This window comes from Bos taurus, chromosome 19 (assembly GCF_002263795.3).
Source record: "Bos taurus isolate L1 Dominette 01449 registration number 42190680 breed Hereford chromosome 19, ARS-UCD2.0, whole genome shotgun sequence".
Classification (NCBI taxonomy): domain Eukaryota; kingdom Metazoa; phylum Chordata; class Mammalia; order Artiodactyla; family Bovidae; genus Bos; species Bos taurus.
Window position 1 is genome coordinate 33,802,031 of NC_037346.1, and position 140,116 is coordinate 33,942,146.

Below are 140,116 nucleotides of genomic sequence, written 5' to 3' on the forward strand. Positions count from 1 at the left end.
AAAGGAAGCCGGAGGCCACGCTGCAGGACACCCAAGGCTGGGAAGCAGTTTCTCACTAGAGCCTTGAAAACAACCAAAACTGAGTCTACGAGCATTCGCATTTATTTCTCTAGGACTGTCATCAGTTCCTCACAGAAGCCAAGTGGCCGCAGAAGGTGCAGGATCCCTGACCTACACACCCATGAGGGTAAATGCAAAAGGGTGGGGGCTTGGCGGCGAGGCCTCTGGCTTCGCAGGGCGCGGAAAGGCCTGGATACAAGAGATGCTCCTTTGCCCTCATCGCATCAGTGGGGTCCACACTGCACAGGGATGCCCCCGTCCCTCCTGCCGCCCCTTCCCGGAAGCCCGCCTCCCCGCGGGTCTAGCCCTGGGAGCCGCCGGTTCGCGCGCTTCTTCCCGCCTCCAACGGCAGCTGGGCACTCATTTTCCCGGCGGAGGTAGCGCGTCCGCCGCGCCGCGCACTGCGGCATTCAAGATGCGCTGACGTCGCGGAGGGCCGGCAGTCGGCGCGGAGCGGCCGGCGCGCGCGTGCGGGCCCTTCGCTGGTTAGGCTGGCGAGGGCACAAGGCCGGGCCCGCGAAGGGCGGCGGCCGGGCGGAGCCGCACCCTCGGAGAGGCCAACGCGCAGACGGGCGGGGATGGGGGGCGCCGGGGCCCGCACCTCTCCCCGGCGCTCGCGCGGCCCCGGGAGTGCTCAGTGACGACGACGGCGCCGCCCCTGCTCGGCAGCGCCGAGTCCGCTTCCTCAGGGAGCCCGCTTCGTCAGGGAGTCAGCGGCCGGCGGCGGCCGGCATGAGAAGCGGCCGGGGCCGGGCCAGGCCTCGCTGACCCCGGCCCTGCGCGGCGCTTCCCGGTTTCTGCCCGGCCTCTCGGCATGAGCGCCCGCCCAGGCCCGGGGCCGCGGCTGCCCCAGCTCGGCGGCCGGCGGGCGCGCTCGGGGCCGGCGGGCCCGCGGTGCTGATCGCCGCCCGCCCGCGCGACCCCGGGGCGCGGCCATGGAGGTGGTGGGCGACTTCGAGTACAGCAAGCGGGACCTCGTGGGACACGGGGCCTTCGCCGTGGTCTTCCGGGGGCGGCACCGCCAGGTGAGCCCCGCCTCAGGCGGGGCTGCGGCGGCTGTGAGGCTGCGGCCGGGGTGGCGCGGGGCCGGTCCGGTCGCGCTCGGACCCTCCCCGGTGGCGGAGAATTGCAGACCTAGCGGAAAATGGACAGGTGGCCCGCGAGCCCCGGGCTTCCCCAACTCAGTGTCGCGTTTCCCCGCGCGGAGCCCCGACCGCCCACCCACCTTCGTTCCTGGGCTGGGCGGACGGCCGGCCGTGGGGTGAGGCGGGGAGACCCAAATCGACCCGAGAGCGGGCTCAGCTTTTTTTTTTTTTTTTTTTCTTTTTAAGCTTATGCTGTTTTGAAAACAGGCTCCCAGCAGGTTTTAGAATCTAAAGAATTCGGAAAGGCACCTCAGGAGTGGAAATAATCCTAAGAGAGTTTGAGCCAAGGGGCAGGTCTGAAGAGGGCTGGCTGGCCTGGTTGCTCAGCCTGTAAAGTAGTAAATACAATATTACCGAGTTTTCCTTTATCGTGAGAATAACTTAAAACTCAAGAAAGAAAAAAAAAAAAAAAACCACCACGAATCGTTTAATCCTGCCTAGCTGTCAAATCCTATTTTCGGTTAACTGTTAACCATCTCCCAGCTTATCCTCCATAACTTTTAAGTCGTTGTAGATAAAGTGTGTCCTTTTTTTTCCCCATTTATTGCTAGTTACTACGGAGGCTTCATATTTATTTTTACTGGCTGTCTTGTGGGACGTTAGCTTGCTACACCTTTGTAAAATCATTTTCTTGTTAGAAATTTGGGTTCTGTTTTCATCTTTATGCTTATAGATTCTTTTTTCTTTGTTTCTCTTCAGTTGTTTCTGTGGAATAATTTTCAGGAGTAATTGTTTTTCCTTTCCAGAAAACTGATTGGGAGGTAGCCATTAAAAGTATTAATAAAAAGAACCTGTCAAAATCACAAATACTGCTTGGGAAGGAAATTAAAATCTTAAAGGTATGTTTCTTTATGGGGTATTTCATACTAGATACACTAGAATAAAACTTAAATGAACACAAGATGACATCCTTTCCAGTTTGGGTAGTTGACCCCAAGTTTGAGAATGTTCACCTGTTGCTCTCATTTTTGCATGCTCAGTTTTTTGAAACATTGAGTACTTGCAAGCTGTTTTTAAGAATAGATGCTTGCGGCTCTTGGTCAGTGCTTAGAGGGATTAGATGAAAACTGATTTTAGCTTCTCATCATTCCTTTCCCTTAGTTATTGCGTTGTCCTTTGAGAAGAGGCAGGCATCTCTTGGAGGTTTCCCTCGTGGCTCAGATGGTAAAGAGTCTGCCTCCTGTGCAGGAGACCCAGTTTCAATCCCTGGGTGGGGAAGATCCCCTGGAGGAGGTCATGGCAATCCACTCCTGTATTCTTGCCTGGAGAATCCCATGGACAGAGAAGCCTGGCTGGCTACAGTCCATGGGGTTGCATGGAGTCGGATATGACTGAGTGACTACCACTACACACAGGCCTCTCTTACGCATTATTTCTCTCTTTTTCTGTTGATTCCTTTCTTGTTAAATATTTTTTGGAGAACTGGGGGCAGTTGTAATCTATTTTCCTTATAAATTGAGCAAAGTTATTTTCCTTGGAAGTTGTCTTTTTAGATCACTCATAAGCAGAATTATCCAAGTGGGATGCTTTGAGGGGGGAAAGGAGTCCATGGTCAAATAAATGTGGAAAGTCATGTTTACTTAATACTTCTTGGAGAGTCACAAAGCCCTTGATTCATTATAAAGAAATTCGAAAAAAATATGCAGTGAAGAAATAGGTTTAGGTGTGTTTAATCCCAAAGTAATATAAACATGGAACCTTCATCTAACGTTCATCAGAACTGCTGTTCTGTGGACAGCTCTTGGGTAAGAATTATAGCTTGTTGAATTATATTTTGTTTTCTTTTAGGCAAATCATGCTTTCTAAAAGCAGTTTGGAATTTTAGGCCTTTCTTGTTAGAAATTATGTATTAAATCTAAAAGACTAGCAGTAAAATATGTGGTCATACTGACGTTTTATTTTGTAAATGAGAATAAATTAGGACAGTGAAAAAATGTTTGCCCCAAGTAGTTTGATCAGGCACATTTCTTGTTATTCTTAATTAGACTGAATTGTTTTAACTAGTAACAAAAGTGTAGTATACTAGAAATAGTATAAATGGATATAAATGTGTGTATATACTTAATTTTATTTGCATATTGAAAAATTACAATTCTTAAATACAAATATTTTGAATTCTCAATTTTCTTAACAGGAACTTCAGCATGAAAACATTGTAGCACTCTATGATGTTCAGGTACCTTATTTTGGATTTTCAAAGAAATATATGTATGTTTGTTAATAAAGAACTTAATAGAAATTTTTTCCATTTCATACAAATTTAAATGTCATCATAGAAACAGAAAAATTGCTTTTTTCTTGTTGAAAAGATATATAGCTGGAGTTGTGTGTTTATTAAGAATTTGTATAAAATAGTATAGGGCAAAAGGATAAAATAATGTGCTGCATAAGTAAACTTACTGATAAATGATAATATGCTACAGTAGTGTTGTTTTAGGTCAAGTAGAGAAATATTGACGCGAGATCTGGCATTTCTGTGATGAATGTAGAAAGGACTATTTTGGGCTATTGAAAAATCAACTAGAGCTTTTTTTCTTATTGCAGAAGCAATGTTTGCTAATAGTGGTGATATTAGGCGATAACATGGCATGATAACAAGGAAACTGCAGATTCATCACCTGGATTTGTTTATGTTGATTGGGTACAGTAGAGTCGTATTATTTTTGGAGGTGGGAAGGCTGGATTCTGAAGTTACATTCTAAGGCAACATTTCTGTATAGTCAAAATCACCCTTGGAAATCCTTTTCAAAAGCCCAGGTTTAGAGAAAATTCCTGCTTATTGGGTGGAGCACCAGAGCAAGTAGTTGGCTTGTATTTAGGGGCCATATTGTGTTTTAAAATCCTTGGATCCTAGAATCACCCTTCTAGTGGTATTCACCTGATGGGAACTCCAGGAGTCTGATCCTGAGGGGCGGTGCATTCAGCTTTTCCCTCCACTCCTTCCACAGCCGACCAGGTGCTTGATGCACATTACTCTGTTCTTTTGTTTTCTTAGTGTGGACAGTGGAATTCCAGGAAGTAAATGAGTGTGTTATGTGATTCTGCTATTTTATTTCTAGCTAAAACCATTTCCCTATACACTTACATTATTCAAATTCATTCATTTTGTGAGGTTCCATGCGGTGAGGTGCTGTGTGCCAGGCATTTGTAAAACAGGCCTTGCTCTCAGTGTGATTAATTTTAGTGGGCTCTTCTGTATGTCCTTTAAAAAATAGTTATTTTTTATGTAGTCATATCATACAGCAAAGTATTTATTTAACTCTACCCAAGTTGTAAGATGTTTAGATTTTTCCCATTACAAAAAAATGCTCCAAGGATAATACATAACTTCTGAAGATACCTGATTATGTCTTGTGAGTTCAGTTTCTAGAATTGGAATTATTGGGACAAGCAGAACGATCAGGTTTAAAGTTTTTGATGTCAGTGTGTGATCTCCAAAAATACAACAGATTCCATATACAGAACATGTATACTCTGTGGGTATATTTTATTACCTATTTAAATAGATACAATTCATTCCTTCATTTGAGAAATTCAAAGCAGCCTAGAAAAGGGAAAAACAGTTAAAGTCAAAACTAATCTGATGTCACAATCCCTATTGAAATGCTGGTTCTCCTCAGAGCTGTTTGTGTAGTTGTCAGAGTTTCTGTAGATAGAGGGCACCACGAGGTACAAGTCAGTGCCTCGTGTAAAAATTGGTAAGTAATATTAACTCTTCTTTGCCTGTCTCTTGAGAGGTACAGAAAACGCTATCAAGTTCAGAGTTGATTTTGCTTTCAGGGTGGAGAGTGTAGTTAGATTTTTGTCTGTCGAAATGAATATTTTAAAGTACTGGCTTTGGCTGCAGAATGAGATATCATTAGGGAGAACATGTTCCAGAAACCAGAACTGTGGAACAATTGGAAATATCAAGGTGACTGCTGAGAAATGTTTACTGTTTTGTGCATTGTGTACTCCTGGAATTAATTTATAAAAATAGACTTCAGAACTCTTGGTCAGATGAATATAATCTTGACGCTTGGCTGTTGAGTAGACAGAGTTTAGATTTGCTCGCTGGATTCTGATTGGGGTACAGGGTGTGGGGTGCAGAGGTGGGTGCAGTCATTTTATCCACTGGAGACGAGCACCATTCACACTGGCCGCCACTTGTGGAGGTCTATCTCAGACTTATGTGCACTTTGATGAACTGAGAACTTTTGACATTGTAGTCCTCAGGTTTCACTTTAGATGACACTTAAACACATTTTCCCTAATTACAGAAGTAATATATGCTAACAGTTTGAATGGGGCTTCCCTAGTGGCTCAGCTGGTAAAGAATCTGCCTGCAATTCAGGATACCTGAGTTCTAGCCCTGGGTTGGGAAGATCCGGTATTCTAGCATGGAGAATTCCATGGACTGTGTAGTCTATGGGGTTGCAAACAGTTGGACATGACTGAGCGACTTTTACTCACTCACTCACTCACTCACAGTTTAAATATTCCAGCATTATCAAAATGAATAAATTAGAAAAGATATGGCACTTCCCAGGGATAACCACTGTTTGTTATATTTGTTTTAGAGTTTTCTAAACACATATATGAATCTATAGTCATGTAATACAGTGGGAGGAGGCTGGGCTGGGCATAGGCAGGTCAGCTTCCCACGCAGATGCAGCCTCTGTGAGGACCCGACAGGAAAGACAAGAGTGAGGACCTGGAAGAAGGGATGTGGCAGGAGTGCTGGGAGTGGAGGGAGTGCTGGGTGATGTAGGGGACGGTGGAGGGCTCACACGGGATGGATCGCTAGTCCAAGGATGGTGCAAAGCCGTTCGGAGGGTGATATCATGACTGCTTTTGAAAGATACATATCTTTGAGTATTTTGGGCATGAGGTAAGTATTGTCAGCTGGGAATACTTCCCTGCATGAATGTCAATGGTCTGGAAACATCTACCTCTTGTTAATTTTTAGTGTAGTGAAAAAGAGATTCGTTCAATACATGATGCTGGCAAACTGAGACATCTGTCCTCATCATTTTTCCAGAATAATTTTCAGTGACTCAAAAGCTTAAATATATAAAATAAGCAGTAATGATCTTAGAATAATATTTATATGACTATATGTAATCTAAGAGCTAGAAGGGTATTTTATTTATTTTTATTTTTGGCTGTGCTGGGTCTTCATTGCAGTACGCGGGCTTCTCATTGCGGTGGCTTCTCTTGTTGCTGAGCACAGGCTCAGTAGTTGTGGTGCAAGGGTTCAGTTGCTCAGCAGCACATGGGATCCTTCCAGACCAGAGATCAAACCTGTGTCCCCCGCATTGGCAGGAGGACTGCCAACCACTGGACTACCAGGAAAGTCCCTAGAAAGGTATTTTAAGTCAAGATAAACTCAGAAGCGATAAAAGTAGGGACATAAAAGTTTTGAAAGACTTATTTTATGTCAGATGATACAGCCATAAATGGGTGAAATTTTCATAAACAAGTAGAGAAAGGTAAATTAAGGTGAAAGATGTCACTTCTCACCTTTCCTATTGGCAAAAGTAGTAAGTGCAGTAATTCTTACTGGTGTGATTGAGGAGGAGATGTGTCACTGGTACAAATGTCAGGCTTTGGATATGATTTTTGGAGTGTGTGACGACACTTTGCCTCCACCCTGAGGAAGAGTCTGGGCATTACAGTCCAAGTACTCCCAGTAATGCAGGTCAGGGTGTGTTCCTTATCTGCATGGGTCCTGCAGGGGCTCCTGTTTCTGTGCGTGAAAGACAAACCCCGCTATCCCCGGTCTCCCCTTCTCTGCATGTTGCTGCTTCTGTTTTGTCTACTTGGGCCTCCTGTGGTTCTTGGCCACTTCCCCCTTTTCCTCATGCCGAGGGCCTCCTTCCTGCAGGGAGATTATATGTGCAGGTGGATCGCCATGTCTGTTGTCTGCACAGGTACACCTCAACCTTCCTTATGTCTTCACTCAAACGGTGTGTTTTCAGGAAGCTTTCTTTAGCCACCCTAAATGGAATTGCAGTCCCCTCCCAACCCTGTTTCTCCTCCTTCCCCAAAGCACCTATCATCATCTCCAGGCTCTGTGTACTTAATGCTTTTGTTTGTTGACTTGCTCCTGACCCTCCCTTCTTAGAATTTAAGATTAGGGAGAAAAGGATATTCTACTCTGCTGTCTTACTGCTGTACCCTCGGGGCCTGGACCAGTGTCCTGTTTATAGTAGGGAGTTAAAAAGTCTGTCATTGAGGAGTATCTGCCAAGGATGTTAGAGCTGCACATCCTTGACTAAACAACCCAGAATCCTGGACATCTATCCGAGGGCCATAAAAGCCTGAGAACTAGGATGTGTGTCCAAGAAACAATACAGCTTTGCTTATAATGGCCCAGACTGGAAACAAGTGATGTTCCTTGGTAGGAAACAGCTTAAATGGTGATATAGTCACACAATGACATATGACAGTTAGGAAAAAGACTTGTGCATATGCATTTGACTTGGATGGATTTCTTTGGTATATTATTGAGTAAGGAAAGCAAGGTTCAGATATTTATATGTGATATCCCGTTTTTTCAAAGTAAAGTGTGTTTGTGTGTGTGTTTAGCTTCTGATTATATGAGTAGGAGAAGGGTATGGGGTTACATACCAGACGTAAATATTGGCCAGCTGTTGAGGTGAAGATAATCAAGCAAAAAGGTGGAAATGTATTATATTACAGTTAAGAATCCCAGCAAGTACATGCTTCCTTCAGGTGTGTGTGGGCTGGTAGGACAAAGCATCCCAGACCATGTGTTTCAGAATCGAGACTGCACATTTAGTGTTGCTCTTCCTTTAGTTCTTTGCATGAATAGACTTGAACTTCTTGATGACTACATTAGCCATTTAGTGTCATTGAAGCTGAGATGCTTATGTCAGTGTTTAGGGGATTTTAAATTTCACTTACTAATGGATTTTGTGATTTCATTTTACTTCTTTAAAATGAATACGTATACTATTTTATTAACAATCATTATTTTAAAATTTTTGCTTGCTTTTTTCTCTAATCTAGACCATGTATAATATGTTTACTTTTCAGGAATTACCCAACTCTGTCTTTCTGGTGATGGAGGTAGGTAGTATCCAGGTTTCTTTTTAATTTTTTTCTTTTGATTAATGCATACCTTAAAATTGACAGGTTATTTGAAATTTGAATTAATAAAGTTTCAGTGATTTAGATTCTATTTTATAAGGAATATAAAATTTTAAAATGTTGATTCTATGATTCTTATAATTTGTTTGGGACTGGATTTATAATATTACAAATGTATTTTTAATTAAAATTAACTGATAGGATTTCCATGGTGATCCAGTGGTTAAGACTCCAAGCTTCCAATGCAGGGGATGTGGGTTCGATCCCTGGTCAGGGAACTGAGATACTATATGCCATGTAGCCAAATTAAAAAAAAGAAAGCTGATAATGAATTGAAATAATCTTGAATCAGTGTCTTATTTTAATTACTTTTTGTTTTGTATATCAGTATTGCAATGGTGGAGACCTGGCAGATTATTTGCAAGGTAATTTTTTGACTTTGTCAGTGGTCAGTATAGTACTATAGTGTGTTTAATCTTCATTTACTTCTGAAATATGCTACCCTTGTTTTCTGTACGTGTATAGAAACATCCAATAAATATTTGTATATGTTTAATTGTGGTTGCTTTGCTGCCTGACTGTTGTGTGTTGTGGTTTTACTCCTTTGCTTGTATATAAGTACTTGTTTATGTGTGCCTTTCTCTGACAGTTTGAGAGGTGAGGTTTCTCACCATCAGAGAAAAACCAACAAAATTTCTCTTCAAAGGATTCTAGTTAGGGGCTGGCAGTGAACCTTTAGTCTCTTTCATCTCCTTAAAAAAAAAAATAGTGGGAGAATATGTCCTAGGATGTGTTTATTAACGTGAATGTTGCTTGTAAATTTTAAAAGATGTCGTAAGGGATTCAGGGTAACCTTGACATTATTTTGTGGCATAGAGGTAAGGTTTTAGTACTAGATGTTGCTTGAAATTCCATATATAAAGTGTGTTCGTGTTCAGATCAAATTGTGTCCCTCCAAAGTACTTTTTAAAGGACATTAGATGAAGTCAGCACCTACTTGTTCACCCTTGAAAGTATATGGGAAATAGGCAAAACAAACAAATAAAAAAGTAGTAAAAGGTTCATCTCTCAGCCTAAAACTGCTGCTGCTAAGTCGCTTCAGTCGTGTCTGACTCTGTGCGACCCCATGGACTGCAACCCACCAGGCTCCTCCGCCCATGGGATTTTCCAGGCAAGAGTACTGGAGTGGGTTGCCATTGCCTTCTCTGGTATTTTTCCTGAGATTCTCTCAGATTATGTCAGTTTGGTAAAAAGGTTTTTCAAAAAGTCATTTGCTAGTAGATAAAATTCAGAGATGGGCATTTTTTTCTCTATTGGAGGAGAGGAGTTAGAGCTAGAAGACACCTTGCTTCTACCTTCTGTTAACCTCTGAATCTTGAGATCCTTGACTTCTTATCGATCCAGGTAAAAGCCCCTTTCCCCGGGGTCAAGCTGAAGGGCACTTAGCTATTTCACTTCCTTGTCGGAATATCAGTGTTCTTTTCTAACAGAAAGCCTGTGGGCTGACACAGGTGCTGATGCTGCTGTAGCAGGTTTGTTAGCTTCCTCAACAATCTATATGTGATGTTGAACTCTGCTTTGGATGTTCTGGAGCAGTAGTGTTAGATCAGGAGAGCAGGGAATGAAGAGCTTACCTGAATGTTGGGGTCAAGACAGGCAGGCTGGTTTGCAGTAGTTCCTTTGTTATGTCACTTAATTGCTGGTCATACTTAATGGTCATACTTAACCTCTCCCTGTCTGCCACTTGAAGAGATGTGTCGAATAACTTAGGTACTCAAGGCATTGTCTAGAGCTGTACTGTCCACTACAGTAGCCACTGACCACATGGGGCTGTTGAGCTATTGAAAGGTATGCTGTGATATGCAACACACATTGCATTTTGAAAGAAAGAGTGATTATATCAAGATTTTTAATGTTGATTATAGGCTGAAATGATATTTTGGAAGTACTAGGTTAAATAGATATTATTTCACCAGTTTCTTTTCATGTTTGAAAATGTGGCTACTAGGAGATGTTAAGGTATGTATAAGGCTCACATTATGTTTCTGTTGGGGAGCATTGATCAAGAAGATCTGTCAGAGGTCTGGAGGGCATAATGCCATTAAATCACAAGACACCCATTTAGTCCTTGTATTTGGTTTGATAAAGTGCCTTTCACATCTTCAAAAGATAAAAAACAAATTCTTTTGATTGCAAGTTAAAATAAGGGAAGTTGGAAAGTAATTGGTAAGTTGTACTTTAACATTATTTTTAGCAGATACCTTCAGTTTGGCAGCCACGGCTGAGCCTGCCCTGTCAGGGCCAACTGCTCAGGAGTTCATCCGTCTGAGAGTTTTCATGTTGGCTGTGCCTTTAAAATGTTAAGCTTTTACCAAGAGAATTTCAGTTTGTGGGATTGTGTTGAGAGTAGGCATTCCGTGTTCATAGAAATACGTGAATTTCTACTGTAGTTTGTGCCCAGAAACAGCCTAAATGAGATCATTAATTTTTCTGCACAGAAACAGTGTTAGAATTTGGTCTCTGAATCAGATAAACTTGCATGTATCATGGGGCAAAGATACAAGTTCTAAGCAGCTGCAGTCATTGACAGTAGCAAAAGTTTTCTAAGCCCTAAAATGAAAATGTAAATGAATGAGATGGAAAAAGCCGTACCATCCATTTTTATTGCTTCAGTGTAATTTAAAATGTTACAGCAGTAAAGCTCCAGTTGTTGCTTTGCTGCTGCTGCTGCTAAGTCGTTTCATTTGTGTCTGACTCTGTGAGGCCCCATAGACAGCAGTCCACCAGGCTCCCCCGTCCCTGGGATCCTCCAGGCAAGAACACTGGAATGGGTTGCCATTTCCTTCTCTAAGGCATGAAGGTGAAAAGTGAAAGTGAAGTCACTCAGTCGTGTCCAACTCTGTGGGACCCCATGGACTGCAGCCCACCAGGCTCCTCCATCCATGGGATTTTCCAGGCAAGAGTACTGGAGTGGGGTGCCATCGCCTTCTCCGCCAGTTGTTGCTTTGACCCTCCCACTAATGTGCTGTCATCGTTGCGTTCATCTGCAAGGGAAGTGTCAGTAGAGCTGGGAGAACCGGGAGAACGTACTCCAGAGTTTAACAGTGTTCATTCATCTCTAGGGAGGGGAGCAAGGAAGCTTTCACTTTTTGTATGTTTTAATGCATTTGGATTTTTCTTTTTAATAGTGAGCATCAGGGAAAGAACCCCAAGGAATTTTTAAAAGTAGATGAAAATAGCCCTCACAGAAAAAAGTATTTGGTAATTTTTAAACCATGGGGATTTAGTTCATTTGAAGATAATCAGTTCAGTCGCTCAGTCGTGTCTGACTTTTTGTGACCCCATGGACTGCAGCACACCAGGCCTCCCTGTCCATCACCAACTCCCGGAGTTTACTCAAACTCATGTCCATTGAGTTGGTGATGCCATCCAACCATCTCATCCTCTGTTGTCCCCTTCTCCTCCCGCCTTCAATCTTTCCCAGCATCAGGGTCTTTTCAAATGAGTCAGTTCTTCGCATCAGATGGCCAAAGTATTGGAGTTTCAGCTTCAGCATCAGTCCTTCCAAGGAATATTCAGGACTGATTTCCTTTAGGATGAACTAGTTGGATCTCCTTGCAGTCCAAGGGACTTTCAAGAGTCTTTTCCAACACCATAGTTCAAAAGCATCAATTCTTTGGTGCTCAGCTTTCTTTATAGTCCAACTCTCAAATCCATACATGACTACTGGAAAAACCATAGCTTTGACTAGATGGACCTTTGTTGGCAAAGTAATGTCTCTGCTTTTGAATATGCTGTCTAGGTTGGTTATAACTTTTCTTCCAAGGAGCAAGCATCTTTTAATTCCATGGCTGCAGTCACCATCTTCGGTGATTTTGGAGCCCCCCAAAATTAAGTCTGTCACTGTTTCCACTGTTGAAGATATTAAGGACAAAATGTCACTCATTAAAATGATTTTAAAAGTAATATTTCACTTGTTCAGTGTATTAGTGTTATTTCTGTCTTTCCTAGTTTTAAGTGCATAAGAGAAGGTTATAAAGAACATGTTCTAGAGTTGTATGGGCAGAAGTATGTTCACAGAGACTCTAAAATGGGGTCGACCTAGGGATTGAACCCGGGTCTCCTGCATTGCAGGCAGATTCTTTACCATCTGAGCCAAAGAAGTCAAAATGGGGGCCCGGATATTAAATACCTAATGTAGATTGAAGGAATTGGACTTTTGACTTTTAGATCCACTGTTATAAAATACACATTTGTGTACTGACTACCTTGTTTCCCTGGTGGCTCAGATGGTAAAGAATCTGCCTGCAGTGCAGGAGACCCAGGTTTGATCCCTGGGTCGGGAAGATCCTCTGGAGAAGAAAATGGCAACCCACTCCAGTATTCTTGCCTGGAGAATTCCTTGGACAGAGGAGCCTGGTGGGCCACGATCCAGGGGGTCACAAAAGTTGGTCCGACTGACACTTTGCACTTTCACTTTACCTTTGAGTACTTATTACATGCCAGGTGTTTTCCTTAAGTCTTTATGATTAAACGTGCTGTCTTGTTTGAATGTTGCAACAGCCCCACATGGTTAGTCTGTTTTCAGTTTTCTGTAGAGGAGTTGGCACAGAGGGGTCAACTTCCATGGCTGTGCAGTGAGTATTAGTAAGTGAAAGAACTGGGATTTGAACAAAGGCAGCCTGACTCCACATCCAGCCATGCTCTGGTGTGCATGTGTGGGCGTGGCTGTTTGCTGGATAGCGATGACTCTCCAGTCGTGTCCCCACCACCTCTTGGTAGCAGTGAAGACGCAGCTTCTTACAGGTGTCTTTGGTTAGGAGAGGTGCCTCTGGGAGGTGAAAAGGAGACAGGTGTGGGCCTCGGCCCCCTGACAGGTCCAGTTGGGGGTAATGCCTTAGTCTCGCCAGCCAAGCATATCACGTGTTTTTAATTTGTACTCAGGTAGTGTTTGGGATTAAATATGGACATTTATCCCAAGTACTTGATGTGAAGGGGACTTACTTTTGGCTTGTGGAGGAAACTCGCATTTGCTAAGCATCTGTTGTCATGCTCATTCTTCCCAGTAAAAGTGGGAAAAGAAAACCATAAAGGATCGCTGATGAGAATAGAAGATATAAACATAAATCAGTTCTCTTTACAATAAGTTGATTAAAATTTTTGAGATATTTGATACCTCTTCATAGACTTAAATTGTTAGAGTAAAAACAATGAGAAAAAGTGAATTCCCATTCCTTACTCCCACAGATGAGACTTGGTTTTGTAGGCTTAAGTGTTTATGGAATGCCTTTTCTCCCAGCTAAGGGCACGCTCAGCGAGGACACCATCAGAGTGTTTCTGCATCAGATCGCAGCTGCCATGCGAATCCTGCACAGCAAGGGCATCATCCACAGGGACCTCAAGCCCCAGAACATCCTGCTGTCCTACGCCAGTCGCAAGAAGTCCAGTGTCAGTGGTATTCGCATCAAAATAGGTATGTGGCTATGTTGTTTCACTCAAAGAACACTTTTGAGACTCAATATTCTTAGGTAATTTTAGTTCAGTGAGAATGATGAATTTTGTTGAGACACTTTTGAGATTTTTGTTCTATTCACTGAAGTCCATTTGGATGTGGGAATGCTTTACATTGTTGGCAGCAGGTGCTAAATTTCAGAAAGGGCTGATGGGCCTGCACCAGGGCTCCGAGTAGGAATCTCAGGAGGAGATGCTTCTCTTCATCAGATGGAAGCTAACACACTGCGTTGCTGGCAGCAAATTAATACCCTGATTCTTCACAGCTCATGGGATTTTAACCTAAGGGATCTGAGAGACCATTTAGTTCAGGCTTCTTATTTGGAAGGTTTTTTTTTTTTTAGCTCACTCAAGGCAGACATGGCTCAGATGGTAAAGAATCTACCTGCAGTGTGGGAGACCTGGGTTCGGTCCCTGGGTGGGGAAGATCCCCTGGTGAAGGAAATGGCTACCCACTCCAGTATTCTTGCTTGGAGAATCCCATGGATAAAGGAGCCTGGCGGGCTGTACAGTCTATGGGGTCACTAAGAGTTGGACACGACTGAGAGGCTAACACTTTAGCACTCTCAGGATTATTTGAAGCACTTGGTAATGCTAGATTTTTTTTTAAAGCTGTTCTCATGGTTGTTGGAAAAACAATTTTTTACCAGTATTTTAAGAAATGTCTGTTATTATATAGGTTACATCTGGTATCTGGAGGAGGATGAAAACAGCTCAAACTCTGTACCTGGTGTTGATATTTTAATGAGAGCTTTATTAATGAATCATTTACTATTATTGGCATTTTCTCTTGCAAAGCGAGGAACTCCCTTCTGGGTTACAAAACTGGCAGAGCAGCGACCTGTGCCATTGGTGGCTACTACCATTATTTAACTTGTTGAAAGTGAGGTGGCCACTTCTTTCTTTGGTGGACAGTCTAAGTCAATAAGCTTTAGTTTCTCATAGTTCTTTTGTGCCTGCTTGTATCTTAAAGAATCATGATCTGTGTTAAGTGTGGGCAAAGGTATCATTTGACTTTCTCCCTTTTATTTTGTGAAACAGCTGATTTTGGTTTTGCTCGTTACTTGCATAGTAACATGATGGCTGCCACACTATGCGGGTCCCCAATGTACATGGTGAGTGTTTGCATCCTTTGTGTTTACAGCAGGAAGCATTGGGATTTAAGTATAAAGCTTGTTTCCAACTAAGATGTGATTTTTATCATAGTCTGAGTTTTTAGTATTTACAAATGTTAATTATATTACTGAAATGCTGTAATACACACGTCTTTCGCTTTAGCCTAGTGGACTATAAAAGTCATCTTTGCCCATTGGCATTTATTTTTTAACATGATTAGTTATGGTAGAAATCTTCTATTAGATTAAATTAGAAATAAAAATTGATGAAGTATGGTCATGCTATACATGATGTGTAATTTTAGGAATACTTAAAAAAATCTTTTGGGGCATATCTTCACCTATAGGTTGTAGTCATCCTTTGCATGTTGTCTCTTTTGACAGGATCCCTATACTATAGAAATGTTTCCCATTCGTGTCACATGTAACAGCTGAAAAATCTTACTTTTCTTCTTTATCCTCTCCTGTGGTTACTGTCAGGTCTAATAGGGTAAGGCTGTGACACTTCTGAACTAATGTGAGGTGGTAAGCCTGGAAACACCTTGATTCTGGAGCTTCAGAATCCTGTGAAGTAAATGAACCTAATTCAGTTTGAATTTAAAATAGGTTTATGTTCAGTTAGGGTTTCTTCTAATGTAAAATCAACTTTGAGATCAAGGGAACTAGTACTCAAAGTTCAAAAAAATTTTGTGTTAGGTTTACTTTTTCTTGATCATAACCTTACTGCTTATATAGTAAATCTTATAATTTAATATAATTAAATGCTACTTTGCACTTCTCGAGTGTGAAATCAGTTCAGTCTTGAACTTACAGCCTTGAGGATAGAGTACTTGGGCTGATTATTAAAGGAAGTTGACCCAGTAAGAAGTTTACTAGGAACAATAAATAAAAATGTTATGCCTAGAAAATAAAATGTCATTGTCATTCAGTGTATTTAGCACTTCCAGTCAATGCTTGCCTTGATTGATGGTAGTTTTAGAAAGCAACATCTAATGAGAGGGGAGAAAACAGCTGTAACAAAGTATCAGAGACTTTTTGTTTGCTTTTAAGACTGTTTTTATTATGTTTTGCCTAATAGATTTTCCACTATTTTAGAGTTTTAAGTGGCGGAAATAGGACTAATGTAGCAAACATTTGTGTGCCTACCATCCGCATTCGACAGTTAACATTTTACCGTGTTCACCTTGGTCTTCTTTTAGAGGAAATGATATATTTCGAAAGTGGTTCATGTACCTTCTGTAACCCACCCTTCTCACTCTCCTACTCTCCCATCCCAGAAGTAACCCTGGTCCTGGGATTGGGGTGTACTCTTTGTTACTATTTTAATGCTCTTTGTGTATTTTGTGTGTCCATACTATTATATAGAAATATTTTCTTTCTGCAACCTGCTGCTTTTCCTCCATTGTTGTTTTTGGGACTTGCCAGTAAACCTCAGTGTAAGAATGTGGGTCTATATTGGTTGCAGTATCATTTGATTAGGGCAGTATCACAGTGTGTTGTTTTTATTGTTGTAGTTTTGTTAGGAGTGTGATCTTCTCCAGTTAACACATGCAGGTCAATTATGTAACTGACATTATGCACGTCTCTTGAATTGCTTTCTCCCCAGGCTCCTGAGGTTATCATGTCTCAACATTATGATGCCAAGGCCGACTTGTGGAGCATCGGGACAGTGATATATCAGTGCCTCGTTGGAAAGCCACCTTTTCAGGTACCGTGACTCTTTTCAGGTATACTTAGTTCGGGGCTCTTTTCATTTTGCAGTTGCCTTTGACTTATAAAATGGGGAATGCGGTTGGCCCTTGAACAGTGTAGGGGTTAATACTAGGTAATACTAGGTTCTCCAGCTCAGGCTTACGACCCCGTGGGAAATAGGTGTGAATGGTGATATTAGCGCTTCCTGCTTAGCCTGGATTTGGGGTCTGGGAATCCGTGTGAGGGCGGGGGCAGGTCTGGGAAAATGGGTAACAGCTCTCCTCCTGCCTCTCCTGGAGGAGAGGTCATTGTTTAGGTTTTACACAATTTATCTTAGGTGGGTCTGCCTCTCCATTAACATTCTGTCAGAAAGAGCTCTTCTAGCATATGATCACAATGATTCTTCTTGAGTTCATATTGGCCAGTTACAGAGACAGTTTTTTTAAATTTGAAAACTAAAACAGAGAGAAATAATTTGCCCAAGATGGCATTAAAAGTCAGTGACACAGCAGGTTGAACACTTGATTTCCTAGCCTGGTTCAAAGGCAGAGGCAACTTCAGTAATTCAGCAGCTCTTACAGGGAGGCTGCTGTGTTGTGTTCTGGAGAGGCTGGAAAGGAGCACTTTCTTAGTTCTCTGGCTTGACTCCCTTGAAGGTACGTTGCACCTGACTTCACACAGCACACCTGTTGGATGGGCCATGTAACCTCCAGAGTAGTCACTCTTCTGAGCCTCAGGCCTCTCTGAGAATCTGACCTCAGAAAAATACATTATGCCCAGATGTGCAGAATCTGTACAGTGTCAGAGGTGTTAGAAGTTCCTTGTGCCCATCGATGGCTCCCTCAGGAGTCCATGGCTTTCAAATTCAGTCTCTATTCTATTGCAAGAATATGAGCATCCATCATGTAATTTGGAGTTTTTGCACTTGGTTTTTTAGGAAATTAAACCATTTTCTTCTTCTTTTTTTTAACAGGCTAATAGTCCTCAAGACCTAAGGATGTTTTATGAAAAAAACAGGAACTTAATGCCTAGGTATGTGTCTTGATTACACTGGGTTTTACTTTGTCGATACTGTGTTATTTATCTGAATTCTGTGTGTTTTATGTATGTTTTTCCATTATTGCATCTTTTTTCCAGTTAGCAGTAAAGAGAGCATTCATTTTAACAGGAAATTAGAAAGCTACTAGAGCATCATGCATGCCCATGTGCTGTGCCATTTTCTTCCTTTTTAAAATGTTAAATTTATTCAGAATAAAAACCTATACAAGTTATATGTGTTTTTTTGAGAGAAGGGAGGGAAATGCAAACAGAATAGATGGGTGTAAAGCAGAAAGTGGCTGGGCTTCCCCTGCTCTTACGGAGAACAAGAGTTTGCTGTGTACCTTTTGAAATTTTTTTTCTTTAGAAATATTTTTGGTGTGAGTTCTCTTTACATGTTTGACTGCTTATTTATGTATATATATTTATTCTGTTGTTCAGTTGCTAAGTTGTATCTGACTGTTTGTGACTCCATGGACTGCAGTATACCAGGCTTCCCTGTCCTCCCCTATCACCCGGAGTTTGCTCAAATTCATGTCCATTGACTTGGTGATACTATCTAACCATTTCATCCTCTGCCACCTTCTTCTGCTTTTGCCTTCAGTCTTTCCCAGCATCAGGGTCTTTTCCAATAAGTTGGGTCTTCACATCAGGTGGCCAAAGTATTTGAGCTTTAGCTTAACATCAGTCCTTCCAATGAATATTCAAGGTTGATTTCCTTTAAGATTGACTGGTTTGATCTTGCTGCTGTCCAAGGGAGTCTCAGGAGTCTTCTCCAGCACCACAATTCAAAAGCATCAATTCTTCAGTGCTCAGACTTTTTTATGGTACAACTCTCACATTCGTACCATGACTACTGGAAAAACCATAGCTTTGATCATACAGAATTTTGTTGGCAAAATGATACCTTTACTCTTTAATAGGCTGTCCGGGTTTGTCATAGCTTTTTTCCCAAGGAGCAAGTGTCTTTTAATTTCATGGCTGCAGTGAAATTTAATGCACTGTCCATGGTGATTTTGGAGCCCAAGAAAATAAAGTCTGCTACTGTTTTCCACTTTTTCCCCTTCTATTTGCCATGAAGTGAAGCCATGAACTTAATTTTTTGAATGTTGAGTTTCAAGTCAGCTTTTTCACTCTCCTCTTTCACCTTCATCAAGAGGCTGTTTAGTTCCTCTTCGCTTTCTGCCATTAGAGTGATGTCATCTGCATATTGATAGCTTTACCGACAATCTTAATTCCAGCTTGTGATTCATCCAGCCCAGCATTTCGTGTGATGTTCTCTGTGTATTAGTTAAATAAGGAAGGTGATGATATACAACCTTGTCGTATTCCTTTCCCAATTTTGAACCAGTCTTTTGTTCCATGTCTGGTTCTTACTGGTGCTTCTGCACACATATAGTTCAGTACAAGTTACTTTGCAAATTGTTCTGTGGCTATTTTTAACTTATGTATAGCATTTGTTTGCAGACATTATTATTTATTTAAGCTCTACCCTTTTCCAGGCAGAATTGGAGGTTGCTCTTTGTTTAACAGAGAACTCTGTAGCAACTCTCGGTGCCAGGTTGAAGTTGTGTTAAAACTCAAGGTGGCTGTGCTTCTGAGAGGCTTTGTCCTGCAGATGTTCTGACAAAGGCAGTAAGAATCTCAAGACAAGAGTCTTCCCAGACTGATGCTGCTTCTCAGAGGCAGCTGCTTAGTGGGTTGTTTCTCTTTTAAGGAATGAGGCTTTATCATGGTTGTCTTGGTATAAAATGTGGTATTTGTGAAACTGCATATACATTTTCATTTACCATAATGAAAGCAAAAGTTGTGTAGTTAATATATATAAACTCACCACTTTAGTGTTTTTTTTTTCCCCTCCCCTGCAGCATTCCCAGAGAAACATCACCTTATTTGGCTAATCTTCTTTTGGGTTTGCTTCAGAGAAACCAAAAAGATAGAATGGACTTTGGTAAGTAATATTTTCAAATTTTGTATCTGGTTTCTAATTTTGTGTATTTTGAAAAGTTTTTTTTTTCTTAATTTATGTTTTATTGAAGTATTGTTGATATACAGTGTTTTTTAGTATCTGATGTACAGCCAAGTGATTCTATTACACACACATATATATTCTTTTTCATTATGGTTTATCACAGGTTGTTGAATATATTTCCCTGTTATACAGTAGGACCTTATTGTTTATCCATTCTATATATAGTAGTTCACATCTGCTAATCCCCAACTCCCAGTCCCTCCTTACCCTCCTTTCTCCTCTTGGCAACCACATGAAAAACTATTTTTTTAAGATACTGTAGAGGTTTCAGAGGAAAATGAAATTCATTTTTACTTTTCTTTCTATCTCTGTGTTTTTCCTTTTTACATATTTTGTAAATGTATGGAAAGAATAACAAATATTTAATATAATCAATAATTTGCAAACTATTATCCTGTATGTCATTTCATTATTGGCCCATTTTTCTCATGGTTACTGGGCAATGTCCATTTAATTTCTTTCTTTTAAAGATAGAAATATTTACCAATTTCATGATCTAAAGTTTAATTTCAGTTTTTATAGAAGTTTCAGAAAAGATATATCCAGATTATTTCATCTTACTCCCTATACAGAAATTGTTAGAACTACTTTCTACTGAGGCCATGAACTGAGTGCTTCAGAGAGTGAGGTCATTTAGACTAAATCTGAGTTAATCTCACTCCTGATCTTGTATTAATCCGGCAAATTTCCATGCTGTGCTATTCTCCTTGTCCACTCTGTGCTATTTAGTAGCACGTAATTTGGAGACCTAATGATAAATGAGATGGTCTTTGTGGGCTTTTAAAGAAATAATGAAATAAATTATACATACAGGAAAAGAGAGTAAAATAATAAACTTTCATGTACTCACCTACCTATTTATCTTTATCTAATTAGCAGGCTTACTGTGTAGGTTTTATCCTTGGTGAATAGCTGAAGGAACTAAATCAAATTAATAGCTTTTTTAAAAACGTGAAACCAGCTGTAGGAATACTTCTTCTGGGATAGAAGGATGGAATTTACAAATGAGCTGCCTAAGACTTCTTGTCAGGACAGTTGACAGCCGTAGTTCACATATGTGCTTAACGAGGGCCTGGCTGCGGTTCTCTGTGTTGTCGTCTACTTGAAGACAGCCACGCAAGAGGACAGATCCACTTTAGTCATCTTGGTGGTACTGTGTTAGTAATGGGCATTTGGAGAATTCACAGCCATTATTTTTAAATTTTCATTGATTGAGAACTATTTACAATTTGATGATTTTTATAGATGATTTACAAAAATAACATGCTGTTACATTGAAAGGAAATTGTGTTTGTATAAAGAAGGTAATAATAATTATGAGCTTCCTTGGTGGCTCAGTGGTAAAGAATCTGCCTGCTAATATGGGAGACCTGCGTTCCATACCTGGGTTGGGAAGATCCCCTGGAGAAGGAAATGGCAATCCACCCCAGTGTTCTTGCCTGAGAAATCTCATGGACAGAGGAGCCTGGCGGGGTCTATGGGGTTGCAAAAGAGAGTTGGACATGACTTAGCAACTAAACAACAGTAATAATTATATATGATTTCAAGGGTACTATGTTGACTACATTGACAAGATCAACCTGTCTGCCAAAATCAACGTCAGTTTAAAGGTTGCATTCTCATTTTCATTGCAGAAGCATTTTTCAGCCATCCTTTCCTTGAGCAAGTTCCAGCAAAAAAATGTGAGTACCCACTTTTTACATTTTTACTAAACAAGTAAATGCAACCATAAGGAAAAATTAGTATTTGATATCACGAAATTAATCTTTTATGTGCTTCTCAAGATTTCATTGGGCTTTTCTTAAATACCTATAGTTGTGTTTATTTAGTTACAGTTCTGTTTTTCCTTCTACATCCAAGTTGAAATAGTTCAGTAATTGCTGTGTTGTTAGTGTCATCCATGGGAGTATGTGGATGTGAATTTCTGGTCAACATGAAGCTGTGGCAGTTGTGGGTTTTTTAGTGGACGACTCACATAATTACACTCAGTAGCCTCTCTTCCCCTGGTGTTTCTCCCCAGCCTGCCCAGTCCCGGTGCCCATGTATGCCGGCTCTGCCTCTGGAGGCTCCTATGGCAGCTCTCCGTCCTGTCGTTTCGTGTCTCCACCAGTAAGTCCTGGGGTTCTTAGAAGTGACTGTAGGGTCTGTGCTAGTGCATCTGCTCACAGACAGAGCTGCAGATATGTTATGGGTGTTCTCTTTATGTATGGAGTTCCCTAGCGCGGCTGAGGCCTGAGCAGGGAGCCTTGTTGCTGAAGATCCCAGTTTGGAATCTGCCCCTACCTAGATGTGCACACTTCAGCAGAACACAGTACCTCTCAGGGCTGCCTTCCTCTGAACCAGGAACACAGTGCTCTCACCTTTTCATGCTCAGTAAGGTTGGGAAGGGTTTCACTGTGACAGGTAGATAGGTAGCTTTGTATTTATTTTATGAACGTCATAAACATCAGTCTGGAGAGTTAGTGCACACAGAACTCCAGTGGTAGAGGAGTGCCCTTTGGGCCTGAGACCCTGTCATCATGGCAACAGGCCCTGTGAGCTGCTCCCCTGCAGCTCCCTCCCTCCAGACTCAGTGCTTCTTCCTGGTCCTGAGAACGCCTTCCTCCTGCTTTGCTCTTCCAGGTCTTTCCCTCTTCTGTGCTTTCCTGGACTTTCCCCCACATCTCTCTTGCTGCCTGAGAGAGTTGTGACCTTGAAACTTTTCACAAGTCAAAGTCCAGAGGCCATTGTGTCAGCCTCTATGGGCATTTTTCAGATTGGCTTGCAGACACGCATTTCTTGACTTCTGCTGGCAGTGGGGCTGGGGAGCTGCACAGGAAGCTGGCTGGGGGTTAGCAGCCTGCTGCTCAAGAGTCTGGGCTTGAATATGTCCACATTCGTGACTCACCATGTTGCCTGCGACAGGTGACTCAGTCTCTTTGAGTCTGAGTAAAGTGAGCATAAGTTACATGCTTCATGGCATTTTTAAGGATAAAGAGGAAAAGCACTGACCGCACTGCTCGGCACACGGTAATACTCAGGCAGTGGCAGGTGCTGTTATTCCTGTTTTCTAGGGAGACCCTATGGCCCCTGGTGAAGGCAGAGGCTGGAGCAGCCTATGGCACATGACTGAGCCCTAACACTGGCAAAGCCCTTCTGCACAGCCTGCCAACTCAGACCAAATAGAAAGGCAGAGGGCTAAGAAGACTTACGTTATATTCCCGTGGATTTAAAGACTAAGAGGGAAAAAAAGTGTCGTATATTTCCTGTTTCAGTCTGGAATAAAGAAAAACACTGAATATGGAATGAGTGGGAAGAGTTTGAGGAAGTGCACTGTCAGGGAGAGACTGCAGACTGTGTCTGGCCCTGCCCCTTGCCCCTGTAACCTGCTGGGAAGGTCAGCTCCTCATCTGTAACATAGGCCTGGTTACCCTCTGGTTGCAGGGTGGGTGGCAGTATGTGGTGGGTACATGATGACTGTAGCTGCCGTGATGGAGCATGTACGTGATGCAAGGTGACAAGGGGTGTGGAGAGCACAGTGTGTGCTGGAGAGGGGAGGGCAGGGGAGGACCTGGGTATGCAGAGGCCTCTGGGGTGGCTGGACAACCATGGGAGGAGACAGAGAAGGGGTCACCAGGGGAATGCAACTGGGAAAGTGCTTTGACAGGACAACACATGTTGGGTTTTTTGTTGGATGAGACGTGTTGAAAGGGAGAGCAAAAGAGGAGTGCTTGGGCTGCTGGAAGAGCATACCATTGCTCATAGGAGCAGGGAGAGGATGTGGTGGGCAGGGGAGGCGTAGTTATTATAGATGCTCAGAACTTTGTATGTGCTTGCCAAGTCGCTTCAATCTTGTCTGGCTTTTTGCAGCCCTATGGACTGTAGCCTGCCAGGCTCTTCTGTCCATGGGATTCTCCAGGCAAGGATGCTGGAGTGGGTTACCATGCCTTCCTCCAGGGATCTTCCTGACCCAGGGGTTGAGTCTCTTATGTCTCCTACATTGAACCCATGGATTGAGTTTCTTATGTCTCCTGCATTAGCAGGTGGGTTCTTTACCACTAGCACTACCTGGGAATCCCCAGAACTTTGGTGGAAAAACCTTTTTTAGAAGGCCTTTATGAAGAGCTCACGCTTGAAGTGAAAATAACATATCTGGAAATAAAAGGAGAGCAGGAATGTTTCTGTATAATTTCCAATTAGAGATTAGAAAGTGGAGTGATCTGATAGGCCTTGCGTCAACATAATCTGCAACAGTGAGGTGACATCCTGCTTGCGCTCCTTCCCTCCTGGGGCTGGGCTAGACTCCTGTACTGAGGGGGATGCAGGCAGGCATGCCTGTGTGACAGTCTGTTCTTTACATTCTCCCAAAATACCCAGCTGCTACTTTACTCCAGAGAAGTCTTTGAAAGGTAAAAAACAAAAACTGTGTAACAAAAAAATTCAAATAATTCTGTTAGATCTGATACTGGCTATAGGCTAAATGCTATGTAGATAATACCTCCTGAATATCTACTCTTTTAATTATACGTATTTAATGCCCACTTTGTGTGATGTTTTGGTTGATACCAGTGACAGGGCAGGTCCCTTTGTTGAGCAGCTCTGGGTTTGGTTGTGTGGAGGAGAGGCCGGTGGAGCAGCCTGTGGGAGGTAGATGGCTCCTCTTGTTGCCTGTGGGACTGGGGATGAGACCATGAAATCAGACTGAGAGCTTGCAGAGACCCTCGGCAGAGACATTGAGCTGAGTTTTGAATTTGTAAGAGTGGTAATGTAAGCAGAGGAATCCCCGTGGAACCATGACCTGTTGCAGCAGTCTGTAGCCCACTGTGGCCACGTACGTTTGTTAGAATTAAGTGAATTGCAGATTCAACTCGGTAGTCTCCCTGGTCACATGTCACATGTTCATAGCCAGCTATAACTGATGGCCACTGCCCTGTACAGAGCTGAACCCTCTGGCATTGCAGGAAGCACTATGGGACAGGCTCCTCTCATGGCCCAGCCTGAGGGTACAGAGAACAAGGTGATGTGCTGGGGGCGGTGGAGCGAGTGGAGCCAGAGTGGGGCAGTCTGCATCCTGGCAGAATCTGGGCTACAAGCAGAGCAGGCTGTGTGCGCTGAGCCATTTGAGTGGCTTTCAGTGGAGGGTGACCTGATCCACTGTGTGTTTTAGCAAATAAATTCCTCTGTAAGCAGGTAGGTAATTGGATGGAAGATCAGAAGAGAGGCCTCTCTCCTAGAACAAAGAGAACAGCCTGTGACCATTGCACTGTTTTTGGTTTGTTTTGGGGTTTGCTTTGTTTGTTTGTTTTTGAGAATGAGGGCCTGAACTAAGTCAGCAGTAGGAAAGGGGAGGACAAGGGGCCAGAAAGAGCAAGATGAGGAGTCTGCAGTGCTTAGAGATTGCTTGAATTTGGGACCTAAGGAAGAGGAAGGTCTTGGTGAGCCCTGAGTGATGTGAGTTGATGGAGCCACTTAGCGGGGGAGCACAAGGATGATGCACTGTGATGTGCAGGCCCAGGGGCAGGTCTGAGCCCGGGAGTCAGCTCTCTGCAGGGGTAGTTGGTGTAGGAAGGTGACAGTGGGCCCCAGGTGGGTATAAACTGTGAGGGTTGGAGGCCAGGGTGGCACTGGGGAAACTCATACTCCACCGGTCTCCTTAGAGGGGCACAAGAGACTGAGAAGTAGAAGGGGAAGCAGAGAGCAGGGTCCCTGAATGGAGGGCTGGGAGCCCAGTGTCTGGGAAGCAGAGTCCAGTACCTGAAGAAGTAGTGGAATCACTGGGAAGCTTAGTAAAGGCAGTTTCATTGGAGGGTTGAAGGCAGAAAGAGGCTTATGGTTAGTTAAGCGATACTTTTGGGGAAGGGAATGGCAACCCACTCCAGTACTTTTGCCTGGAAAATCCCATGGACAGAGGAGCCTGGTAGGCTACAGTCCATGGGGTTGCGAAGAGTCGGACACGACTGAGCGACTTCACTTTCACTTTTCACTTTCATGCATTGGAGAAAGAAATGGCAACCCACTCCAGTGTTCTTGCCTGGAGAATCCTGGGGACGGAGGAGCCTGGTGGGCTGCCATCTTTGGGGTCACACAGAGTCAGACACGACTGAAGTGACTTAGTGGTAGCAGCAGCAAGTGATACTTTGAAGGTGAGGAGTTTGAGTCAGTGAAAACTGAAATTTCAAGAAACATTGTTAAGTGAAGAAGGGAGATAAGATGGTAATTGAGAGAGTTATATTGATTTGAGATGTGAAGAAATTAAACATGTTTGTGTGCAGAGGGGAAAGCAGAGGGGAGTTGAATAGGGTCCTTGAAGAGGGAAGAGATTTAGTGGAAGATGACCTTTGAACCCGAGAAGCATCTCTTCCACCAAGGTGGCTGTGGATGAAGGTAACTTTATAAATAGCAAAGGGAGACATTGAGAGAGTTCCTGCCTGGGGAGCAAGGGCACAGGGAAGAATTGGTGGAGTTAGGTGCTTAGAACCTGGCCCAGCTCACCTGTTCTCTCTTCTGAGTTTTGTTTGTTTATGTATGAAATGGATTTCAGAATAGGGCTGGAGTTAGATAATACATGGAGAGCTCTTAACAGGGCCCAGTGCCAAGCTCAATGCCAAGCCCGTGGTGAGTGCTCTGTAATGTTACTCCCTCCAGCTTCCACTCTGTTTATAACCTTGAAGCATAAGTGCTCTTCAAAAAGTGATAAGGAGAATTTATATCATGTGTATGTCACACACACACACAGAGAAGTGATAAGGAGATTTGAGACTGGTTTCACTGTGCAGTGACAGTCAAAGGAATAGTAGCGGTTTAAAACTGGGCTTTACAGAGCATTTTGTCGTATTTTTCTTAAATAGAAACAAAGGTTAAACAGGGTAATGGGGACCTAACACAGTAAGTTATGAAGTTCATTGTTTTAGGAGACTGTTGTAGGATGAAGATATTCAATTAAGGTTGTGACTACTGTCCTTGAACTAGACAAGTGCCAGGAGGTATATAGCTACTTATGCCCAAGGATCTATTCAATATATTCATATGCTTTTCTTTTTTTTTAACTTTATTTTTTTTAGAAAATTTTTTAAATTTTACTTTATTTTTAAACTTTACAATATTGTATTGGTTTTGCCAAATATTGAAATGAATCTGCCACAGGTATCCCCATCCTGAACCCTCCTCCCTCCTCCCTCCCCATAGCATGCCTCTGGGTTGTCCCAGTGCACAAGCCCCAAGCATCCAGTATCGTACATCGAACCTGGACTGGCGAGTCGTTTCATTCATGATACTATACATGTTTCAATGTCATCTTCCCAAATCTTCCCACCCTCTCCCTCTCCCACAGAGTCCATAAGACTGTTCTGTACATCATATTCATATGCTTTTCTTCCTTTACGGTCCTATCTTCCGCAAATCCCTTATGATTTTATCTTCCACAAATCAACTCCTTCCTCTGACAAAAAAGAAAACAAAAGGAACACACCCACACCTGTAAGGCTTTCTAAATCTTTCTTTCTGGAAGTGTCAGTAATTCCCTGTGCTTATACACAGTTATCCTTACTGATTTAGTTACTTTTCTGTATAACATAGTCTCTTGCTTTCCCTTTCATGATTTTTCTTCATTGGAGATTGAAAACTGTGTGCAGAGTGTCATTCAAGTCCCTGGACATTTTGTTTTAGTCATTAGGTAAGCAGGTGTTGAGTATCTGCTTTGCTAGGCCATGAGCTGAAGCGGGGATGGGACATGGTACAGATTCAGAGCAGACCTTTCAGGGGAGGCAGACCTGTGCACATGATAAGAGGTGTGATGTGTTTTAAGTATCACTTTTGGGAAACATTTTAGATGGTGTTATGCAAACACACCTTAAACTGTGCATCTCTAAGGGAAAGGTTTTCCAAAGAGATTTTTAAAATCTTCAGTGGAATTGAACTCTGTGCCACTTTCATGAAAAAAATATTCCGTAGTCTAATGGCTGTTCTGACTTGCATTTTATTGAGGCCACTTTTAATTTTATGTTGTTAATTTTAGTCCCTTCCAGATATGCAGCATATTCAGGAAGAAAACTTATCCTCCCCACCATTGGGTCCTCCCAACTATCTCCAGGTGTCCAAAGATTCTGCCAGTACTAGTAGCAAGAACTCTTCTTGTGACACGGATGACTTTGTTTTGGTTCCACACAACATCTCGTCAGACCACTCATGTGAGAATCTTTTCTGCTTGTACACATTGTATTTCTGAATTTACTAGACTAGCATTTTTTAACCTTTATGTCACGCTCTTGTGTGTACGACACCTTTCCAGATGGACATTTTATTTAGTTGATGGAATTCCCAGAACTATATACTTACGTTCCTGTGACGGTAACCTTGGATTTTGAAGGTAGATGAAAACTTTGCAGGAAATGACCTCAAATTCTGTTTGTATCCAAACAGAAAGGAGTGGCAAAGCCAGCAGAATGAGAGAAATTAAATTTAAGGAAAGGATACAAAGGAAGACCTCTTTTGGAAAAAATCTGAGAGTCAAAGGGTCTTATAAACAGTCTGGCTGTGCTTCAGGAGATGCTGGCCAGAGTTCAGGAATGAGCTTCATAAACACACAGGAAGGATGTTTTATAAAGGAAGCAGAATCCAGGCTGCCTGAATCCAAGCCAGGATTCTGTGGAGTAGTGCAGGGCACTGGGAGACCTACGAGAAGAAAAGTTAGATAAAAAAGAAGGAACCAGGGTTTGGTTGCAGAGGAGTAGGATCAGAAGAGCTGGAAACTTGAAGACTTTAATGATTGACTAGTATCAGGTTGACTGTGTGCATATGTAGGAAGCTGGAGAAGTCTGTGTCAAGAGGTCTCAGGATGTTTGTCAAATTCATATTTAATAGCTGCTTACATTAGCCCTTTGCTAGCTGTCATGAAGGCTGCGACCTCAGACCAGACACACTTTAGGGCTGCTTGGCTGGGGTAGGGGAATCATGCACAGCATGTAATAGCAGGTGGCAGGTTCTGACCAGAGCACCGAGAGCTGGGAGTAGTTGCCTTTAAAAATCATCATGTGGGGTAGTTTTATCCTACTGAAAAAGTAATGAAAAGTTTTCAATTGTGAAATATTTCAAACCAAATAATACAGCAGATACTCAAATTGTCTACCATGCTAATTTTATTTATGTCACCATTTTGCCATGGATGTTTTAGATGTCTTTTTAAAGGTATACAGTGCTGTAGGTACAGCCAGAGCACCTGGCCTCATTCTAATCTTGCCAGAGATATATTTTTCTTCTTAATTTATATTATAATTCTAATATGCCTGTATCTAAGAAAAATAGTATTTTTGTGATATTACAGTTTTAAGGAAATGTTACATAGAATATTTGTTTCTATGGTTTGCTTTTTTATTCCTATTTTTGATGTGTATCTACATATATAGCTAGGTGTGTATCTAGTTCATTTTAACTTATGAACTTTATATTAGTAGTACAACTGAACCGTAGTTTATCCATCTCCCTACTGATTGTGACTTGGATCATTTCCATCTTTTTACTGTTCAGAATGTGTGGTAACAGATGTCCTTGTGCCAAACTTTTCTCCAGGTGGCTGTAGGTATGTACAGCTTCAGCTCTGTAAAATGTTGGTACAAGCAAGTTGTAGCCTATAGCCACTAGCAGCAGTGTCCTATCATGCTGCCCCAGTAGTACCATGGTGCCTTCTAGAGATTTTCATTATTTTTTCCATATTTAACTTTACCTGGAACTAATTTGTGTAGATGATAAGGGTTCTATCAGTTACCCCAGGATTATTTATTGAATGTTCTGTCCTTTCCTCACTGATAGGCAATCCCAGACTTGCCCTATCAGGCTTATATAAAGGATTTGTTTCATTGTGTGTGTGTGATATGGGGTCAGAGGTGAAGGTGAGGGGGCACCCAAGAATTCTGTGGAATCACCCAGGCTATTCTCAACCCCTTTCCCCCCATGTAGTTTAATTTTGACTTGAAAATGCTACAAAAAAGCCATTTGGGGATTTTGATTCGAATTGTGTTGATTCTCTAAGATGTGTTCAGTGACAGGATCTTTACAGTGTAGAGTGTAGGAGGGTTCCTTTCTCCCACACCCTCTCCAGCATTTATGATGTGTGCTGCTGCTGCTGCTAAGTCGCTTCAGTCGTGTCGGACTCTGTGCCACCCCATAGACGGCAGCCCACCAGGCTCCCCATCCCTGGGATTCTCCAGGCAAGAACACTGGAGTAGGTTGCCATTTCCTTCTCCAGTGCATGAAAGTGAAAAGTGAAAGTAAAGTCGCTCAGTCATATCCGACTCCTAGCAACCCCATGGACTGCAGCCTACCAGGCCTCTCCATCCATGGGATTTTCCAGGCAAGAGTACTGGAGTGAATTGCCATTGCCTTCTCTGTTATGATGTGTAGTCTTTGTGATAGGAGCATTTCAGACTGGCGTGAGGTGATTACCTCGTTGTGGTTTTGATTTGCGTTTCTCTGATAATTAGCCACGTTAAGCACCTTTTCATGTACCTGTTGGCCACCCGTATGTCTTCTTGGAAACCTCTGTCTTTTACCTGTGCAACCATTGATGTTAAAAATGATTATTGATGATATACCTGGATTAGTGCCTACCACATTCATTACTGTTTTCTATTGTTGTCCTTGATCTGCCTTCCTGTTTATCTTCTACTCTTTTTCTACCTTTTGTGGTTTTAATTGACCATTTATTAAGGTTCTATTTTCTTTCCTTTCTTGGCATATCAGTTATACTTCTTTTTTATTTTTTTGAGTGGTTGGTTTGTCTTAGATTTGCAGTATACATGTGTAACTAATCCATTTTGAAATATACCATACCATTCATGAATATTGTAGGTATCTTATAATAACAAAATAACCCTAATTCCTTCCTCCCTGTATCTTTGTTGTCATTAATTTCACTTATATATAAGCATACACAAGCATATACATATATACACACATACACACACACACGCACACACACACACATACACACACATAGGGCATGGAGGGAAGCACACATAACTAAGTACGTCGTTGCTGTTGAACAAACTGTTACCTATTAGATCAGTTAAGAATAATCAAAATAAAAGTTTTCGTTTTACTTTCACTTATTTCACTTCTTTGGTGCTCTTCCTTACTTTGTGTAGGTTCAGTTTTCTGATCTATATTATTTTTCTTCTAAAGAACTTCTTGCAAGGCATGTCTATCAGCAACAAGTCCCCTCAATTTTTGCTTGTCTTGAGAGTCTTTATTTCTCCTTCATTTTGGAGAATAATTTTGCAGGGTATGAAATCCTAAGTTGGTAGTTTATTTCTCTCAACACCTTAAGTATTTGATTCCACTCTCTTTTGGTTTGTGAGGTTTTGGAGAAGTCTGTTCTATCTTTATTTCTCTGTAGGTGTTTCTCTCCTCTGGCTTCTTTCAGAATTTTTTCTTTATTTTTGATTTTCTAGAATTTGCAAATGACACGCCAGTGTGTAATTGTTTGGGGCATTTACCCTAAGTGTTCTCTGAGCTTCCTGGATCTGGGGCTTGATGACTGACATTAATCTGCAGAAATTCTCATTGTTTCAGATAGTTCCTTCTGGTCTTCTCTCTCTCCTCCTTCTGGAATCACCATTCTGTACATGGTACACCTTTTGTAGTTGTCCCACAGACTTTGGATATTCTGTTCTTTTTTTTTTTCTTCCAAGTCTTTATTTTTTGGTTTTCAAGGATTTTGTTGAAATAATCCTCTGGCTCAGAGATCCTTTCTTCAAACATGCCCAGTCTACTAATAAGCCTCCCAGAGACGTTCTTCATTCCTGTTACAGTGTTTTTTATCTCTAGGATTTCTTCTTGGTTCTTTCTTAGGATTTCCATCTCTGCTTATATTCCCCATGTGTTCTTATGTGCTGTCTGCTTTTTCCATTAGAGCCCTTAGTATATTAATCATTCGGAGAAGGAAATGTCAGCCCCTTCCAGTATTCTTGCCAGGGAAATGCCATGGACATAGGAATCTGGTGGGCCACAGTGCCTATCATCATCGTTTTAAATTCCGGGTCTGGGAAACCCAGCATCCCCACTGTGTCTGGTTCTGATGCTCTGCCACTTCAGAGTGTATTTTTTGCCTTTGATATGCCTTGTACTTGTGTCTAGATAGCTGCATCTGATATATCGAGGGCTGAGGTTGGGTAGGTAAGCACTGTCCACAGGCCATTAGAGCTTTGGTCGTTAATGATGTGGTGAGGAGGAGGCAGCCCTGTGGTTAAGGCTCTGCCTTTCATGGAGTGCAGAATTGGACATGACTGAGTGACTTTCACACACTTTCATGGAACCTGAGCCTTTGGTCTGTGAACTTCAGAGCTATTTCACATTTCTTCTCTTGTCTGAGGTGGGACAAGGTGGCTGAAGGGGCCTGGAGTTGGGGGTTCCCCATCTCTAGGTCATTGAGGCTCTGAGTTCAGCCCCAGTTGGTGAACTCGGGTTAGTAGGTGTCCCTTGAGGACTGGCCTTGTTCCACAGAAGCCCCCTCCCCCGCTCCAGGAAGCAAAGTATCTTTCTCCACATTTACTGTGGTAAGTCGGCCTGGGCTCTCAGAGGTCAGTCTGACGGCCCTGTGCTCCTCCTATGACTGCGTCTCCCTGAAGTTTTCAGCTTTCAGAGCTGTCTGCCCCAAGGGTCCAGCAAGTTGTCAGTTCTCACTCAGGTGTTCCTGCCCTGGCTCTGGTTTCCACAGTCTTTTCGGTTGATGAGTCCCTTCTCAGGGAAGCCAGTCCTCTCTGTGTTTGCCTGTTTCTGCAGTCTTGGGGACATCTCTTCGCCCAGGGTCCTCCTGTCTCCTCTAGAGCCAAAAAGAGTTTTCACTTGTCAGGATGGAAGGGTGACTTCCAAGCTCCTTACATGTGAAATCAGGAGCTGGAAGTCTCTGAAGGAAACATTTAAAACGTCTGTACAACTTAAACAGTACTAATGTAACACATACCTGAGCATACTTCTGATTTTCTTAACCTTCTTTGTCTGATTTTGCATCTTTTTGTTGTATTGCTCTACTTTTAGGAAAGTTTCCTTAATGTTCTCTTATCGATGAAAAGTTAATAAGGACTGTTCTACTTGTTACAGGTCAAAGCACAATTATATGGGGGCTGTACATCAAATGATATGTTGCTAGCTACACAATCCAGGCCTGCATGTAAAAAGCCAGTGGTGGGTTGTTGTGATGACCCCTTACAAGATTAAGAGGGAAGGTTATTTCCTAAGGAGGTCTGGTTAATGCAGGTGCAAAATACCCACTAAAAGGAAGGGAGGAGACCCAAATGAGCAGAGAGAACTTTTGTTTAAATTTCTCTTGCCTTGCCATAAAATATGAATTTTATTTCATTAATCTTCTATTGGGTTTTTCACTTATTATGCTCTCATCTTTTCAGTTTTTAGAACTTCTTTTTATCTCCCTCTCAGTATTGTTATTCTTATTTCAAGATGTACTGTTTTATCTCTGAACACACTTCAGATCAGATCAGATCAGTTGCTCAGTCGTGTCCGACTCTTTGCAACCCCATGAATCGCAGCACACCAGGCCTCCCTGTCCATCACCAACTCCCGGAGTTCACTGAGACTCACGTCCATCGAGTCAGTGATGCCATCCAGCCATCTCATCCTCTGTCGTCCCCTTCTCCTCTTGCCCCCAATCCCTCCCAGCAACAGAGTCTTTTCCAATGAGTCAACTCTTCGCGTGAGGTGGCCAAAGTACTGGAGTTTCAGCTTTAGCATCATTCCTTCCACAGAAATCCCAGGGCTGATCTCCTGCAGAATGAACTGATTGGATCTCCTTGCAGTCCAAGGGACTCTCAAGAGTCTTCTCCAACACCACAGTTCAAAAGCATCAAGTCTTCGGTGCTCAGCCTTCTTCACAGTCCAACTCTCACATCCATATATGACCACAGGAAAAACCATAGCCTTGACTAGATGGACCTTTGTTGGCAAAGTAATGTCTCTGCTTTTGAATATGCTATCTAGGTTGGTCATAACTTTCCTTCCAAGGAGTAAGCGTCTTTTAATTTCATGGCTGCAGTCACCATCTGTAGTGATTTTGGAGCCCAGAAAAATAAAGTCTGACACTGTTTCCACTGTTTCCCCATCTGAAGTGACAGGACCAGATGCCATGATCTTCGTTTTCTGAATGTTGAGCTTTAAGCCAACTTTTTCACTCTCCTCTTTTACCTTCATCAAGAGGCTTTTGAGTTCCTCTTCACTTTCTGCCATAAGGGTGGTGTCATCTGCATATCTGAGGTTATTGATATTTCTCCAGCAATCTTGATTCCAGCTTGTGTTTCTTCCAGTCCAGCGTTTCTCATGATGTACTCTGCATATAAGTTAAATAAACACGGTGACCATATACGAACTGTCGAATGAACTCCTTTTACTATTTGAAACCAGTCTGTTGTTCCATGTCCAGTTCTAACTGTTGCTTCCTGACCTGCATACACATTTCTCAAGAGGCAGATTAGGTGTTCTGGTATTCTCATCTCTTTCAGAATTTTCCACAGTTTATTGTGATCCACACAGTCAAAGGCTTTGGCATAGTCAATAAAGCAGAAATAGATGCTTTTCTGGAACTCACTTGCTTTTTCCATGATCCAGCAGATGTTGGCAATTTGATCTCTGGTTCCTCTGCCTTTTCTAAAACCAGCTTGAACATCAGGAAGTTCACGGTTCACATATTGCTGAAGCCTGGCTTGGAGAATTTTGAGCATTACTTTACTATCGTGTGAGATGAGTGCAATTGTGCAGTAGTTTGAGCATTCTTTGGCATTGCCTTTCTTTGGGATTGGAATGAAAACTGACCTTTTCCAGTCCTGTGGCCACTGCTGAGTTTTCCAAAATTGCTGGCATATTGAGTGCAGCACTTTCACAGCATCATCTTTCAGGATTTGGAATAGCTGAACTGGAATTCCATCACCTCCACTAGCTTTGTTCGTAGTGATGCTTTCTAAGGCCCACTTGACTTCACATTCCAGGATGTCTGGCTCTAGGTCAGTGATCACACCATCATGATTATCTGGGTCGTGAAGATCTTTTTTGTACAGTTCTTCTGTGTATTCTTGCCATCTCTTCTTAATATCTTCTGCTTCTGTTAGGTCCATACCATTTCTGTCCTTTATCGAGCCCATCTTTGCATGAAATGTTCCTTTGGTCTCTCTGATTTTCTTGAAGAGATCCCTAGTCTTTCCCATTCTGTTGTTTTCCTCTATTTCTTTGCATTGATCGCTGAAGAAGGCTTACTTATCTCTTCTTGCTATTCTTTGGAACTCTGCATTCAGATGTTTATATCTTTCCTTTTCTCCTTTGCTTTTAGCTTCTCTTCTTTTCACAGCTATTTGTAAGGCCTCCCCAGACAGCCATTTTGCATTTTTGCATTTCTTTTCCATGGGGATGGTCTTGATCCCTGTCTCCTGTACAATGTCACGAACCTCATTCCATAGTTCATCAGGCACTCTTATCTATCAGATCTAGGCCCTTAAATCTATCTCTCACTTCCACTGTATAATCATAAGGGATTTGATTTAGGTCATACCTGAATGGTCTAGTGGTTTTCCCTACTTTCTTCAATTTAAGTCTGAATTTGGCAATAAGGAGTTCATGATCTGAGCCACAGTCAGCTCCTGGTCTTGTTTTTGCTGACTGTATAGAGCTTCTCCGTCTTTGGCTGCAAAGAATATAATCAATCTGATTTCAGTGTTGACCATCTGGTGATGTCCATGTATAGAGTCTTCTCTTGTACTTTTGGAAGAGGGTGTTTGTTTTGACCAGTGCATTTTCTTGGCAAAACTCTATTAGTCTTTGCCCTGCTTCATTCCATATTCCAAGGCCAAATTTGCCTGTTATTCCAGGTGTTTCTTGACTTCCTACTTTTGCATTCCAGTCCCCTACAATGAAAATGACATCTTTTTTGGGTGTTAGTTCTAAAAGGTCTTGTAGGTCTTCATAGAACTGTTCAACTTCAGCTTCTTCAGCATTACTGGTTGGGGCATAGACTTGGATTACTGTGATATTGAATGGTGTGCCTTGGAAACAAACAGAGATCATTGTGTCATTTTTGAGATTGCATCCAAGTACTGCATTTCGGACTCTCTTGTTGACCATGATGGCTACTCCATTTCTTCTGAGGGATTCCTGCTCGCAGTAGTAGATATAATGGTCATCTGAGTTAAATTCACCCATTCCAGTCCATTTCAGTTCACTGATTCCTAGAATGTCGACATTCACTCTGGCCATCTCTTGTTTGACCACTTCCAATTTGCCTTGATTCATGGACCTGACATTCCAGGTTCCTATGCAATATTGCTCTTTACAGCATGGGACCTTGCTTCTATCACCAGTCACATCCACAGCTGGGTATTCTTTTTGCTTTGGCTCCATCCCTTCATTCTTTCTGGAGTTATTTCTCCACTGATCTCCAGTAGCATATTGGGCACCTACTGACCTGGGGAGTTTCTCTTTCAGTATCCTATCATTTTGCCTTTTCGTACTGTTCATGGGGTTCTCAAGGCAAGAATACTGAAGTGGTTTGCCATTCCCTTTACTTAATTATATACATTTTAAAGCTTTTCCCTGTAAAATGTTTAGTTCTTTCCCTCCAGTTTGTTTTAGAGTCTAGTTTTCATTTAGATTCTTTCTTTGAATGTTTGGTGCTGGTCATGTGCTCATAATTTAGAATTAGCAATTAAGATGTTATTTGAAAGCTTCGTGTGTGGCAGATCTTATGGATAGTGAGTCTACACTGGGTCATCAGCCTGAGTCATTGTCACAGACAGCTTCCTTTTTGAGGGGCTGCTCAAATCCCTCAACAAAGACTCAGCCATTAGGGATGTTCAATTAAATTTCCAAGTTTAAAGTCACTTGAAAGGATTCCCCTCTGGTGGTTATGTTACCAAGCTGATACATGATTAGTTAGTTTTATTTTTGATTTCTAGGGATTGTTATTTTCTTCTTAGTTTTGTTTCACAGTGATATATGATTCCAAACTCAAAGCTACAAAATGAAGAGGTGAACTCCAGCTTCTAACCCTGTCCCCTCTGCCCTGTTTTCTCCATTACCCTTGGGCAACTGTTGTCTTTAAAACTAACTTCTTTGTGCCCCTCCCTTTATCCCCTTACTCTGACTTATTTTCCTGTTATACATCTTATCACTCCCTGCTACTGTTAACCTTTTTTCACTACTAGTGTAAGCTTCATGAGAGCAGGGACAAAAATAAATGTATTGATATTCCTCAGTTCCATGTAGGGCCGTTCAAAGGGAGGTTTGTGATTATTTTTTTCCTTTTTGAGTATTTTGAGGTTACCATAGTTTATTTTATATTTAAAAATTTATATTATTAGTCAACACTGCTATTTCACATCAGCACATATGAATTATACCTTTGCAGCCATGTAAAGGTCACACAGGGCAGTGTGATCTGACGGGTGTAGAGGTGGTAAGGGATGAGAGACACTGTGTTCTGAGCTGCACTCTGTTCCCATAGATGGGTGATGTCTGAGCATGAAGACTGCCTGTGGCATCTGTGTCCAAGAGGTCCAGCTTCATGACATCTTGTTCAGCCACCCATGCAAGACCCAGGAGAGTGTCACGCAGGAGTGGGAATGCTCCAGCGTTAGAGTGAACTGGACTCGGGGTGCAGGCAGCTGTACTAGAAGGTGACATACATGTTCTTAAGTCACCACACTCTGCAAAGTAGTAAAGCCCACAGTGTTTATGGCAAATTGGGGTTAGGAGAACAACACCCAAAACCTTTGTCGGTGACATGTGAAATGGAACATGGTAAAAACAGTAGTACGGATTTTGCACGAATTAAATGGTAAAGAAATACATACTTGTGGCAAAAAGCATGACAGTTTACCTTGAAAAAAGGTGATGTTGGCAGCCTGTGAGTTCAGCTGGGTGCAGTGTTCCCTACTAGCTTATTGTTGCAAAATCAAAACATAAGCAAATGGTAAATTTGTATTGTGATCAAATTGTTTCCTAATAGTCAAGTTGGAACAATAAACACTTTAAGCCAGTGGTTTAGCAAAACTGATTGTGTTTTTCTCTTTTTTTCTTCAGATGATATGCCAATGGGAACTGCTGGAAGACGTGCTTCTAATGAGTTCTTGGTGTTTGGAGGGTATGTTTGCATGTTTCACTAAACACTTTTTCATGTTTTTTTGTGTGTGAGTAAAGTTACAGAACTCTATATTCTTGATTCTAAAATTTATTTTGTTTCACAATGGTTTCTTTAAACATTTTTTAAAATTGTAGTAAAAAAAAATATGAGAATTTGCTGTCTCAACCATTTTTCAGTTTGAGTTCAAAAACAGCATTAAGTATATTCACAATGTTTTACAATAGGTCTCCATATATGGTCTCCACTCGGACATATGGTTATACATTATGTTGTGTTTTTAGGTGGTTTTTGTATGTGGCATAAGAGAACGGTCTAGTTTCAATTTTGGCTGGTGGATATCTAGTTTTCCCAGCACTATTTGCTGAAGAGACTGTCCTTTCTCCATTGAATGATGTTGGCACCCTTGTCAAAGATCACTTATTTATAAACTCAAGAGTTTGTTTCTGAGTTCTCTGTTCTACTCAACTGGTCTGTGGGTCCGTCTTTATGCCAGTGCCACACTGTTTTGACTACTGTAGCTTTGTAGTACGTTTTGAAATCAAGAAGTATGCAATCTCTCAGAATTCCCTGGTGGTTTAGTGGTTAGGACTTGGCACTTTCAGTGCCATGGACTTGGGTTCAATCCCTGATTTGGGAACTAAGATCCCTCAAGCCCATGCTGCTGCTGCTGCTAAGTCGCTTCAGTCATGTCCAACTCTGTGCGACCCCATAGACAGCAGCCCACCAGGCTCCCCCATCCCTGGATTTCTCCAGGCAAGAACACTGGAGTGGGTTGCCATTTCTTTCTCCAGTGCATGAAAGTGAAAAGTGAAAGTGAAGTCGCTCAGTCGTGTCTGACTCTTAGCAACCCCATGGACTGCAGCCTACCAGGCTCCTCTGTCCATGGGATTTTCCAGGCAAGAGTACCAGAGTGGGTTGCCATTGCTTTCTCTGTCAAGCCCATGTGGCACAGCAAAAATTATAAATAAATAAAAAGCAGACTGAGACCTCCAATTTTATTATTTTCCATGATTATTCTGACTATTCAGGGTCCATGCAGAGTCCATATGAATTTTAAGATAGATTTTTTTTCTATTTATATAAAAATAGCCATTGGGATTTTGATAGGGACAGCACTAATCTGTATAAAACACTTTGGGTATTGCTGTTAACATCTTAATATTAAGTTTTCCCATCCATGAATATGAGGTGTCTTCTTTAATTACATTTAACAGTGTTTTGCAGTTTTCATCATGCAAGTCTTTGATCTCCTTGGTTAGACTTATTTCTCAAATTCTATTCTTTTTGATACTAGTATCAGTGAGATTGTTTTCTTAATTTCCTTTCTGGATTATTCGTTGTTAATATATGGAAAATACAACGGATTTTTCTGTGTGTTGATTTTATATCCTGCAATTTTGCTGAGTTTACTAGTTCTGATGTCTTTTTTTTTCCTTTCATGTAAAATCTTTCGTTTTCTACATTTATGATCATGCTGTCTGTGAAGAGATAATTTTATTTCTTCCTTTCCAGTTTGAATGTCTTTTATTTTCTTACCTAATTGCTCTGGCTAGGAATTCTACAATGAATAGAATTGTTGAAAGAGGCCGTTCTTAACTCATCCCTGATCATAGAGGAAAAGCTTTCTGTCAGTCACCATTGAATATGTTGTTAATTGTGGGCTTTTCATATATACCTTTATTATTGTTGAGGTAATTTCCTTCTATCCCTATTTTATTTAGTAGTTTTTGTCATGAAAGGGTGTTGGATGTTGACAAATGCTTCATCAGTTGTGATTATTGTGTGGGTTTTGTCCTTTGCTCTGTTAATTATGGTGTACTATAAATCCTGTTTGGTCATTGTGTTTGATCCTTTTGATGTGATCTTGAATTTGGTTTGCTAGTATTTTATTGACGATTTTCACTTCAAATTTCATCAGGGATATTCTGTAGTTTTCTTTTCCTATAGTGTCTGTGTCTGGCTTTTGTACTAGGGTAAACTGAACTCATGGGATGAGTTTGGAAGTGTTCCCCCCTCTTCAATTTTTGGAAGAGTCTGAGTGTTGTGTGGTAAGTCTTTAACTGATAGAATCCACCAGTGAAACCACAGGGTCCCAGATTTTTCTCTTTTGGGAGGTTTTCAGTTAGTGGTCGGAGAAGGCAATGGCGCCCCACTCCAGTACTCTTGCCTGGAAAATCCCATGGATGGAGGAGCCCGGTAGGCTGCAGTCCATGGGGTCGCTCAGAGTCGGACAGGACTGAGCTACTTCGCTTTCACTTTTCACCTTCATGCACTGGAGAAGGAAATGGCAACCCACTCCAGTGTTCTTGCCTGGAGAATCCCAGGGATGGAGGAGCCTGGTGGGCTGCCATCTGTGGGGTCACACAGAGTCGGACACGACTGAAGCGACTTAGCAGCAGCAGCAGCAGTTAGTGGTTTAGTCTCGTTACTAGTAATAGGTCTATTCAGGTTTTCTTTCTTCATGATCCAGTTTTGGTAGCTTGTGTATTTATAGCATTTATCTGTATATTCAAGGTGGCATTAGTTATGACCTTTCTTTCATTTATGATTTTGAGTCTTTTCTCTTTTATCTTTAGTTAATATCACCAAGGGTTTATCAATTTCATTGATTTTTATTTAAATAACTAAATATATCATCTCTTTATCTCTCTAATATTGTAACTAGGCAAAAGTGGGAGATTTTTTTGCTTTTTCAGAATTAAGGAAAGGCAAAAGAATGAAATCATTCATTCTTTCTTAAGGCCTAGTGTCACCCCTGATGTTTCAAGGTGTGTTGTAGATTGAATTGAAAGTTATGTAAGGACATGCCATTTCTGAATTTGTGAAAAGCAAGGAAAGAAACCAGCTGTGCTGCACAGTGTGGATCTCACATGAGTTGTGTGCTGGGAGTCACACAGTATGTTTTTAGTCTTCATCAAAGTTCCAGTTCCTGAGAACGCTTACTACACTCATAACTTTTGTAAACATTCCAGGCATCTCTGCTCTTGAATTTCCTGTTTTTTTACCCAGCATAATTTCCTAGAAGTATTTTTCCTCTAGATCACATAAGGAATAAGTCACAGAATGTAAGCAGATGCAGCTGTATCGCGCCGGCCGTGGGCCCTTCCTGTTGCTGTAGAGGGGTGTGTATCCCCTTCTTGTTGCAAGTCTTCCTCCTCAGTGTGTGTGTGCAAACCAGGAGACTTCTTGAAATGACAGGTGTGATGTATTCGGCTATATATATATGTATATATTTAAGATCATTTCTTAATCACATTCAGATGTGATCACTTGGCTTCTTCTAGAATTTTCTCTCAATATCACCAGTGGGTCAAGTGAAAGGAGAGTGGTCTCACTGGATTTATTTCCTTTTCCATGACTCATGTCTGCAGGCAGTGCCAGCCCTCCGTGTCCCCACACAGCACAGCTGCCCCCATTCCCGTCCCCACGCAGGTGAGGAACTACCAGCGCATAGAGCAGAACCTCACCTCCACTGCTGGCTCCAGCACAAATCTACATGGCTCTCCACGGTAGGTGGGCACTCGCCCCTTTCCCAGTTCCTCCACCTGTCTTTTAAAGTCCTTGTTGTTATTGAAGGTTCATCACTTTCCATAGCTGACTACTCTCTTACGTGGATGTGTGCTAGAGGTGTACGAAGTTGAATAATGATAAATGTTTTTGTAGTGGATGTTTAAGCTTGGCCGGGTAATTCATATGGTGTGATACAGTGCTAGTGGTAAAGAACCCACCTGCCAATGCAGGGGGAAAAGGAAATGGCAACCCACTCCAGTACTCTTGCCTAGAGAATTCCGTGGACAGAGGAGCCTGGTGGGCTGCTGTCCATGGGGTCGCACGGTGTCAGACAGAAGTGAAGCGACTTAGCATGCATACATGCGTTGGAGAAGGAAATGGCAACCCACTCCAGTATTCTTGCCTGGAGAATCCCAAGGACAGAGGAGCCTGGTGGGCTGCTGTCTATGGGGTTGCACAGAGTCAGACACTGAAGTGACTTAGCAGCAGCAGCAGCAGCCGCCAATGCAGGAGACTTAAAAGATGTGGGTTTGATCCCTGGGTCAGGAAGATCCCCTGGAGAAGGGCATGGCAACCCACTCTAGTATTCTTGCCTGGAAAATCACATGGACAGAGGAGTCTGGCAGTCTACAGTCCTTGGGGTAGCAAAAGCGACTGAAGTGACTTGGCATGCATGCACACGTGCATGATACATTCATATTTGAATTAAGGAACTCTGGAAGGATACATTAGAAATGAACATAGAAGTAACCTTTTGAGTAGGACTGAGGAAGTGTTGGAAATTAAGTAGAGGGATCCAAGGTGGGAGGGAGACCTCACTCTGTAGTTTCACACACTTGATGTCTGTTCCATGCAACTTGCTCCATACTTTAAAAAATCTACTGCATGGCATACTGTTTGGAAGCTTTAGGAAAAAAGACGGAAATACAGTCCTGGAAGCTGCCAGCGAGGGAGTAATTGTCTTTCTCCCCAGATCTGCAGTGGTACGAAGGTCTAACACCAGCCCTCTGGGCTTCCTCCGTCCGGGATCTTGCTCCCCAGCGCCGGCAGATGCGGTTCCAGCCATAGGACGAAGACTCTCCACTGGCTCTTCCAGGCCTTACTCACCTTCCCCTCTAGGTAAGGAGAATACGTGGCAGTTGATTCCCTCCTTTTTCATGATGACACCTGTGACAGGACCCTCCCTTAGGAGCCCAGCTCTTGGTGGCCTTGAGTCCCAGCTGATAGGGAGCCATGTCTCTCCCTCCAACCCTCCACTGCTCTGACTGCTTCTTGAGGGTTTGTAAATCCATTCAGAGCACTGTTGGAAATATGATAGTATCCATGGGTCTTATGGATAAAAAGCATCTCTAAACACAAAATCAGATACCCTAGGTTAAAGCATATATAATTCCTGCCCTTCTTTGGTGCTAGGATTTAAGAGGGTTACAAGGCAGTGGTGTACATAACTGTGCCAGGCTGTGTCCACCAGAGGCCCTCCTGCTACAGGGGGCAGGGGCGGTAGCTCCTCCCCCCTCTCCCGGTCACTTTGTACAGCAGCAGGGGGAGCTCGGAAACCACCCCCAGGACACCCTGGGAGGCCACAGAACAGCAAATCCCAACCTAACAGAAAGACCCCAGACCACATTTTCAGGAAAACTGAGAGACAGAGAAAATGCTCCAACTTGAGAATACACATCGGAGAGGCCAGAGCAACTGAGATTGCAGAGTCTGAGAGAGACAGCCACCCAGCAGAAATGTTGGGGGAGCAGGACAGGGAGGGCCAGCATACACAGACACTTCCAAGAGGAGGGCTGCACCCCCCATCACAGCTGCTGGAGGAAACTGAGAGGGCAGGGGGAGACACCTCAGCAGGAGGGAGAGCGAGAGACTGCGGCAGCGCCCAGGTGCCCCGGTCGCAGAACAGGACCCCAGTGACACTTTGTCAAAAGGTTACATCAGCACTTGGCCTGTTGCAATGGTTTTAAAAGTATTTTTAGCTGAAAAATATTCTTCAAACAAAACTGTGGCTCTTCCTCATCCCCTCTGTAACCCTTAGGCTCTCCCAGTTCCAGGGGCGAGGCCCAGCCACACTTAAGTCAGTGCCTCTTCTTTTTGGTGGACACGTGTCTCTCGTCTGCCGAAGCTCCCTGAAGCCTTCCCCGGCTCTCCCTCTGGTTAGTTTGGCTTCCCAGAGGTAGATGCAGAGAGCATTCCAGAGAGTGCCTGGGAAGACCCTGCTGGAGATCAGGGAGGAAGCAGGGGCGGCAGGTGCCCTTCAGAGCACCTATGGGCCTGACCCCCAAGGGTGAGGGAGCGGGGAGGAGTGGGCAGGAGTTCTGAGGTAGTGAGTCCTAAGGAGACATCCCCCAAGCTGAAGGAGCATCCCCAGGCACCATGCCATCCAGATCTGTGACCCATCCAGTCACAGTTGGGGCGGCATGGGAGCGACCTTGGCAGGAACATGGTGGGCAGAGGGCCAGCTACTGGGCCCCGGCAGCTCCATAGGCTGGACGCTCGGGACCAGCTTTTCACATTCTCTGTCATGAAGGCATGTCGAGGGTGTGCCTGGCTCTCTCCCCGGACTCTGCTCTCCAGGTAGGCCCAGTGGGGCTCTATTCTCCGTGAGCCCAGCACCCAGCATGTGGGCCACGTAGCATGCACGAGCTGAACTACATCTTTGCTAATTAAATTCTGTGAGCTGTAATATACAGCCTGTGCACCTGTTGCCTGTTCCATCCTTTACTAGTTCTGAGCCATTTCTCCATCCTTTCCCCTTTCTTTCTCTCAGTGGGCACCATTCCTGAGCAGTTCCGTCAGTGCTGCTGCGGGCATCTTCAGGGCCATGAATCCAGGAGTAGGAACTCATCAGGTAGGCAATGTCCACACAGTGTACATAGTTTAAGTCCCATCGTGAGTGAATTCAAGTTAGATTTTTCCAGTCTTAGCAAACCAATAGATTTATATGAGATATTTTCTGTGCTCTCCTGTCTTGGTCTAATGTCCTCTAGTGCATCATTGCTGATTGGTTGACTCCTGGGCATATGATTCTTTCATGAAACCAAGTCTTAGGAATTAATGACTTGGCTAAATTCTGGTTGTCAAACAGACAATGGAAATCAATCTAGAAAATGAAATTTCATTACTTTGATTAATACTGGTTTTAATAAGAGCTACCAGTTAGCATCATATAAAAAAGAAATGTGGGTGTTTATTTGCTTTATTATATAAAATATATATGTCTGAAAAGATATGTGTAAATCACACACTGATAAGTCAAATCTTACACGTGCATTTGAGGCACTGGGCAGTTAAAGGAATGCTCCATTACTTAGAAAAGAACTCTTTTCTTGGTTTAGTGTTACAGATTTTATGTTCCCTTAAAAATAGAGCTCCAATAATTTTCTCCAGATCATAACATTTTGTCACTGTTTATTGGTGCATGTGTATATGTATACACACACGTATGGTAGAATGCGGGTCTAAAAACTAAAATACTAGATTTAGGATGAGATTAACCTAAGAGTGGTCAGCAGCAGTATCTCATATTTACTGGTGTCTGTTTTGGGGAAGATAATGGTTATCAGCCACCAAGAAGGTTTGTATGTCTTTAACGTTGGTGGTGGTGGTTTGGCTTGCAAGAAGCTCCAAGGAATTTGTAACTGGAGCTCCCAGCTTATGGACGTTAGGTCAGTAGCAGCAGGGTTGGGAGGGGAGTTCCCAGGTCATAGCCAACAATTCTTTGAGACCTTGTCTCCCAGTGTTCCCCTGAGAGGCAGGAAGTCTGTCTATGAGTATTCTGTTTGTAGAGAAGATGGATATTTTAGGTTTCAAATGAATTTCATGAAACTGACAAATATCCATATATGCTTGTTATTTTTAGACAAAAAAACTAGGAAAAGTATATTATCTTTCCAATTTTCTTGCTAACATTCTTTACTTGAATAAGGAGTTTTTTTCTAGGTTAGCTTGAGTTTCTTTTAGTTGCTACATGAGAAGAGAGAATAATTTCATTGATAATACACATGTGTGTTGTCACATAAAGAGTAGAAACCATCTTGTTCAGTGTAGATTTGTGTTATCTTCATTAGCTTTAGCCATTTACTCTTTAATTTTCTTCGTTGGTAATTAGACATTGCATTAATTGAGTTATGTGCTTGCTGTTGATAAAAACAGCTGATAGCCCACAGTCATTAACTTCTGTCTCAATGCCTTTGTCAACTGTTTTGTAAAGGAGCCAAAAAATTGTGTCTTGCCAGGTAAACAATTTTTAAAATATCTCATGGAAAACAAGACATTCGTTAGAATTCTCATTTGAGAGGTGTCTTCTTGACTCCCCTTTTCTGCTCTGTGCTTGTTCTGTTTGGGTTAACGTTGCCTCTGTGTCCTTGGCAGGTTCTCCCGTACCGCAGGCCCAGTCACCACAGCCTGTCCTGTTGGGCGCTAGACTGCAGAGTGCCCCCACCCTCACCGACATCTACCAGAACAAGCAGAAACTCAGAAAACAGCACTCTGACCCCGTGTGCCCATCCCAGGCCGGGGCTGGTTATAGCTGCTCCCCCCAGCCCAGCCGGCCTGGCAGCCTTGGGACCTCCCCGACCAAGCACACCGGGTCCTCCCCGCGGAGCTCAGACTGGTTCTTCAGAACTCCATTACCAACCATCATTGGCTCTCCTACTAAGGTGTGTTTATTTAGCCCTCATGTGCATGTTATGACTTTGCTAAACGAACATTTCTCAACTGGGGCACTGTGTTCTGGATGGTCAGTTGGATCCAGTAGCAGACCACAAGAGAAATTGAAATAGGGAAGTTGATTACTCCCAGGTCCCGGGAGAAGCACCCAGGGGCTACACGGGGAAGTTGAGTCAGAGCACAGACAAAGACAGGGCCTTGGGCATACGCCTCTGTTAGGTCTGTGGGTAGAGTGCTGTGGGGTTCTGGCCTAAGGCTGGATGGGTCATTCCAAACCAAAGAGCAGGGTCTGGTAAGTTCTATGAGGGTCTTGTCTTAAGGGGTGCATAGTGGGAGGGCCCCAGGAGACGGGAAGGTCACCAGGCCTGTCAGCGAAGCCTGATCCGGAACTTACTCACTCTTGACTCTGTGCTGCTGTCTAGGGCGTGCGCTTGTACAGGGAGCTAATGTCAACGTAAGGTCCCTGCAGTCGGTTTAGCAGTAGCTTAACTGAGCTTTCAGGAGTAGAAAGCTAGGTCATGAGCTAGTCTAACAGATACTTGTGGAAAGCATTCAGGGGTGAACAACCACAGTTAATCAGCACCTGCTCTGTGCCAGGCAGAGTGTAAGGCCTTTACTTGCTGCATGTTTTACATTCATTATCCTGTTTACCCTGAAGAAAGGAAGCAGGCTTAGTGTAAATGAACTGGTCAGGGTCACAGAGACTGGATGTAGAGGAGCCAGATTTGAATCCAGGCCCTCCACAGTCCAGAGTCTCTGCTCCAGCCTCTGCACCACGAGCCTGGCGACTCTGAATGGAATTACTCCATATGTTGGAGTAATTTGCTTATATGTTTTTCTTTAGACCACAGCTCCTTTCAAAATTCCCAAAACGCAAGCATCTTCCAACCTGCTCGCCTTAGCCACTCGTCATGGGCCTTCTGAGGGGCAGCTGAAAGATGGGAACAACCCAAGGAAATGCACTCACTGTGTCCTGGTACAAGGAGGGGAGAGGCAGAAGTCCGAGCATCAGGTCAAGGCAGCGTTTGGCAGGTAAACAAGGACATTTCCTTCCAGCCTCAAACTTGAAGACTGTAGCAGTGCCTCTATTTCTACGATAAAACAACCAGACCAAACTAGCAGCTGCTCTATGCCAGTGGTTAGTGATACTGTGTACAGTTAGTGACTCTGTGTAAACGTAGCATCTCAGAAAACTAAGATGCTTCCTGCACCTGTGTGAATCATAGCTCATCCTAAGTTTCCTGAGGGGTCTGTTTATACCTTCTATTTTTCTGGTTATGAAGTTAATCTCTGCCTTGAATTGTTTGGTCTCTATTTTTGTCTCCTTGTTCTTTGACTTCCCATTAACCCTTTTATGGCTTGGCTTAAGTCACCCTTGTTATTGATATGTCTAGATTTTTTAAAAGTATACATTTACATTATTATTTTTCTTTTTAGGTCCGTCAGTACTGGGAAATTATCAGATCAACAAGTAAAAACACCTTTTGGTGGACATCAGGGCAGCACGGACAGTTTAAATACAGAACGACCAATGGATACAGGTAAGAAAAATCTGGTTTCCTTTAGGCACATAATTTGTTAGTTTCCTCTTGCTGCTGTGACAGATTACCACAAGTATATTAGTTTACGGTTCTCAAGGTCTCACTGGGCTGAAGTTAAGGTGTGGGCAGGGCTGTGTTCACTCTGGAAGCTCTGGGGAGACTGTATTCCTTGCCTTTCTAGCTTCTAGGGATCACCTGCTCCCCTTGGCTCAGCTGCTCCCCTTCCATCTAGAAAGCCAACCATGGCCAGTCTAGACTCAGACCTTCTGCCTGCTTGTTATCCATTTGAAGGCCCCTTATGATTGCATTGGACCCACTGGATAATCTCTTTAAGGCCAGCTGATTAGCAACCCTAGTTCCATCTGCAACTTTAATTCCTCTTTGCCATGTAATGTAAGTATTTACAGGTTCCAAGGGTCAGAACGTGAGCGTCTCTGGCTTGGCTGTGGGGGTAACATTCTGCCTGTCTACTCCTATTGACTGTTCATCAACCTGCTGACCCACATCTCTTCATCCAGCCTCTGTCATCTCATCTGGTTTCTTAGGAGCCTGCCAAGACAGCAACTTGTGCAGTGTCTGGATGATAAGCAACCCATGAGTTAGGAGGAGTTCTGACCAAGATTGTTTTTTATCAGTAGGATAACACTGGCCAAAGTTACCTTAAACACATACGTGTTCTTCAGCATTTCTTATGTAGCTGGCCTATCCTATAGAGAGCCATGGGTCACTGAGATCCCTGGCTCTTTCAGTTGTTCCAGAGATCTTTATGTCCATGGGCCCACACCAAGATTACTTTGGACTGCTTGTCAAAAAAATGAAATCAAAGGGCTGGTTCCATGTCCTAAACCAGACTTGTTCAATTGAGCTTTCTGGAAGTGGATTTTAGGAATCTGTGTCTCTAGCAAACTCCGCATGTGATTACTACGGCACACTGAAATTTGAGAATCACTGTTGTAACCTTTGTTCTTGTTTTCTCTATAATACTTTTATTGACTCTCCCGTGAATCTCCAAAGCAGGGGATGTCTAGACCAGTAAATATCTTGAGTGTGGTTTGTGGTTTCTGTACAACAGGACTTCACTTTTCACTCCACTCTCATCTGGCATGGTTTCTAAAGAGAAATCTGGTGTAAGTCTTACCCTTGTTCCTGATGTAATAGATGAGATGTTCTCTCCCCACCCCACCCCACCCCCCGCCCCCCCCCACACACAGTTTGACTTTTTTCAGGAATTTTTCTTTGATTCTCTGCTGTTTGAATATGAAGTGCTTAGGAATAGATTTTTTTTTTTTTTTTTTTAATTCTAACCACTTGGTGTTCTTGAGGTTTCCTGGACCTGTGGTTTGATTCTGCATTTGTTTGGGAAATTACTTGGTCTTTACTATTGATACTTCAAGTGTTTCTTTCGTTCTTTTCTTTCTCCTTCCGATATTCCCATTGCATGTATATTACACCTTTGTGGTTGTCCCACAGTTCTTGGACATTCTGGGGGTTTTGTTTTTGGTTCTTCTTTCTCTTTGCTTTCCAGTTTTGGAAGTTCCTACTGACGTACTTTCAGGCTAGCTGATTCTCTTCTCCACCACGTCCTGTCTGTTGATGAGCTTGCCTTTTAATTTTTTGTTGAAAGCCAGACATGATATACTAGATATAAAGAATCAAGTCAAATAGTGTGAGGTCTTTTTTATTTTTTGCCACAAGTGAGGCTGTGTGTAGGGTTTGCTGTAGCTGTAGGTAGCAGGGTAAACTTTTCTCTGGTGTCTTTGCTTTTGTTCCCTTTTCTTGGAGTCTCCCTAGATACTCCTATGTCATGCCTAACTCTGCATTTTCTTCTAAGAAACTATAAGCCAAAAGGCAGCTTAGCTCTTAAGTTTCTCCACATCCTCACCAACATTTGTTATTTGCTGTTTTTTGAGGATGACCATCCTGACAGGTATGAGGTGGTATCTCACTGTGATTTTTACTTGCATTTCCCTGATGATTAGTGATGTTGAGCATCTTTTCATGTACCTATTGACCATATTTTTTTGAAAAGTAACTTCTCAGGTCCTCTGCCCATTTTTTAATCAGGTTTTTTTCCTCACATTTTTATTTCCAATTCTTAGTTTCCACATTTTCAAATTATTCTCAGCTGTGACTGCAGTTCACATATTTTAGAAGTGCACAGAAAACTGACTTCTAGGCTTTGGTGAAAGGAAGATTCACAGCTGTGAAGAGATTACTGTAAAATATTTTTCATGGAGCTCTAAATTGAATTCTGTTTTTAAGAGTAATAAATGTTTATTGTAAAAAGCCAAAAATCTAATGTAACAGTGAAGTCTCCCTGTAACCCTGCCCTCTGGAATATAGCACGCGTGGTGAACTTCTTCTTTCAGCCCCTGCAGGAGCCTGTGGTGTTGCCCTGGCCCCCGCTATAGGAGCAGCAGCAAGTTCTAGGGCTGTGATGTTCACAGTGGGGTCTCCCCCACACAGGGCCGCAGCCACCACATGTACCCACACCGGCCTTCGGATAAGAACCACCTCAGGTGAGGATTGACTTAGTTCTGCCTTGGGCTCTTGTTTGGGGTGCAAGTTCTGAAAAATGCCTTCATGGTGTGATATAATTTCAGTGACGTGGATATAACAATCTTCTTTACCTTAAAGGGTTATAAAAAGTAAATGAGGGGACTTCCCTGATGGCCCAGTGGTTCAGAGTCCACCTTCCACTCTAGAAAGCACCAGTTCCATCCCTGGTCAGGGACCTAAGGTCCCTCCACGCAGAGCGGCTGAAGAAAAGAGAGAAAGAAAATAACAGTTTATACCTATTAACTAAGCCAACATTTAAATAGTATAACCCAGTGCTGTGGAGGCTTAGTGGGAAGTGTGTGCTCACTTTTGGCTGCTTTAGAAAACAGCATGATGATTCTTAGAGCTGTAGAAGTGTGTATAGTAATATTTGACCTGTGGTAACTGCATTCTGTTTATGAGACCACTCACAGCAAAACAGTCTTATAAAGTATTTATCACACATAAATAACTCACAAGAAGGTGAGATCTCATCACAATGTTGTTCATGGTATTAGAAATCAGAACTGGTGTAAGTGCCTCCAGACCAGCGCTCGGATAGAGTTTTAGTGATGTACCACCTATGGCTGAGTTTTCTCACCTGAGGACTGCGGTGCAGCAGGGGAGAAAGGTGTATACTGCTGCTGCTAAGTCGCTTCAGTCGTGTCTGACTCTGTGCAACTCCATAGACAGCAGCCCACCATGCTCCCCAATCCCTGGGATTCTCCAGGCAAGAACACTGGAGTGGGTTGCCATTTCCTTCTCCAATGCATGAAAGCGAAAAGTGAAGTCGCTCAGTCGTATCCGACTCTTAGTGACCCCATGGACTGCAACCTACCAGGCTCCTCCATCCATGGGATTTTCCAGGCAAGAGTATTGGAGTGGGGTGCCATTGCCTTCTCTGAGGCGTATGCTAGAGTTTGTCTAAAACAATTTAAAAGCAGCTGTGATGAGTCTGTGAAGGATGCCTACAGCTGAGGAATGAAGGTGAGCGTTGGAAGACAGAGCCTGTTCTTGGGCTGGGGTGGGAGCGGGGTTTCTCTTACTGGTTGCCATACTGCCTGGTGATCACTGGGTGCTAATCACTGAGCGCTGTCCATGTCCTCTCTCCACAGGGGGCTCTAGCGGCTCCGGGGGCTCTCTGTGCTCCATCGGTGGCCGCGTGTGTGGGGGCTCCCCCCCTGGGCTGTGCTCGGGGTCTCCTCCTCCTGGAGCAGAGGCAGCTCCCAGCCTGAGACATGTGCCTTGTGGTGCTTCACCCCCCAGCCTGGAGGGGCTTGTCACCTTTGAAGCCCCCGAACTGCCAGAGGAAACGCTGATGGAGGTGGGAAGAGACCCTACAATGTGTCCTTTAAGGCTACAGTGAGGAGAGAATTGATAATGAGAGGGGAGAATCAGAGAGCAAGTCCCAGTGGTTCTCCCCATGACTTTTTCTATCTGAAACCTTGGTGGTGTGTTTTTAGAATTATGTTGACAGTGACACTTATTCACAACAAGCTTTGGTTCACAGGAAGTGACACATACAAACTTTGTATTCTTAGTGCTTTTATCTGAAGTTTATTTACTACTTATGGTGGTAGTGATTTAGTCTCTAAGTTGTGTCTGACTCTTGAGAACCCATGGACTATAGCCTGCTAGGCGCCTCTGTCCATGGGATTCTCCAGGCCAGAATACTGGAGTGGGTTGCCATTCCCTTCTCCAGGAGATCTTCCCAACCCAGGGATCGAACCTGGGTCTCCTGCCTTGCAGGCAGATTCTTTACTGACTAAGCTATGCGGGAAGCCCTTTTACTACTTATAGGACTTTTAAAACATAATCTTTTCCCTAAAACCATAACTTTTTATTCTCAAAGCTTACCTTACCTTACAAGATAAAAATGATATGCTTAAACTTAGGTCTTGAAAAAGTAGATTATAATGCCAACTGAGTCAGTAACGCTGAGAAATACAGCTTCCCAGCAGATTGGACAGTCAGGTCCCTCCATGGAGCTTGTTCTCCAGGGAAAAACAGGTCATAATGTGCAGCATGCTGAGCACACATCCAGAACGAGGTTAATGTTACGATTCCAAAGCCTGTGCCAGCTAACTCCTCAGCATCGACTCTAGGCCATCTTCCCGTGGACTGCATCTGACCTCAGTCAGTGCAGATCACCCTGCACTTCAAATGAAAATGACCTGTTCTCCAGACCATCGAAGGCACTAAGTGTCCATGCTGGACCCCTAGGATTTCTGTTGTGTGTGGAGGAGCATTAAGTATCTCACATAAAATTTATAAAATATTGCATGCAAAATCTTAGTAGTGATTCTGTGGTAAGTTTAAGCTGTAATTTTGAAAATATGTATAATGTAAATTATGTTCTAGTAAGTGTTGGAACATACAGTCCAATTTGCTGTTGCAGAGCAGGGAGACTCTCAAAAGTTGGTTCGTTTATTCTCCTGTCTCAAGGAAACTGGTTTTCATCCCTTTTAACCATGGAAGGAGAGTGAGAAACTTAGTCTTATTTTAGATTTCAAAATACATTGCTAGCTAAAAACAAATCTCAAAACAGCATTAATTTTAGAATACCAATTTTTAATGCATGGCTATTATGTCTGTCTGTACTTCATTCTAACTGAAAAGATCATGAAATTTAAAAGCTTTATTATTAGGAATCACTACTAACTGAGGAACCACCAGAAATTTAAATAAAGTATCTCTGAATTTTAAGCCAGTAGAATTCATGAAACTATTGAGAAGTGTAGTCTCATGTCCAGAATATGCTGAAGTTCTTATATCTCAGTATCTATTTGGTCATGTTTGGTCAGTGTCTCGTGTACATTGATTTAGTTCTGTGTTTCATTTTTTCCTGGTGAAAGCACAGTAGCCTCGTATCTTTGAGGCTGAATGTTGTGGTTGCTCTCATACATGCCACAAAACACATGACACATCTTTGATTTCATTTGTGTTTATCTTCTGACTAGTTTTCTGGAATTTAGAAATTTCAGCCTCCTCTGATCATTCTGATATTGATATGTATAGAAAAATATCAGCAGTGGCCACGGTTGGTATACAGAAATGAGTATGCACCTCTCCTTAACCTGCAAGTTTCTAAGACAAGTTGGCTTTGCCTTAGCAAGAACATGCAGACACCTTACGCCACCTGAACTCAATGCTGCTGTTCACGGAGTGTGTGCTGGACCTGACGGCTGTGCGCGGGGGGAGCCCGGAGCTCTGCGCATCCGCCGTCTCCGTGTACCAGATCCAGGAGAGTGCGGTGGTGGACCAGATCAGCCAGCTGAGCAAGGACTGGGGGTAGGTGGCCCCTACTGTCCGTCTCCTTCCTTCCTTCCTGCCCTCCATACACTGGTGTCCAAGCTGGAGGCCTCGCCACCCACTGCAGGTCATGTCTGGTTCACAGAAGTGTTGAGGAGTCTCTGAGTTATTTCAGTGCTCAATTTCACTGTGTGAGCCAAGACCGGAGGTTCTGCAGCCTTGATTTTAAAGATACTTGATTATAAAGAGATGGTACTCTTATCTGAGTGTGCCCCTAGTGTTAAAAGTACACTTTTTTCCACGCCGACCTTTCTCCTTTCAGGAGTCCTTTGTGCACTAAGAGTGTCAAGGCGGGTTGAGATGGGGCCTGGTCTGTTGGTTTGCAGGCTAACACTGTGCTTGCTGTCTCTGGGCCAGGCGGGTAGAGCAGCTGGTGTTGTACATGAAAGCTGCACAACTCCTGGCAGCCTCTCTGCATCTCGCCAAAGAGCAGATCAAGTCCGGGAAGCTGAGCCCGTCCTCAGGTGTGAAGCAAGGTAGGCTGGGGCATGATGAGCTCTTGGAGGCCCAGCAGTCCTCTCCCCTTGCACTGAGAAAGGGGTTTTTGATGAGGGGTCACTGTGTTATTAAGTCTTCTTCAATGGGAAAAGATGCTGGCTTCTCTGTTTTTAACATAGAACAATCAGGTGCTTTGTTGTCAATCCTCTCCTAACTGAGAGAGAGGACATAGGAAAGAATGATTTCCAGGCGCTTTTCTCAGTGATCATTTTATGTTGCTTTCCTTAAGTTAGCAGGAAAGTTATATGTCACCATGACTCTGTTTCTGAAAGAAAACTGAATTCTTATTTCAACTTTTTTCCAGTTGTCAAAAATCTGAATGAACGATATAAATTCTGCATTAGCATGTGCAAGAAACTGACAGAAAAGCTGAATCGCTTCTTCTCTGACAAACAGAGATTTATTGATGAAATCAACAGCGTAACTGCAGAGAAACTCATCTATAACTGTGCTGTAGAAATGGTAACCCTTTTTAAGGTGTAATATTGTACAGTAATAGTTGTGGTGTTTAAGAGCATCTTTTGAATTGCACACCTGCTTGACATCATCCTTTTAAGCAGAGTTTATGCACCACCACTCCCAAGTCCCAGGTGTTATGGTACCTCTTCCTGAAGGAGTATTTGGACTGAATTAACATGCAGCAAACATAAGCTGTGTTGGTTACCACTTTTGGTATTAATAAGTTTACCATACCGCTTAAAAATTGCTAACATTAGGCATGATCTAATCTTTTGATAGTTTGAATCTAAAAGCTTTTGCTGGATCTGTTTCTTCGTTTCCCATTGTTTAAGAAATTTGGCTTAAAATGTTAGAAAAAAATTCTGCTCTTTTACCCTATCTGCAAAAATTCATGTGCTCTGGTTATATTCGTAGAAATAATTTGTTTTCTGTATCTCGAAAGGAAAATTGCCTGAGGTAAGCATGAAATTAGAGGCTGTTAAAGAAGTAATTCAGTGGGGAAGAACTTAATTATTGACCAACCTTATGATTTTTACCATACTAACACAATTGACCTTCCTTCTTGGCCCCAGATTTACCTGAACTCTGAATTGTACTGTTATATTACCCCTTGGCATTTTTTTGAAAGTCATCATAATAAAAAGTCATATGAAAATAATTTTGGAATATAAGCTATTGATGAGAATAATATATATTATATCGCTATAAACTGTTGACATGAATAACATTATGCACTGTATCATTTTGTACCAAATAAAGACTTCGTAGGATAGGTTTTCTCTTAAAATTTGTGCCAGGACTGATGTCCTGTCGTGAGGAGTGACAGTGCTGTTGTCTCTGCTGATGACATGGCCGCGTGCCTCCAACAAATCTCTCCTGGGTCCTGGCTGCTGAGTAGCTTGGGGGCACTCACCTTACATGTAGTTCTTTCTTTCTCCCTCCGTTTCAGGACTTTGATTTTCCATATCCATTTTATTTATCTTATTGTAAGTGGCTTTGCTTTTTGAAAGAGACAGCATACTGACAGATAAATTAGCACACTGGATCCCTCACAGACTCAGAGATGAATGATTAAAGAGAAAATTAGGATGCTGCTGGGAAAACAGAATGCTCATAAACCTGTGAATGACACTAAGGAGGCCCTGCCCCCCTCCCACTACCCAGCTCACTCCTGCTTCTCGTGGCTCGGCCTCAGTGTCACTTCCTGGAGGCTCTCCTTACCTTCCCCTCCCTGATAGTCTGGTTAGGTGCCCCTTGAGTGTAGTCCACTGGGATCCAGGGCTTCCTCCTGTGATATCGTGTGGCCCTTGGAGGACACCGCACACCTTACCTGGACTGTGAGCTCGCCTTCATCATATGCCCAATGCCCTGTAAATTCAAGAGGTGCCCATTAAATGTCTCTGAGTGAATAAATCCCACACACCAGGAAGTCCTTTAACTGAAAGAAGCAGCTGATAAATGGCTTTTAATATCATTTAATTATTTCATTGTAACAAAATCTGCTTTAATGAAATGCCAGGTTACTAGTATGGAAGTGTATATTTAAAGTAAACTTTTTATTGAAGTCAGATATGAGCCAGTTTAGAAGTGTTAAACCTTAGTTTTGAGTCTCTGAGTTCAAGAAGGTTATGTTTGAATGCAGAGTTAGTAATTCTTTTGTCAAGAAGCTTTTCCTTTATATCACTCACCCAGTAAGTTATATCATTTTGTCAAAATGTACTAATTTTAGAGAGATTCCATTTAAAGCTGCATTGTGCACACGGATTCATATTTTCTTGGAAAAGTCGAGAACCTTCTTGTCTTTTTTTTGCTGGTTCCAGGTTCAAGCCGCAGCCTTGGATGAAATGTTTCAGCAGACTGAAGATATTGTTTATCGCTATCATAAGGCAGCCCTTCTTCTGGAGGGCTTAACTAAGATTCTTCAGGACCCAGCAGACATCGAAAACATCCACAGATGTGAGTTGACTTGGAAAGCAGTGTGTTTGCTGATTGCATCTCCTCGTCTTTTCCTGGCGCAGCAGGAAGACCCTGGGGTGTGCAGTGCCCTGCCCGAGGGGGTTGCATCTTGGTTTCCCAACCTTGGGCTAGTCACATCCCCCTTCCGTGGCCTCAGGTTCTTCTTCTGTGAGATGAGGGACAAGGCCTGCCTTGCAGAGCTGTTGTGAGGAGTAGATACTAGGCTTGTGAAGAGCAGATGAGGTGGTGGTGGGCCTCTTGGAGGAGGTGTGGTCATCCACATTCTGAATAGCAACCAGGGACTGGCAGTTCTATACTTATTTGCAGTTGTGAGCAAACTAGCTGTTAAAATCTATGTGTTCTTCGTTTGACTTGCTAATCTAGCTTGTACACCGTGCAGCACTAAGCTAGACAATTAGCAGGCAGAAAGAAGAAAAAGCACTGGAACTGTTAACTTTGGGGCAAAGATAGGACAAAAGTGAGGGTGGATGTGGAGAGGTTTTTCTTAGTGGTGATTCTTTCCTCAGTTTTGAAATATTAATGGTATTTATCATGGATTTTATTTCTAGATAAATCTAGTATTGAAAGAAGATTGTCAGCACTCTGCTATAGCACCTCAGCCTTGTGAGCAGCAGCAGGCCTGCCCCCGGGACCAGCGGTGGGTGTCAGGTGATGCCATTGGGAGCACAGCTTGGGTCCTGTCGCCCCACCCTTACATGGTGACTACCAAAGAGCACGCAGTGGTTTCACAAAGGAAAACCAATCCCAGAACTACATATTGTAGGAGGTCTGCCTAACCAGAGAAGTCACCCCATCCCTTTCTCTTTATAGAAGCAGATGCAAAAGTGTTCCACTGGGCTTTCGGTTTGATTTTGGTAAATAAACATACCTTAGAACTAGAGTCACCAATATGGTTACTGTTAAGGAGAGTTAGCATGAAGTGATGAGTGGCTCTTTGTAGTAGCCACCAGAGCACAGTGTGGGACTCTTCGTATTCACTGAGGCGTGGAAGTAAAAAGCCCCATCTCCTCCGGGCAGTTCAGTTCTCGGGGTGAGTTTGTCTGAGTCTGAGCATGCACCCATAAACAGCTCAGGAAGAAATAGCTTAAGAAGGAGTGAAAGATGACTCTTGGAAGATATTGTGAAATCTTCAATTTGAGCTAACATGGACATATATTAATAATCTTCCAAAATCTTTCATATTGCACTAATTTATTAAAATAACTGTATTGGATTTTGCAATTTAAAACTAACTGAGGCACAATGGACTTGTTTAGAGCATTTTACTTGATTATATATGCGTACCCTTTCCAGAATTCACATGTAATCTCTCGTGGACTTTTCAGTGGTAAAGACTTACGTTTTATGAACCTCTGCATTTTCTTATTCATCTACGCCTACAGGTTTTCTCTCACTGATGTTTTTAAGTTGCTTGGTTGTCTGCTTTAGTTTTCATTTTTTTACTGTGCATGCATAATGTGCATTCATGCCTGTGACCGCTAGGTTTATTCGGGCAGCATTAGAACAAATCGCAGGCCAGAGATACACTCAAGAATTGCAGTAGGGCCAAAACAGAGTTGGTGACCTCTAGGCTTTTTAGTGATGTGGAGTTTTACATGAAGTCAGAGAAAAATTAGGTTTGTTTTCTCTTAGGATAAGGGGCGGCTCTCTCCAGCCTGTGTGCATTTTCCTGTGGGCCCTTAACGTCCCTCCAGAAACGGTGCCCTTGCGGTCGATGATTTGGTTTCTTTGACTTACATGCTTGGATACTTGAACAAATCATTCTCCAGTTTTAATCCTCTTAGATGATGTCATCTAAACTTGGACAAATTGCACAGAAGCTCTTTGGCATTAATCTAATTTAAGTGTACTGATAAAAACAAAACAAGGTTTTCCTTTACTTTGACAAAGTAATGTAATTTTTACCTTATTTATCTGTATAAAATTCCAGCAGTTAATTTGAACATTTATTTATATGATGTTTGTATTTTTAGGTCTTTAATACAGTGTTTCTACCTCTCATTTGTAACTGCATGCATTACTCATGAAACTAGGTAAAACTCACTGAATTGTGTAGTAGCCTTTTTATTATTGCCTGTACAGATGTATACTAAGATAAATAAAACTGACCAGGTGTTTCTAGGACAAGGCTGGGTCCCTGTGACGTGGCTTGTCAGACCAACTCCCTCAGTGAGTTTGGAGGCTGGGTGGTTAACGCACATTGCCTCAGGACTTCAGGTTGTGGTGACAGTTCTGCAGGCGATAGGAGCAGGGCTGTGCTGGGGTCTCCCCCACCCCCAGCAGGGTGACAAGCACCATTACTGGTGATGCTCTAGTTTGTACTAAAGGGCAGTTTCTAGTATGTTCTCTCAGTTACCACCTAGGTTATCTCAGTTGATCCTCCAAAGCGGGTGGGTGCATTCTGGCCCCTCCTCCCCTTTCCCATTGGTTTTAAACACAGGATGGAATGAGTTCACAGTGAGGAAATGCTTGGTCTGCCGTCAGTACCTAGGGAGTGGTCTCCAAGTGCATTCTTCTTGTGCGAGAAAAGTCAGGTGGTAGGTGGTGTATGTGTGAAACCCTGCAGTCTGAACAGCAGAAAACAAACTGTAAATGCAGGAATAATGATTCTGATTATATTTCCATTATCAAGGCCAATTGTTTTAAGAGATTTTGCCTTGATTATAGCAATAATAAACAAATGCTTTATGTTTCCATGTGTATCTTTTGATTTTTCTATCATCTGTTTCATGACATGGAAATGGACCAGTCCATACATTCATGGATTGACATCTGGAAAGTTATGGACCGTACAAATGCAGGTAGAGGAGTAATCCGCGAATGTGCTAGCTGGCTGTTCCTGTTGTAAGGATTTCCCTGAGCTGGGCCTGCACTGGGCCTGAGGGATGATGCCCACACCCCCTTCTCCTGAAGAGGAAGAGCCAGAATGCCCTTCTGTCGTTCCACCCTCCTGGGGTCGAGAAGAGGAGGCTGGAGAAAAGGTTACTGTTTGGGCTGGGTGGGCTCAGTCCCCACAGGTAACAGGAGGGGAGTCGAGCTGGACACCATGGATGTGAAGTTGTTACTTGGCTCTAGAAAGCCCATGAGGTGATGGGGGGACTTATGCATGGGCCTTGGAGGAAGTCTTGTTGCTTCCACCATAGCCTCCACAAGCAGTCACCTGTTCTCACTGGGACTGAGTGAACTTGTATTGTTCCAGGAGGATACCTGCTGCTGGGGAGCTTGGCATCTTCCCTCCCTGACAGGCACCACCTGGAAGTATCGTGTCTGCTCTGCACCCAAGGAGACTCTGGCTGTGCCCTGGGCCCCGAGTCTGCAGCCGTGGAGGCTCCTGAGTGCTGCCCGAGTCTCCTTGTTTGTCCCAGCCCTGGCAAGTGGGCAAGGGGTCAGGATGGCCAGGTCCTCACACAAACAAAGAAGACATATCACAGTGGCCCACCTGGAAAAGCACCCACCATGGGAAATGACTGGTAGCCCCTAAAGTTTCAGCCTTTGTGGACAAGGCAGGGCCAAACAGGTGAAGGGTCATGGTAGGCCAGTACCCAGACTGTTCTGGAGGAAGGGGCCAAGGCTTCAGGTCCCCTTCCCCAGGGCCTTGCTTGGCCAGTTAGTAATGTGCCATGTAAATCTTTGTTGTGGCCGTTCAGTGTGTCCTTGTTGAAGAGCCTTTGGAGTGGATCTGAGTGAGGTCACCAAGCCCTGGGCTTCCTCTCATCCTCCCACTCCCAGGCTGTCACGTCTTGGCTGTTCTCTGCCTCCTTGGGTGCAGCTCTCTTGGTCTCGGACTCCCTCGTGCAGCGGTGGCCCCTTGACACATTCCTTCCTCGCCTCTGCCTCCCAACAATCTCCAGTCTGGAGGCTTCTGTGAGTGGCAGGGTGAAAAATCCCTGGTACGGACTGGCTGAGGGTCCTAGGCTCTGGGCTCAGATGGGGGGCGGATCTGAGCCAGGGATGGGGGCTCTGAGGGAGACTGAGGCTGGGGACCCTTCTTCAGTCACAGGCTGTCTCTTCATCATGTCTGGTGTTCAGAGACGTGAGTCTTCCGTGGACTCCGGACACTGAAGATGTGGAATAAAATCTCATTTCTCAGACCAGCTGACCTTGAGCACATGTCAACATTTAAGAGGTCGCTCACAGAGGAACCAGCTTGTGACCAGAGCGTGTTAGTCCAGAGAGGATATGAAAACTGGGGGATTCTCGGGAACAGATGCTTGTTACGTAAGGGGCTTGTTTACTTCCACATGGGTCCCAGCTTCCTTCCACATGGTCACAAACACATCATCTGCTCTGCAGTGTCCTGTCCAGGAGGCTGGACAGGATGCCCCGTGTTGCCCACTTGCTCCATTCAGGACTGAATGGCCAGCACCTTCGGCAACTACTCAGCCCTGCTGCTGAGCTGCAAAGCAACCAGATGACACACCTGAAATTTGAGTATCACATAACTTCCACATGTCACAAAATCTTTTTTTTTTTTTTTAATATCCACTTTAAATGTAAGAACCAGTCTTAATCTGCAGGCTATTTTGTGTGTACCTGGTGCTCAGGTGAACCACAGAAGAGCCAGGTGTTGAGGTGCATATGGTGGGAGAGACAGGCCCCTGGGGACGTGTGCTCCCCACCATCCATGTGTCAGTTAATCTGGGTGTGGACAGTCCACATCCGGGCCAGCAGCACAGCCCTGGTGATGATTCTGACCTTAAACATTTCATTGGATGGTTAGTAAATACTCAGGATGCAAAGTTTGCACCATTTCTAGTTTTGGAGCATCTGGAGACACTTATCTTTTCGGTCCTTTGACAAGTGAGGCCCCTTTCACTCGTGCTGTGTGGCCTTGGGCAGATCCTTCGCCTTCTTGCAGCTTTGCTTTTCCATCCAGTGAAGAAGGTCACAGGGGCACCTACTCATATGGTCCTGGTGGGGAAAACGCCCTGCGAACAGGGAAGGGCACTGAAGGGCCTGAGGAAAACCTAGGAGCAGGGGCTTACAGGGCTACGCAGGTACCTATTCAGCCCTGCTCCCCAGAAGCCCAGCTCACTTCTGAGAGGAGCAGGGAGGCAAGTCCTGGGCCCCCTTCCTCCAGAGAAACCACCCCAAAGACCCCTGGGCCCCTCCAGGGGCTGGTGAGCCCAGTCTTTCTCTTGAGAGTAGTGGGGCATGGCGTTCCAAAGGAGAGACAAAAGGGTCTCCAGGGGAAAGGCTGCTCCAGGTCTCCCCCTGACTTCTGCCTCCAGGGGCCTTCATGCTCCTGTGTTGAGGATGGCCCTGAAGGGGCTTCAGTGGGTGAGAATGGCCAGGCCTCCAGCCAACAGGGTGCAGAAGGAACAACCCTTAGTTGCTGTATGCTTGGATTTAGGGGTAACTTCCTGGAGTGGAGGGAGGAGGGGTCTTTGTGAGGCAGGGTCTAGGGGAGCCATCTCCTCTTCTGTGAGGTGTGTCCTAGGCCAGAGACTGATGGATAAATTTCAAGAAACTGCAATGTTTGACTTCAAAGTTGGTCTCTTCGTACTTACGCACCTGCCATGCTGGGACTGCAGCAATGCGAGGCTTGACTGCTCTCACAGGGTGTACCTTTCAGACAAGACTGATAACCACATGGTGAGTGCAATGAATGCCATGAAAGAGAGAGGGACAGTGTCATTGCTGTGAGCGGGCTCATGATGGGGGTGATGGGACCAAAGTCAGGAAAAGATGAGTAGCCATTGCCCAGGTTAAGGAAGGAGGGGAGGGTGTTCTGAGAGCGGGACCAGCCTGTGCAAAGGCCCTGTGGCAGGGAAACCTGCCTTAATGGAGGCAGCGACAGGACAGCAGTCCTCTGTCCCAGCACCATGTGCTTTTTGTAGCACAGTAACCAGTTTCTGAAATTACCCTGTTTATGCTTTTACTTGCTGTTCTGCTCACCTCACTAAAGTGTCATCTCTCTCAAGCCAGGAATTTGTCTTGTTAATAATGCACCTAGTTCCTAGGACATTTCTTGGCAAAGAGCAGGTGCTCAAAACATATTTGTGGAAAATGATGGTGGCATTTATGGTTTTGGTGGTGATGGTGGTGGTGGTGAGGATGATGCTGGTGGGTGTGTGGTGAGATGGTGGTGGTGATGTTGCTGTTGGTGGTTACGATAGTGACAGTGGCGACGTCCACATTCCAGGCAGATAGACACGGTGTGTGATCCTGTGTCGTCACGCATCCAGGAGCTTCTACATGAGCATGTATAGATCTCGCAGGGCCTGGGAGGGGACTGAAGGTGCTTGCTGACTCTCACGATGGTCAGTGCCCACATCAGGATCTGCCTCAGGCAGGCTCCCTGGAGCCCACTCCCTGACACGCCTCCACAAGATGCAGATACAGCAACGACTCTGCTTCTGCACAGGGACTCTTTTATGCACCTCCTTGCACACATAAGTGCATCCATCCTGTGATGGACACAGGCTCTCGTCACCGGCCCTGCCTGACCAGAGGTCAGTGCATCAGGTCAAAGTGTGCGGCTAGGAAGGCTGGGGAGGCCCCCCTCAGAGCCGTGGGAAGGTTTGACACAGGCGGGTGGCCTGATTGCACTGGCAGGTTGGAGAAAAGATGGGAAGCGCCATAAGTGGACGCAGGGACACCCCCCTGAAATGTCTTCAGAGGAGAAAGTGCCTGGTTTCTAGAGACAGGGAGGAGCTAAAACCCCTGTGACTTGGAGATGAACAGGATGGGGGTGTATCCGGGAGGGCTCTCTGTTGCTAGGAATTGTGTATGAGTGTGTTTTTGCTGTGTAACAAAACCACTCCAAGAACAGTAGCTTCTCACAGTGAACACACCTGATTCTCACAGTTCTGCGGTCCAGCTGAATGGCTCTGGTTGGCTTTGCATGGCTGGTGCTCAGTGGCCTGGGGGCCCTCACCTGTGCTTGTGGGTTTGCTTGACATTCTGCTGTCCACTGCTGGCCCAACCCCATTCAGGAGCGCCCAGTGTCAGAGGACAAGCCCCAGACACTCACTCCTCAGCCCTACAGACGGATCTGTCACTGTCCCGTTGGCCGAGTCCAGGGTCAATGTGGGAAGTAGAGTCCACCTCAGGGGGAGCACAGCCCTGTGCGCCCGGGGGGTGGTGGGGGGCAGAGTCCTTGCAGCTGCCATGCATGGAAAGGACTCCAGCTGGTTTAAGCAGAATGGAATTGGTAAAACAAATATTTGTTAAGAAGAATCTTGGGGAGGCCTGGGAGCAGGATCAGGGCTTAGGACATGCAGGATGGATGTCATTGCACCGCTGTACCCTTCGTCCACTGCTGCTCTGGGGGCTTGATCCTGTGGTGACTCCACCTCGTGTGCAGAGAAGACCCAGGGCCACTTTGTGCCTCCTGGGTCACATGAAAGACCCTGTTGGCAAGGCAGGCAGAGTTCGGGCCCAGTCATCGCCTTTGCGTGGATTGGAGAGGTCAAGGGTAAGGATCTACACAGAAATGTGGGTGGTGTCCTGAGAGGTCAGGGCCTAGAAGAGTGGAGACCTGGAAATCCGATGTGAGGAGGTCTGGGGGTGGCCCATGCTGATGACCTAGGGAGCAGGCACACAGCATTGCATTTCACATCAGTGGCCACCAGGGGGAGCGCCAGGCAAACCAGGTTGCCGATGACTCATCCAGAGGTGGACCAGCCTCATTTCCAGACCCCCGGGTGCTGGCCTTGGCGCCAGAAACCACAACCAGCGGCCCAAGTGCCTGGCGTGCAGCAGCCCCACCGCTGACCTCCAGGCTGGCTCTCAAGAGGCCCACAGCAGCAAGCATCCAGGGTGGAGTGGTCACCAGGTCAGCACCCCACCTCCTGTGGGCTCCCCTTTTCTGTCTCATGCACCCCTGGACACTTCCCAGCCAAATCCTGCACGGGAGCTCGGCTCCTCACCGCAAGGGCCCCTCCTCTCTCAGCGTCTGCGAACTGACCCCTCCTGTTTCCCCGTGGATGATGATGATTCTCTTTATAAGTACTTTGTGTCCGTTGCAGAAATCCTTACAAAGAACAAACTTTCCGTCATCTCAGAGATTATATTAACATTTTGGTTCATCCACTCAGATGACCTTCCTGTGTAAACGACATCTTTTATAAAAATGCAGTTACAGAAATTATACTGTTTAAAAACTTGTGTTTGAAGGTATTATGCACAGCTGCCCCTTTTAAGGATCTCAAGCCTTTTCTCGAATGGCTACACCTTCATTTATCTCACTGTTCCCAACCTGAAGGGCCTGAGGGCTGTTCTGATCTGTGCTGTTCATCAGCAATGCTGCAGTGAGGCTGTTGGCACCTGGCGGTTCACTCCTTCAAATTTACTCGATGAATTCCTCTGCTGAAGCCACACCCGAACCCATTGCTTCTTGCCCCCACTGTTCCAGCCCATGGTTTCCGGGGTATTCCACCCTGTTATCCCTTCTGTGGCTTTCAGGGTGCCCCTCATCAGCTGCACCCCACAGGAAACACTCCCATGACCAGCAGACACTTAGCGTGGACGCCCCATGTTTCTTCTTTGCTGCTGCTGCTGCTAAGTTACTTTAGTCGTGTCCGACTCTGTGTGACCCCATAGACGGCAGCCCACCAGGCTCCCCCGTCCCTGGGAGAAAATCCTCTGTGTGATGTGATAGCAATGGATACAGGTCACGATCCATGTGTCCAAACCCACAGGAGGTCAATTCTGGGCTCTGAGCGGTGATGATGTGTCCACGGAGCTTCATCAATTGTAACAAATGTACCCACCGATGGGGATGTTGCTGGTGCCTGTGTGGGGGCAGGGGATGCACAGGAAGTCCCTTACCTTCCCCCCACATTTGCTGTGCCCAAAACTGCTCTAAAAGTAGCCTTAATTGTAAACAATGAAGGGTTTGGGGCATTCAGAAATATATAAAAATACTCAACACTGTTCCTTCCACCCAGCTTTAGAAATTATGTACACAGAAAGCCCTCGGTGCATTACCACCCCCTCCTGGTCTGTTCCTCTCTGTGCCCCTAAAGGTCACCGCTGTCCAAATCCGGCTTGTCATCATTCACCCGTGTCTCAGCAAGTCCAGCCTCGCTCACTTGAAGCCAGAGCTGGTTCACACTTGGACCTGCTTCCTCTGACCCGCTCCACCTGGAGCCTCCACCCTCCCCGAGGGCGTGGCAGGGGCTGGCTCTGCCCTTTGTCCACCCCAGCACCGGCAACTGGGAAGGGGGATCAGTAGATGGTGCTCATGTGTTTGCTGCATTCCTGGGTCCATGTGGATGGGCTTTTAAAAAAAAATTTTTGCTGTGTTAAAACATGCATGACATGAAGTTTACCATCTTCACCGTTTTCAAGTGCACAGTTCAGAGGCAGTAAGCACATGCACACTGTGCACACAGCCACCACCACCACCATCTCCAGAACTTTCTCTTCTTCCCAAACTGAATCTCTGTCCCCATTACACCCTCACTCCACACCCCTCCCCCACCCTCCTTTCCGTCTCTGGAATCACGTAGTCTGTCGTCCTATGACTGGCGTCATTCAGCACAATGCTTTCCAGGGTCATCCACATTGGAGCAGGTGTCAGGATTGCCTTCCTGTTTAAGGCTGAGTTAGTGTAGTAGTGGTGCAGTGCTTTTGACCAGGCCATGCTCTCTGTAGCGGCTCTGTGGTCCCAAGGGCAGCTGTCGACCCCTCCCCAGCACCCCCAGCATAGACTTAGGGAAGTCTGCGTGTGTGCCAGTCCAGGAATTACCAACTCTCCAGCCCCCGCAGGGGGTCCCAGAGTCTGAAATGCCCCCTCCCCTTGGGCTCCAGCTGTCCTTCCTTTGTGCACTGGCTTTTCACCCATGGAGACTTCACCCAGAGTGAGGGAGGGAACTGACTCCCTCATCTCCTCCAGCATCTCGCTGCCATAGAAACAAAACTAGAAAGTATAGCACTTGTAAGAGGAAGTCGGGAGCCTAACGGGGGCACTGTGGCCTTTCCCTCCCAAACACCCCTGAAGGATGGCATCCCCACCCCTCCAAGCTCACTGAGGGGGAGCCCCAAGAGAGATGGGGGTGCCTGCAAAAGGGACATCTCCTCACGCAGGGGACTTGTTGAACTATCCTCACCTGAGCTGATGGAACTGGAGAGGGCTGGTCAGAGGGCCCGTTTGGGTCATGAGGATGTGAGTTTCCTCCAGCTGACTGCACTCTGAGGAAGCATGGCCTCAGACCATCTTGCTGATACCCCGGGAGCCTCAGCCAGCTGAGGGGACCCACAGATGATGCTGTGGAGGGTGGGGCAGGGGCAGAGGGGACTGGAAACCCCTTTCCTGGTAACTGGGTGGAGGCAGGAGCTGCGGGGCCCCTGGACATTCACAAAGGCTGCCAGGAGCACTAAGTAATGGTAAGTAGCAAAGACTCTGCCCTGGTTCACTGTCCTGCCAGCAACACTCCGTCCCTCTCACCGCCACCCCCACAGTGGACAGAGCATCAGGGAATGTTGGAGGGGAGTGAGCTAGATCTGTCCTCTTCCTGGGGACGTGGGCCAGAGCTGAGCTGGCACAGGCCGTGCACTGAGATCAAAGTGCTTAGTTAGCCTGGACGGAGCTTTGGGCACCGGAAATTGACCAGAAAGTGATGGGAGCCTCTTGGAATGTTTGAAGGGGTGGAAAATAAAGATCTGAGGAGGCCCAGCTGGAGCTGAACTGAAAACAAATTGAAAAGCCATTTTATATTCATACTTCACTTGGTCCAAATTTTTGTGTAGAACTAAAAGCACGAGACTGTCCAAGGGGTGAGGAAAGAGCAAAAGACACATGCTGGGGAGTGTGGAAAGTGATTCACCTGAATGTCAGGACAAGGGGGCGATTCCTTGAGTGCCTCCTGGGGCAACAGAGGCACAGGGCAGCTTAGGGACAGATACTTGGGGTTTTGCTCTCCTCACTTGTAGGATAGTGTGCATCTGATTACAGAGCTGGGAGGAAGGGGACCTTCGAGGCCATGCAGGGGAGAAGCGCTAACAGATCAACAGGGAAAGTAGGGAACCGGGACCATCAGAGAGGAGAGAACAACACGAAGAATGGGCGCTAAGGAAATGGGAAGAATATGATGGCAAGTTCCAGGGAGACTGTCAGGTGGGCATCTAAGACTAACCTACCGTCCATCATTTACAAGAAATGCATAAAACAGCAGGATAAGTTGCTGGAGGTAATGAGGTATACAGACAGGTGCAAGCAAAAATAAGGCAGGAAGAGCTGTATTCACATCAGATAAGGTGGCCTTTATGGCTGAAACGTGAAAAGGAAAGGCAAAAATCATAAGGAGGGTCAGTCATAAAGTTGTATGAGCAAAGCAAAATGTGTTTAAATGAACACAGCAGAAGTATTGAAATTGTAAGGACAGTTGGATAAAAATACAGTTAACCATGAGAGATTTTTATACACATTGCCTAGAGTTAGACCAAGTAAATAAAAAGGAATAGTGTCCAGAAATAATCAGTGCATTTGATAGGTAAAGATTCTTACAGCTATGAACAGAAAACATACCTCTCATTCATATGTCCCTGGCATGGCTACAAAGATTATGTGACCACAAACAAAGCCTGAACCAATACAGGAAAGCAGAGAAGAAGGCCATATTTTTTATCATAATCTGAGAAAGTTTATCATAATCTGAGAAAGTTGTCAGTAACTAATAAAGGTGGGACAAATATAATGTTAACTGCTTTGATAATAGGAAAGTGTGTTAGTCTCTCAGTCGTGTCCAACTCTTTGTGACCTGTGGCCTGCCAGGCTCCTCTGTGCATGGGCTTCTCCAGGAAAGAATGCTGGAGTGGGTCCCTCATAAATAGGAAACACGCTTCTAAAAAACAGGCCATCAAGGAGGAAATTAAAAACTATTAGAAAGCAGTGAAAATAGGAATGTTACATTCTCCAGGACATAGCAAAACCACATTCAGTGGAAAATAAAATGACTTAAAAGCCATCTGTATTAAAACAGAAAAACAAAAGACCAAGGACCTGCTTTTTCAGTTTAAGTACAAAAGAAAACTGTGTGCTTAGTTGCGTCTGACTCTTGGAACCCCTTGGACTGTAGCCCACCAGGCTCCTCTGTGGAGTGTGTTGCCATTCCCTTCTCCAGGGGATCTTCCTGACCCAGGGATTGTACCTGGATCTCCTGCATTGGCAGGCGAATCCTTTACCATCTGAGCCACCTGGGAAGCCCACAAAAGGAAAGTAGGAAGATGGAATTGATGAAGAACAGAAATGAATCAGAAACCTACCTGCACACTTCTCTTAGAAGATAAGTGGGGCCTGGCCTTTGTGAACACTGATGAGCAGAAGAACCGTGGCTCACCCTGACTTCCTTTCCTTGTGAATGAAAAATGAGTTACAGAAACACACAAGGCTAAGATTCAGAAAGGAAACATGATAACAGAGTCAGGTGAGGAAAGCATTTTGAGGAAATGGGTGAGGCCGAAGGGTGTGAACCTCCAAAGGAGGTTGAGGAATCAATGCTGGGTGAGGCCTGGCTCCATCACTCACACGCTGTGTGACTTTAGGCCAATTACTTAGCCTCTCAGACCTTCTGTTTCCTCATCTATAAAGTGGACATAATAATTGTTCCTATCCCTTGGGCAGTTATGAGGATTAAATGGGCTCATATAGGGAATGTGTGCACTAAGATAGCCTCTCAAAGGGCTCAGAGTAAATGATAAAATACTGCAAATCTAGATGAACCATGCAGGGTTGGAGAGAGCCCGCCTCGTTCAAACTAAATCAGATTTCTTGGCTGTGCAGACACTCATCTTAACCAGAGATGCCATAAATCCAGTCCCCGGACAAAAGACAGATCAAGGAAAATAGTACTAGTGACCCAGCGGCTGTCACAGCAGGAGCTCCTAAACACGAAACAGGAAAACACAAAACAGAAGTGGCCTGGGAGGGAGCTTGGGGCACATTTGTGAGGGCCCCCCCAGCACGGGGTTGGGAATAGCCGAGAAATGGTGAGAGCACAGGGCGCCGGCAGCCCAATTGGACCGTGGCCCAGACGGCCCGCGGGCCTCTGGGGACCGCCATCAGTTAACAGGCAGGAGATCAAAAATGCCAGCATTCCTGGGAGTCTGTTACAAAGAAACAAAAACACCAGTAAGTTCAAGGAGGCTTCTGGAGCATTGGTCAAAGCTAGCGGCTTCCCCCAGCAGGGAGCATTCTGGTCCCATCACATCAGACTTTGTGGATATTAGTGATAAACGGCTATGAGAGGGGACAGAGTGGACCCCATTGTCCCCCGCCTGGGTGGTGGGGAATTGTGCCCACCACTCAGAGGCAACACAACATGGGGGATCAGAACCCATGTTCCGTGAGACCCTGTCTTAAAAATGGGACAGCTGCCAGTGTGTCTTGCACATTTAACTGTATCAGATGTTATCTAAGGATTGGGACAAACACAGGCACGACATGTTGGAATTTGCAGGGCGCTGATGGGAGCGGTGAGCCGGGTTCAGTGAGAAAGGAACCGGTGTCTCTAAAAACCAGTCATCACATTTGTGCAGGTTCACAAGACTATATCTGTGGGATCATCATGCAGAAATAAACAGAAAGATACTTGCCCCTTTTAGAGTAATTATTAAACTTGGTGTGCAATGGGGTGCACTCTATGTGTTCATCAGTAGTCAGGGTGTGGCTTCCCACACTCAGAGGAGCAGGAGTGCCAGGTGGGCCACAGCCTGCCCTCCAGCGGATGTGCAAGGGCTCCAAGCAGGGTTCAGGCCAGGGGCCCAGTTCACCGTGACTTGCACTTTGCTGCTGCAGGCTGGCACTAGCCCTGGGCTGCCCTTGGTTCAGGCTCAGCCCCGGCTTCCTGAGTGCTTCCTCAGAGTCTGAAGGATGTGAAGGTCAGGGCCAGCTGACAGTGGGGGACCTTTGCAGCACCCTTTGGGGAGCTGCCCACCTGCTCCCACTGCCTCCCAGGGTTGCAAACCTGTACCTTCTCCGACCCAAGTCTCAGCCCTCGGGTGGATAGAAGGTCCTTCCTGCATTTTCCTGGACATGCAGCCAGCCTCGCTCACCTTGCTGCTCCCAGGAGAGGCCCTGTAAACAGTCATTGAAATCCCAGTGTCCTCTAGTGGCTCAGTGTCCAGCTGCTGACTGGAGGGACAGGGAACCCTCAAGTCAGAAATGGAGTGCTGTTGGGCAAAGCCGAGTCCAGCCTGCCCCGTGCACCCTGGCACCCTCACTCCCTTCAGGCCCTGGCAATCAGCCCTCTAGGTCTGTGAGCCCCACACTGCACTGCATCTGGAAGTTTATATGGCAGGTGCACAGATGGATCTCAGTGGACTCTGCTGCACTGGAAGCCCAGGGTCTTAACCACTGGACTGTCAGGGAAGTCCCACGCTTCAGCTCTTGATGTGGTCTACTTACCTTTTTTTTTTTTTTTTTCTGTCACTCATGCTTTTGGTCGTATATCTAAGAAACCATTGCCTAACGTAAGGACGTGAAGATTTACTCCTGTGTTTTCCTGTAGTATGAAAAGCAAATATGGCTTAGATGGTAAAGAATCTGCCTGCAACGTGGGAGACCCAGGTTGGCTCCCTGGGTCGGGAAGATCCCCTGGAGAAGGGAATGGCAATCTACTCCAGCATTCTTGCCTGGAGAATTCCATGGACAGAGGAGTCTGGTATGCTACAGCCCATGGGGTCCCAAAGAGTTGGACATGACTGAACAACTAACACTTTCTTGTAGCTTTAGCTCTTACATTTAGGTGGATGATACATTTTGAGTTAATTTTTGCATATGGTGTGGGGCAAGGGTCCAAGTTCATCCTTTTGCATGTAGATATACCATTGTGCAGTGCTATTTGTTGGAAAGACCATTCTCTCCTTGCTGAATTGTCTTGGCAGCCTTGTCAAAAGTCAGTTGGCTATATGTGTAACAGTTTATCTCTGGACTCAGCTCTGTTCCATTGATCTATGTGTGCGTGCTAAGTTGCTTCAGTTCTTTCTGAATCTTTGTGGTCCCATGGACTGTAGCCCACCAGGCTCCTCTGTCCATAGGATTCTCCAGACAAGAATATTGGAGTGGGTTGCCTTTTCCTTCTCCAGGGGATCTTTCTGACCCAGGGACGGAACCCATGTCTCTTATGTCTCCTGCACTGGCAGGTGGATTCTTTACCACTAGTGCCACCTGGGAAGCCCCTCCACTAATCTGAATGTTTGTTTTATGTCAGCACCACAATCTTCTTTTTTTGGCTGCACCATGCAGCATGTTGGATCTAGTTCCCTGATCAGGGATCAAACCTGTGCCCCCTGCAATGGAAGCTCGGAGTCTTAACCACTGGACCCCCCAGGGAAGTCCCAGCAGCATCCCAATCTTGATCACTGCAGCTTTGTCATAGTTTTGAAATTGAGTCTTTACCTTTGTTCTTCTTTTTCAAGATTGTTCTGTCTATTCTGGGTCCCTTGCATTTACATACAAACTTTAAAGTCAGTTTTTTTATTCCTGCAAAAAAAAAAAAAACCTGGGATTTTAACAGGAATTGTTTTGACTCTATAAATCAATTTGGAGAGTATTGTCACCTTAATGTTACATCTTCTGATCCATGACCTGTGTTTCATTTATTTAGATCTTTAATTTTTTTAACAAAGTGTGGCAGTTTTCAGTGTATAACTCTTACACTTCTTTTGTTGAATTTACATTTACTTCTCCTCTTCGATGCTGCTGTACAGGGAACTGATCCTGCTGGTTGGCATCTTCCCAGCTGTTCCTCCCTGGCACCCTTCCTCTTTCCATCTAGTCACTTGGAACCAGATCCCCAGGTTGGTTGGATCCAGCTGTGTACTGAGAACCAGCATGTTCAGAAGGAGGGCAGGAGGGCTCCGCCACGAGGAACTGGCACGGATATGACACTTCCCACTGGGGTTGCTTTGGCTGCATATCGCTTCCAGGGAGACGGCTTGGACTGGGTGAGTCAGCCTGGGCTTTGGTGGATCCAAAGACTGGTTCCAACACCTGTGAGTGATGAGAACTTGGACCAACGTTCTTCGAGCCTCCTCTCCCCCTTTATAAAATGGGGGTGCTGGTGGTGGTGACACCTTCCTGTAGAATTGTCATCAGAGACCTCATGTGTCCAGTCACAGCACAAAGTGGCTGCTGCCTGAGTGGTGGCCGTGATGACCACAGGCAGCTCGAGTTTGTGGTGTGTCCCTGGAATAATGCCTCACATCATGCCTGCCGTCACCTAGCAACTTCACGTTTGCCTCTAAAGACCTTGTACTCATCCCTTAGAACAGTTTCTCAGGTTTTATGCCCTTAGCCTAGCTTCTTGACCACTTGAAACATGTAAACTGAATTCTGTGCCTCGGACCAATGTAAAATCTCTCTCTTATTCACATCATTACCACAAATCTTCCCAGGAGTTCCAAAATATAGTTACATACATACATACATAGTTCACAGAATATAGTTTTGTAAATGCATATATATATATATATATGTCTGTAACATATATCAGGTATTAAACAATAAATAATATGATTTCCTTATAGCAACTTCTTAAAAGAATAAACACAGAGATCAAAGGGAACTCTTCCCAGTCACTGGTGAGTCAGTGGTTCTCCATCTTTACCTGGAGGCCTCAGAATCCCTTGGAGGCCTCAGAATCACCGGGAGGCCTTTTTTAGTTCAGTCACTCAGTCGTGTCCGACTCTTTGCAACCCTGTGAACTGCAACCCATCAGGCTTCCCTGTCCATCACCAATTCCCAGAGCTTGCTCAAACTCATGTCCATTGAGTTGGTGATGCCGTCCAACCATCTCATCCTCTGTCGTTCCCTTCTCCTCCCGCCTTCGGTCTTTCCCAGTATCAGGGTCTTTTCCAGTGAGTCAGTTCTTCACATCAGGTGGCCAAAGGATTGGAGTTTCAGCTTCAGCATCGGTCCGTCCAATGAATATTCAGGACTGATTTCCTTTAGGATTGACTGGTTGGATCTCCTTGCAGTCCCAGTGACTCTCCAAAGTCTTCTCCAACACCACAGTTCAAAAGCATCAATTCTTCAGTGCTCAGCTTTCTTTATGGTCCAATTCTCACATCCATACATGACTACTGGAAAAACCATAGATTTGACTATATGTACAGACCTTTGTCGGCAAAGTAATGTTTCTGCTTTTTAATATGCTGTCTAGGTTGGTCATAGCTTTCCTTCCAAACAGCAAGTGTCTTTTAATTTCATGGCTGCAGTTACCATCTGCAGTCATTTTGGAGCCCAAGAAAATAAAGTTTGTCACTGTTTCCATTGTTTCCTCATCTATTTGTCATGAAGTGATGGGGCAAGGAGATCCAACCAGTCCGTTCTGAAGGAGATCAGCCCTGGGATTTCTGTGGAAGGAATGATGCTAAAGCTGAAACTCCAGTACTTTGGCCACCTCATGCGAAGAGTTGACTCATTGGAAAAGACTCTGATGCTGGGAGGGGTTGGGGGCAGGAGGAGAAGGGGACGACAGAGGATGAGATGGCTGGATGGCATCACTGACTCGATGGACATGAGTCGCAGTGAACTCCGGGAGTTGGTGATGGACAGGGAGACCTGGAGTGCTGCGATTCATGGGGTTGCAAAGAGTCGGACACAACTAAGCAACTGATCTGATCTGATCTGATCTGATTGTACCAGATGCCATGATCTTCATTTTTTAAATGTTGAGTTTTAAGCCAGCTTTTTCACTCTCCTCTTTTACTTCATCAAGAGGCTCTTCAGTTCCTCTTTGCTTTCTGCCATAAGGTTGGTGTCATCTGCCTATCTGAGGTTATTGATATTTCTCCCAGCAATCTTGATTCCACTTTTGCTTCATCCAGTCCAGCATTTCTCATGATGTACTCTGCATATAAGTTGAATAAGCAGGGTGACAATATACAGCCTTGATGTACTCCTTTCCCGATTTGGAACCAGTCTGAGTTATTCCATGTCCAGTTCTAACTGTTGCTTCTTGACCTGCATACAGATTTCTCAGGAGGCAGGTGGTGGTCTGGTATTCCCATCTTTTGAAGAATTTTCCACAGTTTGTGGTGATCCTCACAGTCAAAGGCTTTGGTGTAGGCAATAAAGCCAAGTCAGTCAGTCAGTTCAGTTGCTCAGTCATGTCCGACTCTTTGCGACCCCATGGACTGCAGCACACCAGGCTTCCCTGTCTATTACCAACTCCTGGAGCTTGCTCAGACTCATGTCCATTGAGTCAGTGATGCCATCCAACCGTCCCATCCTCTGTTGTTCTTGTCAATAAAGCAGAGGTAGATGTTTTTCTGGAATTCTCTTGCTTTTTCTACGATCCAACGGATGTTGGAAATTTGGGAGGCTTCATAGCATCACCAATGGCTGGGCCTCAGCCAGAGCTTCTGATCTTGTTGAGCAGGGGGGCTTGAGAATCTGCACCCCTGACAGTTTCGATTCCTTTGTTAATAGCACCTTATTAATAACTGCAATGACACATAACTTTGTTCCTGCCTCTGTGTGCCTGCTTTTGCTGTTCCAAGCCTCCCTGCTGTTCCTTCCCTAAATACCTCCCATTCAGTTCAGACTCTTGTTTCCCCACTCACCCACCACAGGACCTTCATCAGAAGCCCTGCAGCATCTTATGCATCCTGCAGCCATTGCTGCTGCGGCTAAGTCGCTTCAGTCGTGTCCAACTCTGTGCAGCCCCATAGACAGCAGCCCACCAGGCTCCTCTGTCCCTGGGATCCTCCAGGCAAGAATACTGGAGTGGGTTGCCATTTCCTTCTCCAATGCATGAAAATGAAAAGTGAAAGTGAAGTTGCTCAGTCATGTCTGACTCTTAGCGACCCCATGGACTATAGCCTACCAGGCTCCTCCATCCATGGGATTTTCCAGGCAAGAATACTGGAGTGGGGTGCCATTTCTTTCTCCACTTGCAGCCACTACAGGTTTCATATTACTTTGAAACGCTCTCTGTTCACGTCATCACATCACTCACTTATTGAGCATTTACTTTGTGCCAGACAGTGTTCTAGGTGCCACGGACTCAGCAGTGAACAGAGCAAATTCTAGGTGGTGGCCAACAGATGGCAAACAGAATAAGTAGACAAATGGCCTGTCAGAGGCTGATATACCTTCTGGAGAAGAACAGAGGAAGAGGAGGAAGTGCAGTGACGAGGGTTGGTGGGCAGCAATACAGGGAGGGGCATTCCAGGTGGAGGGAGGGGGCAGGACAATCAACCCAGGAGGGAGGCAGGGTCCCCCAGACGTGGCGAGGCTGGCGGGTGAGGGTGGCAGGCAGTGCCAGTGGGAGGCCCAGAGCCCAAGGTGTGTGCAGGGGAGGTGTGGGCAGTGTTCAGATGCATTTTCCACACCTGCCTCCACCCCGCCACCTCACCCCTGAGCAGACACCCAGCAAACACCTGTAATTAGGGAAAGGGGCTTCCTGAGCTCTCCCTGCCCAAGCGTCTCTGGCCCCCAGGTGACCACACTCGGGAGACTCCTGGCCGTTGGTACTGGTTTGTGGCCCTCTTCTCTGCTGTTCAACAGGAGGGCAGACCCACATACAGTGGGGCCTACTACAGACAGTCCGGCCTGTGGCTCCGCAGGCTTGGCAATCTAGCCTCCATGGGGCATCTTCAGGGAGCTGCGTGCACACTCACCACGACTGTACCCTGCCCCCCGCCCCCTGCCCTTATGTAACCAGGGCGGTGGGGAGAACGGCAGCTGGCACCTGCACTTGGGAAATCTGGAAGCTGTCAGGTCAGTCTAAATCAATCCACAGCCCCTGGGCAAACACAGAGGCTCCTTTGGAAGATTGGACAGGCCCCACCCAAGCCTTGCGGACACATTCTTGCATTTCTGAACTGGACAAAATCAGACAGCCTAGCCCTAATCCCCCAAACTGGGAGCAGATTACAACGCCCCACGTTTGAAAGCTGTTTTGTTCTTGTTACGCAAACTTCCTGGGGAGGGACTCCCAGGACCAGGAGAAGGGTCTTTAAATGCATCACCTCTAAGCTGACACCCATTCCTGGAGCTCCATCCCTGGGAGAGCCTGTGTTGAAGGTAACCCTCTTCCCCTTCTCTTCTTCTAGAGACCTCTAGCTGCAGCCTGGCGGGGAGTGGTCCACCCCTGCAGCTGGTCCTCCCACCCCCAGGAGCATCTTCTGAGCATCTAAGCTGTGTGCCGAAGGTCTGAAGCTCACATCTGGCAGCTCCAGGGAGGTGGGGCCCCTGGGGCCCTTGGAGCAGGGGGACCTGGGGACACTGGGTGAGGAGGCTTGATTCAGTCACCCAGAGACAGAAGAGTCCCGTAGAGAGAGCATTTAATGTCTCTCAGCTTCACTTTCCTCATCGGTAATGTGGACTATAGCGGCTCCTCTTCGTGGGCACTCCTTCAGAGTGAGGATATCTATGAGGCTCAAAGGGGATGCTGACCTCTGCGGACATGGTGGCTCAGGCGAAGCCATGGTATATATATACCGTGTATAATAATACATGCACATATACCATATGTATTGTGTATATGTGGTGCAGTGCTAAGTCGCTTTAGTCATGTCGGACCCTTTGTGACCCTATGGACTGTAGCCTACCAGGCTCCTCTGTCCATGGGATTCTCCAGGCAAGAATACTGGAGTGGGTTGCCATGTCCTTCTCCAGGGGATCTTTCCTACTTAGGGATTGAACCTGCATCTCTTATATCTCCTTCATTGGCAGATGGGTTCTTTACCATGAGGGCCACCTGGGAAGCCCCATATAATGTCTTTTTTTTTTTTAAAGTGGAAATAGCCTTACTGTGTTTTTTCTGCTGTCAGAGATCACATGTGTCTGAAAGTGGGTGGGCACCTCTGGGAGGATAACAGGAACTACTGGGGGAGAGGAAGGAAGGACACTTAACTTTTCTCTGTGTCCTTTCTGTATCTTTTACATTTCCTACCATGAGCATGTATTACCTATTCAAAAAGTGAACAAACGTGCAGGATCTTAGGTCCCCAACCAGAGATCAAAACTGCACCCCCTGCAGTCCTGCAGTGGAAGTTCGGCACCCTAACCATTGGACAGCCAGGGAATTCCCCCCAAATTAACAAACATTTTTTGAAAATGCAAATTCGCTGCAGAAAAGTGAAGCCCTTCAGAAAAATGAAAGCAAATCCACCTCTAATCCACCACCCCCTAACTCCCACCCCCCTACCAAAAGATCACCACGCAGGGCCTGTCCCCACGGGCTCTTGCAAGTGCACACATGCCTGGTGTATCTGTTGTCTGTAGCCTGTTTCGTTTCTTACTCCTTGTGCCCGGGACAAGGCTGACAGTTAAAAGACCCAGCCAGCCTGGGTCTGTCTGGGGACAAGCCACCAGTGCTTTTGAGAATGAGGCTCAGTCAGAAAGGTGGGGTGTGTGTCCTGATGCTGAGTTTACTCAGTGTGGGTGTGGAGTCACCACCTGAGTCCTTTGATCTGGAGACTGGCCTTGTCGGGTGTGCCTGGAGAGCACTTGGAGGGTTTGCCTGGGAGTGTCAACAGCTCTGCACAGAGATAGAGGTGGGCGTGGGGCTTGAGAGGTGCCAAGAAGGGCCTGCCCCCAGCACACTGCCAAGACCCCACAGTGAGCAAGTGTAGACAACCTTAGGACTCTGGGTCACTGCTGCTGGGTCCCCATTGTGAGGGTCCGTCATCTGCTGGTGGGCAGGGGTAGCCTGCCAACCAGGACAGTCCAGACTGCGGGGTTAGGGAGCTGAAAAGGCAAAAGGGTGCCACTTCCCAGTGACCCCAGGGAGATCTTCATCCTATAAAATCAGCAGCAAAGGTGGGTGTTGCCCTGGGGACCCCAGGTCTCAGTGCCCGGCGGGAGGGCGCTCTCCTCCATGCCTGCAAGGAGCTCTCCATTCCCAGGTACCATGAGCGCAATCAGCGAGGTGGTGCAGCGGGCCAGAGCCGCCTTCAACTCGGGACGGACGCGCCCGCTCCAGTTCCGCGTCCAGCAGCTGGAGGGGCTGCGGCGCCTGATCCGCGAACGAGAGAAGGACCTCGTGGGCGCGCTGGCTGCGGACCTCCACAAGGTGCGCCAGCCGGACCACCGGAGGCGCGGACTGCGTGCGCCCAGGATGTCCGCTGCGCGCGGGGGCGGGGGCGGACTGCTCCACCCCTTAACAGAGAAGCCACTTAGTCCCCCAAGCACTGCGCGCCTCTGCGCGCCCTCCTCTCCCTGCGCGCGAGGCGCCCCAGGTCCACGCGCCCTGCACAGGGCCAGAGGCTCTTTTCCACCGTCTGTCATCCCCGCTCCTGGCTTCACTCCCTTCTCCACCCAGCCCAGCGCACGTTAACCATCTCCTGCTAACACGACACCCCTCTGGCCTCTCTTTCCTCCATCTCTCAGCCCACGCGGAGCCCTGGGTTCTCCATACCAAGAAACAGCCCAGTCTGGCCACTCTGCTGGGGTCTGCCCTCCCTCCCCATCTTTTCCTCTCTCTGAGCAAAACCAGACCCCTCCAAATTCTCAGCCCCTTCCCCTCACTGCCCCCAAGTCACCTGGACCTGCTTCCACCCTCCCGTCTTGCCTCGGAGGGGAGCAGAGAGGCTGGAGTCTACAAGCCTTCTGCTTCCTGGCCCTTTGCTACTGTTTTTTTTGTTTTTGTTTTTTTTTACTCTCTCAAGATTTCTAACCTTAAGACAAAAACCAAAAGCAAGAAAATCCAAGTGGTTGACTTCACAACTTCCATCTTGCTCTGCACAATCACAGTTCGAGAGAGAGCTGTTTATTACACCTTCTGTACTCCCTCTCTCCTCACCCTGCACACTGGCTTCCTCCCCACCCCACGCCCTGCCATGGGCTGCCCAGTCCCTCCTCTCCTGGCTTGAGGGTCTCCTGGATTTCCTCCTGACTCTCTTTGGTCGCATATTTCTTGTAGCCACTTTCTCAAGGTGGTCTTCTTAGGGCTCTGTCCTGGGTTCAAGTCTTATTTTCATCTATAAGCCTTCCTGGACACCCTTCAGCTCTGTTCCCCTGGACTTACTTGTTGTTTAGTCACTAAGTCATGTTAGACTCTTTGGGACCCCCATGCCCTGTAGTCCACTAGGCTCCCCTTCCATGAGATTTCTCAGGCAAGCGTAGCGGAGTGTGTTGCCATTTCCTTCTCCAGGGGATCTTCCCGACCCAGGGATCGAGCCCGTGTCTCCTGCATTGGCAGGCGGAATCTTTACCATTGCCACCAGGGAAGCACTCCCTGACTCACTAGGGACCCTCAAATCAGGTCTGAGGTCCCCTTGGGCACCTTGAACTCAACATGTCCAACCTGTCTGAGCCCCCAGCACTTGCAGAAAGGGGTCCTTGCAGCTCACCACCCAAAGGTTAATTCTCAGTCCCACCCCCTGTGCCTTCTTGGCGGGTGCTCTGGGCTGGGGATTCTGCAGTAAACGGCTCCCTTGCAGCTGAACAAGTCAAGTTCTAAATGGGCCCACCTGGAGCATAAGGTCCTGTCTTGCTCCCATTTTGCAGATCTGGAGACTGAGGGTAGGAAGCTCACTTGGGGTCACAGAGCTGGGAAGCAGGACCACCACGGGCCTTGGGGCCTCTGCTCAGAGCCCCCACTGCACGGCCCTCACCCTGGGGTGAACCTCACTGAACCCTCTCTCTAGAATGAATGGACCGCCTACTACGAGGAGATTGTGTATGTCCTGGAGGAGATCGACTACATGATCAGGAAACTCCCTGAGTGGGCTGCTGACGAGCCTGTGGAGAAGACCCCCCACACCCAGCAGGATGAGGCCTACATCCACTCGGAGCCCCTGGGCGTGGTCCTAATCATCGGGAGCTGGAACTACCCCTTCAACCTGACCATCCAGCCCATGGTGGGCGCCATCGCTGCAGGTACTGTGGGCCCTGCTCCAGGTCAGGGAGCCATGAGGGGTCCCCATCCTTCACTGCAGAGGAAGGGGTCTGGGGTGCTGAGGACTGGGCAAAGATGGGGCCTGCGGTCAGGGAGAGGTTTGATGGAGCTAGTTCTCTTGGGAGGCTGCAAGGACCAGAGTATTCAGCCAGGCCTCTGAGTGCCCAAGGCCCAGCCAGGTTCGGATGTCCATGCAGCCCTGCCTCCCGCCATGTGTCCTGGGTCCCTTGGAGGACAGAGTGTGGGGTGGTCCAGGTGCAGTCCTGACTCTCTGTGCTCTGCAGGGAATGCGGTGGTCCTGAAGCCGTCAGAGCTGAGTGAGAACACGGCAAGCCTGCTGGCCACCATCCTCCCCCAGTACCTGGACCAGGTGATGGGCTCCCCCGGCACACTGAGAACTAAGGCCCGGCCAGGTCTTTGGGGTGGGGAAATAGTGAATTCTTGCAGCCACAGGCCGAGCCACGGGTGGGGTGAGGACAGCTTGGTGAGGAGAATGGACCCCCGAGCCAGGAGAGGGCGTCTGCTTGGTGTTGGCTGCCTGGGCAGGTGGGGAGGGGGCTGTGGCCATGTCTGAGCCTCGCCTCCGTCCTTGCTTGGCAGGATCTGTACCCTGTGATCAACGGGGGTGTCGCTGAGACCACGGAGGTGCTCAAGGAGAGATTCGACCACATCCTGTTCACCGGGAGCACCGGGGTGGGCAGGGTCGTCATGATGGCTGCGGCCAAGCACCTGACCCCCGTCACACTGGAGCTAGGGGGCAAGAACCCCTGCTATGTGGACAAGGACTGCGACCTGGACATTGCCTGCAGGTGAGAGGCTGCCCCCACCCTAGGCGGACAGCAGGGCACCCCAAGTGACACCAACATGGCCTTGTCCTTGGGCACCTGCGGTCCTGGCAGGAGCTGGGGTGGGGGCACCATGTTCACAGAGAGAGTTCGGGAAAGACTTCCTGCAGGGGTGGGGGCGTCGAGCCAGAGCCCTACCCCCCTTCACACCCTGCATGCCTGGCCTTCTGGGACGTGGGGACCCTGAGCAGGTGACACCTGGCCGTGCAGGGCTCAAGGCTGTTGAAAGAGGGGTACAAAGGCCACCCACCCCAGACCCCCTGCCCCAGACATCCTCCTACCAGTCGGTGATGAGGTCACTGCAGGCCCAGGGATCACGTCCAGGGTCATGAGTGTGCTCTGGCAGGAATCTGGAAGCCAGTGGGGCACCGAGGCATGCCCCCCCATTCCCATGGACAGTTCACAGCTCAGCCTCTTACAGCCTGACCCTGGGCCAACCGGGCCAGAGGCTTATTCCTGGGGAGCCCCCTCCCACCTCCCCACGGCTGGCAGAATGCCCTGTAACCTGGCGTTCTCACAGACGCATCGCCTGGGGAAAGTTCATGAACAGTGGCCAGACCTGCGTGGCCCCCGACTACATCCTGTGTGACCCCTCTATCCAGAGCCAAGTCGTGGAGAAGCTCAAAAAGTCCCTGAAAGTGAGTGCTGGCACCGGGGGTGGGTGACGGGCTGCCAGGCAGTGACATGGGCGTGGACTAACGAAAAGACTGAATTTTTTTTCTGATCATACAAGTAGTCCACACGCACTGTAATTTGGAAAAGATTAAAAAGCACAGAGAAGGAAAAGAGCTCTACCTGGAATCCCACCCCCAGAGGCAGTCACTGCTCATGTGGCGTGTCCCCTCCGTCCTCCGTGCTGTGGACACATGTTTGGGCCCAATGTGATGTCCAGACGCCCTGCATGTATTTCTTTCAAACAACAGCACTTCATGCCCTGGGGAAGGCGGTGGGCAGCAGGGGTGTGGCAGCCCCGCAGTTTTTAGTGGCACTGCTCCACCAGGCAGTGCCCACATACTCCCAGTTTGGAGTTGCTATGGCCTTGCAGCCTGTGGCCACAATGAGCATCCAGTCCTCACCTGGAGCCTGCCACCTCCTCAGGAGTTCTACGGGGAGGACGCCAAGAAGTCCAGGGACTACGGGAGAATCATCAACTCCCGGCACTTCCAGAGGGTGATGGGCCTGCTGGAGGGCCAGAAGGTCACCTACGGAGGCACCGGGGACGCGACCACCCGCTACATCGGTGCGTGTGCCAGCCCTCCGGAAGGGCTGGTGGAAATGGGCACAGACCCTCGAGGGGCAGGTGAAGCCCTTCGGTGCATATAATATAGCTGCTTTCACCCATGGCCCGGGTTGACTCCAGGCCTCTCCATGGGCAGGAGCTGGGCGCCACCTGGGAGGCCCCTCCTCAGACCTTAGCTCCCTACCCCCAAGGCCTAAAGGAGCCCCACCTCCGCTCCATCCAAGTAGCTTCAGCAGAGGGTGCTAGCGGCAGAGACCATGGGAGCCCCAGGTGTGCCAAGCGGGAGGGGCCTCCTGCCTGGGCTTGGGGGTCAGCAGATGGGGGCCCAGTTGGCCCCCAGTTTGCCAGGAGGCTGAGGAGCTCCAGCAGGGCTCATGCGGCCTGAAGTGGGGCCCCCAGGGACCCCCATACTGGTTATGCCATTGTCCTCCCCATGACCCTCCAGGGTGGAGCCCAGATGGAGGGCCTCCTCCTGCCCCTCGCGGAGCCCGGGGACCTCGTCTGTAAAGGGCTGGGAGAGAAGGCCACGTGCCTGGGCGGGTCCGGGCGCCGGCTGACGCTGGCCTCTCCCTGCCTAGCCCCCACCATCCTTACGGACGTGGACCCCGAGTCCCCGGTGATGCAGGAGGAGGTCTTCGGGCCCGTCCTGCCCATCATGTGTGTGCGCAGCCTGGAGGAGGCCATCCAGTTCATCACCCAGCGCGAGAAGCCCCTGGCGCTCTACGTCTTCTCACCGAACGACAAGGTGGGCCAGGCACCCTCCCCAGGGTCCTGGGAACCCAGCTCAGCACCCCTGCAAACGCAGACCCAGGGAACAGATTCTAGCCCCATACTCCCTGCTGTGCGATGTCCCCTAACCTTCCTGAGTCCCTTTCCCCTCATCTCTGAAGTCCGGACAGAACACTGACTGAGATGCTGACCCGCTTGGTGCTATTCTCGGTGTTGTGGGAACTACTGCTCTTCCCATCTTAGCACAAATCCCCATGGGGAGAGTGGGGGACCCAGCCTGGGACTCTGGGGGCAGGGGGAGCGGCCTCAGGCTGGGGCTCGGCCTCCACTAGCTCACATCCTTGCAGCTCCTGGACTTGCACAGGTGGGGAGGGCTGGGGGGTCCTGGGTGGAGACTGAGGCCAGGGGGCTATTGCAGGTGATTAAGAAGATGATCGCGGAGACCTCCAGCGGCGGGGTGACAGCCAACGACGTCGTTGTCCACATCAGCGTGCACTCGCTGCCCTACGGGGGTGTGGGTGAGTCTGGGGGCTGAGCTTGCTGCCTGCTGCCCCACCCCTGGGTGTCCCCCATCCCTGGGCTGAGTCTCAGACTCCCCCAACCCCTCCTTTGCCAGCACACCCAAAAGCCACATTGAACCTCGAGACTCTCACCTGGGCCCTGAGAGAGGCCACAGAGCCTCTCTTAGTGGCCGGTTGGGGTGAGACTCTTCAGGCCCAGGGCTGTAGGCACCGCGGCAGACACCCCAGGTCAGGGATTGGCCCAGGCAGAACCGGGGATTGGCCAGGGTGGGCGAATGGGAGAAGGGGCACAGGAGGAGCATCAGAGTCTCGGGCTACACTGAGCCGGTGCCCCCACAGGGGACAGCGGCATGGGGTCCTACCATGGCAGGAAGAGCTTCGAGACCTTCTCGCACCGCCGCTCCTGCCTGGTGAGGCCTCTGCTGAACGAAGAGACCCTCAAAGCCAGATACCCGCCGAGCCCGGCCAAGGTGAGAAGTGGGAGGTGGGGACGGGGGTGGGGTTGGGGAGCCGCCGGCCAGACAAGGGCCTCACTGCCCTTCGTGTCCCCCACAGATGCCTCGTCACTGAAGCGGTGCCCTGGCCTCACCGTACTGCACCCTTGGAGGGCTCCCCTGGTGCCCCGCTGCTCAAGTGCATCCTTCCCACCCAGCCCCGCCCCCACGCTACACTAAACATAGAGCAATAAAGCTTCGGACCAGCCCCGGACTCCGAGTCTCTGCACCCCGCCCCAACCCTCTCCAGTCCCACCCCGCCCCCGCCCTCTCCAGTCCCATCCCACCTCAACCCCCAGCCCCCACCCCTACAACCCCCACCCTCTCCAGTCCCACCCCACCTCCACCCCCCTTCCCCCACCCCCATCCCCTCATCCCCCCCACCCTCTCCAGTCCCACCCCACCTCCACCCCCCCTTCCCCATCCCCCATCCCCCGCCCCCCCCCGCCCTCTCCAGTCCCACCCCACCTCCACCCCCCTTCCCCTACCCCCCATCCCTCCCCCCGCCCTCTCCAGTCCCACCCCACCTCCACCCCCCTTCCCCTACCCCCCCATCCCCCATCCCCCCCCTACACCCTCTCCAGTCCCACCTCACTGTCAGCTGAGGAGAAGCAAAGTTCTCCTCAGAGCTTCCCTTTAGCCTCAGGGCCCTGGAACTTGGGGATGTCAGCTCCATTTCAGGGAGTCTAGCAGAGTGGGGACGAAGGAGGCGGGGGCAGGGGTCCCTGGGTGAGACCCGTGGTGGATGGTCCACGTGACCCCCTGGGTGACTCCAGCATGCTGCCTCTGGGGTGGGAGGACGGGGAGCTGGGGCAGCACTGGGACCCCACTGTGCAGTAGCTTCTGGGCCGGGGTCTGGCCTGAGGGGCCTGAGGACCCGGTTCAGGGTCCAGTGAGGACCATGGGAAGCAGGGCATCAGTCAGGCCGGCGGGTGAGGGGACCGCGGGGGAGACAAGCCAATCCTGGCCACTGGCTGTTACCTCATCCACTCCAGGAGGGCAGGGGAGAGGACGGGGTCACTGGATGTTCTGTGTGTGCCTGTTACTTATTTTGCAAATATCCAAATAACTGACTGAAAACAAAAGCAAAGTCTTCCCCAGATCACTTCCCTGAGTCACTGCCCCGTCCCCACTCTCCTCCCCTCCACCCCCCACCCGGCTGAACCATCATCGGCTGAACCATCATCGGCTGAACCATTGCCTGCTCTCTGCCCAAAAACACTTCGTCCCCATGGCAGCCCCCTGCCAGGACATCCCTCCTTCCAGCACTCTCCCTCTCACTCTGGTTTCCCAGGACCCCACACTTCAGTGCCCCCACCTCCCCCAGCTTCTCCTCCCAAATTAAAGTCTCCGGCCCCCTGGCCCTGAGCTCCAGACTCCCGCATCCAGTAAGGTTTAAGCCGAATTAACAGACAGCATCCTGCTCAAAAGCGACGTGTCCCTTGACCTCCCAGAACAGAGCCACCCCCAGGCCAGAGGAGGAGGAAGAAGGAAGGCTTGGCTGGATCCACTCCTCCCCACCCAGCCCCCACCACCAGCAGCTCTGTACGCCCTCCACAGAGGAGGAAGCCCAGACTCAGAAGGGGTGCAGCCTGGTCTCGCGGCACCATTCACAGGGTCTGCATCTCCCTGTCTCCTCCCTGACACCATGGAAGTGTCACCTGCAGGGATGTGTCCTCAAAACCCTTGGCTGAGACAGTGTCGAGAGAGCTGGAAACGCGCAGCTTGGAGAGGAGATGGTTCAGGGTCTCCAAACACCTGATCTGCATCGTTCTCTGTGCTCTGGGAAAAGTCACCGTCGCCCTCTTCTCCCTCCTCCTCCTCTTCCCACTCACCACCTCTGTTACAAGACTAACAGTCTAAGCTGTTGTATTGTGATGTCCTAAACCTGACCAACAGGACTAACCTGGACTGACCCTATTTCCTAATTAGATTTAAACTCAAATCTCACTATCGTGATCCCCTCTACTGTTTTTTTTTTCCTGGATTAAGGAATGTGCTGAAAAAATATTTGCACAATTGATTCAGCCTTTCTAAACAATTGCCATCGTCTAAAATGTAAATGACCAAGAACCATTCCAACTCACAGGTCACCGGTGAGAGGGGGTGACATTCTGGGTGGCTCCTCACAACCCCCATCACACTGGACAGAGGGCACGGAGGGCACCTTGACATCCCGGTTCTTAGCTGGGCAGCTGAAACCTTGGCAAAGCACCCTTTGGTTCCACTCTTTGGTGCTCCTAGTATTTAGACTCTCAGACAGAAAACAAGCAAGCAGTCTGCTGTGGTCACAGTCTCTTCTTTTGCTGTTGTTATAAAACAGAGGGGAGATTTCCTCCACTCATTTGTTGCTTCAGCAAAATTTTTTAAAATTATTTTTTACTTTTTTGGCCATGCCTCACTGCCTGTGGGATCTTAATTCTTGGACCGGGGATCAAACCCATGCCCCCTGCATTGGAAGTGCAGAGTCTTAACCACAAGAGAGAGAGAAAAAAAAAAAAAAAAAAAACCAGCAATTTTTTGAGTGGACAGTCCTGGGTACTGGGGACATTGTGGAAAAAACACAGGGTCTGTGCTTCTCAGGAGGTTTGTTTGACTGGGGTGACTTAGGAAGGGGTTGATAGCTGCAGGAACAGGCTGACCTCAGAGTGGCCGTGGTGAATGCCACGGGAGGCTGGCAGGGCTCTGTTCCTGGAACTTCCCCCCGCCCCTGCTAACGGTGGTCTCCTGTTCAGAGCAGGCCTTGGGGGTTCACTGAGGCGGGGGTACAGATGCAGAGGCTCACACACGGGTCACCTCCACTCACATCCCGTCTCGCAGCACCCCTCTCCCAGCGGAAGGAGGAGCATCGCTGTTGTTGTTCAGTCATGTCTAACCCTTTGTGACCCCAAGGACTGTAGCTCGCCAGGCTCCTCTGTCCATGGGGTTTCCCAGGCCAGAATACTGGAGTCAGTTACCATTACCATCTTCAGGGGGTCTTCTCCACCCAGGGATTTAACCAAAGTCTCCTGCATTGGGAGGCAGATTCTTTACCACTGAGCCACGAAGGAAGCCCAGGAGCATCGATATTGGGCAGCAAGTGTTTGCTACTTGTATGGACCAGACAATAAGCACAGGAATAAACAGACACCTGTAAAAGCACCTGGAAGACGGGTGGTGCCTTGCAGATGATGGAGAATTGCCGGGGTCCAGCCCCAGCTGATCCAGGGTATTCGAAGTGGGGACGGCGTCGGCGAGGGTCAGGATACAATAGCTTCAATTAGATATTAATTAAAGATATAAAGAGTAATAGAATAAGGATAGCTCAGTAGGAAAATTCAGTGGAGAAAAGAGGCTGAGTGGCTTGGTTTACGCGGGAGACCAATAAAACTTCAAGACAAGAAGTTTGCACCACTTACATAGGCCACAGGCGTCCTTCCGTTCTCCCGAAGGAGAGGAGACACTGAGGCCTCCCCGGTCGGATCTTAGAAGCCCAGGCATAATTAGTAAGCATGGTGGGTTCCGCGCTCCACATGGAGACTCAGCCAGAGTGAGAGAGAGAGCGACATGGGGAGACCAGTATTTCGAGAAACTGATCCCAATTCTTTATTTTCCAGAGTCTGTTTTTATACACTGAGATGTTATACAAAAGTCACGTGGGGACAGCAGTCCTGACTTTTATTAAAGTCAGGTGCTTCATACAAATGTATACAGAGGTCTTAGGGGTGTTACATCATCTTCTGGCCAGGGGGCCTGCTAACAAATTATGACCCTCTCCTTGTGACAGCGGTCAGTCAACCAGGACACTTATTTCTCCAGGGGTGATTATTCTTAAAACAGATGCCACCCAAATAAAGTTACATTCCTATAGGGTGAGGGTGTAGTGGGTTTCAGTTAAGGAAAGAATTTACTTAGCCTAAGGTCTAACATGATTAATATCAAAGGTTAATACTTATTTCTTCTATATATTCATTAATGTGTGTAAGGGCAGGGGATATGGAGACTTAGCAACAAACATTGCTCAACAAATGAAAAACCCTTCACCAATACAATTTCTAATCAGCCCATTATACTTATACTAATAGTTTTCTAACTTTTCTAAGGAACCTGTTTTTAGAAGGTTTAAAGCATCTCGTGCCTCTCACGGTTGGGAGGCTGTGAGCGATCACATGTGGCCGGACAAGCCTGTCAGGCAGGCTAGAGAACCTTCAGAGGAGTTTGTAGGTTAAAACACTCTTGTCACGCCCAGAAGTTTTTATTAACTGGAGCTCTAAGTTAACTCCTTCTCTGAAAGAGGTGGTGGGGGACAGCCCCCCGTAAAGTCAGAGGTGTAGGTGAGCACAAAGTAGTAAAGTAGGCAGGCTCTGGTTACGGGGGTAGATGCTCGAGGATTTCCAGGGGGAGTCCTGAGGCTCGATCCCGCCTTTGCGTATGCCGAGCCTCCTTCCTCATGACCTTTGCCATGGGCGGAGTACCTCACTCTGGCCCCCAACAGAGAATCTGCCCGCAGGCAGGGAGAACCATTTAGGAGCTGAGGAAAGGTAGGCCACCTTCCCTGGTCAGGGCCCCGAGAGCTCCCCTGCTCCCAGTGCCTCCTTGCCCACCCCCCAGCCACCCATCTCCCTGCACACATCGTTGTCAAGGATCCAGAGCCTTTAATTCTGTGTTCTGGAGAGGAAACTGCGCGTTAATACATTACATGTATGTATGTATTCATATATATATGTATATAGAAAGAACTTACAAAGTTATATTTATATATATACACACAAAATTTTAAAGTATATATATATTTTAAAGTTCTCTAGAAGAGTCTAATATTCTGCCAGGGTTGAGCGCCCCTGGCAGAAGCCAGTACTGAAGTGTATTTTTCCAGCCAGTGACTAGGTGAGGATGGGCATGCCACCCAGTGTGGGCAGTGGGATGTGAAGGGAAGTCGACTGGAGTTAGATTCTAGGACAGCTTCCTCCCTGATGAAAACAGAAGCACTAGAAGGGATGAGGGTCTGAGAAGGTGATGTGTCTGGATGGGTCACCTGGAACAGTGCAGCCATCTTGTGACCATGAGGACAGCTCCCTGAGTTCAGTAGACCCACTAAGAATGGGGCAGTTGGAGGATGAAAGCAACCTGGCTCGTGGAAGATGTTACTGAACTGCTGGCCCTGTTCTGTCTTTGGAATCTTTGTTATCCATGATGATAAAATGTCTTAAAAAAATTTTTTTTTGAAGTGTGTTTTCAGCTATTTATATTTGAAAGCATCTTATTGGATGGGCAGACTCGCCCTGCCCCCCATCCCATCCCCACCCATCCTCTGGCTGATGTCCTTCTCTCCTCCTCTTCCTCTTGGTCTCTCGGTATCCCAGCATCTTCCCAGCAGGACTGCTTGTTCTCTCTGGCAAGTCCTTCCTCCCTGGCTCCCTCCCTAATCCTGAAGCAGCTGCCGGCTGGCCTCCAGGTTCTAAAGTCCCATGCACACCAGCTCTTCCTTCCAGCCACTGCTGCCCACACACCCTGAGCTCCAAGCCAACGGGAGAGGCCAAGGGGGCATCTGGAGGAGGACTGCTTGGTGTCTACTCCAGGACCATATCAAGCATGTCAGAACAGAAAACGGAATCCTCTGCAGGTATTTTCAATAGTTGTTGTTCAGTTGGTAAGTCATGTCTGACTCTTTGCAACCCCATGGACTGCAGCACACCAGGCTCCTCTGTCCTTCACTATCTCCCAGAGTTTGCTCAAACTCACGTTCATTTTAGTCGATGATGCCTTTGAACCACCTCATTCTCTGTCATCCCCTTCTCCTTTTGTCTTAAATCTTAACCAGCATAAGAATATTTTCCAATAAATCAGCTCTTTGAATCAGGTGGCCAAAGTATTAGAGCTTCAGCTTCAGTCCTTCCAATGAATATTCAGGGATGATTTCTTTTAATTTTGACTGGTTTGATCTCACAAGCCTTGAGACACAGCCAAAAAGTAAATAAAAATATATAAATACATACTTACCTAAAGGGAATTAGGTCTCTACAAAAACACAGGAAAGTCTGGAGGAGCAGACACTGGGCAAGGCCTCCAGGAACAGCTCCCAGGACACATGAGAAGGGCTCACCAAGAGAGTTACCCTCTGCCTGGGGAATCAGAGCCACCTCTGAATTCACTGCTGTGGGCACCATGGCCTTGCTCATCAAACCCAGGAGCCAATCTGTGTGTAAGGACAGAACTCAGTGCTCAACCCGAGCCCAGGCTGCAAGGGAGTCTGGGAAAGGTGGGTTTTAGCAACACTAAAAGCTGCCAGCAGGAAGGGTAGTCGATGCTGAGGGCCAGTTGAGCTATTGCAAACCCCCAGACCTGCTTCTTGATCTCCGTGAATACATGCTTTCTAAAATGAACATGCGTTTGAGCCAACTCTGGGAGATAGTCATTGTGTCTGACTCTGCAACCCCATGGACTGTACCCTGCCAGGCTCCTCTGTCCATGGGATTCTCCAGACAAGAATACTGGAGTGGGTTGCCATGCCCTCCTCCAGGGGATCTTCCCAACACAGGGATTGAACCTGTGTCTCTTACATCTCCTGCACTGGCAGGCAGATTCTTTACCAGTAGCGCTACCTAGGAAGCCCTTCTTGATCTATAATGGGTACTAATTTCAGTGTTTACATCTGGCATTAGTTTGAGGATGAAATGGGAGAACTCGGGGGAAGCTCTTGGTTTGGAGCTGCACCAGGGCCTGGTTGGTGCTCGTTGCCACCGCTGAGACCTCCGCCCGTAGCAAACCTCACTCTGAAATGGGCTTGGAGTTCACTCTTTTGTGGAGAGTTCGCTTTAGAAAGTTTAGAACAAAGGGTTTTGATAGGGTGGCCCAACAACGGGCTCCTTCATCACCAGCCACCCCAGACATGTTGCCTTTGGGGCTCTGGTCAGCTGCTCAGCCAAGCCAGCCGTTGTTGACTTTCCAGCCAGGAGTGTTATATAAGCTGTATATTTATTTTGTTTATCAGAAATTCTGAAAATACCAACTGGGTGTGGGCTAAGCTGCTTAATTCCTAAAGGCAACAGAGATGGTTCCTGCAAGTGAGGCGGCCACGTGCAAAGCCAGCACCAGGCTCAGAGCCAGGCCCAGCGGACAGGGTGCTGGGCAGAGCTGCTGCTTCCAGGAAGATCCAGGAGGGGGCACCAGGGGAAGCCACGTGCTTTCGGGTGCAGGTCTGACCGTTCTCATAGCAGGGCCAAGCCCGCGGCCTCGGGGTCCCTGCCTGGCACTCAAGTTCTCTACCAAGAGGACAGCCTCCACCGGCCAGATCCTCACTCCAGGCTGCTTTCAGCTACACTGCAGGCTTTTAGCAAAGAGGATGGGGGCTGGTGGGAAGATGTTCTCAGCTCTCTGGTTTGACCTAAGTTTTTGAGTCAAGAGTGGGAGGGAGAGAGAGACAAACAGGTGGGGAGAAACCACACACCCTTTGTTCCCTAGTGCAACCACGAGGCCCTGGGGGTGTTCTGCTTCCCTAATGACTGCCGTGGCACCCAGGGAACGCTGCCTAGGCCTGGTTCCAGAGCACCAGACTCACAGAACAACTTTCCTTTGAACCAGGGCCAGACACGAGCTCATGAGTCCTTGTGTGACCTTCTGGGAAATCAGTGTTCAGACTGGCAGCTGTTTTGCTGGAGAAAGATGACAGTGCTCTGTTCCCCGAAGCCCATGTGCCTGGTAGGAATTTACAAGGTCGGGGGCTGGTAGAAATTTGAGTGACCCATCCTCTTTCCCGGGAAGACAGAGGCCAGGAGCCCAAGACAGAGGGGCCCAAGCCCAGCCAGACACCCTGGCAGGAGGAGCGTCTCCATCCCGAGGTCTTTTTCAGAGAATAGGCCAGCAGTTGCTAGGCAGACAGATAAACGTTTTCTTCCTCTTTTCCCCCCAAAACTGTGCTCACCGTGACACAGGTGGGAGAGGCAGCTGCAGAGCACAGGTGCGGTGTCTCCTCTACCCACGCCATGGCAGACATCCAGGGTTGACGCCAGCACAGGTCTGCTGAGCACCCTGCAAGATGACATCCACGTAGAGCTGGAGGGCTGGAGAAGAGCTTGCCACCCAGATGGATACAGACCAGCCCCATATTCTGGCCCCACCGCTTCATTTGGGCAGTCTATTTCCCTGAGCTTCGGTTCTCTCATTTGTAAAGGGAGATAAGCAAACACCTGAAAAGGTTGGGACTAGATGAAATATGACGTCGTGGCTAAAGCTGCCGGTCCAGTCAATACCTCTACACACGCTTCTATGCTCAACACACATCCCGCAGGAAATCTGCACGAAGGAAAATGCCGTGAGGCAAGCTCATTTTCTCTTGAATCCTTTTCTCCTCCTTTTCGTTCTCCTCCATCTTCAAACAGATCTGTTATGCAACAAAACTGTTATGCAGACTATCTCACCTACTTAAGGAAAGAAACCCAAGGACTTTTGCAGTGTTCATTAGCCTCTTATAAGTTAGTCTCATCTGGTTCATTCTTTTAGACCATCAGGAATCAAGGACCAGAGTTAAGGAAGAAAAAGAAAACAGACTCTAACACCCATTAAATGCCTATGTTGTTCCAGGCACTTCCATATATGTTATCTCATTTACTTGCATCAGTATTTTCTGTGTGGTTAAAAAAATTTTTTTTTTCACTTTTAATTGTGGTAAAATATACATAACCTAAAATTAAACATCTTAAACATTTTAAAGTGCATATATGGGAATTCCCGGGTGGTCCACTGGTTAGGACTCCGTGCTTCCACTGCACGGGGCACAGGTTCAATCCCTGATTACAGAACTAAGGTCCTGCAAGATGCACAGCATGGCCAAGAAAAACCCCCATTAAAAAAACTGTAAAGTGTATCAGCTCAGTGCTGTTAAGCACGTTCACATTGTCCTGCAACCAGTCCCCAGAAGTCTTTTCATTTTGCAAGACTAAAGCTCTACACTCACCAAACAGCTTCCCCTCTCCCTTCCCTGAGCCCTTGGCAACCAACATTTTGCTGTCTATGAATTTGATGACTCCAGGGACCTCGTGTAAGCACCTCCTAGAGTACTGCATCAGTGTTTGTCTTTTGGTGACTGGCTTATTTCACCTAAAATGAGGCCCTCTGTGTTGGTATTGTTTGATGTGTGGCATCCGTCAGGACTTCCTTACTTTTTCAGGATGAATAATAATAGTCCATTGACTGAATAGATAACAGTCTGTTTTTCTATTTCCTCAATGGACACTTGGGTTGCCTCCACCTTTTGGTTACTTGTTTTTGACTGGTTGTCCTTAGGTTTTTGTTTTTATGAGTTATTTCTTATTTAGCTTTTTTTTTTCACTTTTAATTGTGGTAAAATATACATAACCTAAAATTAAACATCTTAAACATTTTAAACTGGCTTAAACATTTTAAACCACACTGGCTCTTCATTCCTATGGGAGGGCTTTCTCTAGCTGGGGGCTCAGGCTTCTCTTTGCAGTGGTATCTCCTGTTGCAGAGCCCAGGTTCTAGGGCGCACAGGGTTCAGTAGTTGTGGCTCATGAGTTTAGTTGCTCCACAGCACGTGTGATCTTCTCAGGCCAGGGATCCAACCACTACCCCTCGCACTGGTAGGCGGATTCTTATGCCATTGGATCACCAGGGCGTTCCCTGTGCTTAGGTTTTGACCTCCTCACCTAGAAGCATTTATAGACTTAGGTGTCGGTTTGCTTGCAGACCTCCTTCTTTAATTAATTTGATGCTCCCCTTGAGCAAACAGTTGGGTTTAGCAAACAGCCTCATGTGCAGGTGTGACAGAAAGTGTCGGGAGGGGATGTCCTCTTTGCTCCCTGGCTGGCTATGATCTGATGGATCTGGGAGCATCCCTGGCCCTTCACACCAGCACGTCTGCCTCCCTAGCAAGACCCACGTGAAGGACGAGAAGGACAGGGTTTGCTCAGTGGGGGTCACTACAAAGACATGATGCTGGGGTTGGGGAGAGAGCTGCAGGTTCAGGGGTCATGGGGTTGCAAGGGACTGACCTCCATTCATCATCTCAAGTAGAACGTGAGGATGGAAGGCAGGGGCATCGTCTGGTAGCGGGAAGGAACGGCCAGGCCATAAAATGATCAGACCTGGAAAAGACACTGAAAATGCCAAACCAGTGAAAAGAAGTGAATGATACTCTGGCCCTCTCCCTCACAGCGCACAGGGTCTCCCATCTCTGCCCCTCTGCCCACCGCTGCCCGTCTCCTCCCTTCCCACGTGGCTGCCTCTGCTGCCAGGCCCCCAGCCCTGGGTTTAGCTGGACTCCCTTCAGTCTTGCCCGGGCCTGGCCTAGTTCGCACAGAGCTGAGCCTCCAGCTCCGCCTTCTCCCGGTCGGGCTCCACGCCCACACCACCGAAGTCCGGGGAGAGAATCTGATTGGCCCAGCCCGGCCAAGGCGGCCAATAAACCTCAGCGGAGAGGCAGTCACGTGGCACAAGGACAGGCATGGTGGGCGGGGTCCCAGGGCCGGTTGCGTGGTGTACCGTGTGCTGCCCCCACGTGCTGCCAGTGTTCGCTTCCTGAGGGGCCCGGGGCACCCAGGCCTTAGTAATCCCTGCCCGCTGTGCACCACGCTGTTCTGAGTTGAGTCTCCTTCTCAGTCGAGGCCATTATCCCCCACTGGGCCTTCTGCAGCCTGGGCTCAGCTTCCTGCTTGCTCTCCCACGTAGGTCCCTGGCAGGCCCTGGAGATGGTGACGGTCTTGGCTGCCTTGACCTCGGTAAAGCCCGGTGTCTGGGGCCAGCCACTCCAAACCTGCCGACCACAGTGGCTCGAGCTCGAGGTTCGCACTCAGAGGGCTGCCTTCAGCTGGGCGCCCTGTCCCTCAGCCCAGCCCCCTGGATGGTACCCCGACTGTCGAGGCGGAGGAGTTTCCGTGGCCCGCTATGAGAAAGCAGCTGCCTCCTAACCATGCAGCCCCAGGATAAGGCCTCCTGAGCCGGGCTGCCCCCGCCCAGCAGGTGCATCCTAAAGCCTCCAGTTCAGGAGGGGAAATGGCATCCAGGGTGGGGAGGCAGTAGCAGGTTCCTGAGCCCTGACAGCCGTGGCAGTTTCTGGAAGGACCATCTCAGAGACAGCCAGGGTTAGTGGTGAACACCAGCAGTAGGCCCAGCTCAGGAGGCCCCTGCCACAGGGGACAGCCCTGGGAGAGGGGGCGCCGTGGGGACTTGTGTCTGTTAATTTAAGAAGTAACCGTTGAGCTTGGTGCCTCTGAAGCTCTTCATCTTTGTCAAGGGAAATAGTTGGGGGTAGGCTAGGGCCGTAGTGTGCTGCGCAAGGTGGTGGAGGTGTCCAGGCCAGTGTTCTGGACCCCAGCTGCTCTGGAGAAATCACCTGGGCGGATCTCAAAGAACGCCTGGCCAAGGAATCCCCTGGTGCTAAAACCAAGAGCATGGTTCTCCTCCATGGGGCACAGTGACTGAACACCATCCCCGGGCTCAGAGGAGGAGAGTAAAACTGTTTCCTCAGCAGACTGCTGGTTACTCAGGTGCATTTAATTTAAAAAGATTCATAGAGCCTTAGGCTTATGTGTGCTCTTCTGTATAAATGTTATACTTCAGTAAGAAGTTAAAGAAAAAGGGAAAAGAAGTTGCTGCCTGGGCCTTAATTAGGTCCGAACATCTGTGGTGGGACCTGGGTAGTGGTGTTTTGGGGAAAAGCTTCCCAGGTGATTCTAAAATGCAGTCACGGGTTAGAACTGCTAGTTTAACCCTGAATTTGGTGTCTCCATTCAGTACATTCTGGTAAACTTCTCCCCAGGCAGAAATTTAACTCGGAAGTTCCCCTAGGAGGGTCTCCGGTCACTGTTAAGGCTTGGCCAGCCGGCTGTGTCCCCCCCACCCTTGCCAACCTTGGGGTCCATCAGGACCCGAGCCCAGACATTCCAGTGAAGTCTGGCTGGAGCAGGGAAGGGCAGGGGTGTGGAGGGAAGAGATGTCAGGAGGGGCAGAGAGGGAAGAGGCCACCCAAATCTAGGAGGTGGGGTTGGAGGGCAGTCGGGGTGGCCTCAGGCATTCAGGAGATGTCAGTCTTGCTCAGCCATCCGTCCTTTGCCCTGAAGATGTGTGAAGCTGAGGGACCAGGCCAGAGTCTCTCACTCCCCAGAGGAGGGCTGAGGGTTTGGCGGTCACATGGCAGGGAGGAGGGGATCAGAGAGAGGGACTCTGGCCCCTGACTTGGGGGTGCACGGCGCAGGGCAGCCCCAGGGCAAATAAAATGGCTTCAGGCCTGGTGAGGTGTAACCAATTGAGGAGAGGCTTGCAGGGGCTGGCCCTGGCTGTGCCTGGCAGGTCACTGGGTCATCAGTTCCCGGAGGCGGGGGCTCATAGGCCAGGCCCACCCCCAGGGGGACTGTCTTCCTGCTGCTGCAGGATTTGCAGCCAGAGTTGGGGGTCCCCTTGTGATGGCTCTGTGCTGGTGCTGGCTACAGCTGGTCTGTGGTGAGAGGGACTCTTGAGCCCGCCCCTCCCCCCCCCGCCCCCGCCGAGATGGCTAGGCCAATTCGTCCAGGTCACTGGCTTCTGGCTTGCTTCCATATGTGCTTCCTCACTGAGCCTTTCTGGGCACATTCCAGCACCTCGTGGCACAATGAGGCTGCAGGGCACCGAAACTGACTCCAGCGGAGGCATCCTCTCCTTGGTTGGGCACCTTCCCAATCCCAGGGTGTGTTGGGGGCTTGCAATGACTCTCCACCCTTTCCCTTCACCACCCCCACAAGTCCTGGGACCTGAGAGCTTTGGGTCTTTTTTCTCTGTGAGGGTCCTGGGCAGGTCTGAGCCCCTCCCTGCTCTGCCCTTGCTCAGAGTGGGGCGTGGGTGTTGGGCCGGAGGGGAGAGGATGGAGATGGGACCATGGAGGAGATGGGTCCCCAGGGTGCAGGGTCTCCAGCTCCTCCCATTAGGAGGTGGATGCTGCTTCCTTTCTCGAGCTTGGCCCAGGTGACCTTGGAACTTCCCACTGCCATCCTGGAATGTTCCCTTGTCAGGCCAGCTCTGAGCCATGAGATGCCAGGCTGCCCAGAGAGGCCCCGTGACGGAAGATGGAGCCCCAGGGAAGCACCTGCTGACCGCAGGCACCCATGGCAGACAATCCCACCTGGGTGAGCCTCGGGGCGAATACAGATAGTTATTCAGTTGCTCAGTCGTGTCTGACTCTTTGAGACCCCATGGGCTGTAGCACCCCCCAGCTCCTCTGTCCTCGGGGTTCTCTAGGCAAGAATACTGGAGTGGGTTGCCCCTTCCTTCTCCAGGGGACACAGAGACACAGGTGCAATAAAAACACCAGCCCAATGCTCCCAGCAGCCCACGTGAGTTTAGGGTACACAGGTGACACCATTGTCATCTGTTCAGCGTCTCATCCTTTGGAGGAACCAACCTGCCCCTCGGATGGTCCCCAGCACCCCCTATCCCACCCTCCCCTCCCTGTTGCCATCCCAGGTTGACTCTGCCCCAGTCTTCCAGAGATCTGGCTCTGAAGGTGAAGGTGTTCAGAGCTTAATCATCTCGTGGACTTGCCCTTAAAAACCCAGATTTTCTCATTCTAGTCACTCAGCTTCTTTCCAGATCACCTGCCAACGCTGACCCCCCACCCCCGCTCCACACTCTCTCTCCCCCTCCTGTTAATTAGTTTCTCCTGTTTCCACCAAAGAACCATGATTGACAAACGTTGCCAGCAGGGAGGAAGTGGTGGGGCATGCTCTCAGAGCCAGGGGATTGTGGGGCAAGTTCTCACCTGAGAAGGGAGAGAGTCCCAAAGTCCTGGGGTCTGTGGCCCTGTCCCTGAAAATTGAATTGCTGCTCCTCTCTTTTGTGGCGGGGTCTGAGACCAAGGACACAGGGCAGAGGCTGCACGGCCGCCCCTGATAGCGGGGGCTGTGGAGAGGGGCATCTTCACCTGGCCAGGGGATCCCGCGTGGGACTGGGTGACCACTCTGCTCCAAGCCTCTGTGCCAGTTCACATGGGCTGAAATCCTGGAAAACCAAACCTGGGCCCGAGCCTGCAGGCACTGAACGTGGTGCTGGCTGCATTTGCAGTCACCCCAACAATAGTGGGGTCTTCGTAGAAAAAGGCTGGAAGTGGAGTTTTGAAAGCACCTGGGTGGCCCCCACCCTGAGGGGAGCAGTCCCCACACAGGTGGAAGGGCAGGGATTCCTACACCCCCCACCACCTCACCTCACTTCCTTGCTCCTGTGAGCAGCAGGGGGCAGAGAGCATGGAGGGGGACGTGGAGGCAGTTGTGAGTTTTCATCATACAAATTCTGGGGGGTGTTTGCAGATCCTCAGCCAAGGACCCGTTCCCTGGACGGTGGGCTGACCCTGACCTGCTTAGCACCCTGGGGAGCACCAAGGAAACCCGGAAGCCTGTGGGCTAGACCACTGAGTACCCTCCATCTGTGGGGCGGAGAGCCCTTCGTCAGAACTGACCCCGGACCCCTGCCCCCCAACCCCCCTCGGGACCCTGGCTTTGCCACCTGAGTGTGTCTCTCTTTTCACCTGGACAGAGAGTCTTTGGCCCCCTCAGCCCTGCCCCACACCTGCACTTCCTGGGCCTTTGCTGCCAACCCCCTGGAAGGGGGTCAGCCTGGTGACTCCGGGTCCCCAGACCTCTGTCCAGAGCTAGTGGGTCAGGCCACAGGGCTGGTGCGCACAGGGGGCAGGGCTGGTCCCATGGGTGGCAGTGGCCCCTCCTCCACCCCTTACTCATTAGCCAGGCTGTACACCCCTTACTCATTAGCCAGGCTGTACGGTTACCCTGGCCGGCTGGGTGAGGCTGGCCAAGAAGGTGCTCAGCCGTGCAGTGTGGCTGGGTGGCCTGGGCTTTGGAATGGACAGCCCCCAGGACACGGTCCCCCAAGGCCGAAGGAGCCGCTGCCCTGCCCTCCGCAGGCTAGTCCCTGTTGGCTTTGGAGCTGAGGCACGGACACTCTTCGTCCTTTCTGGACCCCTGGTAAGGAGGCGGGGGGCAGGGGCTGCTCCAGGCCTTCCCCAGGAATCACCCACAGTGACGGTGTCCAGGTGGCACCAGGGGCCACCACCCAGAGCCTGGCGGGGTCTGACCTCTCTCAGCGGCGGGCAGCCCCCTCCCCCCACCATCAGAGGGACCAGGGGTGTCCTCCTTCAGGAACCCACAGGGAGGCTGGCCGAAAGGCCCGAGAGGCCAAGGGGAGCCCAGGCGTGCCTGCACGGGCATTTGCACTGGAAGAGGGGCCTTTGCCCATTTATTTTCAAAGGGAAAATGGCTCCAGGTACATTTTTTTTCTGACCATAAAGACTACTAAATATGTGCTCCTTGTAAGAGTTTGGATACCAGTAAAAGAAGACACTCCTTTCCAATCCCACCATGTGGACAGAGGCTTCTTAGGGTTTTGGTGTCTTTAACTCCACTCCTCTGTGTTTGCATGTGGCCTGACGAGATGGTTACAGTAACATCACCAGCTGTATCCACTCCAGCGCCCCCAGTGGGGAACCAGAGCTCAGGGGTTGATGCTGTTGCCCCATGGGATGGGGGCAGGACCCGGGCCTTCTGCCACCCAGCCTCAGCCACACTCTCGCTCCTCCATTGTGGGTGACTCGCCCTGTGGCCCAGAGGGGCTTCTTGAGGGTCAGGGCCTAGAGAGCCTCTTGCTGGGAGCTGGGCTGTGAGCAGGGCCCTTGACCTTGGCCCCGGCCTTCAGTTCCTCTTCCAGATGCTGAACTTCATGGTCTACGTCGTGAGCACGGTGTTCTGCGGACACCTGGGCACGGTGGAGCTGGCAGCAGTGACCCTCTCAGTGGCCGTGAGTACAGCCAGGACCTTCTCCCCTGGGCTTCTGGGAGAAGACACGGCCTGAGGGCACAGCTGGGCCTCCGGCCTCACCCGAGCACACCCCACTCACAGGCCTGGCCAGGAGGGGTTTCCTGCTGCTGGGCAGCCCCCTGGGTGCAGGGTCCCCCCTTGGTCTCCTCCTGAAAGCCTGCATTCTCTTCTGTGTGTGGCTCCAGTTTGTCAACGTCTGTGGAGTTTCCATCGGGTTTGGCTTGTCCTCCGCCTGTGACACCTTGATGTCCCAGGTAGGTGGGCCCCCGGGAGCCAGCAGGGCCGGAGCCAGTCCCACGGCTGCTGCAGAAAGCGTAGGGTTGGGCACCCACCCGAGGCCCCCCAGTGGCCCCTGCATCTGGGAACCTGTCAGGCAGGCCTTTGGGGGGCAGCTGTCCTTATACACCCACCCCCAGGGACCACATGATCTAGGGACCAGACCCTCCCCTTGCTAGGGTGGCCGGGCGAGAGAGCACTGGAGTGAAAGACAGCCCTCTGACCTTCAGTCCTCTGACTTTGACCTTGAATCCTCTGGCCCTGTGTGCTGAGCGCACACTGAGGGGGCCTGCTGTCCTCAGAGGGCCCACCACCCGGAGGGGCTCAGCTCTGGGGTCCTGGGGCTCATGGTGGGCCTGGCTGCTGTGCACTCCCCAGGGAGACTCACATGTGCTGGTGCTTCAGGGATGGTGGGGGGTGGGCAGTGCCTCCTCTATCAGGAGTGGTCGGAGTACTGGGCACCGTGGGTGGACAGGGGCTGGAGTTCTGCAAACAGCTGCTGCCGTCACTCTGAGCTGCTGAGCCCCTCAGAGGAAGCCCCGGGTGGGATTGGGGAGTGGTGGAGGGCTGCCCAGCACACCCGCCACCCCCCTCAGCCGGCCAGCGGAGGGCAGGCGCGGGGCGGGCGTTACCCCTGTGTTCCAGAGCTTCGGAAGCCCCAACAAGAAGCACGTGGGCATCATCCTGCAGCGGGGCGTGCTGGTGCTGCTGCTCTGCTGTCTGCCCTGCTGGGCGCTCTTCCTCAACACCCAGCTCATCCTGCTGTTATGCAGGCAGGACCCGGCTGTGTCCAGGTGCGCCGGGGCGGGCAGGGCCAAGTCACCTTGGGAGGCCCACTCCAGCCCGTGCTGCCCTCTCTGGGTCTCCAGCCGTTCCATGGGGGCTTGGTCTGGGGACTCTCCCCCACAGCATGCTGCTCCAGCTGTGGTCAGCAGGGGGCAGACCGCAGCCCATTTTAATTGAGAAAAGGCATTTGTATGGGATTTGTTTTCGTCTGGTCCCAGCGTGGGCCCAAGCCCCGCAGAGGCTTCGGAAGCAGTGACATGTGCACACCCCACATCACAAACAGTGGGAACAGGACCGAACCCCATTTCTGAGGAATTACACACTGTGTTGTTAATGTAGGATATGTTTCCTTACCTCACTTGTTTCCTGTTAATGTGCACTTCATGTAGTTAATTCTTAACGTGATGGAACCTTGTTTTCCCCCTTACAAACCTCACATCTCCCCGAATTTAAGTTCCCCAGCCCTGAGACCCTGTGTTTGGGTCCTTGGGTTCTTGGGCCCCGTCTCCTGGCACCCCACCCCCACCGAGGTTCCAGATGTCTCTGGGGGTCTTGTTTTCGAGGTAAAGTCTGCCAAACCTTTCCCCACAACCAGGGCATAGGCTGCTCGGCTCAGAGCTTGGTTCTTTCTCCTGCAGGCTGGCCCAGGAGTATGTGCAGGTCTACATCCCAGGCCTGCCGGTGAGTTGTCTTATGGAGCTTGGATCCTGACCCCCTACTGGCCAGGCGCCCCTCAGCCCTCATGCTGGTGGCCAGAGGGGCCGGAGAAAACGTCACATTGCAGTCGGTGGTTGGTGCAGATTGAACTTTTAAAAAGTAGCACGACACCTTTTTCTGGTTATAAAACCATTTACAGGAGAGATTCTGGAAAGCCTGGGGAAGAAACATTTCAAATCTTCCATAATCCCAGAGAAAAGACAGGTTAATCTCTCTCTCCAGGGCTATTTCTCTTCATGAGTGTGTGTGTTACCAAACATAGAGACTCACCTGTAGTGTGAAGTGGGGCCAGTGTGTGTATGTTGTTTTGTAACCCACTTTTTCCCTTTCAAATATATCATTAGTCAGTCTCTGCTGCTGCTGCTAAGTCGCTTCAGTCGTGTCTGACTCTGTGCGACCCCATAGATGGCAGCCTACCAGGCTCCTCTGTCCATGGGATTTTCCAGGCAAGAGTACTGGAGTGGGGTGCCATTGCCTTCTCTAGATATGCTCAAATCACTGTCCATAATACCCATTTCAAAGGCCCCACAGTATCCGCCCCCTTTGCCATAACTTATTAACTAGTCCCCATGTGTTGGGTACTTAGGTTGTTTGCAGTGGTCACTCTTATAAATTAGGTTGTGATCAACATTCTTGTAGAAAAATCTTTGTGAATGTCTGTAATGATGCCTTATTGGAATTGGAGTTGCTCTGTTAGTGGCTTTCTTTACTGGTTTGTATCAATTCTACCCTCAAGAACAATATTCTCATCAGCACAGAGTATTATGAAAATGTTTTCTCCAATTAGACATAGGTTATTGTAACATGCACATTATTGCAAATGAATTTGAATGTTTTTTTCATATCTTTGATCATTTGTTTTCCTTCTGTGAATTGCCCACATCCTTTGCTTATTTTAGTGGATTAATCTCTTTCTAATTATTTTAACTCTTGTTAAATAATATCTCACTCCTTTGACATATGTGTCACAAACGTTTTTCAGTTGCCTTCTAATTTTTTGATACTTTTTTCTTAAAGAATTTTTAATGTGTGCATAACAGATCCATAAATCCCATCCTTTATGATGTCTGTCTTTGATGAGCTTAAGAACAGTCACCCCATTGCAGGATTATAGAAGCATTTGCCTTTATTTTATTTGAACTTTTTAATGGCTTCTACTTTTGTGTTTAGGACTGTAATCTTTAACAAATGTTGTCTAAGAGTTGTTATTGAATGTTCTTTTTCTATTAATTTATTGAATACTAAGTAAGCAGTCCATCCACACAGATAAGTTTCTGAGATTTGAGCCCCACCCAGTGGTCCATGTGGAGAAAGCGATGGCACCCCACTCCAGTACTCTTGCCTGGAAAATCCCATGGATGGAGGAGCCTGGTAGGCTGCAGTCTATGGGTGTCGCTAAGAGTTGGACACGACTGAGCGACTTCACTTTCACTTTTCACTTTCATGCATTGGAGAAGGAAATGGCAACCCACTCCAGTGTTCTTGCCTGGAGAATCCCAGGGACGGGGGAGCCTGGTGGGCTGCCGTCTATGGGGTTGCACAGAGTCGGACACAACTGAGGTGACTTAGCAGCAGCAGTGGTCCACGTGTCCACTCGGGACTCATGGCTGCACGGTGTGATTTGCTGTGGTTCAGTGGACGTGTCACCACGTGGCAGGCTGTCTCAGGGGAGTCCACCTTTCTGTCTCTGCCCCCCTCTATCCCCCCTCACACTGCCCCACTCTGTCTTCCCTCTCTGCCCCGCTGTCTTCCCTCACTGCCTCCCTCTGCTTTCCCTCACTCTGCCCACCCCCCATCCTCCTTGCTCTGCCCTCCTCTATCCTCCCAGCACCAGTGACAGAGCTCTTGAGGATGGGCCTGGGAAGGGAGAGGGTTGGGGTGAGCCCATAGGGGACACCAGGGCTGTCAGAGAGCCCCAGCCACACCCTCCCATCTGGAAGCCTAGTGCCATGACTTCTTTGGGGCTCCAGATTTCTCCTGTATCATGGAAACCACCTGAAAAGTCTGGTTTTTCTTCTCTAAACCTTTGGCTCTTTAGACCAAGTGAAGGTGTCTTGTCCAACAGGGCCCCTGGGGCTGGGTCAGGGGAAACTTCCAAGTTATCATTATGGTAGCCACTTTATCAAATCAACAAAACCCCTCCCTCCCAGACAAAGATGCTGCAGAACATAACTCCCTGTGGGGTGAGAAGCATCACGTGTCTTAGTCATGATGCTAACTCAACTCTTGGGACTCTTAAATGTGCCAAATGCTGTTTTGTAAGCACTTTTGCAATATCAGCATTGTGTATAAATGTATGTATAAATAGCAAGGATTCACACGCACAGTATTATCCCCTTTTTAGGTGAGGAAACCGAGGCACAGAGAGGTTAAGTAAGTGGCCTAAGGCCACACCGCTCACAGGAGGCACAGAGCCAGTACCTGAATCCAGTGGCACACTCTTGCTGACTGCAGTCCTGAAGAGAGGTGGAGGGCTGCAGGGAGGGTGGGCAGGGGCCATAGGCCTGGGCCAGGCTTTGACAGGGCAGGAAGCGCAGAGAAATGCCCCCAAGACACACACACACATGCAGGCCCCCTCTGTCCTCCGTGGACTCCTCTGAGGTCTTCACCCTGCTCTGCAGAGGCTGCTGGTGGCCTCCACCCTCCCTACCCCCACTCCCTCTGCCCAAGGCCCCTCCACCCAGAGTCTTGTCTCTGGCAGCCAGAGACAGGTCCTAGGGTAGCCCCGACCTGTGGGTTCTGGTGGCCCTTCTGTGAACAGGCCCAGTTGGCGGCCAGGGGCCCAGTCCCTCTTGTTCTTGCCGGAGCACTGGAGCCCCTCTCAGGTCCACCCTCCCGGCCCGCTGGCCCCATCCCGGCACCACCCCTCAGGCAGGGCGGGGGCACAGGCCAGCACGGCGCATATCTGTGGGTCGGTCGTGCTCTGGTGAAGCAGTGGCCCCACGCTCATCTCAGCAGTGTCTGTCCTTCTCCATGTGGAGGTGTTGCTTACTTGTGTCTGTGTGTGTTTATTTACACAGGCAAACTTTCTCTACAGCCTGCAGGCCAAGTACTTACAGAATCAGGTACAGGGCCCTAGCTGGAGCTGCCCCCTACCCTGTCCCGCGCTGCCCAGCAGGGGAGGAGTGCCTGGGGTCCCTGTTCTGACCTCCACACGGGTCTGTGGGGAGCTGCATGCCCCCAGCCTGTGCCCCCCCGGTGTCCCCCCACTCAGTGAGACCAGTTTTCCCCTATTTCAGGGCATCGTTTGGCCCCAAGTCTTCAGCGGCATCGTGGGCAACTGTGTCAACGGCCTGGCCAACTATATCCTGGTTTCTGTGCTGGGCCAGGGGGTCAGGTGAGCAGGGGGCTGCAGGGCCTGGTTGCAGGGGTCAAGTGTTGGGGGGTTCAGGTGGGTAAGGCGTTCAGGGGCTGGTTGGGGGATCAGGTGGGCAGGGGCTGTGGTGGCCTGGTCCGGAGCCCTGGCTACCCCTGAGGGGGCAACCAGTCCCGTCATAACAAGGATTGTGGAGGCTGTCCACACTGTTCAGCCACAGAGGGGTCGTGGGGAACTGGGGATGAAGCAGGCCTGTCCCCGCCTTGCCCCCAGGGCTGGAGTTGGCCTTTGCTCCAGCCCAGCCTTCCCTCCTCTGTCAGGGGCTCCGCATTCGCCAACACAGTCTCCCAGTTCTCGCAGGCTGTCTTCCTCCTGTTCTACATCGTGCTGAAGAAGCTGCATCTGGAGACATGGGCAGGTGTGGAGGGGGCCCCCACCCAGGGAGGGGGTTGCTGAGGAGGTGCCGCCAGCACCAGCCCAGGGCCTTCATTTCATGGGCAGGGTGCCAGCTGGAGCCTTTGGAGGAGCCCTGCCCCAGGCCTGCCCCCACATCCCTCAGGGCCCACCCCCTCCCCACCCCCTATTTCTGCACCCTCTCTCCATCTCTGTACCTGCCTCTTGGCCTCTGCACCCCACCCCTAGAGGCCCGGTTTCCCAGTCCAGTGTGTCACGGGGCACAGCCCTGCTGGGGATGGGCCAGGAACTTCCTGGCTCCTATTGGAGATTGAATGACAACTTGGACAGAATGCTGGGTGCCAGCAGCAGGGTGCACCCACATTGCTCGGATAAGCTTCACGACTCCTCATTAACTCCATTTTTATTTACATGGAGGAAGCTGGTGCCAAGAGAGTTTGTCATTCACCACAAATCACAGAAGTGGGCTTGAGCCTGCTCCTAGGCCTAGGTGCTGAGCTTTTAGCCCCTGAAAGCTGGCTGTGTGGACTGTGGGTCCCTCTCTGGCCCCCATGGCTGTACAACCCTGTCTGCCTTGTGAAACCTCCCGGCACCTTGGTGTCGTGCCACCCTCCCAGCAGCCCTTCAGGGAGATGGGGCAGAGATAAGAGCTAAAATTTCATCCTAGGAGGCAGGGCCTAGGAAGGGCCAGGCTGTCTGCCAGCCCAGGCTCCCACCCAGGGGTGCTGCCCAAGGTGTTAGCCGGTACCCTCCTCCCGTCCCCACCCTGCCTGGTGCCAAGTGCCTGGGCTTGCTGCTGCTGCTGCTAAGTCGCTTCAGTTGTGTCCTACTCTGTGCGACCCCATAGACAGCAGCCCACCAGGCTCCTCCATCCCTGGGATTCTCTAGGCAAGAACACTGGAGTGGGTTGCCATTTCCTCCTCCAATGCGTGAAAGTGAAAAGTGAAAGTGAAGTCGCTCAGTCATGTCCGACTCTTAGCGACCCCATGGACTGCAGCCTACCAGGCTCCTCCGTCCATGGGATTTTCCAGGCAAGAGGGCTTGCTGTGTGGAGCCAAAAGCTGTGGGCCCCGGTGGTGGGTGGGCTGGCTGGGCTGCAAGGCGGACGAGGGCTCAGCCAGCTGGCTTCTGCTCCTAGGCTGGTCCTGGGAGTGCCTGCAGGACTGGGGCCCCTTCTTCCGCTTGGCTATCCCCAGCATGCTGATGCTGTGCATCGAATGGTGGGCCTACGAGATCGGGAGCTTCCTCGTGGGTATGTGGGACGGCGGGATGTGGGGAGCCCCCTCCCCCGGATAGGTGGTTCACCTGCCCGGCCTGGCTCCCTGCCAGACTGTGAGCGTCCAGCAGGCAGGCCTAGGCCCAGCACTGCCCAGTCTAGGTCTGGCATGGAGTGGACACCCGGGCATGGTTTTCAGTCAGAGATGGAGTGAGATGGAACTGGTGCAACCGGCACATCTTGTGCTCATCAACCAACTCGGATCAGAGTCCAAACCACCAGGGCTGAAATGGCCCCAAGAGACCTTCCAGACTACCCCGGACCCCATTTATAGATGAGAAAATTGAGTCCTAAGAGTAAAAGAGGCTGTCCAGAGTCACCGCAACAGGGCCAAGAGCTGAACTCAGGCTTCTTGACCTTGGTCCAGTTTTCTTCCCTCCCTCATCACACCATGTACACAGGAGAGGGACCCTGACCCTGGCACACCCAGGCAGGGGTCTCCTGGAAGGCTGAATGCCAAGTAGAAATGTGGTTTTTGCTGTATCTGACCTTGGAAGCCACTGGCCCCTTGGCCCCAAGAGCAAGGGGCACTCTGTCAGCCCAGGGCTGTTGGTCAGCTGGCTGGGCACTCACTGTGTTCCCGCCGCGCCTCTGCAGGCCTGCTCAGCGTGCTCGACCTCTCTGCCCAAGCGGTCATCTACGAGGTGGCCACCGTCATCTACATGGTGAGGCTCATGGGGGGCACCTTTTGTTCTGCCCCCAGCCCAACCCCCTGACAGCCTGGGGGTGTCAGAGGGGGAGGGGCAGCTGTCCCCCCAGAGGCCATTTCTGTCTCCTGAGGGACCCTCCAGACCTCCTGTGTCCCCCAGACCCAGGCCCTAACAGGCACACGTGGCCCACAGCCATTCTGCCAAGGGTGATACAGAACTCTCCATGTTGGAATTGTTTTGAATTGATTGGAATCGTTTAAAATTGGGAGATTTCACGTCACTATCTGGATTTTTGCACTTTTTTGAAAAACAGGACATTCCCTTTGGCAGTGGGTCCATGTTCTTGCACACCCCTAGTGGTGGGCTCTGGGGAACAGAGCCCTCTGGGGGCCCTTCCGTGCCTCTGCCGGGGAAAGGACTCTCCACAGTTCCTTCCTCTTCAAGGACACGTGGGGTATCCCGTGTCGCTTGTGCAGCCTCTGCCAGCCTCCTGGGGTGCATACTCTGTGACCACAGCTTTAATCAAGGGAGTCGCAAAAACCTACCTGTACAAAACTGATTTATAAGGTGATTCTTATGTTGCAAGTGGTGTCGATGTTTTTCTCGCAGGGACCTTTTCTGACAGACTTATGACTACACTCGCCTCTTTATATCGTGTTTACTCATGAGGTTTTGGCTGTGTGTTGATTTTGGCTGCCTGTGGTGTCTGATGGCTCAGCCAGGGTGGGGCTTTGGCTGGCTTGCTTGGGGTACCCCCACCCCACCTGCCAGCTGCCAATCTCATGGCTGGTTACCAGCAGCCAGGAACACCCTGCTTCCCTCCCTCTTGGCCTGGGGTAGGAGGGGGGCTGACCGTACCTTCTTGTCTCTGAGCCCAGATCCCCATGGGGCTCAGCATCGCGGTCTGTGTCCGAGTGGGGACAGCCCTGGGAGCCGCAGACACCGTGCAAGCCAAGCGATCAGCCATCTCAGGCACCCTCTGCACAGGTGGGTGGGATCAGGCCTAGGCCAGGGGAGACTCTGAGAGCCACAGCTACCTTTCAAGCCTGTGTACCTGTTACGTGGCCCAGAGCAGCAAGCCTGCTGTGCCCCTTCCAGCCGCTTCCCCACCACTGGGGGTCTGGGCCGGCAGTTTCCATCACATAGTGCGACGCTGGGAAAGCCCTTCCTCACCAGGCTCCCAGCCCTCTAGGTCTTACTGTGAGCTCGGCCTCCTTGAGTGCCCAGGAGCTTGGGGCTTGCTCGTAGCGACCCTCAGAAGGACCCCTCTGCATCCATCCTGTCTCTGCTTTCTGCAGCTGCCAGGCTCAGATCAGCTCTTCATGGAGAGCGGTGGTTCTCAGGCTTTAGACCTAGGTTGGGGGTGGGGTAGGGGAGCAGGGTGTCAAAACCCGAACCTCCCCCCGCCCCCAGCAGTTTCTGACTCAGTCGGTCGGAGATGGGGGTCTGAGAATCTGCTTCCCTAGGCAGCTGCTTGTCCAGGGACCCCATTTTGAGAACCACGGGAGGAAGGGCATTTTGCATGTTGTCATCACGGGACCACAGATGAGGGTCTTCATCCAAGTGGACATGTGGCTGGGCTGGCTCAGGCTGAGGGGAGCCAGGCTCCTCCCTTGGCTGGGTCGGCCTCACCGCCTTCATCTCTTGCAGTCGGAACCTCGCTGGTTGTGGGCATCCTGTTGAGCCTCCTGAGAAACAAGCTGGGCCACATCTTCACCAATGATGAGTAGGTCTCGCCTTGCATTGGGGGCCTCAGCTGCTGCCCGTGCACAGACCAGGCGCCGACCGAAGGGCAGGGCAGAGCTGCCGGGGCTCCTTGGGGGGTTCGGATGTGTACCCCACTCACAGGGAGACTCAGGGACAGGAGCGGCCTAGCCTGGCCTGGAGCCACCACCTAGGCTCGCAGAAGGTGGGGGCAGGGCGGAATAGACAAGGCCAAGGTTGTGTCTCACAGTCCCCTGTCCCTGCAGGGAAGTCGTTGCCCTGGTCAACAAGGTCCTGCCGCTGTACATCTTCTTCCAGCTGTTTGATGCCCTCTGTGTGAGTTCCGCTCCGACCCCCATGTTCCCAACCCCTGCCCCGACCCCAGCAGCTCAGGGCTGTGAGCTTGAGCTGCCTGATTAGGGCTGACTACAAAGTGGCAGCTCTTGTTGGATCTATTATTATTCAAAATAACGCCTCCCCCTCTTTCTCTCCTGCAGTTCCGATTTACTGAGATGCACATAGATTAGCAAAATACTGACCACTCTTCAGTGCAGAATCATAAACCCTCTTCTTCCTTGTTCCCCAGGATCGGGTGGGGGATGGGGAGCAGGGCACAGCTCTGACCCAGGCCCCACCCGGCCAGGAGCGGCCACACTGGTTTCCAGAATAGAGGCACCCAGAGTACGGAGGGGTCCAACTTTCCGCTTGGATCACTGAAGAGCAGGTCCCATTGAGTGCAAGTCTGAATTCTGTGAATGTTTTAACAGCCTGGCATAGAGACAGCGAACACCAAAGTCTCATTTATTGAGCAGAATTTGAAGCCCTGGGTCGTCGTCTTCACGCCTTGGGCAATCTTGCAGGAAGCTCCAAGTCTCTGCCTGGAGCGTGTGCTTAGAGAGCAGCAAGGGGCAGGACGCAAGAACCCACACAGAGTCGTCATCAGCTCTCATAGGAAGCAAAGAAAGAACCGTTGGGAGAAAGTATATTCATGGAGAGTTTTCCCCAGAGCCCTGTCACTCTGGCCGGTTCCCCATACATTCCAGGGCTGGCCTTCGAATCTAGCTGGGCACAGGCTTGTAGCACATTTCTGACCTCATCAGGACTGCTTGCTTTGGGCTGGGTTTTGTCATCAAATTCACAGCTTTAATTGCAAAACATTAAAAGAAACCCTCTTCTGGGCTCTGTTATGGCTTCTGCAGGGACACTATAATTACTTCTTCTCTAGCTCCAAGGTGAGGCCACAGCTGAGAAACTCCTCCTGCAGGGTCAGGCCACAGAGGGCTCTGCATTCCTAAATGCTCCTAAGGCAGCACTGCCCACCAGGGAACCCGCAGCAGATTCACAGCTCACAACTGCTGGGGTCTTGCAGTGTGCATCGCTGTATCTACTATCTTTACTCCCGGTTATATCTATCTATCTATTTGTCTATATTTTTTTTCATTAAAAAATTTTATTTTTTGGCTGCACCACGCGGGATGCGGGATCTTCATTCTCTGACCAGAGATGGAGCTGGTGCTGCCTGCAGTACAAGCTCCACTGGATTGCCAGAGAACTCCTTGCCGCCGCTGCTGCTGCTGCTAAGTCGCTTCAGTCATGTCCGACTCTGTGCAACCCCATAGACAGCAGCCCACCAGGCTCCCCCGTCCCTGGGATTCTCCAGGGAAGAACACTGGAGTGGGTTGCCATTTCCTTCTCCGGTTCATGAAAGTGAAAAGCGAAAGTGAAGTCGCTCAGTCATGTCCGACTCTTAGCGACCTCATGGACTGCAGCCTACCAGGCTCCTCCGTCCATGGGATTTTCCAGGCAAGAGTACTGGAGTGGGGTGCCATTGCCTTCTCTGAGAGAACTCCTTAGATCTGTGTTGTTCTTTTTTTTTTTTTTTTTTTAATAATTTTATTTATTTTTGGCTGTGCTGGGTCTTCGTTACTTGCTCAGGTTTTTCTCTAGCTGTGGGAATGGGGGCTACTCTCTAGTGGCGGTGCTCAGGCTTCTCTTGCTGTGGAGCTCTTCGGTGCAGGGGCTCAGTCATTGCGGTTCTAGGGCACTAGGACCCAATAGTGTGGTGCACGGGTTTAGTTGCTCTAAAGCATGTGGGACCATCCCAGACAGGATCAAACCCGTGACTCCATTGACAAGTGGATTCTTTACCACTGAGCCACCAGAGAAGCCCTATATTATTCTTAATTTAAGTTTTCCATGGACCTAGTTTTTATTTTATATTTTTTATGCCTTTCTTGAGTTATAATTTACATACCAAAAATTCATGCGTTTTACATGCATAAGTCAAACCTTTAAGTAAGTGTCTACTTGTGGAACCAGCGCTGTAATCCAGTGTGGACTGTTTTCGTCACCCCCACAGAATTCCTGGGGCCTGCTTTGAAGTCACTGCCGGCTCCCACGGGCAGCCCCTGGCAATGCACTGACCCACTTTCTGTCTGTGCGTACTTGCCTTTTCTGATTATTTTATAGACATGCAATTACAGAGTATGTGGTCTTTCGTGCCTGGTTTCGTTCACTTCTTGAAATGTTTCTGAGGTTCGTCCATGGCGTAGCGTTTTTCAGGACTTCATTCCTTGTTGTGACTGAATAATAGTCCACTCTGTGGCTGTAACATGTTTGTTTACCCATTCATCAGGTGATGGACATTTGGGTTGTTTTGAGTGTGGCCTGCTGTGACTAAGGCTGCTGGGAACATTCAAGTATGAGTCATTGTGTGGACGTATGTTTTCCTGCCCCTTAGTAGAGTCTTAAGGAGTTGAAATGTTAGGTTGAAGCGTAAGTTTACCTTTAAGTTTGTAAGAAACCATTAAGCTGTTTTCCAAAACAACTGTATCGTTTTACATTCCCACCAGCAATGTACCAGGATTCCAGTTCCTCCCCTGTGTTGCTAATTCTTGGTATTATTGTTTGTCTTGAAATTGGAAAAAGTAGATTAAGAGCAGTTTTAGGTTTACAAAAAAATTGAGCAAATACAGAGTTCCCATAAGCCCCTCCCCTGGTTCCCCCTTTTATTTACATCATGTGTAAGTACAGGACATTTGTTTACTTGATGAAGAATATTGATACATTAAGTCCACAGTTCATGGTTGGTATGCGTTCTATGGGTTTTGACAAATGTTTAAGGACATGTACCCAACATTGTGGAATCATACAGGATTCACACTGCTATCTGAAACAGGTGAACAACAAGGTCCTGCTGTATAGCACAGGGAACTATATTCAGTATCCTGTAATAAACCATAATAGAAAAGAATATGAAAAAGACTATATATGTATGTAGAACTGATCACTTTACAGCAGAAACTAACTTTTTTATATTATTGCTCATTTTTATTAGAGCCATCCTCATGAGTCTATACAGGTATCTCAATGTAGTTTTAATGTACATTTATTTATTTATTTATTTGGCCATGCCACACGGCACGTGGGATCTTAGTTCCCCAACCGGGAATCAAACCGAGGCTCCCTGCAGTGCGGGCACAGAGCCCTAACCACTGGACCACCCGGGAGTCCCTGATGTGCGTTTCCTGAATGACTAACGCCGAGCCCCTTCCATCTGCATGTCTCCTCGGGTGAAGTGTCCGCTTGTGTCTTTGTCCACTGTAGACATCGGGTTCTTGTTGTCTGAGCCTGCCAGGGCTGCCCTGACAAAGCACGCAAAGCCAAGTGACCTAACATACTAGAAATGGATTGTCTCGAAGTTCTGGAGACCAGAGGTCCTAGATCCAAGGCACCAGGGGAGGATCTACTCCAGGCTCTGCTGAGCTTCTGGAACCCTCAGGAGCCCCTAAGCATGTAGGAGGCATTGTTTCCCCATGTCTATTTACACTGTCTTCCCCCTCTGCACGTCTGTGTTCCAGTTTCTCCTTTTCACAAGGACACCCGTCTTCTCGGGGTAGGGTCCACCCTGATGACCTCATCTCAACTTGGTCTTCTGCAGAGATGCCATTTCCAATTAAGGTCATATTTGGAGGTCCTGGGGTCGGGACTTCAGCATCTTTGGCGGGGGTGGGGGGGGCACAAGCCAACCCATAGTAATTATCTTTTTATTCAGTGCAGTCGCTCAGTCATGTCTGACTCTTTGCAACCCCATGAATTGCAGCATGCCAGGCCTCCCTGTCCATCACCAACTCCCGGAGTTCACTCAAACTCATGTGCATCAAGTCAGTGATGCCATCCAGCCATCTCATCCTCTGTTGTCCCCTTCTCCTCCTGCCCCCAATCCCTTCCAGCATCAGAGTCTTTTCCAATGAGTCAACTCTTCACATGAGGTGGCCAAAGTACTAATGTTCTTTTTTTCATTGTAGAATAGTTGATTTATAATGTGTTAATTTCTACTGTATAGCAAAGTGATTCAGTTATACATATATGTATTGTTGTTCAGTTGCTAATTCGTGTCTGACTCTTTTCTACCACATGGAGAGCAGCCAGGCCTCCCTGCCCCTCACTATCTCCCGGAGTTTGCCCAAGTTCATGTCCGTTGAGTTGGTGTACATTTTAAAAAATATTCTTTCCATAGTGGTTTATCATAGCATATTGAACGCAGTTCCCTGTGCTCTATATTCGGACCTTGTTTATCCATCATGTATGTAATAGTCTGCATCCGCTCACCCCAAACTCCCAGTCCACCCCTCCCACTGTATCTGAAACGCAGCAGCCTTGTGTGACCCTGGGCAGGTCCCTCCATGAAGGAAGGGGGACGAGGGCCCCTCCTAGCCCATGTTGTGGACTTAAACAAGGCTGAGGCCTGTAGATTCCTGAGGAAGCCCCACTGCTAAGACCCACCGTCGCCTCAGCATCACCAACCCCCAGCCCTTCTGCCTTCTGCAGTGTCTCTACGCTGGGGTCCTGCGTGGGACCGGCAGGCAGGCCTTCGGGGCCGTGGTGAATGCCGTCATGTACTACGCCATCGGCCTCCCGCTGGGTGTCGTGCTGACCTTCCTGGTCGGGATGGGGATCATGGGTACGTGGTGTGGGGGGAGGGGGGAAGGCCTAGTGATCGTCGATGTCCTCACTCGCCCCCGTATCCTGCAGGCCTCTGGCTGGGCATGCTGGTCTGTGTCATGCTGGCCACCGCTGCCTTCGTCACTTACACGGCCCGGATGGACTGGAAGCGGGCTGCAGAGGAGGTGAGTGCCCTTCCCGTTACCAGAGAAACCATGCCAGACACCATCCTCAGCGCCCCCCACCCCCACCCCGTTCAAACTCAAGCAGAGGGCTCCCGATGACCCCGAGGGTGAGCTGTGACCTTGGAAAAGGTACCTACAGCACCCTGTCTGCTGTCCTCTTGGGAGCACTTCTGAAACAGGCAGCCTGGCGTTTGCTTCTATGGCTCAGACCCTGAAACCCAGAGGGTGTGGGTTCGCCTTTGTATGAGGATCCAGTCCTCCTGGCATCTGAGACAATGGATCAACTCATATCTAAAAGAGCGCCACTTAGTTTCCCAGACCATGGCCATGGCAGGTCTGGCCTCACCGCACTTTGGGCATTGTGGTTTCTGCAGGCTGAAGATCTGGTGCTACCCTACGTTGAGCAAGGCAGTCAGTCGGCAGGCACCACCTTCACAACAGCATTTGTTTGCTTTGTGTCTCTGGGTCACACTTTGCTCATAATTCTCATCATATTTCAAATCTTCTCATTTATGGTGAGGGGTGATCACTGAATTCTGATGTCACCATCGCAAAAATATGACCTGCTTAAGGCTCAGGTGATGGTATTTTCCAGCCAGGAAGTATCATTTAAACTGCGGTATGGACAAGGTGTCTTGCACACTTAGCAGACTTCAGTGTTGTGCAAACATTACTTTTATGTGCACCAGGAACCCAGAAAAGCCCTCTGCCTGCATTATTCGCCTTATTGCAGTGGTCTGGAGGCCCCGAGGTGTGGCTGTGTGTGACCGTGTGTATCCTGCTCAGCCTGCAGGGCTCAGCTGAGGCCGGGTGGATGGGCAGCTGGCAGGCTGACCTGGCGACTCTCTCTCCTTCAGGCACAGAAACATGCAGGACTGCCGCCATTGGGGAGCACTGACAGCATGGCCCTCGGACCCAGGCCCGGGCCTGAGAAAGCGGTTGTGTCTTCAGGTAACACTGCCCTGTGTGCTTGGGTGGCCAGGAACCACAAGCACCCAGGCTGCTTCTCTTCCTCAATGTGACAGTGACATCTGTTCTGACACCAGGAGGGGACACTGATGTCCCGGGAAGCAGGCCCTGTCTGTCCTGGCCTGGGAGGCTATGACCCTTGGTCCTGTCATCAGACAAGGGTGTGGGTTGGGTGCTTGGATCTCCTCCCTGTTGTCCTGCAGCTAGCTGCTAAATTAGGGGACGAGGTCTGAGCACCATCTGATCTCAGGGCGCATTGTCACCACCCAGCTCCAATGTGGGCAGGAGGCCTGCAGCCAAGGGTTGGGCAGGTCAGCCTGGCTTGATAACCAGTGTGGGGGGCCCTTCCCGCCCACCCCTCCACACCCTGTCAGACTGGAGCTCTGCTGCCCCGCCTCTGGCCTGAGCCCAGGGCTGTGTGTCCACAGACCATAGCCTGGTTATCTCTACAGCCTCACCTTGTTCATCCTGGGCTGTGCCTTGATTGGAGTGGGCATGGGGAGCCGGCACAGGCTTTGGGGACTTCAGTGTTGCCAGAGAGTGGGGGAGGCAGCGTGACAGAGCATGTCACATGCTGAGGTCTCTGGTGAAGGATACGCACCTCCACGTCGTCTGACCCCATCTGATCTCAGCCTTGTCTGCACATCAGGTCTACAGGATGCTGTCCCACGTGTTTCCAGCTGTGAGGCAGGGGGTCAATCCTGTGGCTCCACAGCCCCCCACCCAGGGCTGAGCCGGCTTCTGTTTGCCTTGCAGTGGCCACAGGCAGCTCCCCTGGCGTGATCCTGACGACCTACTTGAGGCCCGGGGGCCAGCCGGACCTCCACAGGACTCCAGAAGCAGTCCACGTCCTACCCACCCCTGCCGGCCGGCTGTCAGCCAAGCAGCTGGCTCTCCGCCGGGGGGCTGCTCTGGGGGTGGCAGTGGGCTCGTTGATAGTGGGGCTCATCCTGAGGGTCCTCACCGCCAGGCCCTAGCAAGACAGCTTGAGATGAAAAGGAAGCTGAGAGCAGCTGCCCACCCCAAATTCAGTGCAGGGGGACGCCCCTGACCGCTCCTCAAGAACATTCACAGGACTTCCCTGGTGATCCAGTGGTTGAGATCCTGTCCACCGAGTGGGTTTCCCCCTCCTCCCCCTGCAACCCCACCCCCACCAACCCCCACCAGTTGGGGAGTTGGGATCCCACTTGCTGCGCAGTGTGGCCAGAAAATAAACATATTTTCAGCTGGTGCTGCATGTCACACGGCGGGTCTGAGTGGAGGTTAAATTGCCTCCTCTCAGCTGGACTGCTCTTGATAAGTGCTCAGCCAACCAGAAGATGAGATTCCTGGGGTTGGTCCCGTTATTCAATAAATGGCTTCAGGTTGGAGATTTCAAATCAAGACCAAATAGAAAATGCCACTGTCACATTAAAAAGTAGGCAGAGTCTGCCACCTAGGTCTGTTCACAAAGCCTTTGTGAAACTCTGGAAGGGGTGGTCAGTGGGCCCCGCGCACACGGTCCACCTTGCTGAGACCCGTCTGCTTCCTGCTCTGGAGCCTCCTGCAGGTAGAGGAAGCTGGTCACCTTTCTCTCAGTCCTCTCAGGGCATCAGCATTTTCACTTGAGAAATGCCTTTCTCATAGTAGCGACAGGATATAACTAAGGGCAGTAAGTAAAGAGTCTGCTTACAATGCAGGGGGCCTGGGTTCGATCCCTGAGTTGGAAAGATCCCCCGGAGAAGGAAATGGCAACCCACTCCAGTATTCTTGTCTGGAGTATTCCATGGACAGGGGAGACTGGTGGGTTACAGTCCCTGGGGTAGCAAAGAGTCGGACACGACTAACACTTCGACAGACAGTAAAGCCTAGATCACTGGGCCAGGGAGGCTCGGGACAGAACTGGAGGCTAACCCAGTCCCAGGGTGCTTTGAGGCCTGGGACTGGGGACATGTTTGGGCTCCAGGCTGCACATGGGGCCCTGGGGGCTCAGCCTGGCCTTCAACATCCGCCCCTTTAATGTGGGTAGCTACATCCACAGACACAGTGGATGCACTAATCAAGGTCACTAGGGAAAAAGGATGCAGAGTGCAAACACTCGACTCCACAGAAAGGGAGGAGCCAGTGTCATCTGTGACCTGAAGACTCGGTGAGCTTCCGCACCCAGACAGAACGAACAGGTATGGAACAGAAAGGCTGTGCTGTGTGTCCTAGGATTTCGTAAGTGAAAGGAAGGTGTTAAGTTGCTAAGTGTCTGACTCTTTGCGACCCCGTGGACCAGAGCCCTCCAGGCTTCTCTGTCCATGGGATTTTCCAGGCAAGAATCCTGGAGTAGGTTGCCATACCCTCCTCCAGGGGCTCTTCCCAACCCAGGGATCAAACTGGGGTCTCCTGCATTGCAGACAGATTTACCACCTGAGCCATCAGACTGCAAGGCACTGAGGAAAGAGGACTGCAAGCCAAATCTGGGAAACAGCACACCTGCACAAGCCCCTGCTAGACAGAACGGACGCAGAGCCAGTTTCTGTGCAGAGGCTTAGGGGACTGGGATCTCCTGAATGTGCTTACAGAAATGTTATACTTGTTTTAGGTCAGCAATGGGTAAAGATATAGTTAGAAAGAAACCTGTTTATATAGATGGTTTTTAAAAACAATGCACAAGTGGCAAAGTAAAACTTGAGAAAATCCAAAAATTGAGAAATTAAAATGAGAAAGTGGATCAACACTACCTTTGATAAAGGCAAAAAATGGATTTCTAGTTGGAGAAAACTTATGTTTGAAGAATTGTCTTCATCAGGGCATATCTGAAAACTGTTATTAAAATTCATGCCAATTTCATCAAATATAATGTATCTACTTTGAAGCAGAATATACCAGTAGACAAGCAAATAATTTTAATTAGAAAGTAAAATGCACAATATACCAAATGAAAATTCCATTGTCTGATATTTTATGGCTGATTATTCTGATAAAGCCCCAGCGTAAGCAGGTATGTCCTAAGCCAGCCTAGTGATTGGTTGTTGACCCCCGTGTTCTGTGTTGAAGGCGTAACGCTCTGCAGTCAGCCACAAGGAGCAGGTTCATTCAATGCTGAATCACATATGCTGTGAAGTGAGGTACATTCTCTCACTGAGTGTGGGGGCATGGAGGACCCCCAGGGCTCTTCCTGAGACCTTCTGTTTGGCTGAAGGGCTGGGTCTGGTCCTGACTGTGCTTGGGAGGTCCCCTTCAGTGTGCTGTCCTGGTCACGGAGAGCCCTCTTCCAGATGCCCCTCACCAGCCCCTGGGGCTTGCAGGCTGCAAGTCGTGAACACCCAAGGCCTCTTGTCCAGGACAGAAACTGGTCCCCACCTTAAGTTCTGGACAGAATCTGTTCAGCAATGCCCCTCGAAGGTTTCCAAAAGTGAAAGTGAAAGTTGCTCAGTTGTGTCCAACTGTTTGCGACCCCATGGACTATACAGTCCATGGAATTCTCCAGGCCAGAATACTGGAGTGGGTAGCCATTCCCTTCTCCAGGGGATCTTCCCAACCCAGGTCTCCCATATTGCAGGCAGATTCTTTACCAGCTAGCTGAGCCACAAGGGAGGCCAAGGGGATGCTTACTGGCCTCGTGGTACAGAAGCAGGAAACTTGAAGATTCGTCCCTCAAGAGCCACTGACTTGCCATGTGCAGCCTCTGATCAAGGGTGGGTATTGTCTGAGTACCATGACAACAGCAGTGAAACAGGCCAGTGGCTTTGTAAGACGCACACAGTCTACGAATGACAGATGATTCTTGCACCAAACTGGCAGCTGCCTTCCAGGAGCCCGAGGATTTACCACGTGTGGACATCACAAATGACCATCACAAGCCGAGCTCAGGACAGGACAGAGAGTGGTGAGAAAGGAGGGCTGCCTCCTGGAGCTGTCTTCTGGTCCCAGGATTGGGGACAGGGACCCCCCCCCACCCCCAGTTCTAGTGCCCTGAACCCTGAGGACTCTGGGAGATCTCGCCTCACCTTTCTAGACTGAGACCTGGAAACATGTGCAGGACAGTCTCTGGAAGGCTTCAGGGGGTGCTGCTTGAAGATGGGGGTGGGGGTGGCAAGCCCCATGTCCCTGGTAAAGAGTCACTGAGCAGGTCTGGGAACGTGGGCTCACCCAGTGCGCTCCCTGTCCTTGCCCAGAGCTCTAGGGATGCAGGTTCTCCGACTGAGCATGCTCAGTCCTAGGGGGCCGGGGGCGGAGGAGGTAAGTGGGGGACTTTGGCTGAAGCGGTGAGTTTTATTAATGGTTAATGGCGAGGATGGTGCGTTTGCATATCTTCTTAAAAAGTTCTGGTACGATTTAAAAATGATTGGTTGGTTAGCCACTGAGTAGAATAATTCAGCAGAGACGATGAGGAGGTGGCTGGGGTCCATCAGTAGTATCCAGCCTGTGGCGGGGAGAAGGGATCCAGGTTACCGCCAGTTTGACCCCTCAGCCCTGCAACATGGGCCCAGGGTCAGAACCCCAACCAGCACCTCCCATCCTGAAGCCTCTCCTCCAGTGACAGCAGGGCCCACAGGTGTCTAAGGACAAGAGGTCATGCTCTCCCCGACAAACGATGACAGGATGGTGGTGTTGGTGGCGGTACTCTGTCCAACATGGAGGAGACACAACAACGAGCAAAGACATAAGTCGTAAGAAGGAAGCAGACTGTCCATGTGAACTCTGAAAACTGGTGAGCGATTCTGCTTCTCAAATTCCAGAGAGTAATTAATTCCATCAACACCCACTGAGGCTTAAAGCACAGCCACAGAGTTCAAACGATGCATTTAATCCTCAAGATCCTGATGACATCAATCGATTTTAACCTTTTATTTTCTTCAGCTTTTAAAAACCCCTGCAATGCTTTCCATAGCTTAGGCTAGCCTTTACTGGAACCCTGTGTAAAAAGGATGTGGAAAATGCCCCCACCCTGAGATTCTAATGTGCTCCCCTTAGACTAATAACTGTGGCTTTCAGTTTCCCATTTTAAAATGCTCCAAATGCATTCTAATCCTAGTAAACTGAATTATTAGAATCAATCAGAGCTACGAAGTGCAAAAAAGCAATTTCGGAAAAATGTTTGCAGTGACCACCAACAAAGATTCCTCGAGAAAATGGCCAATTTAGGCACAGAATCCTTTGCTGAAAGTAAAAGGTGATTTTATAAAAAGAGGGTATAAGCATAGAGAAGCAGCAAAGGGAGAAGAGCCCCCAAATCTTTACCCAGTCTCACACTGGATCCAAAACAATTGGAACACCTCAGTTCCCAGTGAGGACAGCAAGAGGCGGGGCTGCCCGCACCCTGTGGGCTCAGAAGAGGCCTCTCCCAAAGCCATAATTAAATCAATCTCCAGGCCAAGCTAAGTAGACGTTTTTACAACACTGATGCATCTCTAGAACCTACCAGACAAAGGCTTGCCTGCCAGACCCTTTTGGGAACTTTGCGCGGCATTGCCAGCCCATCTGGCAGGGGGCACTGCCCCCTAAGAGGGGGCACGCCTGTGGGGATCAGTTTGCCTGCACCTCCAGATTCTCCACCAGGCTGAGCAACTCCACTGCAAGCAAGGAGGTACTGGTCAGGCTGGGGACCCACGACCTGGGAGAGGGCAGGCAGACAGGGACTGGAGACCAAACAGTGCCACCGGCCTCAGCAAGACGCAGAACAGCACTGAGCCCACAGCAAGCTCTGATCCACCAGGTCTGCTGCCTAAGTGCTGAAGTTAAGCTTTAAGGAAAGAAAAACCATTCAAAAATGAAACAAAAAGTGACTTTGAGCTTTTTGAGATGCTGCTCAGACTCTGAAGCTAGGTCTGAGTGGCTCCACGGGTACATCCTTGGGGCAGCTGAGTGCACATGGCTGTGGTTTTCTGGGAGCGATGGTTGCTTCGTCCGAACCCTCTAGAGTCCAGCCCTGGACTGCACTGTGGCTGTCAGGTTTAACACTCTGCTGCTCCAGGCTAAAGTCCAAAGTGCCTGGAGACAAATAAATTGCACATTCTTTTTCTGGTAACACATGAACCTCTGAGTGTAGAAAAACACATGACCGGAAGAGCACACACCCCATGCTGGCCCGAGTTACAGAAAGGAAGAAACGGCCCTACCTCCTCTCAACACAGAGTGGGTTCTGAGACTGGCTCACGGGATGGCACGTCTGTGAACTGCCAGAAAAATCAACAGGGCCTTTGTCCTCAGCACAGCCTGGTACCTCTGAGGAAACCCAAATGAATTCAGATGCGGCTGGTGTCTCCAGCTCTATCAACACCCTCTCAACACTTAAACCAAACACAGACACGAACACAGCTGTTCACGTTAAATTTGGCTTTGCCTCGGGAAGCTGCCTGGCATTGGCTCTCCTAGCACGTCCACGTCTGCGATGACTAATCACCAGAGACACACGCTTCAGTCAGCCTCACGGCCAAGCCACCTCCACCAGCAGCCTGTCACCAGAGGCCTGTCCTCCACCTCCACGCGCCAGGTCCATGCACGTCCAGGAACCAGTTGGCCCCAAGGCACCAAGAGCGAGAGGATCAAGGGTTAGGCAGCTCAGCTTCTGCAAGCGAGCTCTCCAGAGCTTTAACCTCAGACCAGAGGCAGCTCATGGCTCCTGTGAGGACAGGCCTGTGGATTGGACAGTCTCTGCCGCTGGAGCCCAGAAGCAGCCAGAGATGCTCAGAGAATCAGGGGCTGCCCACAGGCCACAGCTCCCTAGCCCTTAGTTTTAGGCTGAATGTTAATAGGATGAGACAGCACTGATTTAATAAGATCGGAGGCGCTCCCAAGACAGAGCCACCCCAGGCAGCCATTGGGGACCCACCTTGATGAGCACGGCGGCCAGGACGCCCAGGAGAGTGAGCAGCAGGAGGCAGAGTCTCTCTTTGTTGAACCGCTTCAGCATGAAAAATTTCGCCCAGTCCACCTTCGACTGGCTGTTGGGAGGGTACCGGAGTTGGTTCATGCCTTCCCGCTTGAGAGTTTTTAATAAACAGGGACGTTGATGGGAGAAAGTATCGAAACTGTGTTTTCCGTGATATGCTCCCATCCCGCTGGACCCTGAAGTCAAGGGCAGATGAGACAGGCCGATGTAGGTAACGGTGCTCCTCCTGCGCACAGGCAGGCCCCCTGCCCATCAGCCTGGAGGGCTGTGTTCCAGGAGGTCCTAGGCCCCCTGCCATTGGCATGGGGGGAGCACCTTGTTTCAGGTCCTCCCAGTGGCCCCCACACAGTGGACCCGGCCCAGGACATGTTGTGGGTGCTCCTGGGACAGGCTCACACTACCACAACCCCACTTCCGAGAGGGAACACGGCAGGTAGAGCCTTAGTGTGGCCCTGAGGGTCTGACTCTGGGAGCCCAGGGCTGAGCTGTGCTTCCTCCAGGCTCTCGGGAGGTCATGTGGTGGTGCTAACAAGCTGGTGGACACCTCTGCCCTTTCAGAGCTGTGCTCATTTGTCTGCTCGGTCACGTAAGCCAGGCAGACACACGTGTGGCTAGGGTAACCAGGGCCCAGGGCATGATTTGGGTGAAGCTAAAGCTGCAGAGTGGAGAAGGCTATGGCACCCCACTCCAGTACTCTTGCCTAGAAAATCCCATGGACGGAGGACCCTGGTGGGCTGCAGTCCATGGGGTCACTAAGAGTTGAACACAACTGAGTGACTTCACTTTCACTTTTCACTTTTATGCACTGGGGAAGGAAATGGCAACCCACTCCAGTGTTCTTGCCTGGAGAATCCCAGGGACGGGGGAGCCTGGTGGGCTGCCGTCTGTGGGGTCGCACAGAGTCGGACACGACTGAAGCGACTTAGCAGCAGCAGCAGAAGCTGCAGGGGGATTCTATAAGATGTATCAAAAGGTGTGCCTTTTAAAGAAAAAGTATAAATTACAAAATATTAAGTGTTTATGTCTCGGAGGTCATTAAATTTTCCCTCACAACTTTCCATCGTATTCTATTTTTGTGCCTTTTCCCTAAAAATGCAAATTGACATCCAGGTCCTCGGCTGCTGTCTGCCCTGCCCATGGCCCCATCCCCCGCCTGTCCATGGGCCCATCCCTCACTTGCCCATGGCCTGTCCCTCACCACCTCATTTATAAAGGACATAGGGCAAGCCTCAGTTCATCTGAGACCTGATTCTTGGCCCAAGACATGCCCTGCATCTGATGAAGAACTGCAGACCAGGGAAGCAGCAAACTGTAAACCATTACAGACTGGGAAGCGCCCCTGAGGGTGGAGGGTGGGGACGGGGCCAGAAGGAGACTCTGGGCAGCGGCTGGGAGGGGCCTCACCCACGCCTCCGAAGGGCAGAGAGCTGAGCGTGAAGTGCATGATGACGTCATTGCCTGTGACACCACCACTGGACGTCCCGTCGATCATCCGCTTGATGAGCTGAGGGGAACAGCAGAGGCCCCAGGTCAGCTGCGGCCAGCCCAGGACACGTCCTCCTCGAGGTCAGACCCCACGAGCAAGCACGGTACAGGTCAGCTCTCAGCTGCACATCGAGTCCTCCAGGGAAGCAACGCAGAGGTGGCTGAACACCCGTCAAACCATTGTTCGACCCCTGAGCCCGCAGCCAGGGCCTCTCTTATCAGGGACTGTTCAGGCTCTATTCCAGGTCTTAAGAATCGTTAATGTTTCTTCTTTATGATCTGCCGGGAGCCAGCGAGAGGCACTCCACTCATGGCAAAGGTCATGAGAAAGGAGGCTCGGCATATGCAAAGGCGGGATCGAGCCTCAGGAGTCCCCCTGGATATTCTCGAGCATCTACCCCCAAAAAACCAGAGTCTGCCTACTTTATTGCTTTGTGCTCTCACCTCTGACTTTACTGGGGGCTGTTCCCCACCACCATCTCGCTCTCTCTGACAAAGAGTTAACTTACAGCTCCAATTAATAAAGTTCCTGGGCATTAGGAGTGTTTAAATCCAAACCCCTCAGATAGCTCTCTAACTCGCCTGACAAGTTTACCTGGACTCCTACAGCTATGCATACGATTGTTTACAGTCTCCCAGCCTGATTGTTTACAGTCTCCCAGCCTGAGAGGCACGGGAAGCTTAAGATATTCAAATAGCTTAGAGCCTCTCAGAGAGTTAGAAACCGTCAGAATAAAACTAGTAAAAGATTTCATTGATGAGCCAATGCTTGCTGCCAAGTTTCCACATCCCCTGTATTGTATCCTTGAATGTGTATTAATTAATATAGTTGGTATGTAGAAAAAATAAGTAGTGGCCTTGGTGTTAGCAACTTTAGACCCTTAAGGTAATAAATTCTTTCCTTTGTTGTAAACCTACTACACATCTGCCCTATAGGAATGCAACTTTATCTAACACCTTCGGAGGATGGCACCAAACCTTAAAATAATTACTCTTAGATAAAATAAGTCTTACAGTTGACAAACCTTTGTCAAGAGTCATAAAATGTTAATAGGCCTTCTGGCCAGAAGATGACGTAAATCACCTAAACCATCTGTATATGATAAATTTGCAGGAAAGAAACCCTGGTTTTTGATAAGGATCAAAGACTGCTGACTTTGCATGATTTCACATCCCCTATTATCATCTATGTGTAACTTAGGGTATAAAAGCCCCTGTTGAAAATAAAGCTACGGGCCTTGCTCACCAAAGCTTGGTCTCCCCATGTCATTCTTTCTTTTCACATTCTGGCTGAGTCTCCATCTGGAGCGTGGAGGTCCTCTGCGACCATTTATTTGCCTGGGCTTCTAAGACCACTCGAGAAGGTGTCTAAGGTGGGGCACCTTCCGCTATTCGAGAGGGCACCTGCGGCCTCCGTGGTCAGAGCTAACCTGGTGTCACAGGTTATATTGATTTTTTGCATAAACCAAGCTATTCAGCCTCTTTTCTCCACTGAATTTTCCTACTGAGCTATCCTCATTCTATTATTCTTTATATCTCTAATTAATATTTAAATAAATCGCTGACGCCGTCTCTCCTTCAAATACCCTGGATCAGCCAGGGCTGGACCTCGGCAATGATCTACTTTACAGCCTGTGATTTACAGATATTTCATTTCTATGACATGCAAAAACCATTCAAATGTCCTACTTTTGAAGGAGATCGCTGGTTGGCTCACCCGGGACCCAAATGAGCAGTGACGCTTGACTGGTAAACGTTGCCTCCCTGCTGCCGACCAGCCCAGTCCTCTGTACCGAAGGTCATCACTGACCACAGGACAGACCCTGACCTGCCACCCTCCACCCAGGCCACAGACCTCAGCTTCCGCTCTGTGCTCCACTGCCTGTGATCATTTCGGCTGTAGACCGTTGTGTGCCGCTAACCTGAGCCTCACTGAGCCCTGCACGCTCGGTCTCCCTGGATGGTGGACAGAGATCAGCCCCTCGACAGCTTGGCCAGCTCTGGAAGCGGCCCCATGACCACCTGTACAGCCGGGCAGAGGCTCCACAGGGGGCTCCTGCTCTGGGAACTCCTCAGCCTGGCCTGGCTGCACATTCTCCTCTGACTTTTCCCTTTTCCTCAGAGGCTCCTGGCCTACTGGCCCACCTTGAGGTTACTGTTCCTCGGCAGCCAGTCACCTTTGCGGCGTAGATGGACAGGCTCGAGAGTGGTGGCAGGGCTGCCAGGCCTGGGGTGACAAGGCGTGGGTAGCCAGCCTGACTAGGACTGTGAAACCGCTCCAACCACAAGGTTGCATCACTGGAAAAACCCAAGTCCATGGTTTCCCAGCAACTCCCTAAGCAGTGCCAGAGACCTGCCCTAGTCTGCTCCACAGCCCCCACCTGCATGGCCTTGGGGTCCTCGGGCACCCAGGGTTAACAGCGGGAGAGCTGCCAACACTGGTGCCTGAAGTCTCCCAATTAGATGGGAGGTGTTTGTGAGTCAACAGACAGTCACTCCGAAGATGGAGCTCTGACCCCAGGGAGTGAGGGGAAGGTTACAGTGATAACCCCAGGGCCTCACTACCCAAGAGACAGCCAGCTGTGAGCAAAGCCTCACTGGGGACTCAGGCATAATAATCCCTGTCTGCTTTAGAGCAGGGAAGGTTCAGGAGCACAGATCATGACAGCACGCCGTGTGCTGTGAAGATTACCTTACTGTTGTGAGAAAACACGTAGAAAGCCAGGGGCTTTTCACGTTCATTTATGAACTGTATGGCTTCATCTGCATTCTTCACAGGCACTATTGGAAGAATTGGCCCAAAAATTTCTTCCTGCATCACCTTGGTGCCAGGATCCACATCAGTGAGTATTGTTGGGGCTGAGAAAGAAAATCAAAGGTGAAAAGGCTGCAGCTGAGCCAGAAACATCCAACTCTCACTGCACGCTGTGCTCAGGGCTCCCTCACCCCGCCAAGTGTCACCTCATGAAACGAGCCCCAAGTGCATGCGTGAACCGTGCAAATACTCAATGTCTCCAGGCATGTGCATCAGGGATCCTTGTGCCACCAAGGGGGCAGACAGGCTGGAGTAAATCCTGTGTTTACCTAACCGTGTTCAGCACGGCACACCTGTGTCCTTCCCTGGACAGGCCTTCCTGGGAGCACAGATGGTCTGGTCCCTCCAAGGACCAGACCAGCACCACTTCTTAACTCAAGTGCATTCCTGCCCTGATCTCTCTGACCTTGACTACAACTGAGTGAGGTTAGAGAATGTCATAAAGTGGTAGCATCCCCCAGGCCTTGGCTCAGGCTCTGCCTGCCCTGGACACATGGGAGGACACAGGAAGAGACGCCGTGGACTCTGAGGCACAAACCAGGTGGGTCCCCTTACCTATGTAGCGCGTGGCCTCATCCATCTCCCCACCAAAAGCTATCTTCTGTCCTTCCAGCAGACTCTGTATCCTCTTAAAATGACGAAGATTGACGATCCTCTCATAGTCGGGAGATTCTTTTACATTTTCTCCATAAAATCCCTGTGTCAGACAACAGTATCTAGTCATCACCAAAGACCCACGTTTTAATTTAATAATTATAAAGTTCACTTGTGTCCCCAGATCTGGCTTTACACCCTCACAGAATCCCATGCCCCCCCTCCCCCTCAGCCCCTGAGGACTTTGACAGCAGTGAGGTTAAGCTCTCTGTCAGGCTGAGGGCAGCAGTTTACACACACACATGTCTCCCATTTCCCAGTTTCTGGGGTTAGCATGGGTCCTTCCTGGGGTGGATGCAGAGTGGGTACTGCAAGTCATGCCCCGTATCAGGGCCCCATGTGCATCCCTGTTGACTCTGGCTGCTCCGCTCCCGTGAGGAGCTTAGTAGTGGCCTGCAGAGTCTGGAGCACGGCCTGTGCAGCCCTTCACAGAAAGAGTCTGCCGAGCTTCGTGCTGCTTCCTCCTGGCCTGGAACCTCCACCAGCCACAGACAGTTGGGAAACCACTCGGAAGCTCAAAGCACAGTCCGGGTAAACCAATCTCAATGGCTCACAGTCAGCCCCATAGGCGTGCTCCATCTCCCCTGACCACTGTCCAGTCCCCGCATCAACCTTGAGCTGGCTGGTAAGAACATCCCGGGCAGCCTGTGGAAACACAGGGTCTCAGGTCCCCACACTGGGGCCACAGGAGTGGCTGTCAGTGCCGGCTGCACCTCAGTGTCACCTGGAGACCCCAGACCTCCTGTGGATGGGAGGACAGGAAACTTCTCCTAAATCACGCCTAGCAGGGCAGTGAGAGGAGAAACGCCTCCAGGAAGACAGGGACTGTCACTCCCAGGAAACCTGGCTCGTCACCACGCACCCCCAGCACAACTTCTCCAGCCGCAGTGTCTCCCTGGAGTCTGGCCAAGGCCCCTCTCATGCTGTCTTTGTCCGGCCCCACCACAGTCTCACCACTACATCCACATCAAGACCCTCGGCCCCTCGCTCCTCACACTGTCTCTCCTGATTGTCCATGAGCCACCTCTCAGGGCTCGGTCAGCACCCAGGGAGTGAACCGTGGTTGTTCCAGCAACTTCTTCACCCAGGAGGCCCATGACTCAGTGCCATCACTGAGCTGTCAAAGCTCCATCCCATCCTTCCTCCAGTCTAAGTCCCTCGTTTCTCCTGGCTCATCTGGGGCCTTCCTTGATCCCCGCCCTAGACTGCCACTTGAAACACCCTCAAAAATTGAGGACTGCGTTAAGAGTAGTTAATTCACTCACTCCACGAAATAGCTGGCTTTGCTAAACCGCCTACAAACTGAAGATCAGATGACCTTGACAGGCAGTGGCCACAGGTCAGGGGCCCTCGACTGTGCTGCAGAAGCCTGACAGTCTTCTCCCCAGACCATAGAATCACAGCTGAACTGTTTTTTCTAAAGCCTGTGCTGCACCTAGGAGTTAACATCAACAAATCAGCTGGATGGTTTTTGGTGTGCATACCACCAGCCTCACCATGCTCTCAGCAAATGTTCTCCAAAAATGTTTTCTCATTAGCCAGGAAGTTCAGTCACAGCTGCTACTTGCACCCTGACGCAGCCAGTGCAACCAGAGGCGGTAAACACGCACCTTCACGGCCTCCTGCACCTTCTGCACGATCAGGTCCTGGAGGGACGGCTCACAGAGCACGTAGTCGGGGGCGATGCAGGTCTGACCGCAGTTCATGAACTTGCCCCAGGCGATGCGTCTGGGAAAAGCACCAGCAGCCGCATTCAGTCCCCGCACCTGCCACCCACACTGTGCTCTTTACCAACAATGCTCACAAACGTTCTCATGAATGTTGACTGAACAATGTTTTAATGACTCATCTCTGTAGCACTTTCAGTTGATGCAGAATATTCTAGGGAGCAGGGAAAGCGTTGTGCCTGCTCATCAAAAACAGTGCTTTAAATGCAGAGACACCCCTGCCTGCAGCAGGAAAGGACAGAGTACGGTTTCCTGACACTCCCTCCCTCTCCCAACTCCGGCTAGGAGGACGTCTGGGAGGACGGGGTCACCTGGCTCTGGGAAGCTGTGCCTGAGCTCTGACAGAAATCCACGCACTGGGGTCTCCTGTTCGGGCACACACCTACCTACAGAGCCCACCCAACCCTGCCCAATGCCCCCACCCACGCCTCTCCGAGGGGAGGGGAGCCATGCCGCTCTAGCACTGTCGACTGTGGGTCTGAGCACTTGCTGTGAGCCAAACTGATTCAGCCCAGACACCTCCAAACCCTTCACTTTCTAATTCTCAGATGCAAGATGCTCTTCTCAGTTAAAAGATGAGCGGTATCGGTTATCAACAAAGGAACTTAGGAGATCAGCGTAGGGAGTCTAAAGACTTTGCATTATCTACTGTACTTTCTGGATCAGCTACCAGTGGAACAGAAAGATTTCCTGCCTGATCTATTATCTTGAGAACAGAAAGAACTTGTTTTTCATTCCTAAGGATGGCCGTGTGATGTCAAGGCTTCGTATTCACCACTTCTGGCTGTGGCACTAAGAGGGAGTGTGTGAAAGTTCTACGCTACCCTGTGGCCCCAACCCAGGACATCAACCCCCAAGACTCAGCAAGGTCTCTTGGAGCCAGGAGGCACAGGGGACATGCCAGCAGGCTCTCGGCCGAGCTGGGAAAATCCAGGAAACCAGAGAGCCAGACTCACCGGCAGGCGACGTCCAAGTCGCAGTCTCGGTCCACATAGCACGGGCTCTTCCCTCCCAGTTCAAGGGTCACAGGGGTCAGATGCTTGGCAGCAGCCTGCATGACGATTTTTCCAACAGTGGTGTTTCCCGTGTAGAGAATGTGGTCAAATCGCTGCTTCAGAAGCTCCGTGGTCTCCTCGACACCACCAGTGACAACAGCGTATAGGTCCTGAAGGAAAGAGACAGACGCGAGTATCATCGACCTCATCCTGTCGTCCGATGTAAACACCTAACTGTCCATAAAACCAGGAACAGGTGGAAACCAGCCCTGGTAAGGATGGGTGGGGGAGTCCGATGGCACCTGAGAATCTCGACCTGTGGCAGAACTGGCCAGAGAGACTAGCATTTCCATCTCAGCCTCACAAGGCCACAAAGGAGAGGAAGGATCCCCCCTGGGACACGCAGAGCCGGGGGAAGGGCGAACGGAGGGTGGTAGGGACGCAGCTGCTGTGGGTGAGCACAGGACAGGCCCTGGGCACGTCTACCTGGACATCCTTCCTGAACTCAGCTCAGTGCAGGGGGAGACCGAGGGACGTCTGAGTCTGAACATGTGTGAAACCCAGTGAGGGCCAACAAGGTCGGGCCAGCTGCTCCCTACCCCATTGCCACCAGCTCCTATGCCCGCTGGCTGGGGGCCTCATAGTTGCCTCCCTGACAGTCCCTGAAGACCCCCTCCCCACAGAGCTAAATGGCATCACAACATTCTCTGCCCTGCACCAGACCCCTGATGGTTTTCTCTACACAGCTTCTGACACTCTTCACTGCCAGGACTTTAACCCAGAGTGAAGGGCCAGGTCTGGGTCAGCAGGCCGTTTCTTTCTGTGGTTTTCAGCCCACAAACTTGTCCATTTAAGCCTGGACATGCTCTCATACATGCTCGCTAGGAGCACCTGGCTCAGCTCCAGCCCCTCGTCAAACAACCCACTAAGCGGATACACCTAAGATCGCAGCAGATCCAGTATCAGGTTAACTCAGAACACCACACAGCAGGGGACGCTCTCTGAGAAGTAGAGGTGCTGATAAGGCCAAGGGCCTGAACAGTCTGTAACCACAGCAGCTGAATGATTCCAGTTTGTCTTGGACTTCACTTCTCTTGTCAGGCCAGTTGCGGGAGGCTTAGGGAAATGGGGCATGGAGACCTGACCACCAAACAATGGCAGTGGGAAGAGCGGGTACCTGTTCCCCACAACCAACAGACAGACATGCGTGCCAAGGAGGGGCACTCTCACCTGGTCCAAGTACTGAGGGAGGAGCTTAGCCAAGAGCTTGGCTGTATTCTCACTTACTTCGGAAGGCTTGATAATCACAGCATTTCCTAAACAGAGCAGAAAGCAAGACAGCATTGTCGAATACCTGAGTGACTAACAGCCCCCCAGATGGCGCTCATGTGCGGAGCACAGGCTAAGCGTCACTCCTCCATCTGTGCTCGGCCTTGTTCACCGCAGACCCCAGAGTCACCCCACTGCCTCCTTCCCAGAGGCTGACGCCTCCATTCTCACCCTTCAGGTCCCATCAGCCTCCCTACACGGCCTCCAGTGTTCCCACATTCCTCTCACTTCCACTCTTGGGTTTTCCTGTCTGGCCTGGGATTACTGCACAAATATGAGCCTTGTCAACATGAAGCTGTTGATGTGGATCCTGAAGAACTGAGAAATTAATCCCTTGGCACTTGCTGCGGGCCACGGAGCATGACTCCCACAGCCCTTATCTGAATGTAGAAACTGGTCAGACAGACTGATTCATCCAAAGCCAGAGGTGGTGACTGAAACCACCTGGGAACATGGATGTCAAGTGCGCCTCTCCACCCTCAGAGGTTCCCTCTCCAGGGCTCCAGAAAGCAGTGGCCACACAAACCTCTGGAGCCCACTAAACAAGTAAGAATAACGCTGCTGGCTTACACTAAGGCAAGCCACTATAGCAAATGCATGTAACTAGGCACCCTCCTTAACGTGCAACAATGGAACGGGGACACAAGCTGACCCCAGACCTGCAGCGATGGCTCCTATCAGGGGCTGGATGGTGAGGGCAAAGGGGTAGTTCCAAGCTCCGATAATCAGTACGACCCCCAGGGGCTCTGGCTGGATGTAGGCCTCATCCAGCATGGTGAGCAGGTTCCTCTGAGCTGGTTTAGCAGCAGCCCATTCCGGAAGCTTCTCCAGCATGAGATCAATTTCTCCAAGCACAGTAATGACTTCTTGACTGTATGCGTTGAATTCGCTCTGTCACAAGAGGATACAGTTAACCTTCATGGGTATGACATACTCAGGCAAGGGAATCCCCTGGTGGTCGAGTGGTTAGGACTCTGCTCTTCCACTGGGGCATGGGTTCGATCCCTGGCCCAGGAACTAAGATCCCACAAACCATACAGCGATGTACAAAGAAACCAAAGTGTTGGGCTAGGCACACCTGTCAGATGGGCTGGTTTGCTGTGTAGATTTCTCTGCACCCTTCAAGCCCACAGTGCATGCCTGCTAAGTCATTTCAGTTGTCTCCGACTCTGCAGTCGTCCAGGTTCCTCTGTCCATGGGATTCTCCAGGCAAAAATACTGGAGTGGGTTGCCATGCCCTGCTCCAGGGGAATCTTCCTGACCCAGGGATCGAACTTGCCTCTCTTAAGTCAACTGCACCGGCAGGCAGGTTCTTTACCACTAGCGCCACCTAAAGCCCATAGTATGCATTCATTAACTCCCTAGTATATTCAGTCTCTCTAAATCTTTCTTTACTGATCCAAGACATCTAAACTCAGGCTTAAATGGTCCTTAGTTAATAATGGTGTGCCCTAATCTCACTTTACAAGCCACAGTAATTATGCTTTCACCCATATCTTAATATTTCACCCTGAACACACTGCCTTACAACTGTAGTTTAACTTTGGGCATGTTTTGTTTCTGGACCAAATTTAACTCCCTCAAGGGCAAGGAATTTACTGTACTTCCTTCACTTTTTTTTTTTTAAGTCATGTCTGACTCTTTGCAACCCCATGGACTGTATGGTCCAAGGAATTCTCTAGGCCAGAATACTGGAGTGGCTAGCCTTTCCCTTCTCCAGGGGATCTTCCCAACCCAGGAATCGAACCCAGGTCTCCCACATTGCAGGTGGATTCTCTACCAGCTGAGCCACAAAGGAAGCCCTGTACTTTCATAATCCTTAAGACACACACTCAGAAATGCTGGTAGAGGGAACGATTCAGACATCTTGCTTCAGGCTACTTAAATCCGCCTTCTGTGACACAGTGCTTCTCCATCATAAGTAAATATTATAGCTATGTTGTTACTACTGGTGGTGGTGGTGGTGTTCAGTCACTAAGTCGTTTCCGACTCTTGTGACCCCACGGTCCATGGGATTTCCCAGGTAAGAATCCTGGAGTGGGTTGCCATTTCTTTCTCCAGGGGACCTTCCCAACTCAGGGATCGGATCTTGATCTGCACTGCAGGTGGATTCCTTACCACTGAGCCACCAGGGAAGCCTACACTTCTGTTTCTACTCCTCAAAAAAATCTTTAGGGGGAAGTGAGGGATGGAGCCTCACAAAGCCAGAGCAAGGCCTTGCTCTGGCTTTGCTACCCCTAGAATAAAGAGCGGGGGGTGGGGGGTGGGGGGACCAAAACAGAATAGTAACAACAGTATTACAGAATACAGGGGACTGTATTTAAACCCTGAACATTCTCCCAAAACCTTGCTACTGAAAGCATGGTTCCAGAATAAGGCAGCGGGGTTATCATACGGGGGCTTGTTACAAACTCGTGCTCTCAGAGTCCCCCCAAACCCCACCCGACCCACGGAAGCATCGTCCGGGACCTCCCGGGTAACTCGCGGGTGCACAGATCTGAAACCTAAAGTCGTGGTGGAAAATCCGAACGAGACCATCAGCCACAAAATTGAAAGACAGTAATCCGGCCCGCAAGTTGCTAGAACGACCCAATCCCGGTAGAGTGGGTAGGGGTGGGGTCAGGTCCGGGCGCACCTTGCTCAGGTCCGCACCGATGGCCGCCAGGATGTCCTTCTCGCGCTCCTGCACCATCACGCGCAGGGCCTCGAGCTGCCGCCGCCGGAACGTCAAGGGCCGAGAGCGGCCGGAGCCAAAAGCCGCGCGAACCCGCTGGACCTCGCGCTCCATGGCCGGTCCTGCGGGGACAGGGGAGATCTGGCGCCATAGGCGGCGGGCGGGCAGGACGCGGGGCCGCGGGGCAGTCCCGCCCCATCCCCGCCCTCCACCCGGTCCCGGGCCCACGGCTCCCGGCCCACGCCGAACCTCGATCCCCGACGCGCCGACTCAGCGGACGCCAACTGCCCGGCCGACGCCCAGCCTGCAGGGCTCAGCCCTGAGTCGCGCGCCGATTGGCCGGCGCGGCCCACGTGACCCCCGCAGGCCGGACACTGTGCGGGCCCCGCCCCAGCCTTCGGCGGGCGCGCGGGGGAGGGCGACGCGTGGGAGCTAGGGGTGGAGGGGACCTCGGCTGCGCCTGCGCCTGCGCCTGGGCCGCGCGGTTCAGACCTTGCAGACCTGGTCCCGCGCCAAGCGGCCCCGGAGGCGGCGCTTGACCGCCCGCACCGCTCCTTCCGGGCACCGAGTCTCTCGGACTGCTCACGCAAGTTAGTGCCCTGCGGCATCTCTTCTTCCTTTACCTGCCGCTCTCCGCCGCTTCCACCCTCCGGTCGCTGGCCCCTCCCTTCCCCCACCCCAGGTCCCTGTCCCTCTCCCCCACCCCGAGTCCCTCTCCCCCTTCACCCCGAGTCCCTGTCCCCCTTCCCTCCACCTCCCCGAGTCCCTGTCCCCCTTCCCCTCCCCGAGTCCCTGTCTCCCTCCCCCACACCCATCCTGAGTCTCTGTCCCCCTGCGCCTCCCCAAGTCTCTGACCCCTTGCCCCCAGAGGGCCCGGGCTCCGGCTCCTCCTGCACCCACCGTGACAGAGCCCCCTGCTGGTGGGTTCTCACCTCACTCTCCTCACCTGTGCTGGTTGGAGGAACCTTCTGGCTAGTTCCTGACTTCACTGGGACTTTATATGCCTGTCACGTGATTGCTTATCATTTCCCTGTGCTTTGACTCCTCAGGGAGAGAACCTGTTAATCCGGAGGTGAAGGACTCTGCCTCAGGATGGGGAAGTCTGCCCCTTTCCCGGGATGCGCCGCTGATGCTTCCCCAGAGGTGAGCTTCCCTCCCGGCCGCGGGGTCTCCCGTGAAACCTTCAAGGGCCCTGTCGCGTCTTGTGTTTTCTGACAATATACAAAACTGTTCGGAAAACCGAGCTTCTGCACAGCGCTTTCCTCCATGTGGGGATTGCCCACCTGGGCTACAGCCCTCCGGTTTGGCGCGGAAAAAAACAACTCTCTTGTAGTTTTATGAGCAAACTCCTTGGAAAAGACCCCAGTGTTGGGAAAGATTGAGGGCAGGAGGAGAAGGGGACAACAGACAATGAAATGGTTGGATGGCATCACCGACTCAACGGACATGAGTCTGAGCAAACTCCTGGAGATAGTGAAGGACAGGGAAGCTTGGTGTGCTGCAATCCATGGGGTCGCAAAGAGTCAGACATGACTTAGCAACTGAGTGACAACAACACAGTCTTGTGAGAGAGGTTGTTGACTGATCACTTGCCTCCACACGAAGCTGCAGCTGATCATTGCCATCTCCTGGAGGCCGGCTTTGCTCATTTGCCTGTTTGTGTTCAGCTTTGCTTGTTTGTGTTCTTCTGGTTTTCCTTTCTTTCCCTCACAGAGTCCTTTGGGTCTTTCTTTGCCGGATCTCTTCTTCCAGGCCTCCTGAAGTTCTGGTGCCTGAGGACTCAGTCCTTGGGCCTCTTCTCTTTCCTCAGTCACGACCTCATCTAATCTGGTGGACAGTGTTGGAGAAGGTTTTCAATTCCATCTGGTCCCACCCTTTTCTTTGAACTCCAATAGGCATGTTCAACTCCATCCCTTTCATACTGGCATTCATAATAGGTGGGTTAAAGGTGACCATGGATACAATTGCTGGTTTATTTTAATCCACCAAATACACTACAGAGCTCCTCCAGTGTCCCCAGTCTCAGTAAAGGGTACCATCCTTTATCCTTCTTATTCAGGCCAAACTCCTTAGATTATCCTGATTCTTTGGCCTAGCTTGTTGATCCAAGCACTTCTGCCCTAGTTTAAGCCATGATAATTCTTACCTGCACCTTATGGAACCTCCCACTGGGTTCCCTGCTTCTGCTGCTGACTCTGGGAAATTGTCATTTCTTGTCCTCCACTTGCCCTTTTGTAACCTGCCCCACAGACTCCCAACATGTCTGAACTGTACTTTGCCAGGTTCCCACAGCTGCTGGCTTCCAGTGGGCTCTGCCTCTGGAGGCACGAGCAAGAGTGAGCAGGGTGAGGAGGAAGGCAACCTTATGCTTCTGGGTTCTTCAGTGTGGTGGTTGCTGGCCATTCCTGTAGTGGAAGTGGAGCAAGGATGGTTCCTCCCTTGGCCAAGGGGGCTGTGTCTAGTAGACGCAGGGTGACAGTGACAGCCTCTCCGGGTGGCACAGGTGCTGGTGCAGCCCCCCGGGTCCCTTCCAGGGGTATTCTCAGCAGCTTCACATCTGTCCTATAGTCTCTTACTGTGTAGATTCCCTCCGCCTGCCGTAGGCTGAGTGCTTTCTCTTTTCACATCTGGATTCTGACTTTGCTGCAGCCTTTCTCTACCCAGCTGTCAGTCATCAAGACCCTTGATCCTGTTAGTTCCCTGCTCAAAGCTTTCCATCCGCTTCCTGTGATATTTAGAGTAAAATCCAAAACCCACACCGTGTGTCCTGCCTGCAGCCTCCTCTCCAGCCTTGTTCCAGGTGATCTTCCCACTGAGTGGAGTGCTTGCCTCGTTGCTCACAGAACGGGAAGCACATCCCCACTCAGGGGCTTTACTCCCGGCTTTATCCTCGGCCTGGAGTGCTCAGCTCACTTAACTTCATCTCTGGTTAAATGTAACATCCTTAAAGAAAACTTCTCTTAAAAAAGAAAAGAAAAAAAAAAAAAAGCTGTAGTCTCCAGTACATACCAATGTCTTAAGCCAACTCCATCCCTGAGGGTTGCCTGTGCCTAGCAGGATTACAGTCTCAGGTCAGTGAAGAATCCTCCCGCTTTCCCAGGGCAGGGCATTCCCGGGAGACCATCCCAAAGGAGACGGAGGAAAGCCGAGAAGCATTTAAAATGCTGAATCTGTTTTCTTAATTTTATTTTTGGCATATAATCGCTTTAGAATGTTGTGTTAGTTTCTGCTGTACAACAAAGTGAGCCAGCCATGTGTATACACAGTGAAAATCCTCTTTGGATTTTTTTCCGTCAGCAAAGACAGTCAGTTCAGTTCAGTCACCCAGTCGTGTCCTACTCTTTGTGACCCCATGGACTGCAGCACGCCAGGCTTCCCTGTCCTTCAGCATTTCCTGGAGCTTACTCAGATTCATGTCCTTCGGGTCATTGATGCCACCCAACCATCTCATCCTCTGTTGTCCTCTTCTCCTCCTGCCTTCAATCTTTCCCAGCATCAGGGTCTTTTCCAAAGAATCAGTTCTTTGTATCATGTGGCCAAAGGATAGGAGCTTCAGCATCAGTCCTTCCAATGGATATTCAGGACTGATTTCCTTTAGGATTGACTGGTTGGATCTCCTTGCAGTCTAAGGGACTCTCAAGAGTCTTCTTCAACACCACAGTTCACAAGCATCAATCCTTTGGTGCTCAGCTTTCTTTATAGTCTAACTCTCACATCCATATGTGACTACTGTAAAAAAAAAAAAAAAAAAACAACCCATAGCTTTGACTAGACAGACCTTTGTTGGCAAAGTAATGTTTCTGCTTTTTAATATGCTGTCTAGGTTGGTCAAAGCTTTTCTTCCAAGCAGCAAGCATCTTAATTTCATGGCTACAGTCACCATCTGCAGTGATTTTGGAGCCCAAGAAAATAAAGTCTGTCCCTGTTTCCATTGTTTTCCCATCTATTTGCCATGAAGTGATGGGACCAGATGCCATGATCTTCATTATTTTTTGAATGTTGAGTTTTAAGCCAGGTTTTTCACTCTTCTCTTTCACTTTCATCAAGAGGCTCTTTAGTTCCTCTTCACTTTTTGCCATAAGGGTGGTGGTGTCATCTGCATGTCTAAGGTTGTTGATATTTCTCCTGGCAGTCTTGATCCAGCTTGTCCTTCATCCAGCCTGGCATTTCACATGATGTACTCTGCATACAAATTAAATAAACTTGACAATATACAGCCTTGACAGGAGAAGGCAATGGCACCCCACTCCAGTACTCTTGCCTGGAAAATCCCCTGGATGGAGGAGCCTGGTAGGCTGTAGTCCATGGGGTCGCTAAGAGTCTGACACGACTGAGCGACTTCATTTTCACTTTTCATTTTCATGCATTGGAGAAGGAAATGGCAACCCACTCCAGTGTTCTTGCCTGGAGAATCCCAGGGATGAGGGAGCCTGGTGGGCTGCCATCTGTGGGGTCGCACAGAGCTGGACACGACTGAGGCGACTTAGCAGCAGCAGCAGCCTTGACATACTCCTTTTGCAGTTGGGAACCAGTCTGTGTTTCCATGTCCAGTTCTAACTGTTGCTTCTTGACCTGCATACAGATTTCTTAGGAGGCAGGTAAGGTAGCTTAGTATTCCCTCTCTTGAAGAATTTTCCACAGTTTGTTGTGATCCACGCAGTTAAAGGATTTGGCGTAGTCAGTAAGGCAAAAGTAGATGTTTTCCTGGAACTCTTGCCTTTTCTGTTATCCAGCGGATGTTGGAATTTGATCTCTGGTCCTTCTGCCTTTTCTAAATCCAGCTTGAACATCTGCAGGTTCTCGGTTCACGTATTGCTGAAACCTCACTTGGAAAATTTTGAGCATTACTTTGCTAGCGTTTGAGATGAGTGGAATTGTGCGGTAGTTTGATTGTTCTTTGGTGTTGCCAGCAAAGACAAGTGCCCACATGGGCCTTTAGTGACAGTACAGTGATGTCAGACAAACTTTCAAAGTGTGGGCAAAACCTGCTTCTAGAACTGTTGCAATGTCACATTGGCTCAGAGTTCACCACAGATCACCCTGTTTGATCTGACACGGGTAGACATTTTAAACTTTGAGCCAATATAAATGTTACATAAGGAACTCAGTAAACTGGCCTATGAGTCTCACCACAGTTTTTTAAACATAAACAATGAGCAGAATACCAACATGAAAACAGAACAGGAACCAGTGTCATCTAAGGTAGGTTAACCCCTGAGCAGCCAAGGGCTGCTTCTCTTGCCTGAAGGGTTAGACCTTAGGATCTTGAGAAGAATCTATTGTGATTCTAATATTAGGCAACATCACTGAGGTTTGACTCCTCGCCCACTCTTGAACATTTTTTTTTTTTTATTAGTCGGAGAAATCAGTTGATGGCATTTTGTTAGGCATATTTTAAAACTGTTCAAATTCTTCTTTGTGTGGTTTTCTAAAATTGAAGTATAGTAGATTTACAATATGTTGTTAATTTCTGTTGCACAGCAAGGTGATTCAGTTTTGTGTATATATACATTATATATATAATGTATATTATATATATATATATATATATATATATATATATATTTTTTTTTTTTTTTTTTGCTGTGTGTCTTGTGGGATTTTAGTTCCCTGACCAGGGATTAAACCCAGGCCCTTGGCAGTGAAAGCACAGATGCCTAACCACTGGACCACCAGGGAATTCCCTGCATATATTCTTTTTTTTTTTTTTTTTTAATATTCTTTTCCATTATGATTTCTTACAGGATATTGAGTATAATTCCTTGTGCTATACAGTAGGACATTGTCCATCCATTCTATGAGTAATACTTTGTAGCTCTTAATTCCTACCTCCCACTGCATCCCTCCCATCTTCAACTCCCATCTTCTCAGTTCTATAAGCCAATCAATTTTTAAATGTCAGGGACCCAGCGTTTGAATTGAATTTTTTGCCACTGGCTACTAAGAGACCTGAACGTGATAGAGAGACTTGCCACATTTCAGTTAATTCTGTTATCCAGGTCCTTAGGTCAAATCCATTGTGGGGAGAAAGGAGTTAAGAGATGTTAACAGTTTTAAAAACGTGTCCGTGGTCAGTACGCTCCTTGCAGTGGGGTGTAAGTCGTTTGCTTTCCACCAAGCCAGACTAGGGCCTGAAGGTGGAGGACTGGGAACACTACACAGGGGGCAGTCTGTGCCCCCTGAGGCTGAGAGAACTCAGGGGTCTATTGCCCCCGTCCCTTTAGGAGTCCAGCCCTCCCTGCCAGCCCCTGAGGAGGTCTTGCGTATTGCCTTATGTATTTCCTTGTAATAAGGATTACGTTTTTATTGGAGATGACATAGATACAAGAGTTGATGAATGATAAACATATGCAGTGAACTATGACAAATGTAACCCACCTATTTAACTGCCACCTGGAATGTTACCAGCACCCCTGTATGTCCATATCCGGTCACTGGTACAGAATTCCCAGGTGAAAGCAAATATGTGTGTAACTGTAGTAGTCAGCTTTGCAGTGTGCTCTTGCCTGTCCGTAGTCCGCGCGCGTGTGTGTCTGACAGTCTGCTAGCTCCACAGCCTCGTCGGCACTTGACAGTGTCACCTAAGGGAAGTTAACTATTCTGGTGGCTGTTTC

At 48.8% G+C, this 140,116-nt stretch overlaps 4 protein-coding genes across 19 annotated transcripts; 3 read left to right on the forward strand and 1 right to left on the reverse strand.

The window, feature by feature from the left end:
- The first annotated feature begins 501 nt into the window (after positions 1–501).
- On the forward strand, positions 502–58,997 carry ULK2 (unc-51 like autophagy activating kinase 2). Of its 11 annotated transcripts, XM_005220405.5 has the most exons (27): positions 502–1,085; positions 1,952–2,044; positions 3,340–3,381; positions 8,247–8,279; positions 8,689–8,725; positions 13,600–13,773; positions 14,853–14,926; positions 16,533–16,634; positions 17,592–17,650; positions 19,525–19,607; positions 21,323–21,370; positions 21,709–21,797; positions 27,682–27,853; positions 37,737–37,797; positions 41,169–41,306; positions 42,281–42,426; positions 44,078–44,158; positions 45,682–45,968; positions 46,823–47,010; positions 47,416–47,519; positions 49,889–50,038; positions 51,173–51,381; positions 53,170–53,348; positions 53,727–53,845; positions 54,172–54,329; positions 56,147–56,282; positions 56,852–58,997. In XM_005220405.5, the coding sequence occupies exons 1-27, from the start codon at positions 996–998 to the stop codon at positions 56,908–56,910; spliced, it is 3,111 nt and encodes a 1,036-aa protein (XP_005220462.1). In that variant the 5' UTR covers positions 502–995; the 3' UTR covers positions 56,911–58,997. The 11 variants fall into 11 exon arrangements, with proteins under 11 accessions (XP_005220462.1, XP_015314225.1, XP_005220463.1 ...); XM_015458739.3 differs by lacking the exon at positions 27,682–27,853 and having other exon boundaries at positions 21,681–21,797; XM_005220406.5 differs by lacking the exon at positions 41,169–41,306.
- A 17,277-nt stretch (positions 58,998–76,274) lies between these two features.
- ALDH3A1 (aldehyde dehydrogenase 3 family member A1) lies at positions 76,275–84,141 on the forward strand. Its single transcript, NM_001166513.1, has 11 exons — positions 76,275–76,284; positions 78,111–78,277; positions 79,854–80,085; positions 80,389–80,474; positions 80,705–80,913; positions 81,470–81,587; positions 82,048–82,189; positions 82,768–82,934; positions 83,337–83,436; positions 83,779–83,909; positions 83,995–84,141. The coding sequence occupies exons 2-11, from the start codon at positions 78,116–78,118 to the stop codon at positions 84,007–84,009; spliced, it is 1,362 nt and encodes a 453-aa protein (NP_001159985.1). The 5' UTR covers positions 76,275–76,284; positions 78,111–78,115; the 3' UTR covers positions 84,010–84,141.
- A 14,530-nt stretch (positions 84,142–98,671) lies between these two features.
- On the forward strand, positions 98,672–116,205 carry SLC47A2 (solute carrier family 47 member 2). Of its 4 annotated transcripts, NM_001192102.1 has the most exons (17): positions 98,709–98,875; positions 99,603–99,704; positions 99,910–99,978; positions 100,646–100,794; positions 101,425–101,467; positions 104,524–104,568; positions 104,743–104,840; positions 105,140–105,237; positions 106,372–106,485; positions 107,107–107,174; positions 108,038–108,146; positions 108,810–108,885; positions 109,130–109,199; positions 113,694–113,826; positions 113,898–113,992; positions 114,850–114,943; positions 115,718–116,092. In NM_001192102.1, the coding sequence occupies exons 1-17, from the start codon at positions 98,753–98,755 to the stop codon at positions 115,936–115,938; spliced, it is 1,707 nt and encodes a 568-aa protein (NP_001179031.1). In that variant the 5' UTR covers positions 98,709–98,752; the 3' UTR covers positions 115,939–116,092. The 4 variants fall into 4 exon arrangements, with proteins under 4 accessions (XP_059733833.1, XP_024835560.1, XP_010814312.1 ...); XM_024979792.2 differs by having other exon boundaries at positions 98,674–98,875; positions 104,524–104,840; positions 115,718–116,205; XM_010816010.4 differs by lacking the exons at positions 107,107–107,174; positions 108,038–108,146 and having other exon boundaries at positions 98,675–98,875; positions 115,718–116,205.
- A 1,606-nt stretch (positions 116,206–117,811) lies between these two features.
- Positions 117,812–133,812, reverse strand: ALDH3A2 (aldehyde dehydrogenase 3 family member A2). 3 transcript variants are annotated; one of them, XM_005220350.5, is made up of 12 exons: positions 133,752–133,788; positions 133,464–133,624; positions 131,488–131,719; positions 130,730–130,815; positions 129,461–129,669; positions 128,388–128,505; positions 126,679–126,820; positions 126,001–126,167; positions 123,228–123,327; positions 121,764–121,999; positions 121,051–121,156; positions 117,812–119,354 (listed from the first exon to the last, which is right to left on the reverse strand). In XM_005220350.5, the coding sequence occupies exons 2-11, from the start codon at positions 133,614–133,616 to the stop codon at positions 121,085–121,087; spliced, it is 1,515 nt and encodes a 504-aa protein (XP_005220407.1). In that variant the 5' UTR covers positions 133,617–133,624; positions 133,752–133,788; the 3' UTR covers positions 117,812–119,354; positions 121,051–121,084.
- Between the last annotated feature and the right edge of the window lie 6,304 nt (positions 133,813–140,116).

Excerpts from the sequence above, each read along its gene's own strand:
- ULK2 (XM_005220405.5), top strand. The coding sequence starts at position 996 with ATGGAGGTGGTGGGCGACTTCGAGTACAGCAAGCGGGACCTCGTGGGA. Across the intron at positions 8,280-8,688 it reads CTGTCTTTCTGGTGATGGAG|TATTGCAATGGTGGAGACCT; the intron begins GTAGGTAGTATC and ends TTTGTATATCAG. Across the intron at positions 56,283-56,851 it reads CATCGAAAACATCCACAGAT|ATAAATCTAGTATTGAAAGA; the intron begins GTGAGTTGACTT and ends TTTTATTTCTAG.
- ALDH3A1 (NM_001166513.1), top strand. The coding sequence starts at position 78,116 with ATGAGCGCAATCAGCGAGGTGGTGCAGCGGGCCAGAGCCGCCTTCAAC. Across the intron at positions 80,086-80,388 it reads GGTGGGCGCCATCGCTGCAG|GGAATGCGGTGGTCCTGAAG; the intron begins GTACTGTGGGCC and ends TGTGCTCTGCAG. Across the intron at positions 81,588-82,047 it reads AGCTCAAAAAGTCCCTGAAA|GAGTTCTACGGGGAGGACGC; the intron begins GTGAGTGCTGGC and ends CCACCTCCTCAG.
- SLC47A2 (XM_024979792.2), top strand. The coding sequence starts at position 98,753 with ATGGACAGCCCCCAGGACACGGTCCCCCAAGGCCGAAGGAGCCGCTGC. Across the intron at positions 101,468-104,523 it reads TCTACATCCCAGGCCTGCCG|GCAAACTTTCTCTACAGCCT; the intron begins GTGAGTTGTCTT and ends TTATTTACACAG. Across the intron at positions 106,486-107,106 it reads GATCGGGAGCTTCCTCGTGG|GCCTGCTCAGCGTGCTCGAC; the intron begins GTATGTGGGACG and ends GCGCCTCTGCAG.
- ALDH3A2 (XM_005220350.5), bottom strand. The coding sequence starts at position 133,616 with ATGGAGCGCGAGGTCCAGCGGGTTCGCGCGGCTTTTGGCTCCGGCCGC. Across the intron at positions 131,720-133,463 it reads TCGGTGCGGACCTGAGCAAG|AGCGAATTCAACGCATACAG; the intron begins GTGCGCCCGGAC and ends CTCTTGTGACAG. Across the intron at positions 129,670-130,729 it reads TCCCTCAGTACTTGGACCAG|GACCTATACGCTGTTGTCAC; the intron begins GTGAGAGTGCCC and ends TCTTTCCTTCAG.